This window comes from Carassius carassius, chromosome 6 (genome assembly GCF_963082965.1).
Source record: "Carassius carassius chromosome 6, fCarCar2.1, whole genome shotgun sequence".
NCBI lineage: Eukaryota > Metazoa > Chordata > Actinopteri > Cypriniformes > Cyprinidae > Carassius > Carassius carassius.
The window spans coordinates 31,551,542-31,673,118 of NC_081760.1; the positions used below are offsets into that span (position 1 = coordinate 31,551,542).

Consider the following 121,577-nt stretch of genomic DNA (forward strand, 5'->3'; position numbering starts at 1 on the left):
TACACCATTATAGGTAGAATATAACTTTGTAAACTAGATCCATTCACTTACCAAGCAAAGAGAAGGTCATTAATTAATAATCTTAAAATATAAAATGCACGAATTCAACTGTCATGAAGCAAAAAAAAAGGCTTGTAGATTGTTGTTTTTGGCCGCTCTGTATATTATTTATAATACATTATAGTTGTTATCATGAAGTAAATAATAACGTCAGAGGATAAACAAGTTAAAATATTCTTAACACCGCAAAATCACCTGCCCGTTGCCCACTGTGGCTGAGGTTATCAAAAAATAACGTATTGGTAGAACGAGCTGTCAATCGTGGCTAGTTCTCAAGTTGATTGGTTTGACTTTTGTCAATCACGAGATCCGCTGACGTAAGACCATTGCACTATTGTTTATTCTGAACGATTTCGTCAAACTACTGGAAAATAGATGCCAACTACTCAGTGATTTTCATCGTGTATTTATCGTGATATCATGATTTACTATTATTTATATCAGCATTTTTTATAAATCACGGTCAAGATAGTAGGCGGGACTTGGGCGAGGTTTTGTCTTGTTCTGTTCTCTCCTTGAGGAAGCCTGCCCTGACGACTCATATTTTCCTCTAAATGAGTATCCACATCCAAAATGTTCAATATGGTACCGTATTCATTTTCCGACTTACCTTAGCGGTCCAACGGCTTCGTACAAAAAAAGGATTGCCGATATCTGCCTGTTTTGTGACCGATCATCTTTAAAATGTCAAGATCGCAGGAGCAGCTTGAGTAATGAGAGCGAAATTCAGGTGGGCATTGCTCTATGCATTTTCCATTACTGACAGTGTGTGGTCGCTGCTCGGTTATGTGTGCACTCATCCATTTGAGTACAACATTAATTTTAAACCGTTAATTAGGATGAAATGACAGATAGGTAGTCTAGAACAAAGCGGGGAAATTCCAGCGCATCACACTCATGCTCCCATCTCTCTGGACCAGCGCTGATTTGCCCGCTTGCCCATCTGCGAGTTGCCATAGGGGGAAATCTCCATCCACAGCATCATTATTATTTTGCAGAGAAATAGATGTTATTATGACCCGATTTAAAGCACCAAAATACAAAGTGCGTTTAAATACCACTGTGCTTTGAATTCAACGCAGCCTTCCTCCATTTCAAAACCTTATGCATTTAAAGTCACAACGCTGCACAATCATTAAATTCCCCTCCGTAAATGTAATATGCTATGATGGATTCGTTACACCTATAGTGAGAACTAGCATCCTCCTGGTGGTACATTTGCATTAGGAGTCCAGAGACTACAGGCTCTATTATAGTAACCTATAGAGTGCATCTTGCAGGATGAAACAACGGCTGTTGCTTATTTTGGCCTTTTTGGTCTTCTAGCATCCTGAAAGGCCTCTTATGGTTTCGTATTATTTTCTATAACGCGATATTAAAGCTTGAACATGCATCAGACTGTCATGGCTGTTATGCACATTTCCTTGTCATTTTTCACACTGCGTTTTGTTATCATTTTGGACCAACCAAAGGTAAATATGTCTTGGTGAGCTGTAATGGTCTTTCATTTATTTTTCTCGTGATACACAGTTTAAGAGATTAATTATGTGGTTCTTGCTTGCGATTACTAATGATTAAGGGCAGTCTGATTGCATGTTTTGGTAGGGAGGAGAGTTTGTTTGACTCTATTTAATAAATAGACTGTGGTTGTGCTGCCAGCTAAGAAAAAAAAGGTGTGTGGGATCTCATGCTGATGTTTTATTTATTTATTTTTCTAATTTTTTACTTTTGCCTCAAAGAAATGGATATGGTGATGATTCTTTAAAAATTATGTAATTGCAATTGATGATTTGGTTGGTGTTAAATTGTACCTTTATTGCTTGAAGGGATTGTGTACCCCCAAATTATGCACTTTCATGGTCCAAGCCTGTATGACTTTCTGTATTCTGTGGAACATAAAATAATATGTATTAAAGAATATTGGTAACCAAACAGCTTCAGGTCCTATTAGCTTCAGTTATATAGACAAAAAATATAATGGATGTCAAAGGACACCCGAAACCATTTGATTTCCAACATTCTTCAAAATATCATCTTTTATGTTGCACAGAAAAAAGAAAGTGATACAGGTTTGAAACCACAGGAGGGTGAGTAACTGATGACAGCATTTTTATTTTTGGATGGACTATCCCTTTAACACTTTCACCATGTCCCTTGTTATTGGAATGGGATGTCATACTCACTAAATCAGTGTGAGCAAAATTTCTTAACAACTGTAACATCAGCCAGGCCTGATGAGGTAATAGTGGCCTCATCATGACTGGGCCTAATATACGGTACCAATGTTTTTTATATCACTTTCAATTATGAGTTACACAAGTCATGTAAACAACAGCCCATATATTTTCATTTCAAAACTGTAAAATTTGAAAAAAAAACAGCTGTCAGGTTAAATGTCTAAATCTTACCTCACATTCACTTTTAGAACGGAAGCTTTACGTTGGAATTCATGCTTGGCTTCCGCCTTCTTTGATTTGATTGGCCATCTCAAACTGCCTACAGTCATGGCCAAAAGTTTTGAGAATTACATAAATATTGGAAATTGGAAAAGTTGCTGTTAAGTTTTTATAATAGCAATTTGCATATACTCCAGAATGTTATGAAGAGTGATCAGATGAATTGCATAGTCCTTCTTTGCCATGAAAATTAACTTAATCCCAAAAAAACCTTTCCACTGCATTTCATTGCTGTCATTAAAGGACCTGCTGAGATCATTTCAGTAATCGTCTTGTTAACTCAGGTGAGAATGTTGACGAGCACAAGGCTGGAGATCATTATGTCAGGCTGATTGGGTTAGAATGGCAGACTTGACATGTTAAAAGGAGGGTAATGCTTGAAATCATTGTTCTTCCATTGTTAACCATGGTGACCTGCAAAGAAATGCGTGCAGCCATCATTGCGTTGCATAAAAATGGCTTCACAGGCAAGGATATTGTGGCTACTAAGATTGCACCTAAATCAACAATTTATAGGATCATCAAGAACTTCAAGGAAAGAGGTTCAGTTCTTGTAAAGAAGGCTTCAGGGCGTCCAAGAAAGTCCAGCAAGCGACAGGATCGTCTCCTAAAGAGGATTCAGCTGCGGGATCGGAGTGCCACCAGTGCAGAGCTTGCTCAGGAATGGCAGCAGGCAGGTGTGAGCGCATCTGCACGCACAGTGAGGCCAAGACTTTTGGAAGATGGCCTGGTGTCAAGAAGGGCAGCAAAGAAGCTACTTCTCTCCAAAAAAAAACACCAGGGACAGATTGATCTTCTGCAGAAAGTATAGTGAATGGACTGCTGAGGACTGGGGCAAAGTCATATTCTCAGATGAAGCCCCTTTTCGATTGTTTGGGGCACTTTGAAAAAGGCTTGTCCGGAGAAGAAAAGGTGAGCGCTACCATCAGTCCTGTGTCATGCCAACAGTAAAGCATTCTTTTCCATTCCATTCATGTGTGGGGTTGCTTCTCATCCAAGGGAGTGGGCTCACTCACAATTCTGCCCAAAACACAGCCATGAATAAAGAATGGTACCAAAACACCCTCCAACAGCAACTTCTTCCAACAATCCAACAACAGTTTGGTGAAGAACAATGCATTTTCCAGCACAATGGAGCACCGTGCCATAAGGCAAAAGTGATAACTAAGTGGCTCGGGGACCAGAATGTTGAAATTTTGGGTCCATGGCCTGGAAACTCCCCAGATCTTAATCCCATTGAGAACTTGTGGTCAATCCTCAAGAGGCGGGTGGACAAACAAAAACCAACTGATTCTGACAAACTCCAAGAAGTGATTATGAAAGAATGGGTTGCTATAAGTCAGGATTTGGCCCAGAAGTTGATTAAGAGCATGCCCAGTCGAATTGTAGAGGTCCTGAAAAAGAAGGGCCAACACTGCAAATACTGACTCTTTGCATAAATGTCATGTAATTGTCGATAAAAGCCTTTGAAACGTATGAAGTGCTTGTAATTATATTTCAGTACATCACAGAAACAACTGAAACAAAGATCTAAAAGCAGTTTAGCAGCAAACTTTTTGAAAACTAATGTTTATGTAATTCTCAAAACTTTTGGCCACGACTGTACACTCTTCTGTTTATACGTGTATTTAGCTTTGATTTGAAAGAAGACAGCGCATCCTTGTGGGTAGGGCTGGATGATTAATCGAAAAGTAATCGAAACCGAAATTCAGAACCTCTAACCGACTTAATTTTCCCATGTCGGTTATTTCGCTTTTTTAATCCTGTTAATACTTCCCCCTTAAAAGCATACTAGCGCGTGTGTAGCCACATGACTCTGTCCCGTCCAGTCAGTGGCATAAAAGCAAAACACGGTGGTGAACGCCGGTTCAACACATAGTGATGGCGTGTGAGCGGTGAGTCTTGCGTCTTCACTAAACTGTGTCAGTTGTATTTGTTTTATGGTTTGGACATTCAACGATTAGACAGTCGGATGTGTATTATTATTTCGAGCTCCCATGTTCACGCAGCTGCATTGTCGCACAAACACTAGTTGTCAGCGCTGTTCTGTGATTTGTTACTAAAGTAGCTTAGAATCTCAAAACTTATTATAGCATATTTTTCTACTTTTGAAGGAACTAGGCTATTTACAACCCACAGCTTCACAATAATATAGAGACGGTATGACTAATTCACACACGAAATCACTCTGGTACCGGTACTGGTACTGGTACTTGTGCCAATTTATCTTTATCTAATCTTTATTTATCTCTTACACCGAGCAATAATCTATAAGAAATGTTACGAACATAGATAAAATAACTGCTGATAGTGAACTATGATGTCAGATCGCGCTTTCAATAGGAAAAAATTACCCACCTTTAATAGTCGATCTCAACCGTCTGGCTGAGGCCAGTCTAAAAAGACGCTCAGGACAGTTGACAGAATGCTGCTGCGTGTCGTCATGAAAGCGTATCATTTTCACGTGTTACTAAGCCATGCCACTTGCCAATTTAACCATTCAAAAAACTTTAAAGCATTCAAACACAAGATGCGGAAAAGCTGAACTGAGCAGCTGGTTACTCGCGCTGTGCTCGGTGCGCACACGGAGAGAGAACCGCGTCTCACAGACGGTAACACTGAACTGAGCTCTCCTTTGCGGAATTGCTAATGCAACCTTTTCACACCACAGACTGGACACAATTAATCATTGATTGGTAATTGGCCAACAAAGTATTGACAATTATCAATTATCAAGATGAATTTGTTCTGACAGTTTAACTGAGTTCTTTTCATATTTTATTACCATTTTCTAAACTATAGCAAATAAACTGATAATGTGAGAAATGTTGAAGCTGTCTGAATAAATTTTGGTTTGACTGTATGTTTAATTTTTACAGTGCTATTTTACATTTAATTATTCAGTTTCTGTACCTGGACACTTACACACTTGAAAAAACTTAAACACTGTGTAAATAGCACAAACAAATAAACAGAACGAACATACAAATTAAACACTTTCAAACAGGGCCCACTGTACAACCTGCACCGGGGCCCCTCTAACCCCAGCTACGGCCCTGCTTACAGTACAAACCTTGTCAGTGAACTATGAGGGCAAAAAAACAAAACAGAAACAAAATAATCGTTCATTAATTGTAATCGAGGTCAAATGTTCAATTAATCGAGGTTTTGATTTTAGGCCATAATCGTCCAGCCCTAATTGTGGGGCAGCTGACACGGAAGAGCATTCACAGCATATGGTAATATGGAGAGACACAGAGGAGACTGTTGACAAAGGAATTGTTGAATAAAGTCATTATTTTAGTTTTATTCACATACAAAAAGTATTCTCGTTGCAGTCTCAAACTTCACAGTTTTCATCCAGAATATCTTAAATTGTGTTCCGAAGACGAACTAAACTTTTACGGGTTTGGAACAACATGGGGGTAAGTGATTAATTACAAAATTAGCATTTTGGGGTGGAGTATCCTTTTAAGCCTTATGTTGGAATTCATGCTTGGCTTCTGTAAACAGTCAAACCCACCTTCTTTGATTTTATTGGCCATCTCAAGCATTTTGACATTGATGAGCACAGTTAAGATAATCTGTGGGGACAATCTGCCCATATCTAATTATATATATGGTAGTTGCAGCCCTGTTTTTCATACACAATATGTGCTTATCCAGATGAAAGGTTGTATTAGGGCTGTGCAAAAAATCAAATGAGATTTTCATGCGCATCTCATCAGTAAAGGCGCTCCTGTAATTAGTAGTATATCTACAGCACATGTGTTCAGATCAGGGTTGCCAGGTTTTCAAAACAAAGCCTGCCCAGTTGCTTCTCAAAACTAGTCCAAAACTAGCCCAATCGCGTTTCCAGAGGGTTCCCCGATAAAAATTTCGTCCCGGGGTTAAAATATACGTTTTTTTTGAGTTGCCTTGGTAAAATTTGCATTTAAGGGGCTAAATATCACGTTATTGGGATTGGGGTTTCTTCGACCCGCAGACATGAAAAACAACTGCAGACTTGACAACACTGGTTCAGGTGGAATGGCATTTACTACACCGAGCCATAGTCCACCGACAAGCTACACAAAATCGCTTTCAAAATCGGCAAAGAATCACCTGCAATTTTATAATCGATTTTGTGTAGATTGTCAGTGAACTACAGCTCTGTGTAGTAAATGCCGACCAATGTTGCCAAGTCTGCGGTTGTTTTTCGTGTCAGCAGGTTGAAGCGACCCCAATCCCAATAAAGTGATATTTAGCCCCTAAAATGCGAATTTTACCAAGGCAACCCCGCCAAAAAATGTGTATTTTATCGCCCGCAACGAAACGCAATTGGGCTAGGTTTGAGAAGCAATCCACCTCGATGATGCAACAGCAGCCATAGTGCGCCAGAACAACCACCACACACCAGCTTACCGGTGGAGAGGAGACAGAGTGATGAAGCCAATCAGCAGATATGGGGCTTGTTAGGAGGCCATGATGGTCGGAGGCCAATGGGCGATTTTAGCCAGGATGCCGAGGTCACACCTCTACTCTTTTCGAAAGACATCCTGGGATTTTTAATGACCACAGAGAGTCAGGACCTCAGTTTAATGTCTCATCCGAAGGACGGTGCTTGTTGACAGTATAGTGTCCCTATCACTACACTGGGGCGCTAGGACCCACACTGACCACAGGGTGAGCACCCCCTGCTGGCCTCACTAGCACCTCTTCCAGCAGCAACCTAGTTTTCCCAGGAGGTCTCCCATCCAGGTACTGACCAGGCTCAGCCCTGCTTAGCTTCAGTGGGAAACCGGTCTTGGGCTCCAGGGTGATATGGCTGCCGGCATATACTATATAGAGAGATTACTAATAATCACAGGAGTGCCTTTACTGACTAGATGCTAGAAATTGTCTTCGATTTTTTTTGCACAGCCCTAGGTTGTATGAACTCTAAAGACATCTGACATCTGAAGAGTTGCCAGAGGTTCTAGCTAAACAATTATTATACTGTTTAAGAGTCAGCTATTGTGGAGATGTACAGTCAAGAAAAAGAAGAGATTGTCTGGGAATGCATATGATCTCTCCAGGTTCAAGTATTGGCTGGTTAACAGAGTTCGGTTAGCCCATGTTGGTAGTTGTCTTTACTGCACCATTCTGTGGCAAAAGAAAAATACTTTTCTCTTTTGACGGCCATTTAAAATATGTGTATTCTAAGGAAATAGATAGTAATATATATACTAGGGCTGCACGATATTGGGAATAGTGATGTGCGGGTCGTCCCATAACCCGCGGGCCCCTCGGGTCGGGTTAAGAAATTGGCACTTTATTGTGGGGCGGGTTGTGGCGGGTCACTGGAAACAAAATTTTTAAAAATCCATTTATGTTGCATGGAATTTAGTGGTGGAAATTTTGATTCTTTCCAGAGATTCGTTGATTTTCAGTTCGTTCACCAAAATGATTCTTTCACTGATTCGTTCAGTGACCATTTCTTCATATTACACAAATACGCCAGCAGTTGAAGAAAAAGAGTGTCTTATGTGTTATGTCTTAAGTCAACGAACGTATTTACTTGTGACAAAAACTGATTTGGATTTATTAAAGTGTGTGCATGATCGCATTAAATAAATAGTAAATTGTTCAGATTAACAAAGCATGAGGTTTTATCGGGGATTAAACGTGGAGTTATGATCTGTATTCCAAATATGAAAACAAGCGTATGTGCACAAATAACTGCGCTTTGTATCTGCTGATTGCTGATCGAAATTTACATGCTTGGCCGACTGACCCTCATTCATTTCGTTCACGAACGAGATGTATCAGTTCATTCAACTCTTTCACCTACGAGAAGATCGTATTCGTTCACTACATTCAACAAGTCACATGCTCCGTCACATCTTGAGTAACTCTTTTTGACCGGATGAAACAGTTCACAGAGCTGTTCACGAGCTGCGCATGAACTGCTAATAATGCCGCACTAGCGCACTGCTGTGGGAAGAACTTCATAGAACAAGAAATGAGTCTTTTACTGTCTATGGTCAATGGATTATGTAAACGAGAACGATTCATTCACCTAAAAGATCTGTTCACGAATGAACCATCATAGTGCAATTACCTATAGCTTATATAGATAAGGTTACGATACAAAGGTATAAGTAGCAACGTAAATTCCGTGATGTCCCCGATGCGCGGGGTGGGTCGGGGCGGGTCAAGAAATGTTACTTTATTTGCGGGGCGGGCTGGGCCGGGCCAAATAATTTCATAAAAGCAGGACCCGCGGGTTGGAAAAAACCCCGACCCGCGCATCACTAATTGGGAAAAATGACATTGCGATATTTTATTTTTCTGCGATATATATTGCGATATGAAATCTAATAAAAATTTTTCTTTCAAACAAAAATGGGGTGAGGGCACTTTTAAATGATTTAAACATCGACACCATTGTGTCAAGTGATTAATATGTGCGAGGGAGAGAGAGCAAGACAGCGCTCGTGTTGTTTGAAGACTTTTTAGCTGCGTTTCCATTACGCTTCAAATTGCGCAAAATAAAATTGCGATATGAAAACACGCCTAATGGAAATGCGTAAATTTCACAAAAACTCCCATATATCACAAAAAAAGTTTTTATGTTCACATGAGGTGGTTTCTGTTTGTAAATGTTTTCCACATTTACAGGTCACATGGTGTATGTAAATGGTCATATGATATTTCTTCAATGTACTATACCTAGTACAGTAAATTAACTAATAACGTAACTAAAAAAAAATTTAAATATAGCAAAAAATAGCCTAAATCTGTCAAAATCCATTGCCATGGCTTATTGCGATAGGCAAAAGTTTTCGCTTTAGTTTTATAACATTGGTTAATAGAAACATCATCATTTCGCAAAACTTTTTATCAACATTTACAAAATATCGCCTACAATTTGCGCAAATCTGTAATGTAAACACACCTACTAACGATACATGTTCATAACAATACAGGCTGTATTGATCAGATATACAATAATATTGTGAAATATTATTAGTTTAATTTAAGTCTTGCCAGTTTTAATATCATTTAAAATCAACTCTCTTCCCTGTTAAACTGACAGGACTTAAAAACTATGATGGTTAAGCTGTGCAATTAACCCACGAATCACATTTGTCAAGGGCCGGGGAGCAGCTGGCCCGTACAGTTAATGAATAACGGATCAACTACGACAGCCTACATCGAACATCCTGCGATGTGACTATCGTGGATTCGTACATCGCGATATCGATGCTTAAACGACACATCGTGCAGCCCTAATATATTTGTATATTTTGGTATTTTACCCTTTCTGTTGATGTCTTGTGGCTCCAGAAATATTATTGCAATGGAATTTACAGCTTGGGTGATTGCTGCACAATTTCCCAGAATTTGTTGGCCATAAGCAAAGATGGCAGAATTCCAGTTGCAGTTTTGCGCCACTTAGGAAATGTGCAAACATTCACAGATTTCTCCATGTAACTTAAAACTATGTGGATCTCTCACTTTGCAATTATGTAAATAAATATTGGACTTTTTTTTGTTTTAACGGCTGCACTATAGCCTTTTTTTTAGCCTGTGGTAGATGGGTCATGTGAACTGTGAATGGTAAACTGATAGGGTTGCTGTTGTGTTTTCATCAGGACAAACAAGCCCTTATGTAGTTCACATTCCCAAGAGAGCCAGAGAGAAAGGCACTATCTGCCCTCTGCAACCTCTTGCTGTATCTCTATTTTCCTTTCTGTATCTGTGTTTAAGTGTTTTGGCATTGTCACACTTTCTCTTGGTTTATAGCTGCACTAAATGTCATAATTTCAAACAGCACACAAATGTGAAGTCTGGGCTAAGCCTGCATGTGTCTTGAACATTTTGTGTGTCCGACAGAGAGATGACGACTTTGCTTCAGAGCAGCTGTGGCTCCTCGGCTGTGATAATCATAAACGGCCTGTACTTACATTTTCCATTTCTGCTCAGCTGCTGCTGTTTTTTCGGTTTTACTTAGTCATACTAATTTAAATTTACTGCAGCTGTTTTTAGTTCACAGAAGATGTCTTATTCTGCCCTCTAAATTGTTTATATCTTCATTTTATTTTCTTTGTTATAGCCTAATGTTGTTTTTTTCTGTTATGAACGGGGTTGTCTTCATCATTGTGGTAGATTTTGTTTAGCATGTTTTATCCCCCTAAACCAGATCGGCACAAACCCTGCCCCGCTGCAGTTCTAAATCTAATTGGTCATTTCAATCACTGTGCTGATTGACATAATGCTGAAACAAATACAAACCCTTAACCCTAACCTTAAAGGGATAGTTCACTCAAAAAAAAAAAATTCTGTCATGATTTACTCATACTGCACGTGACTGTAGCCATTGACTTTCATAGTATGGAAAAAAATACTATGGAAGTCGATGGCTACAGTTGACTGTGTGATCATTCTTCAGCATATTTTCTTTTGTGATCAACAGAAGAAAGATATTCATATAGATTTGGAATAACTTGAGTGTGAGTAAATGATGACAAATTATTCATAAGGTTTAATCACACAACATTTCTTCCATGTTTTATTTTTACTAGTAAATCCCCTTTGTTTACCAAAAAGTACATTTAAAATACATTTCTAAAAAAGGAAACTTAGTTGTTCATGCAATAGACAACTAGAGACCTAGGAGTCTTATTTTCTCTTGCATAATTAATATTGCACTTTAATTAAGCAAAAACACATTTTATCCGATTACTCGATTAATCGATTAATCGATGGAATTTTTGGTAGAATATTCGATAGCTACAGCCCTAGTTTCCATTACACTTCAAATTGCGCAAATTAAAATTGCGATATGAAAACTAGAGCCCGACCGATATGGATTTTTGGGGGGCCGATGCCGATATTAACTCGAAAAGAGACGATTTATAAGCCGATATTTTGATTTTAAAAATAATCTGTATATAAGACCCATTTCCTATAAACTGCACTTACACAACATTCAATAGCAAAATATCTGCGTGTTCTATGTATGTGGGCTGTATAAACCATTTTCCAGAATGGACTATGTTAAAAAAAAAAGCCTTAGATTACAGTCTCAATGACTAAACAATTGCACATCAAAAGTATATATTTTTAATGATCAAAAAACAGTCTGGTTTTAAACATTTAACACTTTTACTTTCTTCCAGTTGAAGCTGGTTTTAACAGTCTGTGTGTGTACTGTAAATAAATTATAATACTAAAGTTAAAGTATTTGCAGAAGTAGTTCCACACTTTGCTGCTACAGCATTCACCTTTTTCAGCCATCTGTAGGCAGAAAGAGAGACAGAGAAAGAATAAGCATGTGTATTAATAATATCACCATGTATCATTACTCATGTCATCATTAGAATTATAATAATAATAAACTGGGATCTCCTACATAGGCAAAAATGAGAAATATATATATATTTTTTATTTGTCAAGCAATAGGTATTACCTACTTATATTTAACAATATTATTTCAACATTTTCCTGTTATGTCTGTAAAGCTGCTTTGAAACAATATGTAAAAAAAAAAAAAAAAAGCGCTTGTTCAGCTCACATTTATTTACATGTCCCCTCTGGTTTAATCATTTCTGACGCACCTACTGTAGTTACTGTAACTACACTATATTGGCTCTCACAGAACATCGTCTTGCCTACTATTACCGGAAGATTACGGAGTCAATTCTAAGTTGAATGGTTAACGTTAGTGTCATGAACACACCGCTGTCAATTTTGAGAAGAACCACCTTCAAACAAGTTAATAGCAAGCATTTAAGGGGCCTGCTAAAAAGGAAGCTATTAGCGTTAGAGTAACGTAACCAGCCTGAATTCACCAAATTGTTCTCTGGACCTGAGGGTAGCCTCTTCTTCCTTGCTTCTCTCTTAATTCTCATCAGCAGGACTAGCGCTATCGCTCGCTTCTTACAACGGGACAGATACATGTTTGCTGCTGACCGAAAGGAGGAGGAACAGACTATGAACGAGCTCCCGCTAAACATTTTTAAAACCCCGCCTACGCCATAGCGCAGCGCAAATCGCGTTGTATCTGAAGGGCAATGCTGAACCCAGCGGCAAGCGCCGTGCATACCGCGTCCTGTGTGAAAGGCCCAATTACGCGGTCATTATGTGGGAAACACACCGCAATAGAATAAGAATAAGTTAAACGCTAACGTTATAGTTTGACCTCCTATTAACGTTCGCGCTCTTCCACTGATAAACATGGTATTAGCTTTGTGGCTAATCTAATATAGCAATGCATTAGCGGCTGTAAGTGATGTTACAGAATATTTAGAAGTGATAATGATAGGACCGTTAGCTAGAACTACCACACAGTTTTTATATACAGGGTATGAACTAAATCTACAATCATTTCACATGACGAACGACAGACTCACCGTCAAAACAGTAAGTTACATCTCTGTGGCTTGGCTGATCGCTTTCTTCTGTAGTGGACTTCTGGCGCTGTTGTTAACTCTGGAGCTGCAGAGCTCCCTCTGGTGGGCACACTATGCAACACTCATAACATGAGTGAAGCATGAGACTCTGTTTCTCATGTTTCATCGGCCGTTATAAATGCCGATGCCGATTTAAATGCAATTAGCTTATATCGGCCGATAATATCGGCCGGCCGATATATCGGTCGGGCTCTAATGAAAACACGCCTAATGGAAATGCGTAAATTTCACAAAAACTCCCATATATCACAAAAAACGTTTTTATGCTCACATGAGGTGGTTTCTGTTTGAAAAAGGAATATTTTGCAAAACTGCATTTTTTTTCCCACATTTACAGGTCACATGGTGTATGTAAATGGTCACATGATATTTCTTCAATGTACTATACCCTTAACTAATAACGTAACAAAAAAAATTCATACATGTAAATATAGCAAAAAATAGCCAAAATCTGTCAAAATCCATTGCCATGGCTTATTGCGATAGGCAAAAGTTTTGTTAAGTTTAAGTTGTTTAATTTTTTAACATTGGTTAATAGAAACATCATCATTTCGCAAAACGTTTTATCAACATTTACAAAATATCTCCTACAATTTGCGCAAATCTGTAATGTAAACACACCTACTAACGATACATGTTCATAACAATACAGGCTGTATTGATCAGAAATACAATAATATTGTGAAATATTATTAGTTTAATTTAAGTCTTGCCATTTTTAATATCAATTCAAATCAAATTTATTCTTGTGATGAAAGCGGAATTTTCAGCATCATTACTCCAGTCTTCAGTGTCACATGATCCTTCAGAAAATGATGCTAATAGCTGATTTGCTGCTCGAGAAACATTTCTTATGTTGTGCTGCAGGGTTGAAAATTAACGAGGGCTTGTGGCAAAAACTGCCACCAAAATGAACAAAAATGCCCTACAAATTCAAGATAAAGGGGCAAAAAATGCCCTTGGACAATTAAACAATGGATTACGGCTATTGTGGTTAAAAAGAAATGTGAAAATGAATGAAAACTGTCTATTAATGGAATTACATTTTGATTCGCTTACACTGCATTAGATTGTTTTTCATGTATTGTTTTTTAACATTGAGCCTTATAACTAATCACACGCATTTCCATTGAGCTTAGGAATGCAAGGGCCAATCAGATACGCTTAGATTAGTCAGCGCTGAAAGTGTGCACACTCATTCATTGCGATACGATGTAAATAAAAGATGAATTTCATAGCTTCAGTGATTATAACTAGAGTTTTTGTGTAACGTGCTAGACTAGATAAACGTCATGGACTGACAGGCAGGATATATAATGAGTCGTCTGCCAAAATGCAGACAAAAAACACAAAAAAGTATTTATTTATTAAATTAATCAACATTAATAAATATTATTTTGTATCAAGAGAAATAATTAAAAAAGGATGCTTTTGTCATATTATTGCTGCCATATTAGCTCCTGTTTTTTCTTTTTCTTTTTTTTATAAAATAATGTAAATGTTCGTGGCAAAAAGTACATTTTGCACATGGTGTGAAAGGTTGTCAGTGAAGAATGTAGGTGATTGAACAGACAGCGAGAGAGAGGTTTGGAGGTTTGGGTTTAAATGCGTGTGGGGGAAGGGGAGTGTGTGATTGACACTGTGCTAAGAGCTACAATAACCACACTTTTGCTGCTCATCAGGAGAAGAAAGAGACAGATGCAGCAAACACACTGCTGTTATTGTATTCAGTTACTACACACAGAGACATACAGTTTTTCTGGGCCATTATCAAGATGATGGCCTTTGCATCTCTCATATTATTTCTATTTCCAGTGTCCAGATGTTGTTACACATCGATTAACCGGTGGGAAAATTACCTCACTGTCACAACTTTACCAAGGGCTACATTTGAGGTAATCAGAAATGTTATAGTGACAGTGAAATAGCCATATTTTAATGCTGTTTTGACAAACCTTGAAATTTGAGGTTCTCAAAGTATTGGAGATTGTTGTGGCTTGCTGTAGATCTGTGTTGTGGTTTTGCTACACAGACATTTTTCTCTGTGTTTTTCTCTTTGGTGAAGAGTAAAAAAAAGAGCAACAATAAGAAATCAGTTTTTGTCATTTTATCATCCAAAAAAGTACACTTCCGATTTGAAATTAAAAGAGGAACAAATACTAAATACAAAAAATAATAATAATAATAATAAAAATAAAATTAGAATTATGGCAATAACCTATTCTGATATTGTTGAAAATCAGGTCATATGGTATTTTAAAGTGTGCTAATATTGTGTTGGAGTCCCCTACAACAGGTTTAAATGCGTCTAAGGTCAGAAAACATTGTAATTTTCTCGGAATATACATTTAATATTAGAGTAATTTGTCAATGATTTAAAAATGATTCGTTCCTAGCAATTTCGGAGCAAACACCTCCCCTCCTCAAGCCCACTCTGCTCTGATTGGTCACCTGGCCAAGGCTATTGTGATTTGTATTGTGATTGGTTCTTGAGCCAGTTAGCCAGCGCTACCATTGACAATGCACCTTTACAAAACAATAATATAATGCTCCCATCTCCCATTCTTATAATAATGACATAAAGTACAAAAACACTTATGTTTTTCGTGCCCACAGCAAATGTTTAGCTGCTACACTGTGAACACTTAAAACAATAAATGGTGGGTATGTTGACCGAGGTCTAACGTGACTAACTGATGAAACAATACAGTTTGTAAACCAAATATGCCTTCTGTAATGTTTGAAGAACAACAGACAAAAGTTTCTCTGTCTTAACTTTTAATCAGAACAGCTGTATCACATGTGCACCAGCCTAACTAACGGACTACCCCAACTATAACAGCCTAACTGACTCCCACATTAACTCTATAACTGCCGGTGCAGCAAAATAAACAGCAATTCAACAATGATTATAAAGTCTTTGTGCTACACTACATTCTTTATTATAAAAAGTAATTTGAACATCATCAGTCTACAATAAATGACACATTCTTAGGAAATAGTGGGTTCACAGCGAATTAGTAATACACTTTACCTGGAAACCTAAAGCTGCACTAGAATACATAATATATTAGCATAAAAAATATTGATATTTTGAGCACTCAATTGAAAATGTACACATAACATATCAATCGTACTCACAGGTTGTGGATCGGAGAGCTTGTGAGCTTGTGGCTTGTGAAGCCAATGAAGATAAAAGCCAAGATAAGACAAGATTAGACAAGCTCCTTGATAAAATGACACGCACAAAACAAAAAGTTTGAATTGTATTTCTTTGGTATCCTTGAACACAGTGTCTTCTCAACATTATGTAAACACACTAACTAGCAGAAGTGTTTGTGGGCAGGTCAGACTCTGTTCGTATTTCTTGGGCAGGTGGGGGTTATGCAAATATGTTACCAAGTGTCATATGTGTAACAAGTGTAACAGGCAAAAGATTTGAAAATATGACGCCTCATTAAGGCGATTCAGAACTGTCTCTCTCTTTTGAGAAAAAATATCTTTATTTATCATGCGCTTTCTTGATTAAAAGGTCATTTTTAGACTGTCTCTCAATTCACGCTTCCTATGCCTAACACAGAGATTACTGCCAGGTTTAGGACATTGCTTTTGTGTTTGGTTGTGACTGCACTGGAGATGAGAGTGTGTTTGTGTGCGTGTGTGTGTGTTTTCTTGGTCAGGGGGATTTGATTCATGCGCTTGTTAATGGTTCTTTTGATTGGTCTGCTCCTCTGATATGAATGCTGCCATTGTCTATAGTGTGTGTTTACTTTGTTTAAACGGGTCATATGACGTTGCTAAAAATATCATTATTTTGTGTATTTGGTGTAAGCCAATGTGTTTATGCGGTTTAAGTAAAAAAAACACATTATTTTCCACATAATGTATATTATGGTTGCTCCTTTATGCCCCACCTTTCTGAAATGCGTTGATTTTTGCAACGCTCATCGTTCTGAAAAGCGAGGTGTGCTCTGATTGTGTCCTGGTGCAATGCCGTGTGTCCTAGCGCGAGGAGACAAAACCAATAAAAACCCATTACAAACGAGGCATTTGTTGCATCCATTGGGGACATAATTACTGATTATAATGACTTATACTGTCTTTTTACACATTGCATTGCGTATTGAACTGAAAATACATAAAACCATGTCTGCATTTGTGATCCAAGAAACGACAAACAGCAAGCGCTACTCTACACTGCTCAAAACTCGCGTTTGAATCATCAGTGGCAAATCCTTTACATATTAAAACATACTTACAGACTGTGAGTCAGAAGCGCCAGACTGTCCTTGCAAAGTTGGAATTGCCCCACTTTATAGAAACAGACACTGGCATTGTAGTCTACTCTCACAGGAAACAGTCTTCATCCTCTGTGAAATGCATTGCACACATCTGAAAATTTGGGTTAAATTGTTCTGCTACAGTGTTGTAAATACAACTTAACCACTAATTTCTAGTTGTGTCCTCTTTTGGAAGACCAAACAGAGTAGCTTCACTTTCACAATGAAACACACAACGACTCCACGACCTAACAGCGGCGGCAACAGCACAAATAAAAGTTACGCCTTTTTTCTTTGTGAGGTAGGTGTGGTTGACTCTTGCATTTTATAAAGAATATCATATCATAATATTGCATTTGAGACTTTAGTTTTTGCTTCTTTACAGATCTTCTTTGTGGACCAAAAGCTTGTAGCACTCCAAAGAGAAAGGAAATATCATATCATATGTCCCCTTTAAAAAGGTTTCATCTTGTACTCTTTTTTTAGCTGTGGGTTATCTTTCTGTTTCTATTGCATTCCGCTAAAATGAAAGAATGAGTGGTTTAATGTGTGTGTGTGTGTGTGTGTGTGTGTTAAAGGGAGATGTCATATGCTTTTGGCATGTTTTGGACATTTGCATTTTACATTTACATTTATGCTATTGGCCAACATTTATCCAAAGTGACTTACAGTGCATTCAAAGTATGCAGTTTTTCTTGTTAATCAGTATATGTAGGAATCAAACCCTAGGCATAGTAGTGTCAGCCCATAGACCGCATTGACTAGGGGTCTAATGCTTCACATTTTTCACAGTTCAGCATGTATTGTGCTTTTGGGGTCATGGTTTGGGTACGGTTTGGTGGGGATATGCGACTATTCTTAAAGGTAAGTGATTTCTGGTAGCCAGTGTTGACATTTGAAATCACCAAAACAAACACGCCCCTGCCCCAAAAGGTTCTCGCCTCTATATTGCTAGCTCTGCCCAAAAATTTCAACAAGAATATTTTATTATTTGTTAATGAAGACTTTAACATTTTTTAACTAAATAAACATATAAATAAAAAGTATACCGTATTTTTCGGACTATAAGTCACACCTGAGTATAAGTCGCATCAGTCCAAAAATACGTCATGACGATGAGAAAAATCTATATAAGTCGCACTGGAATATAAGTCACATTTATTTAAAACCAAGAACCAAGGTAAAACATTCCCGTCTACAGCCGCGAGAGGGCGCTCTATGTCTTCAGGGAGAGACTACAGGAGCACTGAGCAGCATAGAGCGCCCTCTCGCGGCTAGAGATTACTTTTCCACTGTTTTTGATTAAAGTAAGACAGTCTTACTGAGCATTAGAGGCTTTAAAAACGTTTTTTTTTTTTTTTTAATCCTACCAACCCCGAACTTTTGAACGGTAGTGAATGCTAAGTGTTTTTTAGACACGTGTTAAAAGGTTTAACAAGATCTACAAAAGCCGCTTTTCCTCTGTCAGGCCACTGCGAGCCAGTGCTGTAAACAGGCGGGCCGGGCTAATAGCCTTGAACCTGAAGCACCAAGGCCAAAATCATGCTGCGTTTCAACCGTCGGGCCTGTAGCCCCTCTGTGCTTCACTAAAGCCCTTTACACGGCTCTCTGGAACAACGTCACGCAACCCCATCATATCACCAACAAAGACAAGATTTATCAGAAAACCAATAAGAAATAAGTAACTGGAACTAGCGCAATCACAAAACGAACACGATAAACGCGGCCATTTGTTTAGATGCATTGTAAAATATTTACCATATTTTTCGGACTATAAATCGCACCAAAGTATAGGTCGCATCAGTCCAAAAATACGTCATGACGGGGGAAAAAACATGTATAAGTCGCACTGGACTATAAGTCACATTTATTTAGAACCAAGAACCAAAAGAAAACATTACCGTCTACAGCCACGAGAGGGCGCTCTCTGTTTTCAGCGGTAGACTACAGGAGCACTGAGTAGCACAGAGCGCCCTCTTGCGGCTGGAGACGGTAATGTTTTCTCTTGGATCATTTATCTCGGTTCATGTCAAATTAATTTTGATAAATAAGTCGCACCTGACTATAAGTCACAGGACCAGCCAAACGGTGTAAAAAGTACGACTTATAGTCCGGAAAATACGGTATATCCAAAAGCATCGATGTGTTACAATAACAGGTGATTCATTGATCATAATTAATTAATTTATCATGATTGAAAATTAGTCACACAGAAATAAAGTGGTTGAACATAGCCTGCTTTTCAGTCGAGTCTGTTTCTGTTTATTTGTAGTCACAGCAGCCTATATAAATTATATATAGAAAGAATGATCATTTCTATGTTTTTATAAAAACTCCCGAACAAAAAACATTATTATATTTCTATGACATGCGCGGAGCTAAACTCTTGAGATGAAACTTAAATAAAATATGTTACTAAATAAATAAACGATTGTTATAGAGAATAAGAAGCTGATGTCTGATTTCTTCAAGCGGTCACATGTACCATGTTTACTATGGTAACGTTAATGACTTTCTGAAATGATCCATGGTGCCGACACTCTCCAGACGCTGAGTAATTTCATAACCACTCCTCTAGCCCCAGCTGGCCCGCTTTGGCCCAAGGGTTTTGTCGGGTTAATAAGAACTATCTGTCAAAAGATCAGTATTTTTTCAGTATATTCACATTTTCTGCTATTCCAGTGGTTTCTGTATAACCGTCACAGTATTATTTAAAAAAATTTCCCATCAGTCTCTTATATTTTGTTATGGTCTGTTATGGTTTCAGATAAGCCCGCCCCTAAATGGCACGTAAAAACTAAATGAGCTGTGGTTTCTTCCTGTCTAGTTGGCGGTTCTTGGCCAGAGTAAATTCAGTGTAGACCAGACCTGTTACTGTTTAGTCAGATCAGATGTCTGACTATGTGAAACAGGGTATATTTCTATTCCAAGCCCAAACAGTGCTTACCAAGCTCTGAATTTTAATGTTCTAATGAGGAAACATTCTTTAGAAATTTTGTAATGTGTGTATGAACACAGTTTTTGTTTATTTCTGTCATCTGTCTATTACTCTATACTCTAAATATAATGCAGCATTCCCTCTCTCTCTCTTTTATTGTGTTAGTTGTGGCTTAGCTGCTCCATTTGTGTCTGTGGTTTGTTGTAGGATGCACAGATAGCTTGCTGCAACACTGTACAAAATACTTACCCAGGTCACATATGGAGGACAGTCATTTTTCTTCTTGGTTGTATTCAAACATCGTCACAGGCTTGCTTTGCATGTCATCACCCTTTTATGAGAGTCTGAGGTGGCGTAGATTTGAGATTGGAATACGCTACACAACTTTTGCCCTGATTTGCAGTCTGAATGTGTCACTGTAGTGGCCAAAATCAGACCCAGTCTTCAGATTTTAGGCAATTGGAATTGACAGATTTTCCAGTGTGTGACGATCACAGACTTAGTTTTTCTTTTGTTTTTTTTGTTTTTAAGATTCAGACTATTATTCCATCTAGTCAGAGGAACTCAGACATGCTTGCCAATAAATAACAACCATAACTTCTGCCAACGTTTTCTTAATGTTTTCTTAAAAATACTTGTTTTACAAATTTAAATTTTATACACATAACAAAAAATATATATTTAAAAAAATAACGTTTTAAGAATTAAATTATGTATTATTAATACAAATGTCAAATTTTTATGAGCATAAATGTCCAACATAAATTCAGCCCAACGGCGAAAAGTGCCGGAAAATAATTGGAAATGGACTTGTATTATTTAATCTTATTCATAATTTAAGGTGTGTGTTCATTTTACTTACACAAGTAACTCTTGTCATTTACAAGTGTTGTTCCATGTTTAAAACACTGCAGTAAGTATAATTTTATCATTCTACATTTTCTGTGGTTGTTTATTTCGTGCTAAGAGATGATTGGTTTATGTTTGCTCCACACTTCTGCTTGAGCTGAGGCAGATTCTCTGTCACACTACATTACAGTGGTATTTATAGGTCTAAATGGTAATTTACATGATAAAATTGACTGAATTTAAGAGACGAGAGTTTGAGACCTTAATAGGTGCCCAGAGAAAAAACAACTAGTCTCTGTGACAGTCCTCTCATCATAATCATGAACTGATTCATTAGTTAATCACAGCAGCCATATAATCGAAAACTCTTTTCATTTTTTAATTAATTATGCAGCCCTCACTTCCCTCGTTTCCACAGATTAACCCAGTCCTGATATACACGTCTTCAAGGAGGCCTGTCTACATCCACGGTGCCAAGACCCCTGTAGTATCCTTCCATATCCCCACGTCACTGCTTGACTTCTCCTGTCCTGATTTCCTCCATCATGTCAAGCCCTAGCAGCAGCCCAGAGAGAGAGGGAGGGATGGCGGGTTCTGTTCAGCTGGAGGACCTCAACTTAACTGCTGGACTGGAGACTGACCCTCCTTTAGCTGGCAGCCCAGTGCTCAGTCCAGACTCCAGTTCCCATGATGCTGCACTCTCTGCCCCAGCAGCTTCCCCGGCTGACTCCGAGAACCTCAGTCCAGATGAGCTCGAGCTTCTGGCTAAACTGGAGGAACAGAACAGGTAAAACTAGACCAATGTACATGCAAATGGTTTGCCAATATGTTTTGTCCATACAATGTAAGGCAATGTGCGAAAAAAAAAAAAAAAAACTATTATTTTATGTTCAACAAACAACATGAGGGTGAGAACTTGCTGACAAAATATTTGTTGTTTGGTGAAATATTCCTTTAAAGATAGTTCAACAATTTTTTTTAAACGTGCCTAATTTTTTTTTTTTCAAATCGAATATCTTTCTTTCTTTCTGAATATCCTGACTGTTCTTTTTTATAGATGATGAAATCGAATGAGGACTACAATGTCACGTACCAAAATGTCAAAATTTTGACCCCATAATATTCTATCAAAATCTCATAACTTAATCTACCGATCAAACAACAGATTTGATTCTGGTGACATATGCCAGACTTCTGCAATGATTTAATACACTTTAACCTCACCCCTTTTTTTACAATTGACTGCAAGCTCACATTCAGACCTGCCTCCATCCAATCAACAGTCAATGATTAGAATAAATTTCCTGCAAAGAGTTATATTTGGTGATTTTTGGCTTTTTCGATAGGACAGCAGTTAGACAGGAAGCAAGGTCTCATCAGTTAACACTGACTACCCTCACTGAAAAGGAAGACTGCCAACCTAAAAATTTTCTTCTTCTTCTTTTTTTTTTAGTTTATTACACTAAGCTATCATATGACTTCAAAAGAATATAATGAATATAGACTTTTCTTTATGTACCTTTATGTACCCAATTCTCATTCACTTTGAATATATTAAAAAGTAGTGGCCAGGATATATATACCGTATTTTTCGGACTATAAGTCGCACCTGAGTATAAGTCGCATCAGTCCAAAAAATACGTCATGATGAGGAAAAAAAACATATATAAGTCACGCTGGACTATAAGTCGCATTTATTTAGAACCAAGAACCAAGAGAAAACATTACCGTCTACAGCCGCGAGGGGGCGCTGTTTTCAGTGAGCGGCTACAGGAGAACTGAGCAGCATAGAGTGCCCTCTCGCGGCTGTAGATGGTAATGTTTTCTCTTGGTTCATTTCTCTCGGTTCATGTCAAATTAATTTTGATAAATAAGTCGCACCTGACTATAAGTCGCAGGACCAGCCAAACTATGAAAAAAAAGTGCGACTTATAGTCCGGAAAATACGGTATATATTTTTTTATTAATCACATTTTGCCTTCAATGGAAGAAACAAAAATGTTACCAAACCTTTCTGGAAACAAGGTGTGAGTATTTGAAACAACATCAGGGTGAGCAAATGGGTAATTTCACAGAGCAAATGTCAAAAGAGTATTAAAGTGCAATGCAATATATGCGTATGTCAGGCAGATGTACACATAGTGTTGTGCTTTGATACTTGACGTCACTCTGAAGGTAGTAACGCCTCAACAAAGGGAACACTATGCATGCTTGAGACTGAAAGCTATGTGTGTGGTTTATCATTTGACCTGTAAGTGGCAGACTCTTAGAAGTTAGTCTCCTTTTCCTGTAACAGCTGATATGTAACAAACTTTCTCTATTAATCAGTTGTGGTGGTTACCTGGCAACTTAAAGGTCCCATGACATGGATTATTTCCTTTTCTTTAAATGCTTTTTAATGTTTCCTTAGGTGTACTTATATTGTTAGTATGATTTTTACATTTAAAATTTAGAAATAAAAAGCATTTTTTATATCCTGATATTAGCCCTCTGGCTTGAATGCTCTGTTTGAAGGGGCGTGTCTGCTGTGAGACTCCGAGTAAACGACAACTGTTGTGATTGGCTGACATCTTTGCATTCGAAATGTGTATTACATGTGGAACCCCTCTCAAATAAATATATATATATATATATATATATATATATATATGTACTACAGCTGTTGAGATTAACGAATCGTGGAAGTGTTAATTATATAAGTATTTTTTCGATCTTTTCCCATCACACGAAAGGCTGCAGTGATGAGCATTGAGTAGAAAGAGTCTGTTTATCGCGTGAATGCAGTGATCTTGTCATTATTGCAACACGTTTTCTCTCACAAAATGCTTTCACCACAACTAACAGCAAACACATGAATACAGTAAGAGCTTTGTTGTGCAGCATAACAGCGTCATTCATTGTAACGGCAGTTTGGGCAAGTGTGCAGATATACTCGCGATGTGTGAGAGCTCCGAAAAAAAGGGAGCGTTCTTTGATCGCTCTCTGTAGTTAAATCACAATTTAAATAACAGATTTGTTTCATGCTACTAAGAGAAACAACGTGAAGTTGATCGTTTAGTCACTGGCTTGATTCACTGATGCATAAACAGTATTAAACGATTTAGAAAGAAAGTCTGTGTGAACTTGAATGATTAACTACACATCAGAAATCACTGATCACAGATCAGGCATTAATGAACACTGTTACTCACTGTTTGTGGCAGTGCTGTCAAATACATATCATAAAAGTCTGTTTGTAACGCCTTTGCTGACATTGCGACTGAATTATATGTAAATATTTTCGGCGGGCAAAGCAGAGAAAGGGGAGGTAACAATTCTCCTTACAACATCACAAAGAGGAGATTCAAGATCAGCCCGTTTGAGCTTCCATTTTCTCAAAGGCAGAGAAAGATAGCAAAATCTCGATTTACACCGATTAAAATTTTTTGAAACTTGGGGACCACATACATGCTAGGGGAAGTCATATTAATGTTAAAAAACCTCAGAAAGTGAAATTTTCATGTCATAGGACCTTTAAATGTAGATACAATCAGCTTAATGTAGAACTTTAATGGGCCATTTAAGAGGACAGCAGCTGCAGTCGTAGAAATTTGTTTAAACATTCTATGCACTTCTGTCAGACAGGTCGCCAGTATTCCTTGAGATTTCACAAAACATCATTATTATTATTATTATATTACAATATTATTCAGCTGATGTAGTCTGCCTAAAATTTACAGTATTTAGAAGTGGTGGTATAACAGTAGTATACAGTCAACAGCCTTTGTATTGTGTATACAACCATAACTTACTATTTCTTATACTTGACTAGGAATTTCTACAAACTTTGTGTCCCACACAGTGTGTGCTTTGGACATGAAATTTGACACACTTTAGGAGTGATCAGAATTATATATTCATTTATGTTTGCCTACTAGACAATATAACAGAAAAAAATATCTCACGCACTAAAGGTCACATATAGAGTAGCTTGATGGAATTTCGCAAATTAAATCCATTAATTTCAATAGCAATCAGCATGATTGGAAATTTTGCATAACACCATGTCCCAACCAGATGCAACACGATAATATTCCAGCAAAAAAAAAAAATTGGCTGTCCACACTAGAGCCTGACCAATATATTAGTTTTGCTGATATTATCGGCTGATATGAGCCTGTCACCGATATATTGGTATCGGTGAATATGCCGCCGATATGAACCTTTTTTTATACATAACATATAATGCAGATAAAATGCTTGAAATGGTGTAATTAGTTTGTCCAGCAGAGCACGCTCCATTGTTTGCTACTGGCAACCTGGATGAAACACTTTAAAACTTAAGTCTTTGAAAAAAACCATTGACACTTTGAACGGCCATATCTCCATAACTGCATGGAGAATCCGCACCGAATTCGGGGCATCTCTTCAGCTCGAGAAAAACTCTGAAATGCAATCATAGTGTACGTCTAGATGTCCTCTTTAGAATGAGACCACCCCTGCATTCGATAGCACCGGGGCTCGGGAGTTTTGGGTGGTTAAATTCACGGTCCGGCACCGACTGATCTAGCAATCCCAGGGGGCTACTGACGCGTGGAAAGTGGGGATTAAGAGGGCTCCTCGAGCTGAAGGGATCCCCCGAATTTGGTGGAGATCCACCGCCGCGCTCGGAGATAGTGACTAAGGAATCTATGTAATCAATTTAACACCATATATATACGCAAAAAAATTATGTTTTGCAAAAGAAAATAAAGTTTTGCAAACTAAAATTAAAGTATTGAGGAAAATAAATTTGAGATATACATACTATAGATATACATACATATACATATTTTCCATGGTCATATCTATTAATTTATTTGCAACGCTGCTTTTATTTTGCGTGTCAGTCTAGTTTGAGCTTGCGATATAATTTTTCCTTTGCGCTTCACTTTTCTGCACGTCTCTCTTTGTGGCACTGTTTTGACATGGAGGCGGAGTCAAGGGACGGGGGCGTGTACAACATGCCTCCCTGGAAGTGACGTTATCGGTCCGAGACGCAGCTCACCCTGATCCAGGTCCTGTCGTGATGAGCAGAGACTCATTTCTTTTTATTAAATAGCATTGCAACATTCATGTTTTCTTTTCATTTACTTTATTAACAAATGTATGTGTATTAGCAGTAGGGCTGGGATAAACGATTATTTTTTAAACTATTAATCTAGCGATTAATTTTTCAGACCGATTTGATTTCGATTATCTCCCCATTAATTGACTACTAACAATTTATACATGTTGATTTACATATCTGAATGAAAAAAACATAAATTCCTTAACATTGCAATATATGTTTATTGCTCTTAAAATTACAAAATAAAAGACTGACTAAGAATGCATTACTTTGCACTTGTATAGAGATAGCATTCAATAAAACCTTGAAACCTTGAAAAAACATAGCTTACTGAAACAAGCTTACTGAACACATAGGGCCTAGCTTACTGAAAAAAAAGTTCTTCTTTCAGATGAAAATATCAACAACTTGATGTCTAGTATGTAAATGTAAACTTGAGGGCTTTAAGCTAATACAGAGAGTGCTTTACAAAAAAAAAAAAATAATTTACAGTGGGAGCCAGCAGCCTGTCATGGAGAAAAAAAATCTCTGAATGCTCCACATGAAACTTTGGCGTTCCGCCCTTTTTCTATCGTGTCTAATGATTTTGGTTAATATGCACAAGGGAGGCAGAGAGAAAGAAGCGCTCGTGTAGTTTGAAGACTGTGAGTGCGCGAGCGCGCGTGAAACTTTGGTGTTTCGCCCTTTTTCTATCGTGTTTAATGATTTTGATTAATATGCACAAGGGAGGGAGAGAGCAAGAAGCGCTCGTGTTGTTTGAAGACTGTGAGTGCGCGCGCAGCCGGGGCTCTCTCTCGTACGTGCCCTGTCACTGTCACTCACCGATCAAATAAGGCTTTGACAGCCGCCAAAAAAAAAGATCAATGCAGAAAAACCCCTGGATTGGTTATATAACGTTGGACAGAATGTTGATCCGGCCATCGCATATATTCAGCGCACATAAGGTAAACGTTTTGCAAACGTTTTTTAGAGAAATAAAAACAGGTCGACGAATCGATGCGCATATTTTGCGTCGACGTATTTTTTGCGTCGACGTCATCGATGACCTCGACGCGTTGTCCCAGCCCTAATTAGCAGCATTTGCTCAAGTTAAAGAAGTTGTTACCATGAACACCTGGTGTTTATTTCTCTCGATGTGCACACTTTTATAGCATTAAAATGTGTATTGTTTCATTTGGTTAACTGCAAATGTTTGTTTAAAATCTCGTTCTTTGCTCACATTAGTTCAGAGTTACTGCTAGTTTTAATGTAAAATAATGCAATTCACTTCATAAACTATAACTTCATCACTTCATTCATCACATTATCACACATCATTAAAGAGGTCTATGACTCAAGTTTCAGAATTCGTTTTTCATTTACATAACTACTGGCATAAATTAATAAATTATATTCATTGTATATATTCTTTTTTTTTTTAACTCGAGTCTTTTGGGTTTAGTTTTGTCATGGCCACGAGATATTAATTGTTTGGGAACGTGATAATGTCGTGGCCACAAGTTCAATGAATAAACAAACCAGGGTGACCAGAGCAACCTGAGATTATCAGAGATTGATCAAATATTTTTTATCAATCCTACAGTCCGTTGATCATGTCTTTTTATGTTCATATAAGGCTATTATTATTTTTATCATTACCGTATTTCTCTGACTATAAGTCGCACCTAAGTATAAGTCTCATCAGTCCAAAAATATGTCATGACGAGGAAAAAAACATATAAATCGCACTGGACTATAAGTCACATTTATTTAGAGCCAAGAACCAAGAGAAAACATTACCGTCTACAGCCGCGAGAGGGCGCGGAAGAAGACCATTTCAGGTGACTACCTCTTGAAGCTCATCAAGAGAATGCCAAGAGTGTGCAAAGCAGTAATCAAAGCAAAAGGTGGCTACTTTGAAGAACCTAGAATATGACATATTTTCAGTTTTTTCACACTTTTTTGTTATGTATATAATTCCATATATAATTCCACATGTGTTAATTCATAGTTTTGATGCTTTCAGTGTGAATCTACAATTTTCATAGTCATGAAAATAAAGAAAACTCTTTGAATGAGAAAGTGTGTCCAAACTTTTGGTCTGTACTGTATATACGGCGTTAAATTGACTCCATAGACATCAGTCAACACTTTCACTTCAGTAAGGAGAAGTCTCTTGTTCAGATAGCATTCAAGTGTTGTCTTATTCGACCGTAAGTGCCCTGCGAAGTGGACTTCATGTGAAATTCTACCATGATTCCAGTTCCATGGGAATGTACGTTACATTCAAAGGGCATTTAAGTGCGCAAGACATGAATTTATATTAAACTTATTTACAGAGGTATTTTATGTCACACTTCACACTTCTCTATTAAGTTTCGTCCGTGTGAGAAGACAAGCAAGCGCAAATCCGTGAATGAATGTTCCGAAGTGAAATAAACTTCAATGGAACAAAGTTTAAAAATAATTTAATTGAATTAAAGATTAATAAACTTTAACTTTACTGTTCAGTGCATAGATGGATATCTCTTTCATGTCGTTATAAGTGTTTGATCACCACATTTGAGTGATCATTGCAAAAAAATATGTTTATGTATATACTGTGTTCTATATGTAGTACCGGTCAAATGTTTGGACACACGAATGGAAAAGTGTCCAAACGTTTGACTGGTACTGTACTATAATATAGTAGTGGTTAAATGTAGGGGTGCATAAATATCAGCCGATAAAATTTGACAAATTTTGACAAAATTAGACAAAAAAAGATTTAATAACATGAAATATTCCTTTTATCACACGTTGTAGCATCACATCGCATGTAGTAAGGACTCAGTGTAAGGGCCCGACATTTCCCCATGCAGATTTTGCGTTTTTCACATGAATTCGCTGTGTTCATCAACAAAATGCTGCATGGTTTAAAAGTGACTTCTGCATGAGCTGTGCTTTATACGTCTCTACACTATTGTCAATGGATGATAGATTGATTTTGTTGTTGAATCTGACCAAAATACTAATTCCAAGTATGGGTAACCATACTTGGCCACATGGTACGTCACTTATCACTTATCTTATGTCACTTAATGGGCCATAAATAACAATTCAAGCAATGTGATTCTTAAAGTTAGAAAATGAAAAAAATTATTTCAGTTTATTGTTGTTGTTAACTCATCCAGCAGATTGCACTTTAAAAGTCCATGTTCTTAATTTTTAAGTCCTATTAAGTACATGTATTTCATCAGAAATACAATACAAATGCTGTTTTTTTTACCTTTTTTTTTTTTGAATAAAACTATTGAGTCAACACTATCATGATCTCTGTCTATTGTGTTGCACTCAGGTTGCTGGAAGCAGATTCCAAATCCATGCGCTCAATGAGTGGATCTCGGAGGAATAGTGGCTCCTCTCTGGTGTCAAGCTCATCTGCATCTTCTAACCTGTCCCATCTGGAAGAAGACACTTGGATCCTGTGGGGACGGATCGTCAATGAGTGGGACGAGTGGAGACGAAAGAAAGACAAACTTCTCAAGGTGATTGATTGGTCCTTTTTTCCATTTAGGATCTGAATGACAATGTGTTAACCCACATCACAGACACTAGACAAAAGGATCTGAAACTTGTTTACATTGAGTACATTCATCTCTTATTTTACCTTACCCTCTCTCTGTCTGCAGGAGCTAATAAGGAAAGGCATTCCTCATCATTTCCGAGCAATCGTGTGGCAGTTATTATGTAATGCCACTGACATGCCAGTAAAGAACCAGTACTCTGAACTATTAAAGATGTCCTCACCCTGTGAAAAACTCATACGCAGAGATATTGCCCGCACATATCCAGAACACGACTTCTTCAAAGGGCAGGACAGCCTGGGACAGGAAGTTCTCTTTAATGTCATGAAGGTGAGAAAGACCGAAAATGGGTGGTGAAAGAAAGAGAGCAGGGCCCGGTTCCCCAAAACGTTCTTATCGCTAAGTAGTTCTTAACCTATTCCTTAACCTCTCTCTTAACCTTATGGCACGGTTCCCGACACGTTCGTACGCTAAGTATATCTTCTGTAAGTCACACTTTCGTAAGGTTGGTCTGGACCATTCGTAGCTCTCTCTTAGCGTTATTTGAGCTCTAGACGCTACTGTACAGCAGTCTTTAGAAACCAGCGCAGCGAAGTACAAGTCAAACTATGGTACCTTGACAATTTTGTTGCTCAACAATGATTTTCTGTTATTTTTTAAGACTCATAATAAATGATGTTCGCAATGGATACAGGCCTATTTATGAAGTTGACTTTATATAATATAATGTAATGTAATTAAAGCGAATTGGCAATCATTTTTTTGATAATTAAAATCTGGCAAACAATTTGGCTCTAAATGGCTAAGATCTTTAAATGGGTAAGCATGGTGGTGTCCAGTAAGCGACTAACTATGGCAGCGATCCAACGTGTCCTTGTATTGAATCAAAGACGGAGCCGGATTAGGAGCCGTTTAGTCCATGTCAGTTTTTTTATTCGGCAAAACTTAAGCCCTTTTGACATTTTGCCTGACGTGGCTATATTAAAAAAAAAATCCCCTCCCAAGACAACTCATTGTGGAGCAGCTGGACCTTCCCAGACCTGCGCTGGCCAGGCTAACGCGGCGGAATTCTGCTTTAAGCCCTGAAGCCCAGCGCTACGTTTTTTTTTTTTAATTATCATTATTTATTTATTTATTTTGCTACAGAGAGATTCATCGAGGTCGTGGGAGAGGGCTACTTCCATCAGTGATTGATCGGGAGGAAATATCGCGAAAGGGATACGAGACCATAAACATGCAGGTTATAGTGGACCATAGGAGTGTGATCTTCGACTTAGTGGCAAGGTCCAGCAAAACTTAAAGTTCCTCTGACGAGAGGCTTGGTGCCCTTTTTTACGTTGCTTCCCCAGCATATTTTGTATCTAACTCTCTCTCTCTCTCTCTGTTCATTGTAGATAGGTTGCTTTTTATTAAAAACATAAACCAATTGCAATCAATACCGCATTAAACAGAAGTAACTGCAGCTGCTTGCCAATCAATTCTAATTGTAAAGTACCTTACCATTAATATAAAAGTGTATTATATAATTTTTATAAGTCGTTAAACCCATGTCAAGAAGCGGCACAAGTGGCACAACGGGATGGATGATTAGCGAGGGATACCCAGTTTGTCTTACCGTCACAACATATTGTGTGAACATTACTGACCCTTTGATAATTTAATTTATAGTCTATATTTTACTGATAACTTAAACTATGTTAAAATAAATGTTACTGTAATAATTTGAGGAATGTTTCATTTGCATAGAACGTGTTGCACCTTCGCTTAAAGTGGAAAATCGATTCATGCAGGGTTCCCACGCGTCCTGGAAAACCTGGAAATCCTGGAATATTAATGACCAATTTTCCAGTCCTGGAAAACACATGGAAAATGAGAGAAAACATAGATTGTCCTGGAAAAAATCTTGTTGTCCTGGAAAATTATTATTTTTAATTTTTTTTTGATCATTAAAGAATTGGTCGACAACTGGTTGAAACAATTAACGTAACAGAAAGCGCTGTGTTCAGGGATGCTGAGTTTTGACACGTGAGCTCAAACTGTTTAAGCTCCCTGTGACGTATGACGCTGTCTCATGTTGCCGGTTTTCAGGTGCTAGAAATTAAGTGCTCGAATGTTTGCAGCAAATGTTCACTGGTATGCAGGTAATATTTAATTACATGTTAATATTATTGTAAAGTAATTATTTTGATACGCATGTGCAAGGGGTCTGCACGGCGAATTACAGCATGAGTGACAGCATTTGATTGAGAAAAGGTTATCGATTTGTTAAGTCTATTTTATTTAGAATCGTTGGAACGTCTTGCATCCCCATGACAAATCAGACCCAAATTTCCCAAACCTGTTTTATGAACGAGATAGGAAGTGAAAATGAAATGCTGACGCGATGCAGAGCGATAATTGCATGTTCATAGTGCAGCACAGACTTGTGAACATGATGCGGAGGCCGGTAGTATATAATAGTACTTATATAAACGTATATATAAAGGCACGTTTGCTATTGTACTATTGTCTGTTTGCTCTGTTTCACCAACCTAGTAGTTCCAAACAGACGTTTCTCTTAGCAACAAACAGTACAGTGACGTTTCTTTGCCGACTGAATCTTTGAGAAAGATTCATGACCCATTCATGAAGACCTTCTTGAAGACCTTTCATGAAGACCTTTCTTCATTCCTAAATAAGCGTTTTGAATGAATCGTTTGATAGAGTGACTCCAATGATTCACTCATTAAGACTGTTATTTGCTGCCATCTGCTGGTGGCAATAGTTTAATTTTTAAAGCATCTCAAGGCGGGCGTACACGGTGCGATTTTTGCTGTCGTACGAGTTCGCATGCGATTTTTTTCAATCTTGTGGAAATCGCGTTTGCTCGTATGGTCGCGGCTCGTATCATTTGCGATGAATTACGAGCCGAGCAGAGTGGCTTACGAGCACTTCCCGACCTCCCGATCATTTTTAAACATGTCTAAAAAGTTCGTGAGCTATCGGTTTGAATTCGTGACATGTGTGCGGTTGAACGAGCCGATTTGTTGATTTATCTGAAGTTGACCAATCACGAACTAGGAAAACCACAGAAGAAGAAACACGAACAGGGCAGCGCCATGGCGAATGTGGACTATTGACCAGGAGGATAAACTCGCTGAAGTCTGACAGGAACAGCGAGCGCTGTATGATGTTTCTAGCAACGTGTACCATGCTTTTTAGTTCTCTCTCTCTCGCGCGCGCTCTCTCTCACACACGCATTATGTAGTTTACAGGGACTCTCCATAGACGTAACGGTATTCTATACTGTATATCCCCATACACCTCTATCCATTATGGAAAATGCATGTTTAAAATTTCTATTAAACACCGTATAGTATTTTTTTTAAAGCCATTTGGTTTACGAGGGCACAGGAATTGTCCTCACAAACCATGTTTACATTGTAATACCCATTTCAGATATTTATAAACCTACAAGAACACACACACACACAGGGTGACCAAACGTCCCGTTTTCTTATTGCTGAAAAATAACATGTACGTGTAGGAAACAGTCACGGCTTGTATCAATATTGTATATGCAGTTATGGGAGAGGGAGAGCAGTTATATTAGGCGCGTTCGACTTGACGCAGCGCTGCACAGAATGACATCACCTGTATGGCATCAAAGTACCGCGATTCGAATGCATTGGATATGTGTGCTCTCTTAGCGCTCTCGCGGTACTTTAATGGTGCTTCAAGTCGAATGCGTCTGTCAACTTCGTGCGATTGCTTCTGGAATTCGCAGGTTGTAAAATCGTGTCGTATATCATCTCGTCCGTGCGATTTTCAGATAAACTCACTCGTGCCGTGTGCGTGGACATACGATCTTCCGACCATCCGAATTCACACCGTGTACGCCCGCCTTTACCTTTCCTCTTTCTATTCTAAATTGTATTTATTTTAAAACATTAAATTTGTTGCATTATTTATACAATTGTGATATACTGTTCGTTGATATTTTATTATTATTTATTATTATTATTTTATTATTGATATTATTACTAGTGTTTTTTTTATTAAATACCCAGATGTGTGGCACTTGAGCTCCCTTGACCCTGTGATCATGGTTGCAAACAGAGATAATTCAAGAGTAATGTTTCAAAAACTCTTGCAAGTTTTGCTCAATGCTGGTTGGTACACTGCACCTCAGTGTGATGAGGTTCTTGCACAGTACAATATGTTTTTAATACACGTCTACACACACCATAAAGCAGAATTCCCAAATTTTGCTTACACTTCCAGGCTGGACAAGTTTCGAAACCAAGCATTGAAACCATGCAGAAAGAGGCAGATGAAATGGCCGTCAGGGCAGAGAGAAAGCATGACTTCACCTTACTGACAAAATCAAATGCCTATCGAAAAAGTGTCGCAGACAAAAGTGAGGAGTTAACAGCTCTAAAACAAAGCTTGGAAAAGTTGCAAGAGAGTTTGAGCCAACTCAAACAGTAAAACTGTGGTTACTGTTACTGTGGTTACTGTGGAGCTTAATGCAGTAAATATTTTGGACAGACATTTATTTGTTGTTTAGTCTGTTTGGGACAGATGCTTTTGGCAAACTATTTTTTTTATAATGCCTTTTATTTCTTTGGAGACTGCAGTTGGGGGAAGAGGGAAGGGGAAGCTTAACAAGAAGGGCCTAGGCAGTCGTTATAATGTTTTCATTAAAATAAAGTGTAGAGTTTACCTTCAGAAGCTGTGTGTGTGTGAGAGAGAGAGAGAGAGAGAGAGAGAGACCAAATGGTCCCCACAAGGATAGTATAACCTGAGATCATCTACATTGTGGGGACCAGCCAGCAGTCCCCATGGGGGAAATGGAACAATAAACATACTAAATGTTTTTTAGAAAATGTCAAAAGTTTTCTGTGATAGTTTAGGGGGATAGAATATACAGTTTATACAGTATAAAAACCATAATGTCTAAGGAGATTCTCTAGCAGGATAGTGAACCAGACGTGTGTGTGTGTATTTGGTGCATTTCTGATTTTATAGTTGGGTTATAGCCATAAATTGTATGCTTTTTTTAAGAGAGGAGAGAGGAATATATTAGGCTGTGAATATGTGATCCTTATATTTTATTCCCATCATCATGAAATTTGAAATGTCCTGGAAAAGTCCTGGAAAATGATCTCTGAAAAAGAGTGGGAACCCTGTCATGAGCAATCGATGCCAACTAATTCAGCACCCTCACTTTGGACAGCGCTCTTGTAACGTCGGACATAAGAGGCAGCGTGCTAAGAAGCTTCCTAAGGGACACTTCGGGGAACACACTTAGAAACATCAACAACTTTGGTAAGATATATCTTTCGATGTCTTCTTAGCGCGCTAAGAGTGAACGTTATCGGGGAACTGGGCCCAGATCGATAAAATGGAGACATAGTAGAACAAATGAAAGAAAGAGCGAGTGGTGGCTTATTGAACAACAATGTTTAAAAACGTACAAAAAGTAATTTTCACACTGATTACAAAAAACCAAACAAAACCAAAAATTAAAGAGATCATTCCCCCAAAAACTAAAATGGTCATAATTTACTCATAATTCATTCCAAACCTGCACGACTTGCTTCCTTCAGTAGATAAAAAGAAGAAATTTAGCAGAATGTGGACACTGATGTTTTCAATATAATCGAAGGCAGAAGTGGCTTGGCAATAATACAAGGAAAAATACAAGAAATACAGTAATATTGTATAATTATCATTTAAAACAACTGTTTTCTGTTTGAATATAATTTAAAATGTAATTTATTCTTGTGATGGCAAAGCTGAATTTTCAGAAGCCATTACTTCAGTCTTCAAAAAATGTTCTTCTTTAACTATAACTTTAACCTGCATGAATATTTCTTGGTCTCAGGCATATTCTCTCGTGGATCGTGAAGTTGGTTATTGTCAGGGCAGTGCCTTCATCGTAGGATTGCTACTTATGCAGGTTTGCTTTTTGCGTTTTTTATTATCATTATGAACGAAAGTAATGTAAAGAAATGTCTGTGAGCCAAACTTTGCATTAACCAAATTCATGATTCATTGTATGTTTGTAGATGCCGGAGGAGGAGGCTTTCTGTGTGTTTGTCAGACTAATGCAGGAGTACAGGCTTAGAGAGTTGTTTAAACCCAGCATGGCTGAACTGGGTCTGTGCATCTACCAGTTTGAACACTTGCTACAGGTAAGGAAAAATATTTTATGGAATCTAGACTAATATAACTGTACATATAATGCTATGGGAGCATTCAAGGCAAAAGAAAAATAGCTGCTTTTTGACTGCTTTTTTGATAATGGAGTGTGCTGTATGGGGTTTAGTTTACTCTGAACAATTAGCTGTTGTATAAGAGAAAGAAGTCTCTTTGTGAAAGAAGTCTCTTGTGCTCACTAAGGCTGCATTAATTTGAAAAAAAAGATTAATAAATAAAAATACAACAGAACAGTTATATTGTGAAATATTATTATTTTTCTAATTTAACGCATTTAAAATGTAGTTTATTTCTGACAGCAAGGCTGAATTTTCAGCAGGCATTACTCCAGGCTTCAGTGTCACATGATCCTTCAGAAGTCATTTTGATGTTATTTTGGTGCTCAATAAATATTTATTATTATTATGAATGTTGAAAACAGTTGTGCTGCTTAATATTTTTGTGTAGAATTTTTAAGATCAGTATTCATCTGAAATAACATTATAAATATCTGTACAGTCACCTATATAGGGGCCAATATATGGTTTTATTGCCCTTAAAGGAAAACGCTACCGTTTTTCCATATTCCACTATGTTCTTCCCTCAACTTAGACGAGTTGATTCGAACCTCTCCCGTCTCATTGCGTGCACTCAATTGCTGTAGCACTGCGCAACTGTGCTAGTGTTTAGCTTAGCACCATTCATTCCTTAGGATCCAAACAGGGATGAATTTAGAAGCCACCAAACACTTCCATGTTTTCCAAGACGGTTACAAAGGGTAGTTACACGAGAAAGTATATATACAGTATATTTATTTCTACCTGCATGCCAAGATGTCTGGAGTAATTACATTTTTGTCCACAAGGAGGCAACAGATTTATAGTGCATAGACATTCAAGAGGCAGCCCATTTGTTTCTTCTCAGAAGTGTTTTATCTAATGTTTTTCACTGTACTTTTTTTATTTTATTTTTATTATTTTTTTTTGTTTTCATCTCTGTGATCAGGAGCAGTTGCCGGAGCTGAACGTTCATTTCCGTTCTCAGAGTTTCCATACATCTATGTATGCCTCATCCTGGTTTCTCACTCTCTTTCTCACCTTCCTACCCCTGCCAATAGCTACACGTATTTTTGACATCTTTATGTATGAGGTATGGACACAAGACTTTGTGTGTTACTGACTTAGCTGTATACTTTATGGACAAAATGTTCCCCGAAGTTAGCAACATCTGACAAACTTCAAAAGGAAAAATGATTGTTGTAGTCCTAATCAAACTGAAAGTCACTCAAAGAAAAAATGTTAGTGTACCATACATAAAATCTAAAAGAGTAAGAAGGGTAAATTAAATATTGTGGAAAGAGTAAACTCAATGGAATTCCCCACCGTGATATATAAGTATTATCAAGTACAGAATTTGTGTGTACTGAATGTGTTGCATGCAGTTTTCAGTTTTTTTCGAAGGTGTGAATGCATCTAGGGTGTCATAAGAACTTAATAGAGCCGTGAAAATACTAGGACATGAGCATTTGTTGTACAGGTGCATCTCAATAAATTAGAATGTCGTGGAAAAGTTCATTTATTTCAGTAATTCAACAACTCACATTGTGAAACTCGTGTATTAAATAAATTCAATGCACACAGACTGAAGTATTTTAAGTCTTTGGTTCTTAGGCTTGCCGTTCTTAGGCTTTACCCCCAATAGACGTTGTTGAGGGTGATACCAGTGTTAAGTCGCAACACTGGGCACGTCACTTGTCCACCGCGGCACCGACCCCCACAGTAGTTTAGATTTTTTTATAGTAATAAAAATAATTTAGTTCAGTAAAAGAACAGACACTACAATTCAAAACTGAACACGGCTGCTCAATGCAGAACCAAAGACTTAAACTACTTCAGTCTGCGTGCACTGAATTAATTTAATAAACAAGTTTCACAATTTGAGTTGAATTACTGAAATAAATGAACTTTTCCACAACGTTCTAATTCATTGAGATGCATCTGTAGTTCTTAAGTCTCTAACTGTATAAATACTGTGTGTTGTTTCCTCAGGGTTTGGAGATCATATTCCGAGTTGGAGTAGCGATACTGCAGTACAACCAGACAGACCTCATACAGCTAGACATGGAGGGAATGTCACAGGTCACAGGAAAAATCATCTCTGCTACGTACATCACTGTATTATACATGTGTAACAACATTAACAACACAACACTTAAACTGATGTTTGTTTAACATTTCACCACAGCACTTTCAGAAGGTGATTCCGCATCAGTTTGATAGCTGCCCTGATAAGATGATCCTGCGGGCTTATCAAGTAAAATACAATCCCAAGAGAATGAAAAAGTGAGTGATCTGAAAATGTCAAAGAGTAATCTGTGAGTAAACATTAAAGGCAGATTCACAATAAATAAAAGAAAGTTAGATTTTTGTCTAGATTCAGTTGTTGCCTTTTCATCCACAGGTTAGAAAAGGAGTATACCACTATCAAGAACAAAGAAATGGAGGAACAGATTGAAATTAAGGTCTGTATATGTGTATTTAAATACAATTGTACATATATTGTTTAAAACCTAGACTTGGTTCTGCTAGTTTGATGACTAACATGTAAATTTAGTTTTATCCATTGATATTTAGCTTGAGCTTCATTAAGGATTAAATTTTACTACACAAAAAAATATATGTACTTTTGTCATTGTTAAATGCCCCATTTGGGTTTGATTTATGAATACATTTTCTGTAAAGAAGGTATTTATGCAACATTTAATATTAAAGTATTCAACATTTTTGGTAAATAACGTGAAGCTTAAATAAAATAATATACAGTTTTAAAGTAAAACTTACTTTTCTCTTTAGTCAATTTCTTTTTATTTTAAATAATTTGCTTTTTTAATTAAATATATATTTAAGATATTTTTTTCTTCTCATTTTAACAGAGACTACGTACAGAAAATAGACTACTGAAGCAGAGGATTGAGACACTGGAAAAAGTGAGATGGTGTCTTCTAACCAATATGGATGAACCTAGTTATGAACCTTGATTAGTTTGTGTTTGAATAAACAGTGTAAATATCTTTATTATGTGAGTCATGTAAAATTTTAGATCATATAGAGCTTTACAGAGGCTTAGCTGTACTGCCTTCTTCCTGATGGTAAAATGTTGAAGTCTCATTTCCTTTCTTTTTCTCTGCCTTTCTCTGTTGAAATTACTTCCCCACAATTTACACCACAAACACGCTCAATCTGTTATACTCAATTTAATGTTTTATACTTTTACGATTCTTCACCACTTGATTTTGTCCTAGTGAAACTTTAAAAAAAAAAATATATATATATATATCTTCAACACCTTTTTTCAACACCTTTTTTCTTGATCCATTATTTCTTCCTTTTTTCCTTGTTCTTTCTGTCCATATTTTCAACCTTTTCTTTCTTCTCTCTGTGTCCTTTCTTTCGGTTTTTCTTCATTTTTCTCTTGTGGTGTTGTAGGAGAGTGCTGCATTAGCAGACAGGTTGATTCAGGTACAGTACTGTCAAGCCAGCTGCTCACTAATCCCTCCTGCCTTTCCTTCTCTCTTTGCTCAATCATACACTTCTTCTCAACAACCTACTATGATTCTTACTGTAATCCACTCATTTCCCTGCCCCTGTGCTGCCTCCTTCACACAGATCAGATAATGGGCCTGTTGCATGAAAAGTGGTTATTTGTTTTGCTGTGCTTTTCATCACTTCCTTGACAGTGCATTTGTCTACATGGCTGTAACAATGTCTAAGAGGCACTCCAAATGAAAGTTAACCATGACACTCTCTACCGACAGTTTAGCCTTGCATGTGGAATGTGGAAGCATAGTTGTGCATCAGGGTTCTGTATTAGGTCCAATGTCATTTTTGAATTTTTTCATGCAATTCATCCAATTCCAAAATTCAGTGGGATTCTTTTGATTCCTGAATTGATCAGATTTCTTCTTTGGTTTTATGATGCAGAGGTATCACTGCATGTAGCCCTTCTCATTTCTTTGATTGGAATGCCACACATATCTCCCCTAAACTGCAAGTTAAGTGACAGATCTTCCAAGAATAAACTTACTCTATTTCTTTCCTCTCAGGGTCAGGTTACTCGAGCCCAGGAGGCAGAGGAGAACTATGTTGTTAAGCGTGAACTGGCTGTGGTTCGGCAGCAGTGTAACACAGCCAGTGAGAGTCTGGAAAAGGCACAGGACACCATTCGTGAACTTCAGCAACACAAGGTAACAGCAGATGCATAGCTACAAGTTGAATTTCAGTGCTGAGACAGTTTTTGCTGACCTCACCAGGAACTACTGATAAAATTCTATGTGGACCTTTTTATTAAATCTTTTTTAAATACTGCTCACCCATCATTTGAAAAAGATGTCTGTAATTGCATGTGGAGCATGTGGCACAAAGCCCAACAGACACACAAAGAGCACTTTCTGTTCAGCAAGTCTGATTGAATGTAGATTATTTAATAAGGTTACCTGATTTTACATTAACCATTTCATAATTTATGGCTGTTATTTAATGAAATAGTCGATGTAGTAACCCAGTAAGCTCGTAAATACCGTCAGTGTGAAAGCACTGCAAAGCCAGCCTGTTCTCCCAGTTAACTTTATCACTGCTTATGTGTGCAGTGCGAAACAGACACAACAATCACATCCCTTGAGGGTACCTACTATTAAATTACTATTAAATTAAAAAGTAATAAGCAGTTTATTATGAGGAAAGATTCTCTCTTTTAAGAAAACTGAGCAAAGTCATATAAACATGTTTTTATTTTTTTAACCATCATGTTCACTGTACACATGGCTGCAGGCTGTTCTTAGTCAAAAGATCTGCTTTCGCATAGCATAATTACCCTGAACTGGGTCACTGAAAGGTCAGAGATTATTTTCTGGTTAGATTTATGATAATAACTGTTTGAACCCATAATTAGAATTTAAATTCTTTGATCATCCTCAAAAGTTAAAAGAATGAATGCTAAAGCATCAATATGTAGCAGATGGGGTATTTTGGAATTTTAGTTTTTTCATTTAGGTGTGAATGGCATGTGTGAGAAGATGTTGGGGTGTGGTGTGTGTCATGTTGAGTGTGAGCTGTGACCCCGTGACATGTTTCACACTCAGAGCAACACTTTATGGTCATATGTATTTTCCTGTGTTAAACTCATAATTGACCACTGTCCCATAGCGGTGCTGATGTCAACAGAACTAGTTTATCTTGCAACTAACAGCTAACCCTTTTTCTTAGCTGTTTTTTCTTGTTTTCTATGTTTGTGTTGCTTGTAGCTAGTTGCTCAATGGCTCGTAGTTGATCTGTCATCCACACTGACCCGGTTCGACATGCATGTAATTTACGAATTACATGCGTAGTTCAACCATCATAAACTGACGCACGTGGTTCTATGTTTTGCAGATTTAAACATTCAAGTGATTACAAACCATTCAAGCACAAGAAAAGGCAGAAGAAAACTCAATTTGGTTTTCACATGGATTTCTGTGTGCACACACTTCACAAAAATCTGCATGTGTTCATACTTTAAATCACTTCTTTTACTTCTTTTTGATTGTTTTCCAGAGTTGTTCATTTATTTATTATATTTCCTGTAAAATAAAATCTATCCAGATAAGATTTGACAGGGATTTAGTATCTATAAGGCGAGTATTTATACTGCTCATTCGACCTAAATCTGATGAATCTGGTTTCATTACCTGGAGCAAAGAAGGTTGCTGTGTTTGATATGAAATGCTATTTGTGGTCTACATTTCACATCCTCTTTTAACACACACACACACACACACACACATACACATATATATATATAATATTAATTAATTTTAAATGGAAATGTCAAGTGGTGTAACCGGTTACACCATTTGACTCCATTTACAAGCCTTTCTGTTAGGGGCCGATTTAGCTAGATATCATTAGTTTATGATGCTGATTAAAGATTTAATATAAACTAACCTACTATTAGAAACTATTTTCAAGTGTTTAATGTTATATTTTTTGAGAAATCGTTTGTGCCTACAACTTTATTATTAAAGCACTGTAAGTCTAGGCACAACATTAGTGTTTTTGAAATGTTTAGCTTCAATGCACATTTCTGTTCCATTCACTTAAAATTTTAAAGGGATAATTCACCCAAGAATGAAAATTACCACCTGATTTACTCACCTTCAAACCATCATAGGTGCATATAATGTAATTCTTTCAGATGAATACAGTGTTATATAAAAAAATTAAAAAAAAGTCCTGGCTCTTCAAAACATTATAATGGCAGTGAATGGGTGATATTCAATATAATATAGATAATAAACTGCATCCATCCTTCATAGAAAAGTGCTCCAGGTGGCTCTGTGGTTAATAAAGCATTCCTGAAGTGAATCAATGCACTTTTTTAAGCAAAATATCCATATTGAAAACTTTATAAACCATAATCTGTAGCTTCTACTAATTGTCTGCGGATGACGTAGGCACAGCATTAGCTTCTATAAGAATTGAACAAAGGTGTTTTCAGCACATGTCCTGCTAAATATTGCAAAAAACGCATTACAATTTACATTTAGAGATAACTGGATCTCTGGCATTGCTTGTTTTATATCGTGTTAGATTAATTTCCTCTTTGCTTTGCTGTCTGGAATGGAAAGCATTTGGTTTTTAGCTGAAACTCTGGTCCTTCTGCTAACATTTTTCAAGTACACAAGAAGTAGAATGAGAGAGAGTGTCTGTGATTGAAACATCTGAGTAATAAGGGTATGATGAAGTGACTGGAAAGCATGATGGGAGGTAAGAAAAACAGAAGTAAAAGTCCGTGGGAACTAGTGTTCACACAAGTCTCCAGGGCAGGCCACAGCCCCCTCTGGTAGGCCACAGTATATGCACACAGTACACAGCAGACGCACAGTCACATCAACACTGCTGCTTCAGTGATAGATATCGCTAAAACTAACTAAATACATTTCCAGAATCTTATTTATTGAGTAGGCACTTACAAAATGACTGGTTGATTTTCACACATAAACTTCTTTCGAAATGCAAAAGAGGCTGAAATTGTTATTTTACGATGTAACGGCCCTGAGGCCTATAGTGTTACATAAATTTAAAAGTTTACTTACTGTGTTTCAGTAATTTTATCATGGTAACTGCTGTTTTTAAACCCAATGTATCAATAAATGAATGCATTTTTTATGCTAACAATCATGATAGAAATTCTTCCACAAAATAGAGTTCATTAGTAGATCCATATAGGCCTACTCTTAATGGTAACCACACAACATTAGCACAAAATATAGAATAGAGCGCAACAGGGACCACTTACTTCTCCAGGATTCTCAGCATTTCCCATTGATTTCCCATCCATAAGTTTAACAAATCATCTGCGAGATGAACATTACAACAAGATTATGAGACTGTATACTTCATGTCTTTTATACTAAGATAAACTACGCTACCCATGTTGCGAATTATGTGTTTGCCTGTGCAATATGAAACGATTGACTTCTGGGCATTAAGTATAAAATATAGCAAAATATTCAAATGCATACAAATAAAAAACAAGTAGTTTGAGATGATAGGAAGGCATTCTTGATAATGTCATTTACAATTTTAAGCTTCTATATATATATATATAGCAACAGTTACTTCTGATTGATAGACTGGTTTTTAGATTTTCTCCCGAGAATGATCTCTTTTTCAGGTTGTTTGAACACATGCTAGGGCATAGGGCTGCTATGAAAGCCCCTACAGTCTCCTACATAATGAAGACCAAATATACCACTTTTTTTATATTCTAATAGCAAAAAGTTTTCTGTAAGGGGGGTAGGGTAAGTGGATAGAAAATACAGTTTGTACAGTGTTTAAATCATTACGTCTATGAAATGTCCCCATAAAACATGGAAACCAGTGTTTGCTTCTGTGTGTATTAGTCATACACATGCTCTGTTTAGCCATAAATGAATGTGATGTAATAGCAGCCATTATAGCCTCCTCTGCAGACTTAAGTGTTTCAGTCCATTTTGTCTCTCTGTCTGCAGTATACAGATGAGTTTGTGAGTGGGCTGCAGACTCAGTTGGAACAGACTCGTCTACAGGAAGCAGAATTACTCAGTGCTCTGAAAGAAATGCAGGACAAAGTGCTCGATCTGGAAAAGGTGCGTGCATGTGTGTCTTTGACTCTTCAAAAAAAAAATGTTTTGCCTCAATGATGTTTAGATCAGTGGTGATGATACGGCTCATACGCCTTGTGCACATACAAATGATAAGTGAAACTATTACTTACAAATGACTAGTAGTTAACCATATTCTATCAAAGCCTTTACTAAATGATGCTGGAGTATAGTACTTAATGGAGTATTGTCTGTGTGCTGTAGAGGAACAGCTCTCTGCCTGATGAAATCAATGTAGCTCAGCTGCAGGATGAGCTGAAGCTGGTGAAACTGAGAGAGCAGGAGACTCTGCGCTCCTTCAGAGAGATGCAAGAGGTCGTTACTGATCTCAACCACTGCTGGCAGGTGCAGAATCTCTATTCAGCTCTACTGAACTCAATTGTTGTGGCATTCATAAAAAAGGCAAAAATGGATCTATAAAATTTCTTTATGTGGCAACATACTTTGTTGGACCCTCTACTGGTCTACAAATCTAATTCTTTGTGAATGTCATTTTCTATCACAGCATCATACATCTCGTGGAGGAGGAGGAGGCCATTGGAAGGAGTCTCCTAAAAAGAATGCGATGAATGAGCTACAGGACAAACTGATGAGTCTGAGACTACGAGAGGCTCAGGGTCAAGCTGAACTCAAAGAGGTCAAACTTAAAAACCTGCAGCTGGAGAGCCAGGTTAGAACTACAATATCCATATGAGTGTTATTTTAGTTTCATTGATATACCATTATAGTTTATATATATATATATATATATATATATATATATATATATATATATATAAACTATTTTTTTATATATACTATTTATTTATTTTAGTTTAAGTGTTAAAAACTTCTAAATTGAGACTCGCCGACTAGTTGAAATATAAATGCCACAGTTCTCTTGAAACAAATTAGTGTACATACTTTTTTGAACATTAAACTGCTATGTGAATATTTTCTAGGGGTGTTGAAATTGTGTCTACGATGCATCGCGATGTGGACATTAATTGATTATTGCCTGCTGACGTCATTTGCATACGCGTTTGTCACGCTAACTAAAAATGGTGGAGGGAAGCGAAATTGTGCTTTGTGTTTTTTGTCCTGAATCTCACGGCTGCGACGAAATGCACTTGCAACTCAGAATACTTTTATGATACGAAATTGATTTAAACAGTTTTTGCTTATCACTTGAAATTGTCTTTATCCCCCTTTATTACTTTATATTTGCTCGTTAAATTCTTAACAATTGTCTTGATTTATTATTAATTTGTAATTATTTGTAAAAAGTACTGTTGCTTGCTTACGTAATTGAATAAAAATGCATAAAATAAATTTAGTGCGAAATGAATATGAAAATGTAGCCATGTGCCTTAATATTGAAAATTGAGGATGTGACAAATAGTGATGCAACGTGATAACGAATTGAATTGAATCGTTGGCATGATAATCGGAATGCGAAACCAGTGACGATTCACACCCCTAATATTTTCACGCATTAATCATGATGCAATAGTAAGTTTGCCCTTAAGTTTGTTTGATGTTTTCCTAAAATAGAAGATAAAGTTTTGCAACCAAAACAACGTAAATTTCTCACACGTTTCTCTCTGTTTTCACAGAACCAGATCAACTGTAATCTAGTTATCAGACATGAACAAGAGAGCGCTGGCCTGCAGGAGAGACTGCAGAATGCACTTTCCCACAACAAAACACTACAAAGCCAGCTCAACGAAATGAAAAGAAAGATGGCCGAGTCTGACTGCAAGGTGCAGTGCATTCACAGTCATACAATACAGGAAGAACAGATAACTGAATATTCAGTGAGATAAACAGTAAATGGGATGTGTCACATACTGTATCAATACCATATCGGTTATTTACAGGTAAATACTGACTTTGCAGGACTGACTTTACAGAACAAATGTTTTCTTTCAGTGTGGTCTTTCATCTCTAAAATAAAAAAATAATAATAACAATTTCATTAGAAAATCCCATACATTACAACATGTTTTCATACTGTACTTTATATTGCTGTGATGCCTAAATTAATTTGTAGCATTTAAAATGATTTACCTTAGTTTTTAATGCGTTATATGTGATTGTATTTAAACAAAATAGTGTAAAATGTTTAATATATACCTTTTATCTTTCATCAGACATCGGACATTGACAAATGCTTATCAGAATTATCAGGCAGAATTTTAATACCAGTGCATTTCACTTTTCTTTCAGAGCAAAGAAGAGGTGATGGCAGTCCGTCTAAGAGAAGCTGACAGCATGGCCTCTATGGCTGAACTCCGGCAAAAGATAGCCGAGCTAGAAATACAGGTGAGAAATACAGGCCATTATCCGTGTCTGTTTAACAGGTTTAGAAATCTTCATAAAAGTGCTGCCAACCACTGTAAGAGTATAATTAAGTGTAAGTGTATGTATTGCCTGCAGAAAGAGGAGGGATTGATCCAAGGCCAGCTGAATCACTCAGACTCCAGCCAGTATATAACTCAACTGAGGGAGCAGATCACTGAACTCAAGAATGAGGTGAGGCTGTCACAAACAAACACACACGTACACACACTAGTGTGCAAGTCTAGCTGCTATCTGTCACAATCTTTGCCTATGTGATCAGAAAAAAAGTCCATAACGTTTACAACACACACTGTTTTCTGTAAAAAGACGTTTTCCCATGATCCCAAGTTACTACACAAACCTGGCTTCTGCTTTTCTTGAAGTGTCATTTATGTCAGTATGGCTTATTATATATTTTATCATCTAAAGTTTCCTGTCTGCATTTTGTCGCTGTTCTTATTGGTGATTAACTTTGTACACAGTTTTAAAGTGGTATTCTTGGCATTTGGGACCCTCCCTAACCACAATAAAAACCACTCGAAAATCTTTTGCCCCATTCCCCCACATGCCCTCACACACACAGATGGCTTTGATGGTTTGATACTGTGGTGCTTACCCACGCACCCAGTCACAGCTTGATCTCACGCACTTCATGTGATGATCTTGCTCATTTGTAGAAAAACCTTTCGTGACAGGGGGGTGTGAGACTGTGTTGACATTCTCGTTCTCTTGTATTTATTTCCCTCTCTTTCACCTCTCTGTTCATGTATCACTCCGTTTCTCATTTTCATCCCTCTTTTCGTTTTGATTTTGTCATCGTCACTCACGTTTCCTCTCGCTCGATTTCTTTGCTTGTGTCAGTGTTTACATACAAATGTGAAGTGATTGTGCTCCAGTTTCATGGTTACTGTAATCACTGAGTTGAGATGCATTGTGGGCGCTTTCAAAGGACGGATTTTACTGCAGCGTTTTACAGCAGCACATATTTAGCTACGAAATAGGGTCACCATATGTTGGGTAGTGCCAAAGATTTTGGATATTTTTTTTATCAAAACAAAACCTTCTAATCTAATGTAACAGAAGATGATAGTGAATTTTTTTACTTTGTTCTTCAACAGTATAAAATTACTTAGTGCAGATATATTATATATATATCATTCTTTGTACACTATTACAGATCTTGCAGTTGTTCAGTGTTTCAGCATTGAATGTGTTTTTCGTTAAGATTTGTAAATGTTTCATTAACCGTACTTTTAAAAAATCTCGGTGATGTCCTAATTCAGAAGTGCTGTGCACTGACTTTTTGCTCTGTGGTTTTGGCTGAAACGAGATCAACCAGACAGAGGAAGTGAGAGGTGGGGCTTGTGTAGATGATTGTCTCAGGACGCTTTTCCATTGGTTAACCACAGCCCCTCCCACTCCCACTCGCGCAAATTGCTAAAGCACTCATTGGGAAACCCATGACGTTTCAGGTCTGAGATTTTAGCATAATACCTGTTTTAGGCTCTCATGAATGTTAGAACACACACACACACACACACACACACACACAGACATGCAAACACACTCACTCAGGCTCACTGACTCAGAAGGGAAGATCTGAAATGAGAGCAAAAATTTGTGGTCCATTTCTGTCACGCAAGAAAATCCACTGTCTACATGATTCACACACGTCCATAGTCGCAAAACATATTCACATGCAGGTTTAAACATACAAATGGTACCAAAAAAGCTAAATATCAAAAACAGCTTTGTAGTTAGTTGTTGGTAAATTAAATTGATAAATAAATTAAACCACTAAATTCCAATTTAAATTAAAAAATTGTCATTCTTACTTTAAATGGCTAATCAATGTTTGTCAGTTCTATGTTATTCAACACGCAGGATCACAGATTGAAAGAGTGTCAAAAAAACTCATTAACTCATTAACGAATGAAACGTAATAATTAGCAATATGAATTCACACATTGAATGTTTTAGCGTGACATACCATGACAAAAAATGGCTGCAGTCATTTTTTTAACCAATTCACTGAAATAAACCATCTGAAAGAACTTGTTTGCAGAAATAATTCAGACTTCCCATCACAAGTAGCGAGCGACCAAGAGGCAAATGAATGATTAGCTCTGTGGAACTGAGAAGTCTATAAATGAGTATCTTTGATGGGATCAGTTGCAAAGGTCCTCTTCAATTCTTTTTGGAATCGAATCCCAGCCCTACAGAAAATAAATAATTTTTTAGATTTAACCTGTTTATAAGGTCAAAAATGAGTCAGTGTTTTGTCATCCACTATTGCCAATTTTGTTAGTTTTTTTTTAAAGGGATAGTTCACCTAAAAAGGAAAATGTGCTTTAAAGGGATAGTTCACCTAAAAATGAACCCATGATTTACTCACATTCAGGGTATCCTAGGCATATCTGACGTATCCACTTTCAGACGAACACGATCACAGTTATATTTCAAATTGTCCTGGCTCATCCAAGCTGGATAATGGCAGTGAATGGTGCCCTTGTTTTTAAAGCTTAAAACACTGCATCCATCCATCATAAAACTACTCCAAACGGCTCTGGGGTGTTAATAAAGGCCTTCTGAATCGAAACAATGTGTTAGTGTAAGAAAAGATATAGATTTTTAAATATTTATTAACCGTAATCTCCAGTTTCCAGTCGCTCAACCGGGCGCGTTAATGACAAGGCGTTTGAGCGAATGACGTTTGAAATATCATGCCAAATATTGGCTCATTTTGGATTTCATGAGAGCTACACATTCCAAAAAAGTTGAGACAGGTAGCAATAAGAGGCCGGAAAAGTTAAATGTCAGTGTCGATGAACACAATCCACAAGCCTAATCTAGGCTATCCAGGGTTTTTGTTGTTTTTTTTTTAATTGCATCTGAAAATGACTTTGTGCAGCTCATTCAGTCTGTGCAAGAAGCTGCACATCATTTACAATAGTATTACCTGTAATCCATAGCCTCAGCTAAACGGTCTGGATTGATGTCTGATTTGCGAACAAATCATTCTTTTGAACCAGTTCTTCATGACTTGCATTTTATGAATCACCAAGGACCAGTTTTCAGCTAAAAATTGTACTGTTTTCCTTAAGAAAAGAAGTCACCTACATCTTAGATGGCCTCAGGGCAAAGAACTAATTTTGTAATGTTTTCATAGTGTATACTGTGTTTTTTGAATTCCTACCAGCTACACTAACTTGGTCATTCAGCTGCACTATGTTTTGCTTACGCTGGTCCTTCTGCTAGACAGGCATTGATCCAGCATTGGTAAAAATGGTCTTTTCTGCAGAGCTGTGCATTTGTAAGAATATTTGCCAGAGTACTGGGATTGTCAACTCCTTTCTCTTAAACATTTTAGATCAGGCGGCTGCGTGGACAACCCTCCAAGTTCCAGAATACTGGTGAAGGCGTATATCAGGACCTATGTTTGGAAAGCCCAGCATCTGCAGAAGGTGATTACCTCAGTTCGGACGAGGACCCTCTTCAGAGCATCTTGCCCGTAAGCTCCCTGTATCCGCACCATTCGTCACCTCGTCTGGACAGTCAAGGCAGCACGGACAGCGACGGCGAGGAAAGGAACCCCATTGAAACCCCCTGCCAAGACCCTCTGCCTAACCAGCAGCAGCTTTACCCGGGCATGGTGTGCAGCGAAGGACTCGAGAACTGAGATGGCTTGAAATGGTGAGACGGGATGGACAGAGTCCTTAAGGAATAGACTGCAAAAAATGCACAGATATATAGCGTGGGAGAGAGATTATGTACATTCATCCAGAAGCTGTCAGAGGTAGGACAGGAAATCGATGCATAGCACGACATTCTCATAGTATACTTGGCCCTCACTCGAGATGTGTCCGAAACTTGAAAAACGCACCTTTTCTGGCAGTAAATGAAGCTACAGGGGCACCAAGGCATGTCCAAATTCAGTGTTTGCCTTCCATTTCTTCGACTTATAATATCTCCACAATCCTGTGCACTCAGATAACGAGATTAAAAATCGATAATACATAAATGCCCTTTCTTCATGTTTTTAAAAGCTTGAGTTTACATTTCTTGTAGTCACTTAATACTTGTTCATCTAAACTTTACTTGAATTTGTTCCAGCTCATTAGACGTTTGGTGTTTTGGAAGGTGAGCCTTTTATACAAATAGATGGCATCTGCCTTCAGTTTCGGACACAGCCTCTGTCTCTTTGTCTTATACGATCTCTTTGTCTTTTCGTCAGTGTGTCTGTTGCACAGTCTTAAACATATTGCATCTCTTCCCACGACTGAGTTTGGAGTTCTGTATAACAAATACCAACATACATTCACAAACTGTCCTCTTCTCTTGAGTGCCAGAAAGTGTGGTCATTTTTGCCATTTTCTCTTTTCAAAGAAAACAATGTGGCCTTGAAACTACCTCTAACTGAATCAGTCACTCAATCCCTGTAAGCATACCAACTTCGCCAATACAACAGCCGTCTGGCTAGAAATGAGGTGACTGACGAAAGAAAAAGCAAGCAGGAGATGCACCTTCTGGTACACAAGTTTGCAGCATCCTGTCAGCATCCATGGGATTGTCTTTGTCATGCTCAGTTGGCACCTAACATAGGGACCATCTCTGCTGTTTGTTTAGAGGATAGCAGCAGATTTGGTGCCTCTCTCAGCCTGGACGTTCTTTGTTTCTCTGTCTTGTTCCTGTGGAGAGGATGTGCACCTTTTATGTTTATCTCAAATGCAACAGACACTACAATCACTTTAATTGGAGGTGAAGGCCGAAGGCGAGAAAATAAGAATGAACGAAGTCTTATTATATAATAACATTATAGCGATGTTAATAGTTACATAGATGAATATTACCGTAGCTCATCCATGTATCTGTGTGTGATCAAACTGTGTGTGATCAAACTTTTGGATGGAAATAATCCATTGCAAAAGAAAACTGTCAGCATTATGTTAATTGTCTATTTCTTTTTCATGTGGTTTTTTTTTATTTTTTATAATGTTAATGTACATGTACTTCATGCGTACAGAGGCCAAACTATTTAATTTATACTATTCTTCTGTGCCAATCCTGAAAAACGTTATGAAGCTGAAACTACAGGGTCTCCAGAAAAGAGATGACTTTAAAAAAAGGGTAAAGGAAAGAATAACAACTGCTGCTATGACATACCTAGTTAGGTGTTTTATTATTATTATTTTAAATATGTTCATAAGGATAACCCCTCTCCCATATAAGGTAGATCTATAAGTCCAAAATATACTGTGAGGTTATTATTGACTTGACGCTTGCAAGCAATGATTTGCCTAGATTTGTACACTACATAAATACCCCCAAGCAGCTTTATGATATTTATTTGCATTTCACATTTCAACTGTTAACCATCTTAAGGCAGTTATCTATCTTGATTTTTATGGGTTTGTGCCGATTCCAAAGCAACTTCCTGAAGCATTTGTGAAGACTGTTGCTCTTGGTTGATATTGAAGAAGTTCATTTGTAGAGCTAAAGCTTACTCACATTTGACTGAACTAGGAAAGATTTACAAACAAACGGAATTACAGTTAATTGCAAATAATGGGAGGTTTTGTATATACATATGCATTATATTATACAAATATTTCATACTTGTAACAGTTTTTTTCCCTTTGATAGAGCTTGGTCAATTTAAATTTTTTTTTAACCCACAATTTCGTAACCTGTCTTGAAGACTTCCATCTAACTCAGTACTGTCTACGATGCTGTGTTTTTCTGACCACACATGGTACATCAGTGTCATTGCCTTTCCCCACCACTGCCTCGTTTTGCTAAAGCTTGTCATTTGTTGCATTCATCAGACATTTTACATGTTTACATAACTTTCTGAAAACAATACATTGCCGACATTTGCACCATTTACTGGTTATAGACAAAAGCCAGTGAGAAGCTGCTCTCAGTCATGTCTCTGACAGTGTGATGCATTACAAGACATTAGAGTTTTGGGGAGAAGTATTCACAGTATGTGCTGAATATGTCATGAAAACTATTTAAGTGTGTTCATAAAGCATATCTTTTATTTGATTGGTTGTAAGTTCTCAAGGTAACCTAGGGTTGCTGTTTTAACATACCACAGTGTTGAACCAACTGAACATTGTTTTTTGTCTAATGCAAAATTGTTTATAAATGGTTTGTGTCGAATCGCTTGCTGTAGAGTTGATATTTTTCCTTTGATCAAATCTATAATGCCCCTTGCACTTATATATACATATACGTTATACCTGGAAAAAATCTAATAAAAATTGACGTAGACTGAGAAATAACAGTGTGACTTAGACTAATAATTATATTTTATGCAAATAGACATGAGGTTTTAATATTGTTTCATATTGCACTATAAAACTAAACCTCTCTAGCATCGTCTCTACTAGGGCTTTACTCTGATTTAGAACATCCTTCCTGTTACCCAGTGACCTCTGTAACATTTAAAACCATCCACAAAACCAGTTTCAGAAGTGAGTACCTTTTATAAACTCTGTTCTTTACAAGAAAGCAGCAAGTAAAGGAAGTTGCTTTGCACCTTTCATTTCTTGCTGGTCTTTAAAGAGAAACCTCAGAGGGTCCCTGAAGCCGAAAATCTTTGTTGTACCAACATTTGTTCTGGTTTGGGACTGTTGGATTTCAAATAGTCGAAGGAAGCTTACCTCACATCTTGATTACAAAACACAACGGTTTTGTGGTGTGAGTTTTAGCTTCTAAAGAATATTTGCTAATAGGAAATAGAAATGGCTGTTTTGAAATTAACTTAGAGTGAGAGTTGTTGTTTAGTGAGTTGGTTTTGTTTAAAACAAAAAGCAAGTCTTATTGGAAAGGCTTTGTCAAGCCCATTTATGTTACCTGAGCAGGAACATACCATTTTTAGATTGTCAGTGGGTGGTTAATATTTGGTCAAACACATTTCTATCACACATTGAGCTCTAATTTCAATCACCTTCAGAATGGCTGAATTATGTTCTAATCAGTGGAAGAAGAAAAAGATGAATGAAGAAGGTTACGGTGATAATAATATCAGTACTTTGTGGTATTATGAGTCAGTTTTCCATGCATCAAGTCTATCACATATCTCAGAAGCACTATATCACTGTAACAGTTGAAACTGAATTTTTTTACCACCTTTATGCATGAACTTGCTGAAAGTCACTGTTGAAAGAAACCCTTATTGTATTGCAATGCCTCTTTTATCAGGATAGTTTTTATATTGCAGTATACTAAATCATTACAAAAAGAAGGTTTTTTTTTTTGTCTTACATTTTCGTCAAGATAAGTAAATTTGGAGATTATTGCATAAATTGGGGGAAATAATATTTGTCAAGTGTTACAAGCATACAGAAAATGTGCTTAATGTATGTACTGTATTCAATGTCTTCATTCAAATATGGTTTGACTGCTATTTCAAACATTGTGCGTATCAAAACAGCAACCCAAAAGGCAGCTGCCTTACCTCCACTGTACGTAAATGTCCAGTAGTCTCCACATTACACTCATCAGACCACATCCTCTCTCCTACACTTTTACTGATGTGTTATTAAGAATGACAGTACTAAAGATATATAAATGGCAGTGTTATCAAATGATGATCCAGTGTTCTGTATTTGAAGATAAAATGTATAAAAAAATGAATAAACATTTATGCTATACATTTGCAAAGGTCAAATGTTGGTGTCATGTCGCTACTTTTTGCATTAAAGAGATTTGTATGTTAAAGGGATGAAAATTCAAAAACTCTTCAATCATTACTCTAAGCTAGCCTAAGCTATACATTTACATTTACATAGTCATTAAATGACTAGTCATTTAGCAGACGCTTTTATCCAAAGTGACTTACAAAAGAGGACAATGGAAGCAATCAAAAACAACAAAAGAGCAATGATATACAAGTGCTATAACAAGTCTCAGTTAGCTTAAACGCAGTACACGTACCAAGGGCTTTTAAATAATATAATAAATAAAAAGAAGACGGAATAGAAAAATAATAGAGCAGCTAGTGTTAGAGGGCATTTTTTATAATTGTATAATAAATGAAAAGAAAAATAGATAGAATACAAAAAGATAAGCAAGGTAGTTCGATGATTTCTTTTTTTTAAGAATAGAATTAAAAGAGTGCTAAAGTTAGAGAGTCAAATAAAGATGGAAGAGATGTGTTTTAAGTCGATAATAATATATAATATTATTATTATTGCTATACATACATGTTGCAACTTAAGACTGGTTTTGTGGTCCAGTGTCTATTTATGGTCCTATAAAAATTAGGCAGCATTTATGTCTATATAAAATAACGGAAATATTAGAAAAGAATATATAGTAACCCGGTATGTGTATATAAATGCATATATAAGCACTGAAAATCAAAATGTAACATTTTTCAGTCTAAAACGACTGGAGAACCACCAGAGTCTAACAAGATTTTTTGATGAATTTTGGTGTCCAAACAACATTGGAGCCCCACTTGACTATACACATTTCTTGCTAAACCTATAAACCTGCAAACTGCAGTGTTTCCTCCTATTTGCCATTCCTACAGTGTAAATGTCATGTTGGTTGGCCTAAATGTGAGGACTTAATGTCAGTTATTTATATGGTTTTAAGGCATGGGCAAAATAGCTAAGTGTTGTTGCACCTCACAGTCACTCAACCACACTCTCCACGGTTCATCAGTCTTTCTACACTCTCATCACTTTTCCTTCTCTTTCTCCCTTCTTCATCTGTCTGCATGGGGTCTGTGACTGTTTAATACCTTCAAGGACAAAAGCAAATCTGAGTTAGAATGATGTGTCATAATCACACCTTCAAAACCATATCACAGTAAGGCCTACCTATGGTTTACATTTGCAATGAATGACTACTGCAGCCATTTTTGCAAAGAGATCATAAAATCACCTCAGTGTTTTTCATTAGTCACATCCACAGTGAAACGAAACAAGTGCTTAAGATGTGAACCAAAAGAAAAGGCTGTCTTTTCGATGAGACCACCCTGATTTATTTTGCTGGTAGTTTTCCTTCGCACTGCAGCAACAGTTACGGTTAGCATAAGTCTGGTTTGTAACAGCTCGAGTCAGAGCGCGCGGCGGAAACTGACGCGTCTGTGGTCGGCCGGTGCTGTGAGCGCGCGTTACCGAAGTTTCAGTTTTGCTGCGCTTTAAGGAACGCGCACCTGTCCTCAGTGATTTATTACTGCTAGTGACAGAGACACAACAGCGTAGCTCGGCCTAATTTGCTTGCAATTAATACAGTCAGGAGTATACTGCATTTAATGTGCATTTTATTATAGAAACACCTCGTGAAACTATTGGCTGGCACTGGACGCATTTACTGGTAAGTCCTAACAGTTTATTTAACAAGTTGAGAAGTTCGTGTAGAACTACTGGCAGTGAACTGATACGAATCACTCAACTGCCATTAGTTTTGAAATAGATTAAAATGTGATTTTCACTCAAAACCCCTAAAACAACCTGTCTTCACAGCAAGTAACGCAATACTTAATATAGGCCTAGATTAAATTACATATTAAACCTCGAAATCAAATATGGATCTTTGAACTAATCTTATGATCTAATTTTATACTTTATGTACATTACATTATGTAGGCCTAATATCAAAGTCTTCATCCTAAAGATCCTCTTTCCACATACACTTACAATAAACATATCACTAATGGGTCTGGAGAAAGTTTTGAAATTATCATTTGAAATAATCACACAAATTGTTTGAGATTTTTTAGATCTATATCCTATTTGTACTTGAATAACCAGAAAATTGTACAAAATTATACACAATAGTGTACATTTAATACATCTGTGATATGAAATAATCACTGTAAGATTTTCTGTCTGTGGTAAAACAAAAATAGATGAAAAATCAATTTGAAAACACTACCGTAGTCTCAATTCGTAATGGCTAGATTTTTGTCAGATTTTATTTTTCAAACTTTATACTAATTCAACTTTATACTTTGTTTTAAGTTCTGTAGTCAGCTTTTACCCTAGTAAACACAAATGAGTTGAGTTGCGAAAGTTTAATATTTAAGAGTTAATATTTTGAATTTCATATATTAGTACTTCATCAGTCTCATGACTAAAAGGATAGTCAATATGATCAAGATTTACTAAAACAATCATCACTGTTTGAATTTTTCTTATATAGTATGTTGAGTATTTAATGAACTTTTATTTAAAATCACTACATTGTATGTTACACAGACTTAATAAAATGATTTTTTTTATATGCTGTTATATAATTTTCAGTATATTTTGGAAATTTCCACAATATTTAAATCTAAATTTTTTTTTTTTTTTTTTTACCTAGACCTATAACATTACATCATAAAACAAGATTAGATATAACAGCAGGTGCTATAGAAATTTTTACATTCATGTTTGGATACAGTCTATCTCGACTGAAACTCAAGAGTAATATCTAACTTATTTCATAAAGTGATGATGGGGATTTCAGTGTTTCAACAGGAATACGCCGTCATGAACTTGCTCTGATATGCATCTGAGAATCTCTGACTTGGCAAGATGTGAACACATTTCTGCTTAGTATCCTGAGTTCGTATTTCATTTATTGTCAAAAAGAAAAAAAACTTTATCCTTTTATTTGAGAAATGCATTTTTGCCCTCACAAAGGCTGTTACTTGCAAAATTTGGAGTCACTGATGGTGAATCAGAGCAGAGAGATATAGGAAAAAATATTTTAGACTCTTAAGAGAATCTGTGCTTCCCCTACTGAAAAATATAAATAAATACAAAATATATATATAATAATTTAATTATAAGCATAAATCAGAATTTGGTTACTAGTGCACAACATTCAATTCTCATTTAAATCAATAAATATATTGTGCTGAGATTTAATATACATCATGTCTCTTTAAATATGGTTGTCATATATTTTATTTTCCTCTCTCCATTTTTGGTCTTGCAGGACAATCATCTCTGTCGCTGGTTCTAGCTTTCTTTGTTCATTATGCCTCGTTCATTTCTGGTGAAAAAGAGCAGGAAGGGAGGCTTTCGCTCCTCTCTTCCCATCGCTGACGTGCCCTATCTAGGCCTGGTGGGTTGGTCTGTCCCCATAAAAGTGGCTACACTGCCAGAGGAATCAGGCCAAGAGATACAATCATATTCTCCAGTCATGCAGCAAAACAGTACACACAACAGTCTCAATAATGACTGGAAAACAGGTATGTAAATCAACAAAATTATATTTTTTCTAAATGCATGAGGTAGTTTTGGGGAACCCTTTTTATTTTTTGTATAGCTATGGGCAAAAAAACGTCACAACCCATCTTTGATTTTGCAGATTTAAACATGAGTTGAAATGTTCAGCTCTTCTCATGTGTTTAATACTTATTCTTTACTGGATTTCTGCAGATCCAGTAGGTTTCCGGTACGGCCCTCCTCCGTCTCCAGTGCACTGGTTACCTGTCAACTCTAGAGACATAGCAGACATGCAAGGGATCAACAGCAGAAACAGTTCACTGGACTGTTCTCTGATGAGTACTCGGATGGATTTGGGCCCAAAACATTGCAGCTTATGTGGCAAGGTATGCGTCCCCCAGGAACCCCAAGTCCATAAATCTTGCTCACCAAGAAATACAAGACAAACATTTTCCTTGAGTAGCACTTTGATTTTATTTCACTTTATTTTGGTCTCAAGTCTTTCTATGATGGGGAAAAAACTCTTCACTTCCTGACTCGCTCTTTGAACAGTTGTTTTAAATTTTTACTTTAGGTTTTCTCATCTCTTACTCGTCTGGAGTCTCACTTGTACAGATCGCATGGTAGTCATCATGGACGGTCTCTCGTATTCTGTGACAGCAAGGACCCTGTGATGCCATGTAGGATAAAGGTAGGACCATTCATTTGCTGTGTTTTTTTAAGGTCTTCCTGATAAAAGGTTGTTATATGTCTCCCTCTGATGCTGAATAATGTAACTGCAGCTTTAGTAAATGGGTTAGTTAGTGCACATTTTTCTTGTTTTTTTTTTAAGAAGTATGGCACTTAATCTCTGCCAGTTCCAACTTTGCTTCTCATATTTAGTATATAGGTTAGTAGGTGTTTCTACCTTTTTTGTAAGCAATTATTTCTATGAAAAGTATATCTATATAATACAGTATTAAATCTTGCTTGTAAAACATTCATTTTTGTATGCTGATTTTTGTTAAACTATACATTTGTTTTTAAATTGTGAAAAATTCATTGTGGATTTCAGGAACGAACATTTGAGTGTAAGGAATGTGGGAAGGTATTCAAACGCTCCTCCACTCTGTCCACCCACCTCCTGATCCACTCGGACACACGGCCATATCCCTGCCAGTACTGCGGCAAGAGATTCCACCAGAAATCCGACATGAAGAAACACACCTTCATACACACCGGTGAGACTCACAGAGATTTGAAACTTTGAATAGGATTGAATCATTTGTATATATTTAATGGAGGGGGGGGGTATTTTGTCAATTATCAGAACCTTATAAAATCACCACAATCTGCAGTAATATGTTCCGACCAGCATTCTATTCAAAGTATATTGCTTTTCATTTCCAAGATATTGAGTACATTTTCATCGCTCCCCATTTAACAAGGATCATTTTCTATTTTGTTTAGGAGAGAAGCCACATGTTTGTAAAGTGTGTGGTAAAGCCTTCAGTCAGAGCTCCAACCTGATCACACACAGCAGAAAACACTACAGACCCTTCAGCTGAACACACACTCTCCTCCAAGAGGATCTGAGTGCCTACTCAACCAAGACCCTTTGAGAATGTACATAAATTAACTTTAAACACAAGTATTATAAATTATCAAGTGCATACTTTCTTCTATATGTCTTTTGTTCATGCAGCAGTGCTTAAGAACAGTGTTATATGTGATATAAATGAAAGTGTCATAGCTGTGCATCAGTAATAATTAAAAGGAAAGAAAAATATACAGTGTACAATTATGTAAACTCTTAGATGGATCTGGTAATACTGAAATGAGTCAAGCAGCAGCACAGCTGATGGCCACAGGTTTATTTGAGTCACTGCAAAACATTTGTTTATAGCTCAAGTGGAACTTGCATAAATCCACAGATAGCAACAATCAGATATCACCAAGTTTTTTTTTCTTCTTCTAAAGTCTAATTAGACACCATTTTAAACGAAACTTCAGCATAAGAAAATACTTAATTTACATTTTCTTTTGAGACTATATATATATATATATATATATATATATATATATATATATATATATATATATATATATATATATATATATATATATATATATATATATATATATATATCTGTCAAACAAAAAGAATGGTAATTTATTAGTTGGGCTTCATCCAGCTCATCAGCCTTCTCTCAGGGCTTCATATTAGAGGGATCTGGAAGGACAGAGTGCTTAAGCTGAAAAATGTACAAATGACTAAAGACTCATTAGAAATCAGAGATGGTTTTAAAAAAAAATTATGGCTGTAATTGCATACTGAGGAAATGAAGTACAATGTCTGACACTCACCTGTAAAGCAGCCCTCAACACATGGACCATCTGAGGGCAGACAAACCTCCGTTGAACACATAAAATAAATCTGTGGGAAAAAGACATTGTCGCATTTCAAATTTAATTAACATTTTCTGTGAATAGACTATTTTTCTAAGCACTTCCAGAGCTGCTTTTTACCTCCTCATCTGTCTGCAGGTCTGCATCTTCAGGTAGGAACTGGAATGTAGTGATAGTGAATCGTCTAACGTGATTGATCAGGGCCTCTGCAGGTGTAGCAGGAGGCTTGTGGGTCGGGGTCTGGTCAAGAAAATTTGGGCACCTAAAGTCAGAAGTTGGAAATTATTATAAAAATATATATAATAATCTCTTATTCTAACAAAGACTTCCTCCGCAAGGATGCATTAACTTGAATTAAAAGTGACAGTATACAGTATTTAAATCAGTTTTTTTTTGGCTAAAGCAACATTTACATTTTCAGTTTGTTCCCATAAAACTATGCTAGAAACGTCAGTTCTTTCATGCGGTATTAATTCAAAAATCTTGTACCCATCATAAATAAGGATCCAGGCAGATTTTGCAGAGCGTGGATATGCAACACAGTAATGCACCAGCAGTACAGCAGTGGGGTCTGGAGGGTTTAGCAGACGCACTTCCAGGTAAAGGGGTTTCCCCAGAAGCATACGCAGGGGCTGGTGGTATTGTGGGTAGAAATCAATGTAGTGCTCATCTGAATAAAAAGAGGTTGTAGTTAATGCACAAAATCTTATAAAATCACTTTTTTGGTTGCAAAAGGCACCAAATGCCTAGATTTTCTTGAACATGGTAGCATTCCACTTGGAAAATGGTTTATATTTTTCAACAAATTGTAAATGGATCAGCTAGGTATTATATGAAGAAAATATTTTATCAAACCTTTTGCGATCCTGAGCTGAACTCCAAACACCCCCTGAGCTTTGATAGAAGGTCCGAGGGAGGGGCTTTTCACCAGATAACCCACACTTATCACAGATCCAGGTAAATACCGACACTCAACCAGTAGTCTGGGACAACAGGGAACATCTCAGCATGTTGCTTGGCTCTTTGTGTATCAGTGGAACTGTACTTTCATGTGTACCTTACAGGCGACTCTCTAGTGATGGTACCATAACTTAGACTGAGGGGCTGCATTCTATTCAGGATCTCCACCATGTAGACGACCGTTTTACCCACCTCCTGGAGACCGTTCAGTTAGACTTGCATGCACACATGCTCTCAGATACATACCTATTGCAATGAATCTACTCACATATCTGTGCGCCCCACATTCATCCAGAGGGATCTTGAAGAGGGCCCAGTCAGCAGTAACTTTTTGGGGTGTGCAAGGGTTGTCGCCAGCTGTGACGAGGCTGGCGGGGGATAGGGGCGGATCCGCGGCGGATGAGTGAATCAAGAAAACAAAATGTCGATCCATTGTGCATTCTGATTGGGATACACAAAATACATTTGTTTCTTGAAAATGTTCTTGTTGGATTTTGAGAAATCTTTGTAAAGAAACTTTACACAAAAAACAATGTTGTAAAATGAAGAAAATACAGCTATCAGTTTAGCATGTTTTGGATAATAATAATTATAATAATAATAATAATAATAATAAAAAAAGCCATACCTTCTGAGTCCCAATGCTACTACAGGCAACAGTATATTGACATAAAATACACTTTGTAATTTACCTTCTTACCATACACAAGTTATCTGATTACATTGTGATTTAATTTAAGGTGTACTAATTTGGGTTTAAGGTTTTTGTTCAAAAAAAAAAGTACCAGCCGCTTTTAAAAACCACTGTGAGAAAAAAAGGTAATTCTTTACTTGTAGCCTTTTTATAGAATGCATTATAAAAATATACATTATGCCTTTTATTGTACCTTATGATGCGATCTATGACCTCATGAATAAGTTACAGTAATGTAATTTAAAATATCAGAAATAGAGTTTCCCTGCTTACTGCTGTTAAATCAGTGTTATAAACACTACTTTGGCATTATATGGAGGTAAGAGGAAAAGAAAATGCCATCGAAACATTTCTGAAGATGGTCACTTCCCCTCATAGATACATGAATTCCCGCAGTTCTCTTCCTAAGTTTCGAGCATTGTGAACGGTGAGCTTTTTTTTTTCTCTTCACAGAAATTCCACACAAATTACATTTTGGGAAATGACTGCAATTCAGCAACTCTAGAACCTGAAACTTTCCCAAACTACTGATTTAAAACAAGCAGGAGTTTCTTTGATTCTTACCACGTGTGGCCCCTTCTGGACTGAACGTCTGTGACTGACTGTATTCGTCGTCTAACTGCATTGAACCGAACCGTGACGTCCATAGCGTGATGATTCAGGGCTAATACATGTAACATTACACCGCTAATTAAAGTACTTTACAAACACCTTTATCATGCATATGCATATATATAAGTTTTGTGTTGTCAAATATTCTTTAGAATTGTAAGCATACTCCGATAATTACTTTGAGATTTATTGTAAATTACTACACAATAAATGTTGAATTAAGGTTTATGTTTCTGTTAGAATTTAATATTGTCCAGCTCACCGTCCATGGGGTAATGACATGATTGGGTGTCTGCAGAATAGCAGCAGCCTCTGTCATGGCACTCGGATGACAATAACGCCCCAGATCCACAGACCAACTGCTGATCAGGTGCAACATTACACTCTAAAACACAAAACTGCACAGTTTTTAAAAATGTTTTTTAAAAAGTCACAATGTTTGAATCCACTCATAAGATTCATATTGTACCTTGACTGATCACAACCTGACACGACAGCAATGACTCAGCTGCGAGCCCTTTCGGTGTCTGATATTTTAATATAATCCTGTACAGTCCATCCTGATTAACAGAAACAAATATTCAAGAAACCAGAGTAGCAGTACAACTTGAATAACAACGAATGACAACACAAACCTTCTGAGTCATGTGACAGGAAGAGTAAGGCAGGAGGATGTTGATGGTACCATCTTGATCCCTTTCCACAGAGTACCCACAATGACTTGGGGCCTCCAAAATACTAACAGCTTCTGTTTTTATCCCATTGGAAGGGTCTATAAAAAAGGTTAAAAACATTTTAAATACAAGTCTCAATACAACCTATAACTGCCTCATTGTCATGGGAAATTACTAAACACAGAGTATGCTTTCTGAACAGACCTCAAACTCACCCTGTACATAGAGGCTCGATGTTGGTCCAGGTGGCAGTTTTACACTCATATGTTGGCTAGAACACAACACTTCAAATTTAGAGGGTGGTTGAGTGGCTGTGGGTTCGGTCGTAAGGTGAGGTATGATTTGGTGCAATGGTTGTGTGTCTATGTCTTCAGTGTACTGACACTGAAGCTGTAGGGTTCGGTATCGCAGTTGAGAGAGATCCCAGAACCGGACAGATAAAGAGATCACTGTGGAGGACTGAAGAGGTAAAAAGAGAACAGAAAAAAGCAGGAAGAGTGAATCATACATGTTAAACTAAATCAATTATATTCCTATTTTGAATTAAGGTTTATTATTTTATGTTAATTCAATAACTGACTTATTCAATAGCACACTGGAATGTGCTGAATCTCAACCCTGAGGGCTCACCATTTTTTTTGTGTGACAGGAAGGCAGTGGTGAAGAGAGCACAACACTGCCACCTCTGGAGTGGAGTGTGTAATTACAGGCTGCTTGTACTGATGCAATGAAGATCCAGGTGTTTGTCTCAGTGTCTTCAAATATTACCACCACAGAAAAGCAAAAAACAAAAAAGTTGATGTGTATGTATGTGTGCAAATAAACTACACTACCAGAGAGTTACAATTGTTTCTCTTTTTTAAATAAGTCCCTTATCCTCATAGAACGTCTCATATATATATATATATATATATATATATATCTCACCTTTGACTTTAATGGAGTCCTCTTTTGCTGAGGGCAAAGTTGCCATTATTTTATTTCCCATGCAATTAAGAGAGGGGGACATCTGGGAGGGTGGTGTAGATGGAGTCGTAGGAAACACAGGGAGTGGGGTCTTTTGCATAACTAGAGAGGCCAGAGGATTGTATGTAGTTTGAGGAAATGATGTCCATGGCTGGATGGTTGGTTGTGAAGCAGTGGACACGGCTGGCTGATGATATGGCATGGGGTACTGAGAACAGAATTTCTGAGGATAAGGAGGACAGGATACAGGGTGTGGTGAATGTTGTGGAGGGGTCGTTGGGTCTTGAGGTACGGTCTCTTCTTGCGTTTGTGGTATTTGATCCACAGGGTCATCAAAAAGAGGTGCTGGATGATGAAGGGGATATTTGGGATAAATGTGAGCTGGTGGCAGTGATTTATGGTATGGATGAGAATAAAGGTAAGGAAGAAAGGGAATCAGGTGGTGAGGAAAGGGACATGAGAGGGTGAACTGATTTCCATCCAAAATCACATCAAGGATGTTTTCTTTATCCTATAGAAATACAAGCAAAACTTCATGAACTGAAACACGGCTCCATATCTCCTCAAAGCAAGCTGTGACTGTTTCAAAGAGGACCTTTTGTGACAATGAGAACACTAATTGTTCCTTTAGTGATTTTAATATTTGTTTAGATATGAAAACAAATCTGAACTGTGAAGCAGTAGAAAATAATTAAGAATATATTGAATGTTTCAATTATTGTTGTATACTTGTATACAGACAATCGAGTTGACTGTAACTGCCCATAATAACGTTATATTAAAAAGTCTCTTACATTTAATATAAGCATCTCAGTGATATTTTAAAAATGATACCAAGGTCAAGTATTAGTGTGTTCCGAAAACTCTAAACATTTACAAAATTGCTTCAGTGCCTTTTATTAATTTGGAAACCAAAGTGAGTGTGGTATATCTAAGAAATAATTTTATCACCACAAGAAAACCATGAAATAGTTGTTGAATACAGAGTAACATACTACTCGAGGACAGACTATTTGTGTCAAATCTGAATGACATACTATAAGCCTAATGCATCAAAATCAATAAGTGGACAAGTACAGCTTTAAAAAAAAAAAAAGTTATATAAAAGATTCACAAATGTGGTAATATATCAAAAATGTAAGACTTTAATTACCTTCATTTTAAATGTCTGTTTCTTACCGTAACGGTCACACATCTTGAGTTGTAAACAGTATGGAGTATAACAACCTCAGGAGGAGAATGTATGCGATATGCACACGTCTCAGATAGGAGAGGCAGTATTTTCCCATTCACTGTGGATAACAAAAACTGCATTTAAGACTCATTTTGATTCACTGAAGATAACTGTGTATATAAAGTTTTTTTTTTTTTGGCTTTTTTTGGCAAGATTCTAATTACAAGAAAATTTACATAGATGCGAGAACAACTCATTCATTTATATTTTAAGGAGATTAAAATGATTGGTTTCATTTAACCTACCTTTAACCCTGTGTTTCTCTGCAGCTTCGCGGGCTCCTTCTATTTTAATGACCATGCCAAAATGAGAGCACAAGACAGAAGGGGTTGGTTGCGAGTTCACAGGTGTCATAGGACAGGATATCTTTATGGGACTGCCCCACCACAGCAGTGAAAGAACATAACTGCCATTCTGAAAAGTGGAAAGACTGATTAAAAGGTTACATCTGGACCTTTAATTTATTTGTATTATTGATTAAACTTATATCAGAACAAAGTCAATGCAAACTTAGGAACTACGGTACAAGATGAAATATTTGGCACCTCTTGTATGATGTAGCACCCATCATATGGGACCATTAGGACCAGATCTTCCCATGTGACCCTGACAGAATAACCACAATATGCAGGTACCTGGAATAAATGCAGTGGGGCTACATCCACTGTGAATAAAACACACCAGTTAATTCTTTCTTTAGGATCAGTTAAAAAAAAAAAAAAAAGATTACACTTGAATTCCTCACCTCGATCTACAAAGATGTGCATGTAATCTTTTCCATTCGCTGTTAAAGTCATTACATCTTCTGAACAGTGTACTGTAGGTAATGTCATCTCCATATCGGTGGATTGGGAGCTGGAGCCACTTTGAGGACCATAAAATTTCCCCGGGATTGCCAATCTTCCAAATGCTTGGGGGGTTAATTCATTAGTTAAAATAAATCAACTACTTTAAAAACACACCAAAACCTTCATATTTCCACATTTAAGGTAAACACACCTGGGGCGCTACCTTGAAATCCAGATTCGATTTCAAGAGCTCTTTTGGGGAAAGCTGTTAGTGTAGCGTTTTCCGTGTTAGAATGTATAGATGCACTGTCGTCGGATCGAAATTCATTCGTGGAATTATTCGACTGAAGAGGAAGTGTTTCTTTCTTTTTTTCACTGGGAAAACCAGCTGTGACTTGAAGTTTTGAACTGGCGCGTCGAACGCGCTTTCCATTCGGATTTGCTTTGAATTCCGACGCATCGCTTTGGAGCTGAGGTGAAAATCCGGTTTTGCTGGCAAAATCGTACAACACTCTACTGAAACTGCTTTCTCCGGAATAACCAAGGTCTTCCCGCTTAGGCGTAGAGCTAAAAGAACGACAGATGAGATGAAGTGCTATTGCTGATAATATCAAAACTGAAACGAAGGCTTTTAGTTCGCAAGACATCGCCAGTTTGCTGTTTAACGCTACCTCACATGTGAACCGAAGCTCGCACTGGCAAACAGCGAGTCTAATCAACAAATTAATCTAGACCACCTGACCTGTAAATGTGTCAGTGACAGTGACGTGTTTTTTTTTTTTTTTTTTTGGTCTGGATAGGTTATGTTTTCAAAAGTAGCCTAACTTACCCTTGAAATGCATTTCAATCATAAATACTAATGGAAGTTTTACGTTTTTTTTTTTTATTCCTGTCCAAAAAAAATCCTATTGGAATTTCAGTTTATCCTTTAGGATCTTACTGGATTCCTAGAATTTAACATTCTGATTGATTTTAATGGAATTTTACTTTATCCTAAAGGAATTTATTTATATAGTTTTATAAGAGAAGTCGCTGGCTTTTTGCGACAAGGTTGGTTTCAGTTTACCGCTTTTCTCATTCATTCCTAGGATACCGGGTTCACACCATAGACAGTAAAAGAAATGGACACAGCGACCCCATTGGATTCAACGGAGACAAATGGACAAGTGACTTGGCAGCGGTCACCACGCGACTCTCGCTCAATCGAAAAAGGGCAAAAAGGCGGGAGCTGGTTGCTGAAGCCACGCCCACCTATCGGACGGGCAGTGAAAGTGACCACGCCCTTAATTATGCAGAACTTTAAGGCTTAATATAATTTAAACGGATGAGTTATAAAAAAATTCACCCCCCTCACAGTTATCATGAAGGGCAAAATTAGTTATGTAGACCAAAATAATTTTTTGCACCAGGCTGTAAACGTTTTTTTTCTGTTGTAATTTTCTGAGTTACTGAAATTGGGATTTTCCTTATTTGTCAGTTATAATCATCAAAATTAAAAGAAATAAACATTTGAAATATATCAGTCTGTGTGTAATGAATGAATATAATATACAAGTTTCCCTTTTGGAATGGAATTAATGAAATAAATCAACTTTTTGATGATATTCTAAGTATATGATCAGCACCATAGCTTTGGAGCCGCTGCTGTGAAGCTATTCAAACAGTGAATTTTTATTTTATTTGTTTAAATATATATATATATATATATATATATATATATATATATGTATATATATATATATATATATATATATTGAAATTTATATATTTTTTATTATTAATGCAGAGAACAAAAACATACAAAAGCATAACCATACACCACATACTGTAATATCAACCACAAAAAAATACAATAAAGAATAAAGAATAAAATAGACCAAAAAGATGGCCAAAATCTAAACAAAATTACACAAAGAGATCAAAGGCAGAGCAAATAACAGTCCTTATAGCTTTCTTATTATTAGTAGATACTGAAATTACATTCAAATAGTTTTCCATTTCTATTAGGACAACGGAGAAGTCAGGTTTACAGTTGGAGAATTTGCATTTGTGAATGTGAAATTTGCATAGGAAAAAAATGTAATTATTTACAAAAGTGATATTTTCATTTGTGGGGTCGGAGTCATAATACCCAAATATAATGTTTTTCATATGTACTGAGAAGCCTGGCAAAATCTTACAGTTGACAAACACACCAATATCATCCCAAAGTTTCTGAGTGTAGTGACATGACCAAAATAAGTGTCCCCCAGTTTCTTCAGAATTCGAACAAAAAGAGCATGTAAGATCAATGTCAAATTTAAATCTTTGGATAACTTTTTTACAGGGTAGAACCTGCGTATGAGCTTAAAAGAAATTTCTTTACTTTGTTTGTGAGAAATAATTTTTGCGGTAGAGACCATATTTTTTTCCAATTAAGGTTACCAAACAAATTATTCCAAAAGGAGATCACAGGTGGAACAGAAATCAGATTCTTAAGAAATAAAGACCGTATTTTATCATTTTTGGCTTTCGACTCTGAGAAACAAATTTGACCAACAGGAGTATCACAAAGTTTAGACAAGGCTGCATTAGATGCTGAGGAGCCATTACAGTTTTTAAAAAGCATGCATAAACCAGGGGCGATGGCTCCCAAAACTGTGGCAAATTCTTTTGGGGTTATTGGTATTTGTTATTTGGAAAGAAATTCTACCTGAAAGTACCTGAACAAAATACCTTGCAAATTAAACAACTGCTCCACCAAAATTAAACCATTTCTGAACCAACTATCATAAAACGGAGACTTATTCTTTAATAAAATGTTCTTATTGTTCCAAATAAAACATCTTTGTGGTGAAAAGTTTTGCTTATAAATTAATGCCCATGCTAAGAGAACCTGTCGATAAAAGTTGGAAAATTTGATTTTGGATATATCATTTTGGATATATCATAATCACACATTAAGAGAAAATTAAGGCCACCAAGTTGTGAAAAAACATTCCAAATAGAAGATCATTGGTCTAGATATTGGTTCAGCCAATTAATTTTGAAAGTATTGTTGAGGGAATCAAAATCAATAAAGTTCAGACCACCATTATTATATGCATTAAATATTACTTATTGTCTCAAATAATGAGATTTATTTTTCCATAGGAATTTTATTAGAACCTCATTAATTAATTTAGATGTGGGCTTATCCACAAAAAGAGACTGGGCTGCATAGGCCAAATGAGACGGACCCTCTGCCTTAGCGAGCAGTGTTCTGCTTTTTAGTGACAGATCCCTTTGTAACCAACAATCACATTTTTTTGTGTGTGTTTTGGTAATAATAGCTTTGAAGTTTGCTGAACACCTATATTCATTTTTAGTAATTAGTATACCAAGATATGTCACCCTATTTTGACAGCAACATCCTCAATAGAACTAAGAGAGCAATCTTTAATTGGAAGCAACTCGCATTTAAAGTTTAAATTTAAACCCGAAGCTTTAGAAAAATCATATCTGTATCATCCGTTAATTGACTAATTTTTATTTTAGTGTTACCAATTGTGATACCCTTTAACTGACTATTGTTTATTTGTGTGCTAAGGAACTGTGTTGCAATTAGAAACAGGTAAGGAGAAACTGGACATCCTTGCCAAATGTTTTAAAAAGAATCTAGGTGAAGCACCATTACTTAATTTGATAGAGCTGTTTCCGTTTATGTACAGCACTTGGACCATCCTGCAAAAAGCATCGCCAAAGCCAATTTTTTGTAGAGCCTGAAATAAAAATTAATGTTCCAATGTGTCGAAACCTTTGTAATAATCTAAATAGAAAATGAAACCATCACTGTCTATTAATTCTGAATAATCTAACACATATAGAAATAACCGGATATTACTAGAAATGTGCCTTTTCTGCATAAATCCTGATTGTGGTCAATTACGAAGTGCAAAACATATTATAATCTGCTCCCAGTGTGAATACTCTAGTGCATCTGCATCTGCAACTGCATGACATCAAGGCTGTAATGTGATTTGACAGAATAACCACAGGTTATTAAAGGATTAGTTAACTTTCAAATTTCCTGATAATTTACTCACCAAAGGAGACACTTTTAGCTGTATTTGCATACATTTTGTATCGTATAGTTGTTTAGTCAACATGGATCCGGCGTTTTGGGAGAGTGAAACCGATATTTTTTTAAATAGGGTCCCAGAATGGATAAATCTGAAAACGCCACTCTTGCGTTTTCATGTGGACAGCAAATCAGTATATTTTCTGAAATGATGACATCATCAGTCCACGTAACCCCCCTACTCAGACACCACTACATTATGTAGCAGCAACAAAAACAAGAACGTACACTGAACGATTGTCTTTTTATTAACTAACATTAACACGGATCAATAAATGTATTGTTCCATGTTCGCTTGTGTATCTACTGTTTGTGGCAGAATTGCAGTGCCACATTCTGGTCTGGCATGTATACTACATTGTTTTGTGGTTTCGTGTGGATGCAGATATTTCTTGAGACCAGGGGGAAAAAAGATCGGACAGGGAAAGCTCTGGCTTTGTGTGGATGCAGTGTATACAAATGTGGAGAATGAGAACCATTCAAAAGTTGTTGTATGTTCAATGACATTCACATTTTTTGTAAATAGCATTTGACTTTTGTCTGAAAGCTCTAAAATGCTGCCTTTAGAGACAGTTTGTGTGTAAATGTATATTTCTGACTAACTTTTAGCAATTTTGATGTTATTTAGCGTAGAATTCAGTATTATAATTATATTAAATATTAGTCATCACCAAAATTTATTTTGTTGTAGGTCATTCAATCGTTATGCTGCCTCAGAAGCCTGTCCAAAAATTGATTTCAATGAGGTGCCTTCATGCAAAAACACTGCCTTCCAACTCATATGGCAGTGAGGCAAGTCAACTGCCTAGGCTTTTGGAGACAGCCCTCATTTTTGCACGTTCAACTTGTAACCACAGAGTTGGGCACCTTAGTGCTTTAAGTGGGAGCCCCTTAAGCCAAACGTACAAAAAAAAAAAAAAAAAAAAAAAATTAACCCACACACCTTCAACTTGGATTTCAATTTCTTGGGGACTCTTGTTTTAAGGGTGTGGATGGAAGCAGTCCTAATAAAATCTTTTAGCTACTCAAATATATTAATTTAACAGAAATAAGACAGTTTTGTAGTGAAGTGAAATTGTTTTTAATTAAACCAAAGTGAGCATAGCATATGGAACAAGTAATTTAGTTTTGCACAATAACTTTTTTTAAAAGATTCTGAATTTAGAGATGTACATTACTCTTAAGAGATAGTTATCCCCCCCAGGAATAGTCTGTATTGTAAGCCAAATTCATTCGTCAACAAGCACAAAATATCTTCCAAATATTTATTGCATTATCAATAGAACAGTTTTAGCATGACAGTTTCACACTGAACTCATTTTATCAAAAGCTTGAACAACCTCCCAAAAGACCATCTCTTCCAAACAAACATAGTACATCAATCCCAGCAACATTTTAACTCTGAGCATCAGCAGCTGGAGGGCTGCAGAAATACGTGATGCCTTATGCCAATTGCACTCATTTCTTTGAGGTAGACCTGAAGTGTGGGGGCACATAAACATTCTTCGGTAGTCTTGCCCGTCTGAAGAATTGGTGCAGTGGCAGGGTGTCATTCTGAGACTTCCAACTTCTTGGTTCGCCTGGCCTTTCAACCTGTGCCTCAGTTTTCTCTGGTAAAGGAAGGTGCGTAGGTGGACTTAAAGCTTTAAACCGTGGCTGGAAAAATCCTATAGTACTAGATCCAGTATTTTCTGTGGAAATGTCACCTGAATGTACCTCTGGTCTCAATTGTGGCAGGGTGTCATTCTGAGGCTTCCAACTTCTTGGTTGCCCTATCCTTTTAACCTGTGCCTCAGTTTTTTCTGGTAAAGGAAGTTGCCTAGGTGGACTTAAAGCTTTAAACCGTGGCTGGAAAAATTCTACAGGACTAGCCCCATTATTTTCTGTGGAAACGTCACCTGAAAGTATCTCTGGTCTCAATGGTGGAATGGTGTCATTCTGAGGCTTCCAACTTCTTGGTTCGCTTGGCCTTTCAGGGTGGATATCAGGATTCTGCATGTACCCAAATGAAGGATCCCGATTGTAAGGAACTTGTGCAACCTGTGCCTCAGTTTTTTCCAGTGAAGGAAGGTATACAAGTGGACTTTGAATTGAAGCTTGGGACCGTGGCTGCAAAAATCCTCTAGAACTAGATTGAGTATTTTCTGTGGAAACGGCACCTGAAAGTACCTCTGGTCTCAATGGTGGATAGAGATGTTTGGAAAACTGACTGGGCTGGTATTGTGAGGGACTTGAGATTCCGGTGCCAGGGTTATGGATAAAGGACCTCTGATATGGATTTGGAGATTGGTCTCCACCAGTCTGATACTGCAGATACTCCGGTCTCTGGCTTGAGGCTGACATAAATTGTCTCGGGTCTTGAGACAACACTTTAACAGGAAAGTGTCTGGTTGACCAAGGCTGTTGGATTGACCCATAAGGTTGACTAGGCTTTTGGTAATATTGTGGCTGGAAGGGTCTTGAATCTTGAGAAGCAGGGTAAGGAGGATAAGGCCTTGTTTGAGATTGCAGATTTATGGGAATACGCTGAGAAGTAGATAAGGGTGTGGTGGGTCCTTGACGACCATAACCATTTTGGTAGAAGTACCGCTGGTACCGAGGAGGCTGGAAATGTTGAGTTGGCTGGTAAAGTGGGGCACCAGAATCAAGGGAGCTGGAAGCTACATCACTAGTCAGTTGATGTTCGGAGTACCCTTTCATGGGAGGTGTATCAGGATTAGCAGGTACAAGCGGAGTAATGTCAGGCTTTTGATATCTAGGATTTTGATATTGCGAAGGCGAATTTGGAACAGGAGGCCGAAACATCTGTGGGAGAAGTGGCAGTTTTTGACCATCATCAGAGCATAGGAAATAACCAGGTGGAATATACTGTGCCAAGCTGGCAAAAGCAGGATTTACTTGAAGTGGATTAGGTTTAGGAAAGTTCTGAGCTGACCCATAAGGCTGATACGGTGCAGCACTAGGGACAGACACTCTTGAAAGTTGATATTCCAGAGCTGGTGAAGACTCCGTTTGAGAATGCGTTGAAGCAGGCCTTTCAAAATGAGGATAATGCATGCGGTGAGATTCAGGTTTAGGAGCCTTCGTGACTGGATCATCAAGTTCCTGTTGTGTCTGGGCATAAGGGACATGGGACTGTCCATTTTGAATATTGGAGCTAAACTCGGAGCGCAGGACAGTAGGATCAGTGGTCGGAGCATAAGTCATGGCAGGAGTCACATGTTTACTTGCTAAATGGTCTCGGTGAGCTGGCCGTGTTGGTATGGGAAGGGAAAATGGGAAGTTTACAGCTAGATTAAAAGAGCCAGGCAAAGGTGGTATTTTAGGCAGCAAAGGACTTCGGTGTCGAGAGGGCGCCCTAGCTGCATTTCCTGCTGGTTGCTCAATCGAAAATGCTTGCTCCTCCACTATCTGACTGGGTAATACTTTTGTAGGAAATCCAGTTGGTTGCTTTTGGTATACGTCGGGTACCCTTTGTGGCAATTTTTGGTTTGTCACAGAAAGTCCTGAGTCCTTGACCGGAAACACTGGTCTTGGCTCATGTGGACAGGACAGTGTGATCACCTTGTCTTTTAGTTTTAATTTCAGATGAGAACGACCATCCTGAGTCACATTTAAACCACATGTCAGAAATATTTAAACAGGTTAAAATACTGCACCAATTGTTTAAAAAAAAATAAACATTGTACATACTCTGATGGTGACACCACAGCTTGTATATGCAACTAAGAAGGTGAGACCTCCCTCCTTAGACAGCTTCCGGTGCCAGCATTGAGTAGCCACATAAAGCAGAGGTGCCCATTCTCCATTTACTGTTAAAACATTAGCAAATATCTTCAAGCCACAAGTTTGACAAGTCACAGAAACACCTTCACCCACCATTACTCAATACGTACATGTAACAGACAGTTCATCTGCTGTTCCATCACCAACAGTCAACTCCATGTTATCGTTCTTACATGTGATGGAGGGAGGGGTCACACTTACAGGACAGGACAGGTCAAGATCTGCCCCATACCAGCTCAGAGATAAAACATATTTGGTTGGCTAGAATGTTTTGAGCAAAAAGAATAAAGAGAAAGGTTTTAAGGGTCATCTTATTGAGGCCCACGTGTTGCAATTACAATAAATCCCATTTCTGGACACTTGTGTTCTAAAATGGCACATGAAAACGGGTTTGTTTCGTCCATAACTAAAGAGGTCCAATTTATCTTGATATTCGAGTCCAAGATGATGGTCATTTTCAGAAAAAATAAATAAATAAAAAGGCACCTTTAATTTGCCTGGCAAGAATAAAACCACATGGTACAATGCCTATAGATCTTAAAACACAGACAAATACAATGCAAACTTGCCTCTCGTCTCATATAACAGGAATCATAGTTGATCAGCAGGCGAATATCAGTGTTTGTATTTCTGATGGAAACACCACAAAATGCTGCCAAATGGTCCAAGTGAAGCAGGTCTCCTCGTGCTATCAGTAGAGAAAAGGACAAAAGCTGCAGTTTAAATATGACTAAAGTTATTAAACTGATTAAGAGGTCATGGGTATAGAAAAAGAAAAGAGGCCTACATTCTAAATAAGTTACAAAATAAATTGTCCACTGACATTACAAAAAGCATTGAGCCTACTGGTTGATGTGAATTATCAGGTCGGTGAGGAGATCCACTTACGTCCATAAAATCGGATATTTGTCACATCGATATGCTTTAGAAGAAGTGTTAAGACCCGGTCGCCGCATTCAAATCGTGGTTTGGTTTTTCGTGTCTGTAGTTGTCCATCTCCTAGTTTCACACTTCTTCGCTGTTTTGAGTTTAGCCAAAACGACTTGAAGATATCACCACTTGAAAGATCGTCGTGAAAATCAAACATCGATAGAGCTTGTTTCCTCTTGGCAAATTCGCTACAGAAAACATCCTGAAAAACCAACAATAAAATACAAAGTACTGGGAAATAGACGCATGTATTCATCTTGGATAAGAACTATTTAAACCCTGCTAATAACCATAATTTGGTCAAAGTCTTAAATTATGCGCACACAAGCCAATGCCTACGGCGTTACTTATATATATATATATATATATATAAAATTAAATACGGAAACATATGTAGCGAAACGAAGCCTGTGAACTTCCTTGTTAAATTACATGAGTCACAGCTGAAGGTACTTGTCAATAATTTTCTAATTTTCTTTAATCACTTAATGGTTAAAACACACTTATTGTAGTAAATGAACGACTTTGCTCCTTTAAATCATCTTAAACTGATCAAGCTTTAAACACAAACACATATATATATATATATATATATATATATATATATATATATATATATATATATATATATATATATATATATATATATATATATATATATACTACAAGACACCGTTAAAACAATATTTGTGCTATAAAGCAAAAAGGCTACTCATAGGCTAATATGCCTACAACATACCTGGCATTGATTTGAAAAATTGCTTTAGGCTGCACCACTGACCAATAATAGAGAACATTATAAAGTTTGGTGGCCTACAAAAAAAAAAAAGCAAAGAAAACACTAACAAACTAGGCTACTGCACACAGTGGGAAACGCATTTGATGGATTTTGTCTCAAAAACTTTCATTTCTTGATCTTTTGGGTGCAGTTGCGTAAACATGAAAACTAAGTTTAACAACCCAGCCAACATGTCCATGTGGGCCCCACATGGGATTTATCTGGGCTATGTGGGTGTCAAGTGGGCATGGGCTCAGAGTGGGCACTTTGATGGGCTGAATGTGGGCCCCAGCTTGGATACAGTTATGGGCCCCAGTTAGGCTGCCCATTATTGTTTATTTGTGGGTCCCAGATGGGCCACATTTGGGCTATATTAGGATATATTTATAGTTATATACATTTAAATTCCTTTTTTTTTTTTTTTGCAGATTATTTATTTCTATGCAGTTATGGGTAGCTATAGCATTATACATGATGTATACATAATCATAACAATTAAATAGATTTAATTGTATGCATTTCATGTTTTATATAATTTAGGGTTATATCATAATATAACAATGCAAGATTATTTATTTTATGAATAATCCTATTTTATTATTTATAATTATAAGTATCTCAAAGGGGTTTTCTTCTTATAATCTAAAAGCACTTGTGTTATGCGGTCATTGAGTCATGCGATGATTGGCGTGGCTGTCTTCCCGCCCCTTCTCATTCAAAAAAAAAAACGGTTGCTATCTCCACTTCAACACGGTCTGCGTCTGCGTGTTAATGGACAAACTCTCTAAACTATCAAGGTAAGATAATTATACTGAACTTTATCTTAGCCGAATTACTGCTGCTTTTATATAATTGGATGTAAATATTTTAAAAAAATATTTGAAAATACAGTAATGGCAGAGTCACTAATGAAACTTGACGAAGCCAGTCGGGATTGAACTGTCATAGCTGAAGGGTTAACGTTAACGTTGTATAAAAAAATAAAATGTTGGCAGTTTACTTAGCAAACGTAGGATGTTTTATTTATACATTCATTTGGCAGAGGATTAAAACAAGTTTCAATGCTTCTGAATGTTTCTGCGTTTCACTTCCATAAAAACGCTTTTAATGTGCGCACATACAGGCACGTCTGCTTCATAATAGATTAAAAATGCTATCTTTGTGGGCAAACGTGTCGGATGTGCCAGTGGAAAATAAATGGTGTAAATATAAAAGTTTGAAGAGTTGATGTGCTTAATTTGAGAACACATTATCAGCTGTGTCTAATTTAGAAGGATGCGTGCTCCAGAGGTCAAAACATTTCCCGCCTCCTCACGATGCTCCAGCCGATCAGTCAGCACCACTGCGGGAGGGAAATGCTGGTTAGCACGGCTTAATTGATAAAACAAACGAGACGACTCCAGGGGGGTATTCCAGAAAGCTTGGTTAACTTACGAATTGATAAACTATAACCTCTGGGTTGATTTACCCCAAACAGGCATACCATGAGTATGTCGGTTCCAAAACACCTGAGAAGAGTTAGTTTAATCAACCTCTGACTGGTTACCCAGAGTTAATGCGCGTGCACGGTGCATGTATAAAGACATTTTCAATGGATCGCCGATTTCACGAGCCATCATGGAAAATCAAAGCGAAAAAAAGGGAGCGGCGTATTTCACAGAGGCGGAGTTGGAAGTTTTAATGCATGCTTATGAGGAGTTTAAGCCAATAATATTAAAAAGAAGCAATACAGCTGCATCGGCTAAAGCAAGAGAGCTTGCATGGCAAAAAATAACGGACAGAGTAAATGCGTGAGTGTATTAAATTACAAATTTGGTATTGGCTCCCGTTTTATTGAAATGCAAAATAATGAAGTATGACTTATACATCCTTTTGAGTATGTTAAGTCACTATGAAAGCATTTACTTTTCCTGCCATTTATTTCTTTAGCTTGAAATAATAATGTTTATTTCTTATTTAATTTAATAAGGTGTAATCCTTCTGGAGCCACAAGAACTTTAAGCCAAGTCAAAATGAAACACAAAAACATTCTGCAAAGAGGTAATATTGGATTACACAATTACTGAACTATTATTATAACAGGATTTAGTATATTCATTCTGTCATGCAGCTAACAGAAAGAAGACTGAAGCCCGTCTAACTGGCGGGGGGGGGGGGGGGGCACCACCACCACCACCACCACCACCACCACCACCTCCCCCTCCCCTCACCCCATCTGAGGAGCTGGCTCTGTCCCTTAATAAAGGGCGACCAGTGGTTGCTGGCATTCCAGGGGGCAGTTCATCACACATACTATGCACCACAAGTGATGGTGAAAAAAGGGTGACATGTAAGTTTACCTCTATGATTTGTTTAATTTTTTGTCCTGATAAATTACGATCTGTCACTTAAAGGCTTTTTGAACATGATTAATTTTTTATGTAGGCTTATTTTATTTAACTGCATATGATGTATTATTTTCTTTGATAATATTGAGAATTTAACGGGTTGTGTGTTCTTATAGATACTGATGGATGGATTGTATTATTGGACTCTCCAGAAAGAACACAGTCTGTCACAGTTGTAAGTGATTTGTTGTCAGGTACTTTTAGTTTTTTTTTTTTTTTTTTGCCAAATAATGTATACTTGAATATTTGTCTTGTAGGATGATGATGACAATGAAGAGACCACATCTGCTGTGACAGAAGTGGACAATGCTGGTAGATCCACTGAGGTGATGCATACCATTATGATGTATGGCCCCTTTTTGCATTAGAGTAACAAACTGTCATTGTCCTTTCATAGTACATACCTAGGGATTTGCCCACTGATGAGGGTCCTTCAGCCTCAGCAAACAATCTTAGCAGGGTAAGAACTTGTGTCCATATTTGAATTTTATTGTCTGACCAAACAATCTCATTTATTACATTTTTCCACCTTAGTTGCCAGCAAAGGAGCTGTATAAGGTCCATCTTCAAAAACAAATAAGAAAAAGTGACATGGAGATGGACCTTATACCACTTCAAATGGAAGAGAAAAGGCTCCTCATTAAAAAAGCAGCACTTGAAATATGTTTACTTGAGAATCGCCTTAAGGTGAGAACTTGAATATTAATCTGTTGCATGTTAAAAGTGGTCTGTCTGTCTCTATCTATCATCTATCATCTATCTATCTATCTATCTATCTATCTATCTATCTATCTATATATGTATCTATCTATCTATCTGTGTAAAGCAATATAAAAAAAAAAACATTTTAATGAATTGTACTTTTGTTTTTCAGGAAATGAAGAAATAAGCTGCCTGGCAGACCAGTGCACAAAAAACTAATAAAAGTAATTTTGACAAATCCTGTCTCTCAAAAGTCTTCCGTCTCTGTTGGCCTCTAAAATCTGTCGGTGTTCCTCTGGGCCATCTTCCTCAATACAAGGAGGGTGGCTCTCTCCTCTTACAGTGGCAATATTGTGAAGCACAACACAAGCCACAATAATGTCGCATGCCCTCTCTGGACTAACCCGGAGCCCACGCAGACACTGAAACCGAGATTTGAGGATCCCTATAGTCATCTCCACCTTGGCCCGTGTTCGGCTGTGAGCCAGGTTAAACCGTGTCTGTGGTCCAGGCTCAGGTTCAGGGTAGGGTGTCATTAAATAGGGCAGACAAGGGTATCCTCTGTCCCCCAGCAAGTAACCATTGTACTGTCCTGTAATGATTGAAGTGTACAACACAAATATAAAAAAACGAAAAAACTAAAATTGTATAAAGCAAATCATACCCTGCTGAAATGTCTGGCATAATGATGACTCACGGAAAATTCTGGCATCATGCACAGATCCTGGCCATTTTGCCTCGACATTGGTGATGATTTGGGTTGCCTCACATATTACCTATAGTTAGTGGAAAAAGTAATGACTTTGATGATTTTAAGAAGGGGAAAAAATTGAGTTGTTTCCTGCATATTGATACTTTGAATAGATTTCCTATTAACATAGTCTCCCTCATTTACTGATGGAGCTTTAATAGGAATGTGAGTGCCATCAATGCACCCAATTACACTTGGAAACCATGAAACAGAAAGTTATGGAAGTATGAAGTGTGTGCATAATGAATACATGTATAGATATTAATAATATGACTAAATATTAAATATGCGTCATATATTTTACTACAAAGGACAAACCTGCCACTCTGTGGAATTCGTTTTTAATAACAAGCAGAGGTTTATGGCCAGGGAACTGTACAAACGTGGGTAACAACTGTTTAAGTGCCAGACACACTGTACGAACGGCTCTACACACAGTTGCCTTTCCCACATGCTCTGAATCGCCCACACTGTACAAAAAATGGCCAGACGCAAAAAACCTAAGTGCTATGCACAGAATGTTTTCTGTGCTAAGCGCAGAGCCGCGGTTTGTCACATTAGCGATATAGGGTTTTAAAAGACGTGTTAAATAAACTAATGAATCTTTTGAAAAACGATAACGCTCGTTTAAATATTCATTAGTGTATGCAAACACATCAATACGCGGTCTTATAGCCCTCTCCCGACGAAAAAAACCTCGTATAATTTGTGCTTCTACGTCCACAGGATCCTCGTCAAAAGGGCACGCCATGCTCACCAACCTTCTGAAACGAAGTTACACTGAAACATAACCTGCTCGAGAGATCTTCAGAGAGTCAGTTGCTATGGTTACATACATACCCAGAAAGTTACCTCTGTTTTTGGAACCGAACGTTGAGGTTATCCACGAACTGACCCTTAAACATACCCAGGTATGTCAAATAACCTGCTTTCTGGAATACCCCCCAGGTGTTTTAACGACAGTTACTTTATTTGGTCACCGAACGGGTGCATCTCCGTCGTGTTGCCAGATCCAGATATTATACATGTCTTTTGGAGAGCATAAAATGTAACGTTATAGGTTACACAGGCCCGGCGCCACAAGGGGGCAAAAGGGGGCAATGCCCCCTCAGATCTGACTTGTGCCCCCTCTGTTTCATTTTTGTATTCATGGTTAAAAATAAAATGTTCAACCTTTTGAGTTAAATAATAATTTAACCTTATCCCCATGGGATTTAGAATGTTCAGTGTTGTGAATCGTGACATTACTGCCAGGTTCAAACGTCTTTCGCGTTGGTTGGCGCCAGATACTGACGAGCTCAACGCTGTCACGAGCTCAACGCTGTCATATATCACAACTATGCAGTGTTTTCAACCTCATAATGTTTATTTAAGATTTCAGACATTTAAATACACATAACCACTGGTAAAACAACAGCCTACATTTGGAGTTTGTAAAATACTCACTGATGTCTGTGGAAGCAAGTGCTAGTGTCGCGTTGCTTGGCGCTGAGCCAGAGACGGACGAGCTCAGCGCTGTCATATCACAACTATGCAGTGTTTTCAACCTCATAATGTTTATTTTAGATTTCATACATTTAAATTGGCTACACATAAGCACTGGTAAAACAATAGCCTACATTTGGAGTCTGTGAAAGCAGTAAAAACAATCTATTCAAATATAATTTGCCGAAGTGTGTATTTCATATCAGATAAACAAAGTGGAAGTAGGCTAACTATAAAGTTTACTCTATTGCTATAAAGATTTTTAAACGACCAAACACACTCACTTACACATATTTGAGAATCGGAATATAGGATAGTTGATGACATGGTAAGTAAGTTTGTGAATATTTCGAATAAAAAAGGAAAAACGAAATGAAGGATAGCCTACATCTGTTATACAGTGTTATTATTGTAGCTGCGGTGTTTCACGTGACAAATATGACGCGTTGCCATGGAAACATTAAGGGGGAACGTTCTAAAATAACTGTCGCCTTGAAAAATCTTACTTGCTAGTCTCTTGTTACCTGCAGTTACATATGGAGTGTTTTAGGGAGCGCTGAATTTAAAAATCTGTCATTGCAAAGCGAGATCTCAGTGTGTATTAATCATTGATGGTGTAATAAAGTTAAGCCCCCTTAAAAAATTCACATGCCCTCTCAGTCATTTCATCCTGCAGCCGGGCCTGAGGTTACAGAATGAAATATGCCAACTCTGGTCACGAAAAATGCTATGCTATTTCATTCAGTTTGGTAGTAAACCTTTTACAAAAATCCTGATAAAAACATTCATGAGAGCAAGTTCTTATCATCCATATAGCAATGCTTTTTAATGCACGTTATTACAGTAATAAGCATTGTTGCATGAATAATACATTTATCCACACCTAACATATAGTAAAGTATTAAATTGGTATAAACTAAAATAATGTCTGATTTATTAATGTTCATCCCCCCAAAACAGACAGCACAGAGAGTGTAATGAGTTGCATTTTAGGTGTTAGTAATTTTTAGGTGTTAACAAACATCTCCTCGTGCGATGGCATGACACCATGACAGATTTATTGTGAAGATGAAAGCCCACAAGAGTGTGGTAAGTTAACTTTATACCTTTTATTCTGATGATGTTTGCTAGATATAAAGCTACATTATTTTTATAAAAATATACTGTGAGTGAACTCACAGAGCTGTGCTAACTGGCCTTTTCCTCCCACAGTGTGGCTGTCAGACTGGAGGGGAGACTCGTCGTATAGTCCTTTTACTTGTTTACTTTCCCAGTACACTAGTATTTTCCTCCCACAGTGACACCAGCAGACCAATAGAGAGACCCGTGAAGACCTAAAAGTCATATAAGTACGTTAAATAGGTACAGGTAGGTGAACTTTAAAACACTTTAAGTCGTCTTGTTTGTTTTATCAATTAAGCTGTACTAACTATCATTTCCCTCCTGCAGTGGTGCTGACTGACCAGCTGGACCATCATGAGGCAGATGGGAAGAGTCGTCTCCATAAAGAAGACCATTTTATATGTTTTGAGATGATATGTGTTCTCTGAATATTGTTGTATAGTCTTACTAATTAAGTACATTAACTCTTCAAACTTTTACTTTTATATTTACACCATTTATTTTCCACTGGCACAATGTGTTATCTATGATTTTACTTGTAGGCTACATGTATGTTCATTGTTGAAATGTGGTTAATATTCTGGTAATTCTGTGTTGTTAAAGTTCAGCTCTGAAAAATAAAAGATGAATAATGAATAAAGCTGTTGGTGTGATGCAATAACTTGTGTTACTGAATATATAACAAAATAATAAAATAATAGTACTTTTAAAATTAAATTTCTAAACTGAATAGTGTCACTTTTAACTTGTTCACATTACCTTTAGTAGTATAATTTGGGCAAAAATATGAAGTACTGGCACAACTTAATTATAACCATGCATGCTTTTTAATGCTTTGGTAAATGTTTTAGTAGTATTTTAAAATAATTGACTTTTCTGTTTTTCTTTCTTTACTGTTTTTTAGGTATGAAGCTGAGAAGTCTGCACAGGCCCAGGAATAATACCATTTCATCCTGTTCTGTTCAAGTATTTTTGTATTAACACTTTCTATGAAGCCCATATTATACATAATAAAGGTATTCTTAAAGCATTATAAGGAATGCATTATAATACAACTTATAATATGTTGGATCATCTCATGAATATTCATAAGAACAGGTTTAATATATTTACTTATTTGTGGTTATAGCTTTTAAGAGTATGATTATTTATAACACAATGAACACGTTGCATCCACTTTTACAATGGATTATATTTCTCATAGTTATAATGTATTATAAGTCTCATATCTTGCCATTTTTCTGATGCTACTTTACTTAAAGCGGTCAAAGACCACTTATAAGTAGTAGTAGTATTAATAATAATAATTATAAAAAAAAAAAAAATGTTTTCACTCAAACAGCCATAAGATCAGATATCAGATCAGATGAAAGTGTAATATGACACATTTGCTTTTGAACAATTTTTATTGTAATATCAGTTTGATTATTTTAATGGTACCCCTTAGACAGCTGTTGAGTGACTCTGCAACTATATCAACTAGCGGTCATTAGAGTATTACTACGTCTGCTACTGTAAATATATGCTAACACTTTATTTTGATGGTCAACCAACAGATAAACTGATAGATAAACTATCTAAAAAGATAGGTGTCTTTGCAAGTACGTCAATTTATTCTACCATACTAGATTCTACCATTCTTGAGCATATTAATACCCTAATGAGAGTTAGTTGGGATGTAGTGGCAAAGCTGCTTATAATCGATTGACTAAGGTGACCATCAAAATAAAATGTAACCATATAAAAGATTGCATTTTTTTTCAGTTAAGAGTATTAAACTCACATCAGTTAACATTAGCTCCGAAGGAAACACTCAAGTAACACTCAAAATCTAACCACTCACAAGCTGTAGTAAGATAATGTGCAGATCTTAAACAATGTCACCATTATACTGTAAATTAAGTAGATTTAATATGGTGTTCATTGTGTTATAAATAATCATACTCTTAAACTTATAACCATGATGAATTATATTATGTATTGTATTATGATGTATTATAATTGTTATGATTATTCACGAGTTGATATAACATATTATACGTTTTTTATAATGCATTATGCATTCATTATAATGCCTTAAGAGTACCCTTATAAGGTATTATAAATATGGGCTTCATAGAAAGTGTTACCGTATTTTTATCCAGTTTTCATCCTGTTTTGTTTTATTTTGTTTTACTCAATAAAAAATGTGATTTAGAGATTCTGAGTTGAAGTCATTTTCTTCACATTTGAAATAATTTAACATGTAATTTAAAATGTATTAAGCACCATTTTTTTTAGGTAAATAAAACATTTTAATTTAGAGTTTTATTGCATATTAGCACATTAACTTTATCCAGAGGAATTCACAAAGAAATATAAATGGGGCCCAGTTCTGACCCTCTGTGGTCCCACTAAAACCCCATTTAAGGGCCATTTATGGGTCTAGTGTAATCACCCATCTGGGCCCCATAAGGGTTTTGTATGTGGCCCACCTTGGCCCCAGTTATTAGAACCCATTTGGGACCCATGTGGGCCCCTCTAATGAACACCCACATGGGCCCCACTTGGAGCCCACTATGGAACCATCATGGGCCCCTATGGGTGAACACACACGGGGCCCAAGTGGAGCCGATGGACAAAAATGTACGGGTCCCATTTGGGTTGCCCATCCAGGGCCCAACTGACAGCCCACCAAAAACCCACATGGGGCCCACATGGAAATGTTGGCTGGGAAACTAGTTAATCAAGATGTAATCAGACTATTGTCTCATTCTAACGAACAACAAAAAACCCCGATTAATTCTAAAACTAGCAATCCATTAAATCCGCATTAGGTGTCGCTCAAAACCCACTTTAGATGACTCATCATCAACTTCAAATTATGCGCATTAGGCATGATTGAGATTAGCAAAATCTGAACAGAACCGATCACCGCGAGACAGGGCCGTCGCTAGTGGGGTGAAAGGTGGTGACGATTATAGGGGCCCACCGCCCACGGCTGGGGGGCCAACGATCTCAACCGACTGGCTGAGGCCAGCCTAAAAATATGCTCAGGACAGACGGGCCACTGCTGCGCATCGTCACGAAAGCTAATCTTTATCACGTGTTTTTAAGCCTAACCATTTGTCGATTTAAACATTAAAGCATCCAAACACAAGAAGCGGAAAAGCTGAACTGAGTAGCTGGTTACTCGCGCGCTGTGTTCGGTGCGCACGAGAGAGATCGAGAGCCATGTATCACGGACAGCGACACCGAACCGAGCTCTCTTCTGCGAAGTTCTCCTCAAAGTCTCTCCTGCACCTGAGCGAACAAATACAAATCTCAGTTTGAACAAACAAAAAGATGTGAAAAAGCCCAATTCAGTAGGCTACCGCGGTGTTCTGGTGTTCAGGGCTCACGCAGAGAAAGGCGTCTCAAAACGCTTGAACACCGAATTTGCTTCTTTTTGCTCTTGTGCCGACAAATACATACAAAATGTGTCAAAATACCTGCCTGTTATAATAACCGTAAGTTATTTCTTAAGTGAAAGTAAACAGTTGAGGGAAAAAATGGGATGTGTATTATTTTGGATGCGTTCATCATCTCTTAAAGGGAATGCGTCTAATTTAGCTACTGGCTGCTGTAATGTTAATCAAAGACAATGAAAGAAAATCACTCACTGCTCTTGACTGAATTACATTTTAGTTTTAACAAGAATTTATGCATAGTCAAACCAAACACTATTCAGACACCAGATATAACTTTTAATGTTTATATTTTACTACTAGGTACAGGACACTAATTCGTTTATGTAAGTGAGTAGGCTATAGTAAAATTAAGCGAACTGTGACGTATTATACCCAAAGAATCTTCATACAGTGAACTACTAGTGAAATTGATAAAAATTGTACATCTATCTATCTATCTATCTATCTATCTATCTATCTATCTATCTATCTATCTATCTATCTATCTATCTATCTATCTATAAAATTGGGACCAAAAATTATTCAGCACCTTATAAAGCACCACGTATTGCTTATGTGTTTCTTTTTATTCTGAATTGCTAATGCAACCTTTTCACACCACAGTCTGAACAAAATTAATTATCGCTTGGTAATTGGTCAACAAAGTATTGATAGTAGTGTAAATATTGTCATAATAACAGTTGTCTGTAGTTATGGTTGATTGTAATCAATTACATTTCTAAGTTATGACATTATCGAGACGAATTTGTTCTAACACAGTTTAACTAAGTTCTTGTCATATTTTATAACCATTTTTCAAGCGATAGCAAATAAACTGTAATGTAATGTGAGAAATGTTGAAGGTGTCTGAATAAATTTTGGTTTGATTGTATACTTCATTTTTACATTGAAGACTGTCCAGTGCTATTTTACATTTAATTATTTGATTTCTGTACCTGGTCACCTACAAACTTGAAAAAAACTTAAACATTGTGTAAATAGCACAAATAAATAAAAATGAACGAACATACAAATTAAACCATTTCAAACAGGGCCCACTGGTACAACCTTCACCGGGGCCCCGCTGACCCCAGCTACAGCCCTGCCGCGAGATGCATGCCGGTTAGAAAAGTTACTTCCGCCTTGCTCTGATGTCATGCTGATGTGTGCCAAAAAACTCTCGCGATGGCGAGGCGGCTGTGTCGGATTGAGCAGTCGAATCTGATACGCTGGACACTGGCAATTGATCGTTTGTCCTGGGACTGTCTGAGCTTCTCCCTGTACAGACAGATACTAACACACATACACTGAGAACTCATCTAAAATTCAAGGCTTTCTAGCACTGGCGAGTGTCTTACCATTACGGTTGGATACACACACATAATACGTGGACATTAATCTTGAGGAAAAGAAATACAGGGTAGAACAGGATTCTTTAATATCTCATAAGCGCACATAAGGTTACACATTTCACTCTTGCCATAACTTGATTAATAGTCAAACAAGAAATCATGTAATAATATAATTAATATCAGAATGAAGGATATGGCAACTCGGCATACACTCCTTCACTACAAAACAGCTTTGATTTGCATAGTATGGAAAAAACTATGGACGTGAAATGGTGGCAGAAACCTGCTTGTTTGCAAACATTCTTCTAAATTTCCTCCTTTGTGTTCAGCGGAACAAAGGAATTGATGCACATAATGACAAAACTGTGGTATTTCGATTACATCCACTTCTCCATTGTTTACATTTGCAGGCGACAAAACAGCAAGCTTCAGGAAGTGTCCGACTTCAGAGGTCTTTTTTGACCCCTCCCCTTACTGCAGCCGCCTAGTCTCGCCTACATTTCAGGCAAGGCAAGTTGCATCTCAAACAAGCCTATTTTCTGCCTCTCTGCGGAACTTCACTGTGATTGGAGAGATGGGTTTTGACTGGCTCTGAGATCGACCTATTGTTGGCTAGCCATGTGCTTCGTTTGGCCCGTGCAACCACTTTTATACCTGCAGTTAAAGACAGAATATGTAAGATTTTTTTTAATTAAAATATCCAAAAACCACTAGTAGCCAATAATATGTATTTGCTGACTTGTGTACTTACAATATCTCAAATGTTTCTAAGAATGTTACAATCCAGAGAAATAAGCAATTTTAACTAGTGACTCTGATCTTTTCCATTGTGTCAACTGCCAATGGCGTCACAATCCCTCAATTTCCAGTTTTGTTTTGTAGAAAACATGGAAACACCAAAGACACTTTAATATGTTGTGTTTTAATAGACCAGTTATGACTCCACACGCATTATAACAAAACTTTCAAATGTATCTAGTATGATAAAACATGCTGTTTTCCCCCCACAACAAACACAAGACCAGAAGGAGTCTAAACCAATGTTTAACAATCTTATACATTATACCCTTTTATATGCTTGCCTATAGAAAATACACATAATCAATAAGGTTTTTGAATTCTACCTTTTAATATTTGCGTTTTACAACATTATACTAAAATGCAAACTGGCAGTCAGTGGAGCAAAGCTTTTTCTGCCCTTCAGGCAATGACTTTGCAGGCAGCGATTTTGCATGAAGGCACCTCTTGAAACAGATTTCAGACAGGTTTCTGAGGCAGAGTAATGGTTAAATGATCTACAGCAAAATATAGAGAGCTTTGGTGATAACTAAGTGTATATTTCATTACTGCAATATTAATTTCTCACTAGAAATTACATCAAAAGTGGAAAAATTTATCAAACATGTACAATTACACACAAACTGACCACCAACCTCAACTTTAATACACCATTTTTATTTTTTGGCTTAACTGTCACAGAATTGAATGCAAAGGATTGTGGGATATCAAAGGCAGCGAAGGATACATCTATGTTGCCTTCAAAAATCGGCCAGATGAAGGTATCTCAGCACACAGGAACTGAAGATAACGTTGAATTCGGACGTGCCTTGATGCCTTCCTACCTCCGAAGGCAGCATTTTTCAGTTTTTGGATGCAGCCATGGAGTGAAAGCTGGAAGAGCAAGATGTATTAAAATATAATTTTTTTTTTTTTTACCAATTTTACGACTCATGGACAAAATCACTTATCTGTGATCAAATATTGTGAGAGCTGATGTTGGGGAATATAGTCAAATTTATGCTAAATTATTATTGATACAGTCAAAAACTATCAAACTGCTTTAAAAATAAAATCAGAAGCTTTAACTTAGTTTTAGCTAACTAAAATATAAAACAATTGGTAAATCTGAATAAAAAAAAAATCATCCAAATAGAATTAATTGTTTTATGTAGCCTATTTCAAAAATATAAATCTATCAAAAATAAAAAAATGAATTTGGCCCCAAACAATCCAACTGAATTGTAGTGCTCATGCAGTGCATACATATACAGTAGGGTTGCAGAATTTGTTTTGAGCATGTATATTAAGGTGTTTGTGTGTGTCTGTGTGTGTAAGAGAGAGAGGGGGGGGGGGACATTTCAGCTTCTTTTTTTAATGTTGTGCATTTTGATGCCTTTGGGTAGGAGCCAGGGGCTGCCACTTAAAGTACTGTGGCTTCCCCACTCAAATGTAGATTCAGAGTGTTCTCCATAGTGGGTTTGAACAAAACTAGGACTGTTTGGCTCTGGACAAAGCCTCAGTGCTTTAAGTGGGAGCCCCCTTAACATATTCATACTAAAAACAAAACTTCAGTTCTGATTTCATGGGGACTTTTGTTTTAAGGGTATGGATGGAAGGGGTCTCAATTAAATAGTATATAAACTTTTGGGTTTTTTCATAAATTTTACAGAAATAGTTGTATTTTGTTGTATTACCGTTAACCTTTTTCTTTAAAAAAAAATAATAATTTCACAAAAGTGAGAGTAGCATATGGAGCAAGAAATTTTGTTACAAACAGAAAAAAATAAAAATTTAATTTAGAGACATGTATTACAGATGTATAAAGGAGTGATTCCTTTTTTTTTAATGTTTAGTCTATGTATTGTAAGTTTAATACATCAGTCAAGCACAACAGAACTTCAAAATATTTATTGCATTAAAATCAATAGACAGTTTTATCAAGTCACTTTCACATTGAACTCATTTTATCAAAAGCATGAACACAAGTTTAAATAACCTCCCAAAAGACAACCTTAGACCATTCAATTAAGACCATCTCTGCCAAACAAACATTGTACGTCAACCCCATGAATATTTTAATTATGAACATCAGCAGCAGGTCTGCAGAAATATGACCCAGAGTGCCAATTAAACTTATTTCTCTGAGGTAGACCTGAAGTGTGGGGGCATATAAACGTCCTTCAGTAGTCTTGCCCATCTGAAGAATTGGTGCAGTGGCAGGGTGTCATTTCTGAGGGTTCAGATGTCTTTGTTTACCTGGCCGTTCAACCTCTGCCTCAGTTTTTTTTCCTGTAAAGGAAGGTGCGCAGGTGCACTTAAAGCTTTAAACCGTGGCTGAAAAAATTCTACAGGACTAGATCCAGCATCTTCTGTGGAAACGTCACCTGAAAGTACCTCTGGTCTCAATGGTGGATATGGTGTCAGGGTGTCACTCTGAGGCTTTTGACTTCTTTGTTCGATTGGCCATTCTGGGTGGATTTCAGGATTCTGCATGTATCCAAATGAAGGATCCTGATTGTAAGCAAGTTGTGCATCAGCTTTTTCCAGTGAAGGAAGGTGCACAGGTAAACTTTCAATTGAAGCTTGGGACCGTGGCTGTAAAAATCCTATAGAACTAGATCCAATATTTTCTGTGGAAACAGCACCTGAAAGTACCTCTGGTCTCAATGGTGGATATGAAAGTTCGGAAAACTGACTGGGCTGGTATTGTGAGTGACTTGAGATTCCTGTGCCAGGGTTATGGATAACAGACCTCTGATATGGATTTGGAGATTGGTCTCCACCAGTCTGATACTGCAGATACTCCGGTCTCTGGCTTGAGGCTGACATAAATTGTCTCGAGTCTTGAGACAACACTTTAACAGGAAAGTGTCTGGTTGACCAAGGCTGTTGGATTGACCCATAAGGTTGACTAGGCTTTTGGTAAGATTGTGACTGGAAGGGTCTTGAATCTTGAGAAGCAGGGTGAGGAGGATATGGCCTTGTTTGAGATTGCAGATTTATGGGAATACGCGGAGAAGTAGATGATAAGGGTGTGGTGGGACCTTGACGACCATAACCATTTTGGTAGAAGTACCGCTGGTACCGAGGAGGCTGGAAATGTTGAGTTGGCTGGTAAAGTGGGGCACCAGAATCAAGGGAGCTGGAAGCTACATCACTAGTCAGTTGATGTTCGGAGTACCCTTTCATGGGAGGTGTATCAGGATTAGCAGGTACAAGCGGAGTAATGTCAGGCTTTTGATATCTAGGATTTTGATATTGCGAAGGCGGATTTGGAACAGGAGGCCGAAACGTCTGTGGGTGAATTTGCAGTTTTTGACCATCATCGGAGCATAGGAAATAACCAGGTGGAATATACTGTGCCAAGCTGGCAAAAGCAGGATTTACTTGAAGTGGATTAGGTTTAGGAAAGTTCTGAGCTGACCCATAAGGCTGATACGGTGCAGCTCTAGGGACAGGTGCTCTTGAAAGTTGATATTCCAGAGCTGGTGAAGACTCTGTTTGAGAAGGAGTTGAAGCAGGCCTTTCAAAATGAGAATGCATGTGGTGAGATTCAGGTTTAGGAGCCTTAGTGACTAGATCATCAAGTTCCGGTTGTGTCTGGGCATAAGGGACATGGGACTGTCCATTTTGAATATTGGAGCTAAACCCGGAGCGCAGGACAGTAGGATCAGTGGTCGGAGCATAAGTCATGGCAGGAGTCACATGTTTACTTTCTAAATGGTCTCGGTGAGCTGGCCGTGTTGGTATGGGAAGTGAAAATGGGAAGTTTACAGCTAGATTAAAAGAGCCAGGCAAAGGTGGTATTTTAGGTAGCAAAGGACTTCGGAGTCGAGAGGGTGCTCTAGCGGCATTTCCTGCCGGTTGCTTAACGGGAAATGCTTGCTCCTCCACTATCTGACTGGGTAATGCTTTTGTAGGAAATCCAGGAGGTATCTTTTGGTATACATTGGGTTCCCTTTTTGGCAGTTGTTGGTTTGTCACAGAAAGTCCTGAGTCCTTGATTGGAAACACTGGTCTTGGCTCATGTGGACAGGACAGTGTGATCACCTTGTCTTTTAGTTTCAATTTCAGATCAGAACGACCATCCTGAGTCACATTTAAACCACATGTCAGAAATAATTTAAAACCTTCAATAGTTGAAATACTGCACCAACAGTTACAAAAAACAAACACTGTACTTACTCTGACGGTGATACCACAGCTTGTATATGCAACGGAGAAGGTGAGACCTCCTTGCTTGGACAGTTTCTGGTGCCAGCATCGAGTTGCCACATAAAGCAGAGGTGCCCATTCTCCATTTACTACGAAAACATTAGCAAATATCTGCAAGACCACAAGTTTGACACCTCACAGAAACCCCTTCACCCCACCATTACTCAATACGTACATGTAACAGACAGTTCATCTGCTGTTCCATCACCAACAGTCAACTCCATGTTATTGTTCTTACATGTGATGGAGGGAGGGGTCACACTTACAGGACAGGACAGGTCAAGATCTGCCCCATACCAGCTCAGAGATAATACATATTTGGTTGGCTAGAATGTTGAGCAAATGAATAAAGAGAATTGATTTAATGGTCATCTTATTGACACCCACGTTGCAATTACAATTAATCTGGTTTCTGGACACTTTTGTTCTAACATGGCACATGAAAACATATTTGCTTCTTCCATAACTGAAGAGGTCCAATATATTTGGATATTCAAGTACCAGGCGGTCATAAGTCAACAAAACAAGCAAAAAAAAAAAAAAAAAAACCTTTCACCTTTCATTTGCCTATAGCAAGATTAAAGCATGGAATAATGCTAATAGATCTAATTAAAACTGGAACACTGAGACTGAAATAAAATTCAAACTTGCCTCTCGTCTCATATAACAGGAATCATAGTTGATCAGCAGGTGAACATCAGTGTTTTTATTTCTGATGGAAACACCACAAAATGCTGCCAAATGGTCCAAGTGAAGCAGGTCTCCTCGTGCTATCGGTAGAGAAAAGGACAAAACCTGCAGTTTAAATATGACTAAAGTTATTAAACTGATTAAGAGGTCATGGCTACAGAAAAGGGGGAAAAGGAGCCTACATGCCATAAATTGCAACTAAGTATTATCCGCTGACATCACAAAAACCATTTAGGCCTACTGGTTGATGTGAATTATGTCAGGTCGGTGAGGAGATCCACTTACGTCCATAAAATCGGATATTTGTCACATCGATATGTTTTAGAAGAAGTGTTAAGACCCGGTCGCCGCATTCAAATCGTGGTTTGGTTTTTCGTGTCTGTAGTTGTCCATCTCCTAGTTTCACACTTCTTCGCTGTTTTGAGTTTAGCCAAAACGACTTGAAGATATCACCACTTGAAAGATCGTCGTGAAAATCAAACATCGATAGAGCGTGTTTCCTCTTGACAAATTCGCTACAGAAAACATCCTGAAAAACCAACAATAAAATACAAAGTACTGGGAAATGGACGCATGTATTCATCTTGGATAAAGACTATTTAACTGTAGCTAATAACGTCTCATAAGTTTTGGTGTTTTGTTTGCCTTTAATTATGCGCGCACGAACGAACGCATAATCGAAATAGGCTACGTATAAAAAATAAATAATAATAATTAAATACGGCAACATAAGTTGCGAAACGATGCCTGTGCACTTCTTTATTTAATGGCACGAGCCACAGCTGGAATTAATTGTCAGTAATTTTCTAATAGGCTACCGAACCGCACGCAAATAATCACTAAACGGTTGTTAACACAAACTTATTATAGCTTAGTTAATAAATATTTTTGCAATAATCAATAACTTATAGGCTGATAGGCCTACAACTTCCTCTGGCATTGATTTTTTAAAAATAGCTTTAGGCTGCACCACTGATCAATAGAGAACATTTTAAAGATCAGTGGCCTACTCAGAAAAAAAATAGGCAATGAAAACACTAACAAACTACTGCACAGAGGGGAAAAAAACGTTTTGTCTCAAAAACTTTAATTTATTGAGCTAGGCCTATATCTTTTGAGTCCAGTTGCGTAAACATGAAAACAAGCCTAACCAGTTAATCAAGAGGTAATCAGTCTCACTCTAATTAGATGAAAGAGAAGAAAAAAACAAATAACTTGTAAGACTAGCAATCCATTCAATCAATCCCCATTAGGTGTCGCTCAAAGCGAGAAGGGTCTGGCTGCAGACTTGCACTTGCACTCTCTCAGACTTGCACTCACTTGCACTTCCGCTAGTGACATCACTTGCAGCCTTTATTTTTTATTTTGTTGAATTTTTTTTTATTACTTTTTGTTTGAATCTCTCAACATTTTATAACAGTAGCCAGGTGGTGAAGACAAGAAAAAAGAAAATAAATTACAATGTCACTTGCAATCGCTACTTGCACTCTCCGCTACCTGTGACGTCACTTGCAATCAACACAAATCGTGCGTGTTGCCAATGGAGACAAGACGCTGTGGTGGTGATTGTGCAAGTCTGCAGCCAGACCCCCTTGCTCAAAGCCCACTTTAGATGACCCCTCATCAACCTCTGCAAAGTTCTGCGCATCATTTTCTGCCTCTCTGCGCTATACTTCGCCCTGATTGGAGAGATGGGATTTGACTGGCTCTGAGATCGACCTATTGTTGGGTAGCCATGTGCTGCGTTTGGCCCTTGCAACCACTTTTATACCTGCAGTTAACAGTACGACTCCGGGCGAGTGTGGAGTCTGCGGTCAGTGTATCTCTAGAAGAGCTGAGTTTAGGATGCTGCAGCATGCGGATAGATCGCTGTGCAGCACATCACAGCTTTAGGTAACAGAATGACGACGTCGCAAACTCTTGCACAGAATTATTGAACACTCGGTAAAAGTAATTTACAGTGCGTTTAAGGAGGCTTCTAAACATTGGCCATGCCATCGGTATTTAAAAGTAAAATGTTTAGTGGCTGTTTTGACATTGAGATGATGGTCTTACGTGCATGAATATCCAATGAGCGACAATCCAGTTCTAGGATTTCGCTGGATGTGGGATGGGTGGGGTCCATGCAGCAAAGAGTGCGGGAGGGGGCGAGACGACAGACGAGGTGCGGGGATGTGCGAATATCCTCGGATGGTGGGACATCAGATAGGCTACGAAAAAAAACCGAGAGCTTAAAATATCCAAGGTAACCTTTTATTATCTGTGCCATGATGCCATCGCTTTAGAATTATCACGCCAGTTAGGTTGTAAAGTTATTTTGTAAAGCGTCTTAGAATCGATGTGAAATAAAGGGAAATATATTTTTAAACTGTAGAATGTTTAGAATTGAATGAAAACTGGAATCTGAACGCATGACGTGACACGAATTCCTTCTGTGTCGGACATCAGTAGTTCACGAGAGCTTTCGCATTAGCTTTTTTTCTAATGTGGTTTGCTAGAATTAACCGATAAATAACAGATTATTTATGTGTTGTTGATCGCACCAGGCGCTACTTTAAATGGGCAACCAATGAATATAAAACACGAAGGCACTGGCTGAAGATATGATCCGAACTGTTGGAATAGTTTTTATAATTTAATGGGATTTAACACAATATTTCATCTTAAAACCTTTTTGTTGTTTGTGTGAACAGCATGCATCAGCATTTTAAATTTCATGTCAGTTCACCTACTGCATCTGTGACTTAAAGAAAGAGCATCAGAGCAGGCTACTTCTCCTCTCACATGACATAGTTTAACAGCCGATATTGTTAGAAACAAAGATAGTATCCCAAAAGTAAAGTGACTTTATAGAAGTGATAAAACAATTGCTGTTTATTTCTAAGTAAACACACAAATGGCTGCAGTATCACAAGCACACGGTTAAAAGTGTGAATTAAAAGCATTCATTTTAAATCATGTAAAAAGGTCATTACTGCCCCCTTATTCTTTCTTCCTCAATGCTTTGCTTGGCACATTTTAAATATGTCAACTTTTTTTTCTTCTTCAAAACATGGCTATCCTCACTGGATGGCTGCTGAATTGCATGGGACCTTTTGATGTAGAGTATCTCCTAAACACAAGATGTCATGTCTTATAATATTTCCCTTACAGCAGGATATTGTTCCACTCTGTTTCCCTCTGATCCTCTGAATATGTTCAAGGCCCTGACAGGAATCTGTTTGCTTCATCTGACTACAATTTTCTTCCTATTTTGGGCAACTATTGATGATGTAAGTTCATGTTGTTCCTCTTTTATGTATGTATGTATTTAACAAAATTAATGTTTTCATTATACATGCAGATACATGACTTGTATCACAGAAACATGACTTGTATCACAGAAACAGTAACAGATGTAAAAAGTATGTGTTGTGATCTGACAGTCTTTGTACTGTCATTGTAATAGTCATTAGTTTTCTGTTTTTCTACTATGTTGTGTTTTGTTTATCGTTAATGGTAGGTTTTTAATTTCCCCAGGCATGGTGGTTCACAGAGAACCTTTATACAGACTTGTGGGGCAGATGGGTGATGGAGAACAATGATAATGTCTGGGTGTACATGGACATACCAACCTCTTACCGGAAAGGTAAGACAATGTTAAAAGTATGCGTTATTGGACATCTGCCTGTTTTCATTAGTCGAGCCAAAATAAAGATTCTTCAATGATGTGGGGGTCTTCAGTGACGCAATAAAAGAACCATCTGAGGTCCTCAAAGAATCCTTCATTGAGCAGTTCTTAAAAGAGCCATGTTTTTTACTTAGTCCGAAGAACATTTTAATAATCTAAAGAACTTCCATGGATGTTTAAGTTTCTTCATGCCAGTAAAGAACCTTTATTTTTAAGAGTGTGGGACATTCACATGATGCCCCTTTTAATTCATCCTTCTAGACTATCTCCAGGCGGTTCAGGCATTTGCAGTTCTGTCCTGCCTGTTTGCTGTGTTCTCTCTGTGCGTGTTCATGTTCCAGCTCTTTACTCTGGGCAAAGGAAAGCGGTTCACCATCTCTGGGGTCCTGCAGCTCATCTCCTGTAAGTCCCTGCTTCAGTAAATCTGAGGATAAATTAGGGCGTTATTTAAACAATCCTGTGTGGAACATTGCCTTTGAGGTCCTAAAGGTCATACAGATATAAATTGTTGTTGTACGTTTATACAATTCTCTTGGACCTCTAGGTTTCTGCATTATGGTGGCTCTGTCAGTCTACAGCGATCACTTTCACAGAGGTGAGAAGAATGGCTGGTATGGCTGGTCCTACGTCATGGCCTGGTTCGGGTGGCTGCTGACCCTCTTCACTGGAATTATGTACATCATTCTGCGCAAAAGAGTGGATTAAACTTTAGCCCTCACTCTCAGTGCTAATGTACAGACTTAATAATTTTATTTCCCAGTCTTAAGTGTACAACTTGAAAAACAATGAGTTGTCTCAAATATTACAGTCGTTGGTTGGAATTGTAAAACTTAAGTAACATATCACAGCATCAGCAGTTTATTGAAACTTCGGAGCACATTTCCGAATTTAAAATCTGTCAGTGAGAAATTGTTGATTCAGCATTTGAGGAAAATTTGCCAGAGAAGTTTCTTAAACAAGAAGAGTTTTGTTTAATAGACTGGTTTGCTAGATCATCTTTCCTAGTTTCTCAAAGAACTGAGGCCAGTTAGAGGGCCTAAACACAATTTGATAGTGAAAATGCAGTATATACAAGAATGCCGTGTAAAAAATGTATTTATAATATGTAAAAAGAGATAATAAGATAAATTGTACAGTTGTGGCCAAAAGTTTTGAGAATTACATAAATATTAGTTTTCAAAAAGTTTGCTGCTAAACTGCTTTTAGATCTTGGTTTCAGTTGTTTCTGTGATGTACTGAAATACATTTACAAGCACTTCATACGTTTCAAAGGCTTTTATCGACAATTACATGACATTTATGCAAAGAGTCAGTATTTGCAGTGTTGGCCCTTCTTTTTCAGGACCTCTACAATTCGACTGGGCATGCTCTCAATCAACTTCTGGGCCAAATCCTGACTGATAGCAACCCATTCTTTCATAATCACTTCTTGGAGTTTGTCAGAATTAGTGGGTTTTTGTTTGTCCACTCACCTCTTGAGGATTGACCACAAGTTCTCAAAGGGATTAAGATCTGGGGAGTTTCCAGGCCATGGACCCAAAATTTCAACATTCTGGTCCCCGAGCCACTTAGTTATCACTTTTGCCTTATGGCACGGTGCTCCATCGTGCTGGAAAATGCATTGTTCTTCACCAAACTGTTGTTGGATTGTTGGAAGAAGTTGCTGTTGGAGGGTGTTTTGGTACCATTCTTTATTCATGGCTGTGTTTTTGGGCAGAATTGTGAGCGAGCCCACTCCCTTGGATGAGAAGCAACCCCACACATGAATGGTGTCAGGATGCTTTACTGTTGGCATGACACAGGACTGATGGTAGCGCTCCCCTTTTCTTCTCCAGACAAGCCTTTTTCCAGATGCCCCAAACAATCAGAAAGGGGCTTCATCGGAGAATATGACTTTGCCCCAGTCCTCAGCAGTCCATTCACTATACTTTCTGCAGAAGATCAATCTGTCCCTGATGTTTTTTTTTTGGAGAGAAGTGGCTTCTTTGCTGCCCTTCTTGACACCAGGCCATCTTCCAAAAGTCTTGGCCTCACTGTGCGTGCAGATGCGCTCACACCTGCCAGCTGCCATTCCTGAGCAAGCTCTGCACTGGTGGCACTCCGATCCCGCAGCTGAATCCTCTTTAGGAGACGATCCTGGCGCTTGCTGGACTTTCTTGGACGCCCTGAAGCCTTCTTTACAAGAATTGAACCTCTTTCCTTGAAGTTCTTGATGATCCTATAAATTGTTGATTTAGGTGCAATCTTAGTAGCCACAATATCCTTGCCAGTGAAGCCATTTTTATGCAACGCAATGATGGCTGCACGCGTTTCTTTGCAGGTCACCATGGTTAACAATGGAAGAACAATGATTTCAAGCATCACCCTCCTTTTAACATGTCTGCCATTCTAACCCAATCAGCTTGACATAATGATCTCCAGCCTTGTGCTCGTCAACATTCTCACCTGAGTTAACAAGACGATTACTGAAATGATCTCAGCAGGTCCTTAAATGACAGCAATGAAATGCAGTGGAAAGGTTTTTTTGGGATTAAGTTAATTTTCATGGCAAAGAAGGACTATGCAATTCATCTGATCACTCTTCATAACATTCTGGAGTATATGCAAATTGCTATTATAAAAACTTAAGCAGCAACTTTTCCAATTTCCAATATTTATGTAATTCTCAAAACTTTTGGCCACGACTGTACATATGAAGTACATACAAAAATGTTATAATAGTGTAGTTTTAAACATCACTTGCACTTTATGAAATAGCATTGTCTTAAACATGGGTTCATTTTTTTTATATATATTTTCTTGTGTGTGTGTTATTAAATGGCAATAGCACAGGATAGTCTCTTTGGTCAAGAAAAGTTTCAAATCTTTGTTACTGCAGTGCATTATGGTGCTGTTCAAATTTGTGATCATCCACTTGATCATGTAGACTTCTGAATACACAATCCTTTTGTAATTTCATTGTACAGACCCTCCATATTTACTTACGGTTTCTGTGAGGAGAAATGCTTTCTTGATAATGACATCATGGGCCCTGTTGCTATGCCAGCCATTTTCAATTAGCATGATGATGAATGATTGTTCATGTGGTCAGATGATCACCCTGTAAGGTCCTAATTCTAGACCAAAGAATGTTCTAAATATATTTTCAGAATGCTTTGGTTTTATAAAATGAAAATCTATTCATAATTTTATGGGAGTAATTATTCACCATCCTCTCAAGGAAGAAGCCCCTTACTTTGTTTGGTTAGAGTTTAAGCCAGCTCTAGATGCATTTTTAGGTTGCAATATGACAGTAAATGGAAAGGACTTTATTTTTTCAATGCAAAGCCAATCAGTGTAAACCTGGGAGGAGATTAATTTGAGTAAAAACACAAATAAAGACCTCGCCATAAGAATCTCTTTTGTTATTTTATTATTTACATAAATATTTAACTTTTAATAAGCTTCAACATAATCATTTACCTTTTTCATACAATATCTTACCATTATATGAAAATGGGGAATAAAATGTACATTCATTACAAAAGCAAATAAACCTGTTATTTTAGGCATTTTCATATGTGTATGTACAGCTCTGCTAGGTTCAGCGCCCTTCTACAGTCCTCATGCAAAATGCACAAGGCACTGGCTTAGGAATGTTCCAATAAGAACCGTTTTGTGGGGGTGAATGCTACCAAATCATATGCCCTGACCGGAGGGTGTAATTCGTTCCTGAACCACTAAATGGAGGAGATGATTCTGTTCTGCCGAAAGGAGAGGCCTGTTGTGAGAGAAGAGAATGGTGTTCTTTATCTAATTCCAAAGGCTTCAGTCTAATATATATAAATGCATAGTGTAAATCAAGAAATGCATAAAGCTCACCATAGTTCTGTCTGGAGAGCCTTGAGAGATTCTGTATCCTTTTCCTGACAGGCCATCTGTAAACAGGCCAGTCAAACCATTTAGCCATCCTAATCCAAGATAACAGTTCTACTAGTAATCAGTTTGTAGCATTTTTGACATTCTAGCAAACAGTGCAGTCTAAAGTCAGAGACCACTACTGCAAATGCTTCTATTTTGAAATTGTCTAATTTTGTACATTTTCACTGCAAGTCACATTATCAATGTAAATAAATGTATATAAAATGTTTTAATATGTTGTAAAGACTGCTTGATGTTTTAATGTCTTATAATCACCAGGGCTGCATTTATTTAGCAAAAATGCAGTTAAAAAAAGGCTTATATTGTGAAATGTGATATAATTTAAAACCATTTTCTATTTTAATATATATTTTGATCATTTATTCCTGTGATGACAAAGCTGAATTTTCAGCATCCATTATTTCAGTCTTCAGTGTCCTTCATTAATCATTCTAATATGTTGATTCTGAGATTGTCAAATATATTTCTATATTGTTTTATATAATAATGCTTTGTTTTAAGTATTTCAGACTCTGAAAACTTTTCGTCAGATTATTTCCCGGTTTAAACTGGATTTTGAATGCAGATTTTAAATGTGGTCTCAGACTCCATATATTTGAACAACCTAATTTTATAAACAGATTTTAAATACGCACCACAACCGACTGCAGGAGGAGGAACAAATTTTCTGGAAGGAAGTTTACTAAAGAACAGACGGTAACAAGAGTTTATAAAAAAACAGCAACCAAATAAAACACTGCCTGGTTCTTAATTTTGCTCAGAAGTCTTACCCTGACTGTGTGAGTCGAAGGATTCCCAGGCATATCGTTCTAGTGTTTGAGCATGCTCGGGTAACAGCTTTTGAGGGGGAGGCTTAAAAAAAAGACACACAAACATATAGTGTCATTTGAGGATAGTAAACAAACACACTAATGCTATTGGTCTGGTTTCTTAATATACGGTACAAAATGAGAGCAGCTTATTTGTCAACCTTACAGATTTTAAATATATAATTTACCTCAAGCAACATAAGAAGTAATACCCTGGAGATTTCGCACTTTGCTATGATATCCATATATGCTCCTGGAAATAAAACAAACAGAATGGAAGCATGAATCTAACAGCATATGCTTAATTTTCATGGCGTAATTATTTTTAGCAGATATCAAATACACAAAGTAAAAGACTGCTGACTCTGCTACTGCAAAACAGATCCTAGACAAGCATGAAAATCAGTCACAAAACATAACTTCTGCTTATGAATTTGGGATTGCAGGGTATAATCAGGAAAAAATAAAATAAAAACAGCAAAACTGGTGAAAATCCCTAAAATTAGGCCACCAGACCACACCCAGCTAGTTTTTCAAAACTAAGATTGATTGTATTATGGTGTGAAAGTTCATTATATTCATACCGACAGGGGTATTTGTCCCAGGTAGCTGTAGTCCTCTTTCCTGGCACATGTGCTGCATTTCAGAGAGAACAGCAAGAGCGCCATCATGATCACCTGTCAATCAAACATCACATCACCGCCCTGACGACCACAGAATTTCAACTTAATCTCAATGTCAAAATGAATCATTGCATTCTGGCAGGAAAATGCTGCTATCGTTGAACTCACGGGTCAGTATTTTGCAGTAGGCCATTTCCCAGAGTGACTGCAGGGCCTCAATCGGAGTCTGAATCTGCAGTTCTGCGGCTCTCTGGAAGTGAACTATCGCCTCCCCGGGTCTGTTCATCTCCTACACACAAATACAAACAGGACAACAACACGAGTAAGCACAGTGGAACAAAATGAATATGCGATTTTAATTTATTTATAAACAGAAAGCCGCTCCATGTATTACAATGATCTATGTCTCACCTTCAGAGCATTGCCAAGCTCCAGTGAGAGACTGGCTGCCATAACAGGCTGATTCATCTCAATATAGACCTAAACAATAAACAAGTACATATCTGCAACATAATGTCTAAAAAAAAAACAACAACCAAAAAACAACAATACAAAATCTGCATACGCTTGCGAGATGTTAGTCTTTTTATTATTTTAGTCCAGTCGAGAGGCAGTAATAGTAGTGAACAAAAGAGAATAGCAAGTAATTTTAGGCTTAATGGTTCTGTCAGGCCAGGGTTATTAAAGCTAAATAAAACTACAACCATAAAAACATTTTCCATACTTGAAATAAAATAATGTTATATAAAACTTTTAATTTAATTTAGTATGACTAAATGTTCTAAAATATGTCAAACTGAAATAAACATTTATAAAACCTATAGAGACATAAAAACTAAATGCAAATAGAAAATAAACAAATAAACAGTTTTAATAAAAAACTATAATATCTCTATAATAATTATACTAAAATAACACTATGTCAGACTAAACGGAGCAGGAGCAACAATTTATTTGTTTAATAAAATATATAAAAAGTATCTTTTCAGTCTATTTAAAGCTGCGCATGCGAGTCTGAGCCCAACATTCTGTAAAATAACAACCTGTATTTATATATGCTCATCTGCTAAGTATCTGGTAATAAATTTGATCCCAATAAATACCTTAATAGCAAAACTATAGCAGTTCATGGCTGCCTGCATATTCTCATCGAACCCGGGAGCCCTCAGTGCTCTGGTTTCCAGTTCTGAGGCCAGAAAGAGTCTGGCTGCATCAGTCAAAGCCAGGGCTTCTCCTGGAGCGTTGAACAGGGTCTGCTCACAGCTACGACAACAGAAGAAGAAGAAAAAACATTTCCACATGTTGTTCAGATCAGACACAAGAGGATGAAGAAACGAGAGAAGCTGTGTTACCGGGCCATGGCGAGATTACAGAAGGCAGCATACTGAGGACAGTCCTGCTGTTTGAGCTCCTTGGCCAGCTGACCTGAAGTAAGATATTACATAATGAATAAGTGAAAGTGAACAAGTGAAAGTGATGTGACATACAGCCAAGTATGGTGACCCATACTCAGAATTCGTGCCCTGCATTTAACCTATCCAAAGTGTGCACACACACACACACACACACACACACACACACACACACACCCGGAGCAGTGGGCAGTCATTTAGGCACCCGGGGAGCAGTTGGGGGTTCAATGCCTTGCTCAATGGCACCTCAGTCGTGGTCGAGACTCGAACCAACAACCTTAGGGTTAGGAATCAAACTCTCCAACCAGTAGGCCATGACTTCCCTGAAATAAGACTAATGATAAACAGAGAGTGGCATCACTCTTCTGACACAATACTCACCGAATTGTTCACTTGCTTCAGCGACATTAGGCTTCCGGAGAAAACGTCTGTGTTTTAAAGGAGGAGAACAAAATGTTAAAACGCCACTAAATGAGATTAATGTGACATGCTGAACATCCATACCGAACGTCCTCTGGGATAGAGCCGATGGCATAACATTAAACATCTACAAGATGTCATCCTCAGCTGTTAATGCACAAACCTTATGTAGTTTGACCATAATAGATCGCACTGACGCTAACTGTATTTAGTAACGTTAAAGTTAGCTCTTCAAATTTAATTAGCAACATGCTAGCGAGGGTAGTGTACAGCTACCATGACATTCTTTAGTTATGCTCAGTATTATAGACAACAATAACAGTCTATCAAAGTTAACATTGCAAAAATGTTTGTATTAGTAATATAAAACTGTTATTTAAGCTCTTACTTTTTCAGTTTATTTGACACCGCCCGGTAGCGCGTCAGAAAATCTCCCTCGGCTGCCATGTTGACACTTCCAAGAGGAGGAGCAAACTGACAGGAAGTTCGGATACGAGCGTTCCTATTGGTTACACTTATCTGAAGATGATTTGATTGGCTTACATAGAGTAAGGGCGGGGCTTTTACAGAAAATCCACTGGTGAGAGGCTTGATGATTTCAAGTAGGGAAAATGACACAAAATTCAGTTGTTTTCACATTTCATTTATTTAATTTTTTACTGGCCCATAAAATATTAAATTATAAATAAAAAAAATCCAGCAGGTATTCATGAATCAAATTAATTAACTCTTTCATTCACATGTTTTCATAAACCAAATCAAATACTTCATCTTCTTGTTCTTCGCGCTTCTGTAAGAGAACGAAGCAATAGAAACGGTTGGCATTCTGAAATAAGACTTAAATTTGTTACGCTTTTATTATTATAACCATATATCATCAAGCAAGGATAATCATGGGTTAGATAATTTATTAACAATCAGAAATAAAGCAATCATGACCAACTGCTCATATGTGTAGCAATTTCTCAACATGCTTTACAACTGCAGGATTACTTATTTAGGTTACGTATTAGTTTAATTGTGTGTCTGAGTTCAAAGGTATTCCCTTTTTTATTTGTTTTAACAAAAATACAAAGTGTACGTCGTGAAGTGTCATAACTGCATGCTTATATCTTCAGTAAACACATGCTTGAGTTATGAACTCTGTGTTTATACATTCAATACCTTAAAGCTATACATTACATTTTTAATGACAATTTTGTTTTAATGTAGGTCTACATTATAGGCTATACATATCATAATATTACACCATTTATAAAACAAACCTTTTCATCAGATGTTTTCTTTGTGTTTTCTTCATGCATCGCATCTAGATGCATTGCATCATAAATGGAGCTTGATCTGTATTGTAGCGCCTGATGGAATGGAGTATTAGATGATGCACTTAATTTAAAATTCTTATTAAAACTGGTAGAACAACCTTGTACCAACAAATGCCAAATACAGAGACAGAAAGAGCAAAAGACTACTATCCAAAAGAGAAATCGACTGTTATCTCACGGTGTAAAGTTGTGTAGATGCAGCATCTTCATCCAGTATCACTTCATCACTCCAACCTGGCCTCTGGTCTGCAACATTTTTGTCATCTCTACAAGCAGGATGTTCCTAAAAATGTATTTTTATTTTATTTATACATCTTGCATAGTAGCACATATGTCATCTTTTCTGAACTGACATTTACCGTTTAGTTATGAGTCCATAAATACTGATCAGCCATAACATTAAAAACACCTGTCGGTCCCCCTTGTGTTGTCAAAGCAGCTCTGACACGTTGACGCATGGACACCACTAAATCTCATAATGTTACCTGTACTATCTAGACATTGGAAACAGATGATTTAAGCCCTGCAAGTTGCAAGTTGATGCCTCCATGGATCAGATTTGCTGCCCCTGCACATCCCACAGATGCTCAATCAGATTGAGATCTGGGGAATCTGGAGACAAAGGCAACATCTTCCACTTTTTTTTTTTTCTTTTCACATTCCTCAAAACCATTTCTAAACCGTTTTTTGCAGTGCACCAGGGAGCATATTTCTGGTGAAACAATCTTCAGGCAGGCGGGAAGTATCAAAGTAACATCCACATGAATGTCAGATCCCTCCACCGGTCTGCCTTCTTCCCATAGTACTGCCATCTCTTCCCCAGGTAAATGATACATTCGCACCCAGCCATCCACCTGATCTAAACTAAACACTGCAACAAGACTTTTGGAGCTGCTCTGACCAGTCATCCAGCTATCACTATTTGGTCCTTGTCCAAGTTATTCAGATCTTTTCACCCGCCCATTTTTTCTTCTTCCAACACATGAAAGACTGTTTACTTGCGCAGTGTATCCCACCCCTGACAGTTGCCATTGTAATGTTATAATCAATGTTCACACGTTCATTGTACAAGCCCCTATTCTTAGATTGAGTCCTTTGAGATGTACTGAACTTTTACAGCATGAGTACCATCTAATTAATGCATTAAAGTATACAAGAGAGCATTTGAAATTAAATAAACGTACATTCAACAAATTAGAATAAATTGAATTATTGCAGTATGTTCTAATGTTTGTACGACACACTGTACAGCCAAGTTTTACCTTGTAGCTTTTTAATATGTAAAGTGACCCAGCAACACTGAAGATGAGCAGAATTCCTGAAAATGCCATCATTGTGATGATGGCACTGTCTAACTCAAGTTGCTGCTGATAACCCTTATCTGGAAAACAAAGAGTTGGAGTAAGAGTAAAAAAACAAGGAAGAAATAGAGAGAAAGTAAGAAAGGAACTTCGTTTCTGGCTCGGTTTTTGCATTACAGCTCTTTTTTGCTGAAAGTGGCAGTTTTAAGTCTAACATGTCATGTCACATGGCCAAACTCACATGCTGTCTTTATTTTTTGTATGCATTCGTAATTGCTTTATCTGTTCAGCCTATCTATTGGCTTACAAGCCACAAACTTATAGAGTAAAAATCAGAAATCTAAACTGTTAATTTCAAGATTCATTCATATGCTAATCTCTCAGTCACAGCAGTGCATTTCAATTATGGAGCAAATAGAATGTAGGACCAATACTGGATCAATGATCCGTGTACTCACCTCTCACTTGAACCACCCAATGCACCTTCTGATCTGTATAATAAAAGTAGTAATTGCCAGAACTGGAACTATTGTGCATTTTGATACGTGCCATCTCCAACTTTGTAGTTTCAAAAAATTCACTTTTAAGTTCTCTACTCCAAATTATCCTTCTGCTCTGATTATGGTACAATTTAAGTTTGTTAGTGGTGTAGTTTGCTGGGATACACACTGACAGTTTGAAATGAAGAGTTTCTCCTGCTAGTGCCACTCTGGTTCTGTTCAGCATAGAGATCGTAGGTTTGGCTAGAGGAATGGAGGAGAGAACATGGTGTTATTGAAGCATCTGTGCTCTCATGGTATTTTAATAATGTATGGTTTCTAATTCAGCTTAAGAGGGAGTGGGTGGGAAATCCAGCAATATAATAATAAACATTAAATAAAACACACACTTTAATGACATAAATAAAGATCAACAATACCTTGAGTTTCCTGCCTAAAGCACAGAATTATGATCCAACAGAGAACAGGCTTAGCTACATACATCCTGGAGCAAGACTTACATTTCCTTTCATTTGAAACAAAATTGTCCACCTTTTCTTTCTCTCTGTTGTTTCATCAAAGCTCAGAAACAAAATGATGAATAACTGCCAAGACAACACAGCATGTTAAGCCATATTACAACAGAGTGTATGTTGGACTCTCAGAAGAAGTACAATCTACTCAGGATGTCATGCAATCAGTGTTGCCAAATTGGGCTGCTTTAAAGTCCCCATTGAGGTGAAAGTCAGTTTTCTGTTGTTTATTTGTATTTGTGGTGTTTTTAATATGCTTTTAGACAAACCATGTGCCAATCCTTTTAACATATATTCTCCTGGAGCGTTGAACGGGGTCTGCTCACAGCTACGAAAACAGAAGAAGAAGAAAAAATATTTCATATATATCGTCATATATATCGTATGTGTTCAGTCTCGAATGTTGTTGAACGGAAGGTGGTAGTGAGAGCAAGGTGTTATCGTTCTATGAGGAAAAATGAGGAGCCCCACACACTTGAGGTTATATGTAAATAATATGCCTGTTGGCTTATGAGTTGATCAGATCAGCTATTACTGTTCTGATTGCAGGTCACTCCATTTTAGTTAAAATAACTGCGGTTGCAGATTTTCAATTCCCTTTCTTTTACTTTCACCTGTCGTAACGTTTTCTCTCTCTCTTTTTTAAGTTACGTCTCTTAAATCTTATGCGGTTGCAGACTTTATCTATATTTCTTGCCTTTGCTGCTGTTTGCAGCTTTCAATTAAAAGCACGTAATGTAGCTGACAGCTCATAATTGCAATTAGCTAAACAATTGTCTTCTCAAACAGATAGCATTGGAATCGGAAGAGGTCGTTAGTGTTGCTGACTATATTATATAGTGACATTTTCTGCAGAGCCTCATCTAATGCACCTATAAAAGTGTAAAATATATATATAGTTAGTCATACTATATGTAAATTTCACATCACAGTACACTGTTTGCACCTAAGACAAAATGGTCGTTCTATAATTGTAGGTACATTTGGCGTCCAAAATATTTTTTCCCCCTGCTTTTACATTTTATTTCTTTCAATAATTGTATTTGTTACTCAGTGTCTTGAATCACAAGATGTTACAGACTATACCATATATATATAATATGTGTGTGTGTGTGTGTTTATATATATATATATATATATATATATATATATATATATATATATATATATATATATATATATATTGTTATATATTGTATATATTATATATTATATATATTGTTATGGCCTTTTACATCCGGTGATCAGTGACAAAGAGAAAATTATAAAATGATTAATAATAGTTAAAAATATTTGAAAAGGCTTGAAAAAATGACTTTGAACAACAAATGTACCTGCAATTATAGAACCACCAAATAAGAAAAAAAAAAGTGTACCTGGACGTGGTTGTGCCGCGTAATCATGTTCCTCAACTTGAATGGATTCATTAGGTGCAGCTTCTACCACCGGCTGCTCCTGAACACGAACGTCCACTCCAAGTCGCAAGGCAGTTCTCTCAAAAGCTGACAGCCTTTGAGGGGGTACATGGAAATTGTTCCACGGAAAACGACTGGGAATGCAACCAGGCGGGAAGGAAGTCGACCGGAAGTTGAAGTCGGCCATGTGCCGCCATCTTGTAGCAGAACTTCACTTGCGTTAGCATCCCATTGACTCCCATTCATTTTGGCGTCACTTTGACAGCGAATAACTTTACATCTGAGGTGTTTAAAGACACAATTTGTCCATTATTTATTTCTAAAGATAACGTGATAGATAGGAGGAGCCCTGCCGAAAGTGTGTATTTTACCGATTGCCTCATAGACAGTAAAAGATTGGCTGTGAGCTTCTCCTCCTGTCCATATGGTAATTTCTCTACTGTGCGACAGAGAGTCGCTGGTTATATAATCATTAGCCTATTTTTTACAAAAACTGCTTCTACGGGACCATAACATAAGATACAAGGTAATGGAGCCTTTTATACATTTTCGTGTTTCTTTGGAAATAATTAACGTACAAATGGAGTCTTTAAACACTTCAGATGTAAAGTTATTCGCTGTCAAAGTGACGCCAAATTGAATGGGAGTCAATGGAATGCTAACAGCAGGTGGGGGTCCGCTAGCCAATGGCAGTGCCCTGGGGTGCTTCAAAAAAATATGAAACCCTGCCCCCCTGTATTTTACCCCCCGGAATGTGATTTTTACCGGGAATCACCATTTAAACACGATTGGGCTAGTTTTGGATAGAATTTCGGCGGGTTTTGTTGTGAAAACCTGGCAACCCTTAATCATCAGAAACCACTTCCTCTCACACTCCACAAGCTCTCTTCCTTAATTAAGTCCTTTTACTGATGTTGTTTTTTTTTGGTTGGCTTAATCAAATCTGAATCTAAACGTAATCGGGTTTTAACCAAGGCTTCAACAATGAAATGTAGTTTCTTTATATAATGTGTGAAAAAATGGTTATAGGCTCTTAATAATGTAGTGCTGCCAACACAGGTCCATTTTTTCACGCAGTGAAAAGCACCCTCTGCTGAATGTAACAACAGGATATTGACGAAACAGATTTGGCAACCTCTCCATGGTACCTTTTTGTTGTGTTTATGCTCTGCAGTTTGCAAAGCGTCAAAGGTTTCCATTTACAACATTCCCAAAGTTTCTATTTACAACATGTTCTGTGTTCAGTGTAACGAATCACAAACATTTCTGTTGATTTCATGGCACTTGCGATCCTCTGTAATGAAGAGAGACATTCATTATTAGAGAGCATTATTGATTAAAACGGAACTTTGTGAGATGTGATGAACAGAAGTGAGATTTAGAGATACTATAAAAGAAGTGCTATTTGAACTCTTTCTAGACTATGCATTATCCACACTGAATTTGTGCTGATAAGAGGACCAACGGCCACATGCCACATGTAATGCACATGCAACAAACATATGACAACATATTATATGCATAAATATATATATACTATGGAAGCATATGGGTAGCAATATTCAATTTGGAATGTAATATGCAAAATGACAATGCAATATGTAAAATGCATTTCTGTATTTACATTTTCCAATACATCTGTGCAACGTTTGGTGCAAAATGAAAATGAAAATTAAATTACATAATTTTCATTTGACATTTCATACACTAGTTTTAATATGTAAAATGAATACTAATTGTAACACTTTATAAGTTGCAAAATTAAAATGAAAATGTATTACAGAAATGATTAGATATGTATAACATGTTCAAGCAAAAACTATGGTCAAATTATCATTCAAATGCTATTTTTCTTAAATGCATTAACACTCACAGTCAAGACACTTATGATTGCATTTTCATTCAATGTCCTGCAATGAATGTAGCAAAATTCAATGTGCACATTGAAAATGCATTCCGAGCCAATCACGTGTCCGCCCCCTCCCGCCATGTCAATCACTGCGTGAACAAGGCAGGGCTTGCAGAAGGTCAGAGACTCAAATCTCAAGAAGAGGATTCAAGTGAGAGAACATGGACAAGACTGTTGTACGTGTACGTTTTGATCATTTCGGTTTATGGCTTCAATATTTCATTAGCACTTGTGGGCGGAGCTGAAACGCTGCTTTTATCTGATTGGTCGAATCGCTCCACCTTCAGCTCGGTCTTTTCATTCTTTCAGGCAGATTAAGAGTCAGTACGAGTGTGACACTGTAATGTCTGAAACCACCGCTCACTGTAAATTAGCCTAATATTTGAATCAGATGTAGCTGGGCACATAATTCGTTCTGCTGAGACCTGCAAATTATTTCTAGGTTGTAGTATTGTATGAATATTGTCCCACTGATAAATACAGTGCAAATAGTTCTCTCTCTTTGGATAAAAGGGAAGTGGAAATAAATATAGTTACATTTATGAAATAAAATAAAATAGGATTTTTTGGGGAAGGTAAGTCTGGCCAGTTATACAGCAACGCAAGTCAGATGAGTCTGAAGATCTGAGCTGAATTTTGTGAAACAGTAAAGTTCTAGTCTGTGTCAATTACTCTCATAAAAAATAATAATAATAATGTTACACATATTTTTTGGACTATAAGTCGCACCTAAATATAAGTTGCATCAGTCCAAAAACACGTCATGATGAGGAAAAAAACATACAGGTCCTTCTCAAAAAATTAGCATATTGTGATAAAGTTCATTATTTTCCATAATGTAATGATAAAAATTAAACTTTCATATATTTTAGATTCATTGCACACCAACTGAAATATTTCAGGTCTTTTATTGTTTTAATACTGATGATTTTGGCATACAGCTCATGAAAACCCAAAATGCCTGTCTCAAAAAATTAGCATATTTCATCCGACCAATAAAAGAAAAGTGTTTTTAATACAAAAAAAGTCAACCTTCAAATAATTATGTTCAGTTATGCACTCAATACTTGGTCGGGAATCCTTTTGCAGAAATGACTGCTTCAATGCGGCGTGGCATGGAGGCAATCAGCCTGTGGCACTGCTGAGGTGTTATGGAGGCCCAGGATGCTTCGATAGCGGCCTTAAGCTTATCCAGAGTGTTGGGTCTTGCGTCTCTCAACTTTCTCTTCACAATATCCCACAGATTCTCTATGGGGTTCAGGTCAGGAGAGTTGGCAGGCCAATTGAGCACAGTAATACCATGGTCAGTAAACCATTTACCAGTGGTTTTGGCACTGTGAGCAGGTGCCAGGTCGTGCTGAAAAATGAAATCTTCATCTCCATAAAGCTTTTCAGCAGATGGAAGCATGAAGTGCTCCAAAATCTCCTGATAGCTAGCTGCATTGACCCTGCCCTTGATAAAACACAGTGGACCAACACCAGCAGCTGACATGGCACCCCAGACCATCACTGACTGTGGGTACTTGACACTGGACTTCAGGTATTTTGGCATTTCCTTCTCCCCAGTCTTCCTCCAGACTCTGGCACCTTGATTTCCGAAAGACATGCAAAATTTGTCCAAAAGTCCAGTGCTGCTTCTCTGTAGCCCAGGTCAGGCGCTTCTGCCGCTGTTTCTGGTTCAAAGGTGGCTTGACCTGGGGAATGCGGCACCTGTAGCCCATTTCCTGCACACGCCTGTGCACGGTGGCTCTGGATGTTTCTACTCCAGACTCAGTCCACAGCTTCCGCAGGTCCCCCAAGGTCTGGAATCGGTCCTTCTCCACAATCTTCCTCAGGGTCCGGTCACCTCTTCTCGTTGTGCAGCGTTTTTTGCCACACTTTTTCCTTCCCACAGACTTCCCACTAAGGTGCCTTGATACAGCACTCTGGGAACAGCCTGTTCGTTCAGAAATTTCTTTCTGTGTCTTACCCTGTCGCTTGAGGGTGTCAATGATGGCCTTCTGGTCAGCAGTCTTACCCATGATTGCGGTTTTGAGTAATGAACCAGGCTGGAAGTTTTTAAAAGCCTCAGGAATCTTTTGCAAGTGTTTAGAGTTAATTAGTTGATTCAGATGATTAGGTTAATAGCTTGTTTAGAGAACCTTTTCATGATATGCTAATTTTTTGAGATAGGAATTTTGGGTTTTCATGAGCTGTATGCCAAAATCATCAGTATTAAAACAATAAAAGACCTGAAATATTTCAGTTGGTGTGCAATGAATCTAAAATATATGACAGTTTAATTTTTATCATTACATTATGGAAAATAATGAACTTTATCACAATATGCTAATTTTTGAGAAGGACCTGTATATAAGTCGCATTTATTCAGAACCAAGAGAAAACATTACCATCTCCAGCCGCAAGAGGGCGCTCTATGCTGCTCAGTGTAGTCTACAGGAGCACTGAGCAGCATAGAGTGCCCTCTCGCGGCTGTAGACGGTAATGTTTTTTCTTGGTTCATTTCTCTTGGTTCATGTCAAATTAATTTTGATAAATAAGTCGCACCTGACTGTAAGTCGCAGGACCAGCCAAACTATTAAAAGAAGTGCGATTTATAGTCCGGAAAATATGGTAAATATATGTGGGGTTTCTCAAGCCCAACAAAGAAGAATAAAAAGAGAAACATCATTCAATTTAGTATGTAATAAAACTAATATTACTGATTTATTTAAGAAATGTAACTATATACATTTTCAAAATTATTTATTAATGTCACAAACACATACCTAGTGCCTTATGATGACTTAAAAGATGAGAGTGGTAAACAGGGGCGTCATGCATTCATGATTTTTGAGGGGGCACATTTGGGGAGGGGGGGGGGAGTATAATATGTGTAGGTAAACGCTTTTGCACCTTTATAGATTGTTATTTGATCAATATATGGAAATGTAGTGTAATCTATTAACTACACATAAAAACCTGACTTTTTACTTAAGTGCCATATCATGCCATAAAATATTTTTAATACGACTGAATTTGCATTTAATGTAAATTTTAATAACAATATTGTAAGATACTTATTTTAACACTTTCATTTTACAGAGAGTAAAGAACATTTACATTATCAAAAAACATTTTCATTCAGTCTAGCCAGAGTTCAGGCACTCTCAAAAACTCCCATTAAAATCACTGAAGCACTTTACATTATGAAACGAATATCTTACTTACATTCAGTGTTTGGAATAACGGCGTTTAAAAGAACGGCGTTAGGTAACGACGTTATTTTTTCAGTAACGGGGTAATCTAACTAATTACTTTTCCCGTCGTTACAACGCCGTTAACGTTACTGAACGTTAAATGCGGTGCGTTACTATGCATTGATTTGATATGCAATCCGAACGCAGCCCCAGGCTCACACAGCGAGTGAGCAGGTGTGTTAATAACGAGATAAGCGATTATGATTGGCTATGGCAGAGTCATGTGTTTCATGGTAGCCAATCAGAGCCAGTGTTTTTACACACACGCGCCAGCGGCGCCAAACACACACACGCAACAGCTACACAGAGATTCGCAGCAGCAGCAGCAGAAATGGCGAGTCAGGAGCAATCCGATGAAAAGTTGGCATTTTCAAGGTGGAGATATAAGTACTACTTCAAATTCATTGTAGTCAAAGGCAAGAACGTGCATGTAATGTGTACATGTAATGTGTGACACACGCATCTACAAAGCTAGTGGCCAAAAACACTTTTCTTACAAAGAGTGCAGGATAAAACTCTTGCTGTCTGTTGACGTGCAATAAATCTCGAAAGTTATGTACGAACACCTGTCTGTTCTACTTATTTCAACTGACTTGTGAAAAAAAAAAAAAATTCTTTGACATATAACATCTTTTTTTTTTTTTACAGTAACGCAAATAGTTACTTTCCCTGGTAACGAGTTACTTTTATTATACAGTAATTCAGTTACTAACACAGTTACTTTTTGGAACAAGTAGTGAGTAACTATAACTAATTACTTTTTAAAGTAACGTTCCCAACACTGCTTACATTCGTACGCACATCTGCACTTTTTGTTGTTTCTGATGAGAGAATTCGCTAAATAATTCAGTCAGCGAGCAATTGAACAAAACACCGCGTTTCAGTGATGACTCTTCTGGACGTCTCTCATTGGCCATTGCATCCATAAGCGCAACAGAATAGTTTCTGATTGGTTATCATGAAGCGTTGTACCAACGCGTCTGTCTCTGGCTCAGCGCCAGCCAGTGAACGCAGATTTGAATTTAGCAGCTGATGCTGTGCACTGAACGATCTAATCACACCGCTGTTATTGTATCAAATATATAAAAAATATTATTCAAATATATAATATATTATTATTATTATTATTTTTTTTTTTTCGTTTGGAAGCTGCATTTAAAATCCACTTGGCTCAGAAATCTGAGGGGGCACGTGCCCCCTCACTTTGAATGGGCACGACGCCTCTGGTGGTAAATGTTTCAGACATGGAACTGTTAAGTCTATTATTGATTTTTATTTCCACTTCCCTTTTATCCAAAGAGACAGAACTATTTGCACTGTATTTATTTGAAAAGACCGAGCTGAAGGCGGAGCGATTCGACCAATCAGATGAAAGCAGCATTTCAGTTCCGCCCACAAGTGCGAATGAAATATTGAAGCCATAAACCGAAATGATCAAAAAGTACAGGGACCAACTGTCTTGTCCATGGTTAAATATCCAAAAAACGTAGTTTATTTTTATACCAGTTTTACAAATGAGGACATCCCCAAATTGAGGTTTTGGGCGATATTATATATATATATATAGTGATATATATATATAATGCCCCAAGGTAGCCAAGTAAACGCGCGCACGTATGTGTGTGTGTGTGTGTTTGTGTGTGTGTGCGCGCGCACAATTCTCACTCTAAACTGCTTTGTCTACTCTGACCACCAGGTGGTAGCAGAAGAGCACACGATGTTTTGTGAGCGAGCGCCTGACTCCCATCAAATAAAGAGGAGTTCCAAAATCATCAAAAATGAATTACATAATGATTACATCACTGTCACTGAAATAGACTACATATAATTAACGCCAGGGCAGATAAATCAAAAACAAAAACAGCAGTGCAGAATCCTTTTCCACTTCTTCCTTAGTTTAGTATGAAGTTAAAGTAAATATTACTTTATATATAGAAACAAATAAAATGTATGGTTTACAATAGATAACAGATAGAAATAAGATTAAGTGTTATGAGTGAAGACGTAAAATAAGAAGAAGAAAAAAAAAGATTAAAAAGAACAAAATACAGCCATTAATATGGATATCACTCACCTATGTATTTTACATTCCCATGATAAAGACAAAGAGAGTATAAGACAGGGAGATATACGGAGAGTGAGGTGAAGAGAAGAGCAAGGAATCCAGTTAGAGGTGACAAATCGCCTTGTTGAATGAGAAACAGGTGCATGAGTGCCTTGTGACTTCTGAGCTGAAGTAAAGAAATACTCACATTCTCATAAACCAGGCAAAACTGACCTCACATACCTCAAAAACAGACCAGGATGAGAGAGACAGCCGATAGAGGCACAGCAAATATAACATCTGGATACCAGGGAATACAAATATTTCCGTCCCGTAATCTCTTTCATCGTTTTATTTCTGCAGTCATAAGCATTTAAGAAAAGATTAATTATTTTGTGAGAGAGAGAAAAAAAACTTTGGAAGACAGAAGGAGAAGAAGTAGACTTCCCATGTCTAAATTTACGAATTTAAACTAAGCTCCTGGATATAAATTAACATAAAATAAATTATTAAACATACTTTTTGGTCATTTTCCTGAACCCAGGAACTTATTTTATGCTTTTTGTTTCTTTTTTTTTATTGACTGTAAAAGGTTTTTATGTAGATAGCGAGGTCTGGACAATTGTTTTATGAAAGTCTTGTTTTAAATCCTAAAGTATGAATATGTCTCCATCAAGATAAATGGTATAACCTTTGGCACATATGTTTCTGATATCAAAATATATAAGACAGATATAAGTCTGGACATTGTCTGGTACAGGTTTAACTAAATTTAATTCAGACATTTATAGTGGCCCACAAAAATTCACCCACCATTACCCTGGAAATAATACTGTGAGATGTGGAGACTGAATTAAGAATGCAATGTTTTTAATGAAGAGCATTCCAACTGAAAAGCAGATGCAAGTTGATGCAGTTTTTGCTCAGTGATGTTAAATAGCCTTTTGATTGAATAACAGAAATCATGTGAGACCTGATTTATGAGACTGACTGCTCTGTTATCCTGCTAGATCCTGTGTATGTGTCCAGATTTGGCTATACTGAGAAACAGGTCAAAAACTGACTGATAAGGACCTTTTTAGTGGTTATCACTATTTGAAATGCTCATAATGTTTGAAATATTTAGAATGCTACAAAATTTCAAGAGATTTTAGTTAGGGTTTGGTTTAAAGGTACGACATTATGATTTATTATGCAAATCATTGTGTCTATGAAAAGTAATCACTATGAACTATATAAGGTCTGTTGATTGTGTCAGTGTGCCACTATAAGGGAAAAAGGCCAAATGACTGGAGGGAGAAAAAGATCAAATAAACTTAAAGAGAAGGTGCACATCTGGAAAAAAGAGTGATAGTTTGCGAGGGAGTGAGAAGACAGAGCCTAACAGATGGAGAGATGAAGAGAAAGAGACAGAAGGAGAGAAAGAATGAAAGAAAAAGAGATGCATAAGAAAAAGAAAGTGTGTGAGCGAGAGAGTAGAAAAAGGAACAGAAGGGGGGAGAATAAGACAGAGGGGAGAGAGAGAGAGAGAGAGAGGGGGAGAGAGAGAGAGAGAGAGAGAGAGAGAGGTGAATGTGCACAGCATCATAGTTCTTATGCAGGGCAGACATAAGTTTAAGTGTTTGCACTCTGACTGTCTGCAGATTTCAACACAGTGTTCAGAGAGAAGAAGTAGACAGGACAGGGATATTAAAGCAGAAGAGAGGAGGACAAAAAAGAGAAAGGAAAGCCACATCTCATTTCCTGAAAAAGTAAGTAATTTGCACTTCACGAATTTGAACCATTAAAAGTAAAAATGTATATACATAGCCTTCAAACAGTATATACCAGAGGGGTCTGTGTAGACCTCACAAAGCATCAAAATAAATTTACAGTAAGTGCAAGAAATCAATAAATCGAAATAAGTAGATTTATATATCTGTTGTAAGTGTTTGTTTGATATTCCGATTTCATGTCAATTCCTTAGGTTTTCATTTAAAAGCCTGCATGATTTGAAAAATGGGTAAAGTGTGTGAAAAGTGTGCTGATCAAACATTAATCCTGTGATCTTCGAGTTCCAGATATCTGCTACGCCACAACATGAAACCGTTTTAAGAAATGCCTCTTTAGTGACTCACTCTGCAAAGTCAATTACTATGATCTCCAAGTTCAATATTAATGAAAGCTCTGTGTCCCCTCTGGACGCTTTCTCAGTGTGGAGTCACTCCAGTTTCTCTTTGCTTTCCTGCAGCATTTCTCTGAAATATGGTCATTTTAGTCTAATCATGTTTTTTTGCGGTTCTGCCTTTTCATAGTAACCTTACCCCAGAGCTCTCTCTGTGGCATTGACCTTTGTGGCTCCAGCACAAAGGAGATTTTCTTTCAAATGAGCTAATTGAGTTTGCTATCAGTTAGGTCAGTCACAAGACAATCAACCCGTCATCCATCTCCCCTCTGTGTTCCTGAATGAACTCGAGTCATTTTGTGATCTGATCGTAGTCATTTAATGGAGTGGAAATACCCGACACTTGCGTGATTGTTCTTGGGAAGTGAAGAGCATGAGGCATTTTCCTCAAGTAATTTTTTTCCTTTTTCAAACGGTCAGAGAAGAAGGTGCTTAACCCACAGAAAATGTTGATTTGAAAATGTGGAAAATAACATTGAGGTTTTTTACTATTTATATACTGTACCATGATGTACAGAAGAATCGATGGGTGTAACCATTTTAATTGCTGTCAATGTAATAATATTATTTGGTAAATAAAAGTAGGTAAACATGAAAAATAGTTTTAGTTTAATGAATTAAATATTTTTTCAACAGATTAAGTCAAAATTATTGGGTGAGTTTAATAGTTGGATAAAGAAAAGGTTATTTTTTTAAAAGGTAATCTAATATTTTATAATAGAAAAAAGTATGGGATTTGTGCCTCTAACTTAAATACTAAATTCCAAAATAAATAAATAACAGAACAAAAAAGAGCCCTGAAAAGTACCATGAGGGGAAATATTCAAAGAATATACAGAAATTATAATACATACAGGATATGAGCATATAAAAATGCAGGCCTCTGCACTGAAAGTTTCCACAGTATCATCGGCCCCTAAAACACATCTGGCTGTTTGTCCTGGAAAAAAACAAAGTGCTCTTCCATGTGCCAGATGTATTGGCAGGGTAAAGGTTTAAATCTCTGGCCTTACATTGTGTTTTTAGTACTTGTTTAACTTTTTGATATTTCTCCCTGCCTCTCCTTTAAACCTCAGTCATTTCTTCACGATGACCGTTTCGACAGCAAAGATGAAACCGATGGTGTCTCTGGTGGTCATGGCATTTTTGGCTCCATGCCTTGGAACGAGCAATGAACTGGATTATGGGAACTGGAACTACAGAGAAGGAGGTAAAGCAAATAAATAATATATAATAACCTGCAAGATTGTGTGTGTGTGTGTGTGTGTGTGTGTGTGTGCAACTGCATTCTTATTGCTAGCTGAAAACAATATCAATTTAGTCTAATTTTTCATAAATAAACATACAAGTGGTGTTAGGTAAGCATAATTACTGTATATTAATAGCAGCCATTTAATTACTTTTAGTAAATCTGATGAAATTTGAATTGATTCTATGCATGCCTAGTACTTTGCTTGTTGAAAAAGATGCATGTCAAGTCACGTTTATTTCTATAGTGCTTTATGCTAAACAGATGTAAAAAAAGAAAAAAACTTGTTGCCAAGTTAATTAGTTATGAAGCCGATTCGATTCAACTGTATAAAGCAGCTCTAAAGAATATAATAGTGTCATTATTCAGCTCAGTTCTATGCAATATTGATTCAGTTCAGTTCAGAAATAGTGAATCAAATTATGAAACGAGATCAAATCAAGTATAAAGCAGCTCTACAGAAAGGCATTAGTGTCGTAACACCTGGAGTCAGTTCAGTGTTGATTCATTCAGTTCAGTAACAGTATCAATGGTGCCATCAATGATTCCATCAATATGAAATCAATTTAAATCAGCTATAAAGCAACTCTACAGAAGACAATTATCATCATCCAGATCCAATTTCCATTCCTAAATGCATCCATTCCAAAAACAGCTTCAGTCATTGTGAAAATGTGAGTCAGTCTGGATTGGCTCAACTGCAACACATTCATTCAGATGTACAATTTCATGGAGTACACCAATGTACACCAACTAACTCCCCTTTACCTGTCAACCTAGCTAAAACACAAATAGACATCTCCTAATTCCACACTTTAAAGTTAAAGCCCTGTAGTCCGGTGAAAGAAACCTGATTAAAACCATTCTGAAGTATCAGACAGCCTATTGTCATGTGGGAGACTAACCTCATTGCCTTTGCCCTCACGGCAGCGGAGAATGTGAACGTGGCTAACATACGCAGCGTGACTCGAGTGTTGGACGCCTGGGGCAAACGCATATTCAAAGATATCAAGACTTTGTTACACTCACAACCCAATGCCCTCCTGCCAGACTACTCCAGGTAACACACAGTATTTCCTAATACCTGTACAAATTTTTTGAAAATACTTTTTACTATGTTGTTAAAGTACAAGGCATGTAAAGCAATTAGTGTTAACCAACCCCCAATATTTTAATGACATGCATTTTCGTACAATACATAGAGTATGTTAAACCAGCTATATCTCTCTTCGCTATGTTTACTAATGCTTTCTTCTAGTTTTATATAAACTAGAAAGACGCAGCATCCTTTAGGGGTTTGTTATCCTGAAGTCGGCAGTTTAACAGACTTACACTCTAGGCCTAAGGAGATTGTTTTCATGAAGCTGATTCTAAGCTACAGCACTTCAAATCCCAGAAAAGGTTTCGTCAGTATTTCGTCCATGCACATATTGCAGTATATTAAAAACAAGTGCTATTTTCTCATATATAGTTTGCATTATATTCTCCAGCAGGCTATGTTGCCATATATTTTTGTTTCGTAAAGAATCCCAATTACGTGTATTGTAATACTGTAATGAACATCAAATAATGCATTTAAACGTAAAAATAGGTAAAAAGCATAGAGCAACAACGTCAGAAGAAAGACATTTTCCATAGACTAGCCTTGAAAATTTTAGAGACCAGATTAACTACAGAGAAGAGTAAATTGTGGATAAAAGGCTTTGTTTTTCTTGTTGTTATTCGTGAAGCGGAAGGATCGGACAGTTGTCGTAATATGGTGTACAAAGGACTCGTCATCCTATGGCATAGAGCATTTGAACACACCTGGAGGCAATGGCGCTGTGACCTTTTGAGTATTTGTGAGCCAGGTCTTGGCTAGGAGGACCAGAAGCTCAGCCTTGTCATATTAAACTACGTCCTGTTAATGTATGCTTTTTGACTTTCTGACCCCACATTTTAGCACACTAAACAAATGTGAAATTTCCTATTCACATTAATAACGCATAATTAATACAACGTTTCTGATATTAGTAGTGTCTCTTTTAGAATTCTGACTTGGTACATTGATTTTTTTGCAATGTTGACTGCAAAGTGTGTGCCAATCCCTAACAAAAAACTCTTTTTTTTCTCTCGTAGGCCTACAGATGTTTCCGCACATACATACAAACATAGAAACCTCTTCTATCTCGCCCCATTTCACACTCTCTTCTTCCTCGCAGGGTTCGCCCTCTCTCTGAGTCCCTAAATGATCTCTTCAGAGAAGTCTCCCACTTACAGAGGCGCATCACAGATCTTAACCATCGCCTAGCAACCCTGGAACCCTTCCTCCGTCATCATGGTTACCGTGAGGAGGGGGAGGAAGGAGGGGAAGAACTGGCTCCTCGGAGTGTGGGACCGAGTCAAGCAAAGTATCCACGGCGGTACATGGTTCGAGTGGTCCGTCCTGCTAACAGGGTAGTGAGAACCAGACGAGTAAAAGTGTTCAAAAATGAAGATGGAAGGGTTAAAGCAAGCGAGAGTGAGAGTGAGAGGTAGAGGGACTGATGAAACATTTGCAGATAGTATAATCAAATACATTAATGTTATTCAGGAAACATCCTTTATATTATGGATAAAATATAATTCACATATTAGAAATGTCAGTATTCTATTCAAGTGTGCATTCATTTTTTTTATTTATTTTTTTTTGTCTGTACTCCTTCACGTTTGGGTCTCAAAGGTGCGATTAAAGTTCCCTGGCAGAA

General features: G+C 37.3%; 7 protein-coding genes, 2 long non-coding RNA genes and 1 pseudogene across 15 annotated transcripts; 2 read left to right on the forward strand and 8 right to left on the reverse strand.

The window, feature by feature from the left end:
* The first annotated feature begins 572 nt into the window (after nucleotides 1-572).
* evi5l (ecotropic viral integration site 5 like) lies at nucleotides 573-59,287 on the forward strand. Of its 3 annotated transcripts, XM_059552642.1 has the most exons (24): nucleotides 573-790; nucleotides 21,441-21,809; nucleotides 29,428-29,617; nucleotides 29,762-29,986; nucleotides 35,526-35,600; nucleotides 35,710-35,835; nucleotides 36,845-36,988; nucleotides 37,888-37,977; nucleotides 38,084-38,181; nucleotides 38,300-38,360; nucleotides 38,772-38,825; nucleotides 39,325-39,357; nucleotides 39,942-40,082; nucleotides 43,887-44,003; nucleotides 44,223-44,363; nucleotides 44,524-44,688; nucleotides 45,614-45,760; nucleotides 46,227-46,322; nucleotides 46,437-46,532; nucleotides 49,711-49,918; nucleotides 57,734-57,906; nucleotides 58,095-58,211; nucleotides 58,575-58,740; nucleotides 58,970-59,287. In XM_059552642.1, exons 2-24 carry the CDS (start codon nucleotides 21,568-21,570, stop codon nucleotides 59,065-59,067), a joined length of 3,003 nt encoding a protein of 1,000 aa, XP_059408625.1. In that variant the 5' UTR covers nucleotides 573-790; nucleotides 21,441-21,567; the 3' UTR covers nucleotides 59,068-59,287. The 3 variants fall into 3 exon arrangements, with proteins under 3 accessions (XP_059408625.1, XP_059408624.1, XP_059408623.1); XM_059552640.1 differs by lacking the exons at nucleotides 573-790; nucleotides 57,734-57,906; nucleotides 58,095-58,211; nucleotides 58,575-58,740; nucleotides 58,970-59,287 and adding an exon at nucleotides 10,389-10,439 and having other exon boundaries at nucleotides 49,711-50,324; XM_059552641.1 differs by lacking the exons at nucleotides 39,325-39,357; nucleotides 57,734-57,906; nucleotides 58,095-58,211; nucleotides 58,575-58,740; nucleotides 58,970-59,287 and having other exon boundaries at nucleotides 49,711-50,324.
* LOC132142927 (5S ribosomal RNA) lies at nucleotides 7,215-7,331 on the reverse strand (annotated as a pseudogene).
* A 343-nt stretch (nucleotides 59,288-59,630) lies between the features above and the next one.
* On the reverse strand, nucleotides 59,631-66,553 carry LOC132142635 (uncharacterized). Its single transcript, XM_059552643.1, has 18 exons — nucleotides 66,048-66,553; nucleotides 65,794-65,958; nucleotides 65,594-65,712; nucleotides 65,294-65,462; nucleotides 64,994-65,106; nucleotides 63,776-64,325; nucleotides 63,479-63,603; nucleotides 63,064-63,307; nucleotides 62,810-62,946; nucleotides 62,644-62,734; nucleotides 62,437-62,559; nucleotides 61,137-61,309; nucleotides 60,966-61,063; nucleotides 60,764-60,891; nucleotides 60,398-60,578; nucleotides 60,029-60,170; nucleotides 59,867-59,936; nucleotides 59,631-59,732 (listed from the first exon to the last, which is right to left on the reverse strand). Exons 1-18 carry the CDS (start codon nucleotides 66,481-66,483, stop codon nucleotides 59,710-59,712), a joined length of 3,087 nt encoding a protein of 1,028 aa, XP_059408626.1. The 5' UTR covers nucleotides 66,484-66,553; the 3' UTR covers nucleotides 59,631-59,709.
* Nucleotides 66,554-71,282: 4,729 nt separating this feature from the next.
* On the reverse strand, nucleotides 71,283-74,001 carry LOC132142636 (adhesive plaque matrix protein-like). The gene is made up of 3 exons (XM_059552644.1): nucleotides 73,832-74,001; nucleotides 73,629-73,747; nucleotides 71,283-73,538 (listed from the first exon to the last, which is right to left on the reverse strand). The coding sequence occupies exons 1-3, from the start codon at nucleotides 73,878-73,880 to the stop codon at nucleotides 71,394-71,396; spliced, it is 2,313 nt and encodes a 770-aa protein (XP_059408627.1). The 5' UTR covers nucleotides 73,881-74,001; the 3' UTR covers nucleotides 71,283-71,393.
* A 15,556-nt stretch (nucleotides 74,002-89,557) lies between these two features.
* Nucleotides 89,558-92,111, reverse strand: LOC132142637 (histone acetyltransferase p300-like). Its single transcript, XM_059552645.1, has 3 exons — nucleotides 91,827-92,111; nucleotides 91,622-91,740; nucleotides 89,558-91,525 (listed from the first exon to the last, which is right to left on the reverse strand). Exons 1-3 carry the CDS (start codon nucleotides 91,873-91,875, stop codon nucleotides 89,675-89,677), a joined length of 2,019 nt encoding a protein of 672 aa, XP_059408628.1. The 5' UTR covers nucleotides 91,876-92,111; the 3' UTR covers nucleotides 89,558-89,674.
* Nucleotides 92,112-92,298: 187 nt separating this feature from the next.
* LOC132142638 (uncharacterized) lies at nucleotides 92,299-93,246 on the reverse strand. The gene is made up of 2 exons (XR_009434090.1): nucleotides 92,627-93,246; nucleotides 92,299-92,421 (listed from the first exon to the last, which is right to left on the reverse strand). It is a non-coding gene; the product is annotated as an uncharacterized LOC132142638 (long non-coding RNA).
* A 740-nt stretch (nucleotides 93,247-93,986) lies between these two features.
* On the forward strand, nucleotides 93,987-96,731 carry LOC132142639 (epithelial membrane protein 2-like). Of its 3 annotated transcripts, none has more exons than XM_059552649.1 (5): nucleotides 93,987-94,234; nucleotides 95,495-95,613; nucleotides 95,861-95,969; nucleotides 96,273-96,413; nucleotides 96,556-96,731. In XM_059552649.1, the coding sequence occupies exons 2-5, from the start codon at nucleotides 95,536-95,538 to the stop codon at nucleotides 96,714-96,716; spliced, it is 489 nt and encodes a 162-aa protein (XP_059408632.1). In that variant the 5' UTR covers nucleotides 93,987-94,234; nucleotides 95,495-95,535; the 3' UTR covers nucleotides 96,717-96,731. The 3 variants fall into 3 exon arrangements, with proteins under 3 accessions (XP_059408632.1, XP_059408629.1, XP_059408633.1); XM_059552646.1 differs by lacking the exon at nucleotides 93,987-94,234 and adding an exon at nucleotides 94,442-94,586; XM_059552650.1 differs by lacking the exon at nucleotides 93,987-94,234 and adding an exon at nucleotides 94,519-94,586 and having other exon boundaries at nucleotides 95,498-95,613.
* On the reverse strand, nucleotides 96,297-99,302 carry LOC132142640 (uncharacterized). 2 transcript variants are annotated; one of them, XR_009434092.1, is made up of 3 exons: nucleotides 98,997-99,302; nucleotides 96,550-96,695; nucleotides 96,297-96,435 (listed from the first exon to the last, which is right to left on the reverse strand). It is a non-coding gene; the product is annotated as an uncharacterized LOC132142640 (long non-coding RNA). The 2 variants fall into 2 exon arrangements; XR_009434091.1 differs by lacking the exon at nucleotides 98,997-99,302 and adding an exon at nucleotides 96,880-97,093 and having other exon boundaries at nucleotides 96,550-96,840.
* A 107-nt stretch (nucleotides 99,303-99,409) lies between these two features.
* Nucleotides 99,410-103,695, reverse strand: LOC132142641 (40-kDa huntingtin-associated protein-like). Its single transcript, XM_059552651.1, has 12 exons — nucleotides 103,585-103,695; nucleotides 103,158-103,204; nucleotides 102,717-102,789; nucleotides 102,468-102,627; nucleotides 101,776-101,844; nucleotides 101,533-101,653; nucleotides 101,326-101,418; nucleotides 100,930-100,994; nucleotides 100,703-100,784; nucleotides 100,568-100,614; nucleotides 99,873-99,928; nucleotides 99,410-99,771 (listed from the first exon to the last, which is right to left on the reverse strand). Exons 1-12 carry the CDS (start codon nucleotides 103,641-103,643, stop codon nucleotides 99,690-99,692), a joined length of 954 nt encoding a protein of 317 aa, XP_059408634.1. The 5' UTR covers nucleotides 103,644-103,695; the 3' UTR covers nucleotides 99,410-99,689.
* A 21-nt stretch (nucleotides 103,696-103,716) lies between these two features.
* Nucleotides 103,717-107,018, reverse strand: LOC132142642 (uncharacterized). 2 transcript variants are annotated; one of them, XM_059552652.1, is made up of 6 exons: nucleotides 106,739-107,018; nucleotides 106,278-106,562; nucleotides 105,781-105,899; nucleotides 104,697-104,801; nucleotides 104,462-104,551; nucleotides 103,717-103,986 (listed from the first exon to the last, which is right to left on the reverse strand). In XM_059552652.1, exons 1-6 carry the CDS (start codon nucleotides 106,800-106,802, stop codon nucleotides 103,933-103,935), a joined length of 717 nt encoding a protein of 238 aa, XP_059408635.1. In that variant the 5' UTR covers nucleotides 106,803-107,018; the 3' UTR covers nucleotides 103,717-103,932. The 2 variants fall into 2 exon arrangements, 1 of the variants encoding a protein (XP_059408635.1); XR_009434093.1 differs by lacking the exons at nucleotides 103,717-103,986; nucleotides 104,462-104,551 and having other exon boundaries at nucleotides 104,562-106,063; nucleotides 106,138-106,562.
* Nucleotides 107,019-121,577: the final 14,559 nt, after the last annotated feature.

Bases quoted from the DNA above. Each gene is read 5' to 3' on its own strand.
- LOC132142639 (XM_059552649.1), top strand. From the start codon at position 95,536: ATGTTCAAGGCCCTGACAGGAATCTGTTTGCTTCATCTGACTACAATT. The intron at 95,970-96,272 runs GTAAGACAATGT...TCATCCTTCTAG, and splicing joins ACCAACCTCTTACCGGAAAG to ACTATCTCCAGGCGGTTCAG. The intron at 96,414-96,555 runs GTAAGTCCCTGC...TTGGACCTCTAG, and splicing joins GGTCCTGCAGCTCATCTCCT to GTTTCTGCATTATGGTGGCT.
- evi5l (XM_059552642.1), top strand. From the start codon at position 21,568: ATGTCAAGCCCTAGCAGCAGCCCAGAGAGAGAGGGAGGGATGGCGGGT. The intron at 29,987-35,525 runs GTGAGAAAGACC...TCTTGGTCTCAG, and splicing joins TTCTCTTTAATGTCATGAAG to GCATATTCTCTCGTGGATCG. The intron at 58,741-58,969 runs GTGAGACTCACA...TATTTTGTTTAG, and splicing joins ACACACCTTCATACACACCG to GAGAGAAGCCACATGTTTGT.
- LOC132142641 (XM_059552651.1), bottom strand. From the start codon at position 103,643: ATGGCAGCCGAGGGAGATTTTCTGACGCGCTACCGGGCGGTGTCAAAT. The intron at 100,785-100,929 runs GTAAATTATATA...CTTTTTTTTAAG, and splicing joins TACTTCTTATGTTGCTTGAG to CCTCCCCCTCAAAAGCTGTT. The intron at 99,929-100,567 runs GTGCGTATTTAA...GCCTGTTTACAG, and splicing joins TCCTCCTGCAGTCGGTTGTG to ATGGCCTGTCAGGAAAAGGA.
- LOC132142636 (XM_059552644.1), bottom strand. From the start codon at position 73,880: ATGGAGTTGACTGTTGGTGATGGAACAGCAGATGAACTGTCTGTTACA. The intron at 73,748-73,831 runs GTACGTATTGAG...ATGTTTTAACAG, and splicing joins AGATGAACTGTCTGTTACAT to TAAATGGAGAATGGGCACCT. The intron at 73,539-73,628 runs GTATGTACAATG...AATGTGACTCAG, and splicing joins GCTGTGGTGTCACCATCAGA to GATGGTCGTTCTCATCTGAA.
- LOC132142637 (XM_059552645.1), bottom strand. From the start codon at position 91,875: ATGGAGTTGACTGTTGGTGATGGAACAGCAGATGAACTGTCTGTTACA. The intron at 91,741-91,826 runs GTACGTATTGAG...ATGTTTTCGTAG, and splicing joins AGATGAACTGTCTGTTACAT to TAAATGGAGAATGGGCACCT. The intron at 91,526-91,621 runs GTAAGTACAGTG...AATGTGACTCAG, and splicing joins GCTGTGGTATCACCGTCAGA to GATGGTCGTTCTGATCTGAA.
- LOC132142642 (XM_059552652.1), bottom strand. From the start codon at position 106,802: ATGTATGTAGCTAAGCCTGTTCTCTGTTGGATCATAATTCTGTGCTTT. The intron at 105,900-106,277 runs GTGAGTACACGG...TTTGTTTTCCAG, and splicing joins TTGGGTGGTTCAAGTGAGAG to ATAAGGGTTATCAGCAGCAA. The intron at 104,552-104,696 runs GTGAGATAACAG...CCATTCCATCAG, and splicing joins CATCTACACAACTTTACACC to GCGCTACAATACAGATCAAG.
- LOC132142635 (XM_059552643.1), bottom strand. From the start codon at position 66,483: ATGTCTTGCGAACTAAAAGCCTTCGTTTCAGTTTTGATATTATCAGCA. The intron at 61,310-62,436 runs GTGAGCTGGACA...TATCCCAATCAG, and splicing joins ATGTCATTACCCCATGGACG to AATGCACAATGGATCGACAT. The intron at 60,579-60,763 runs GTTTGATAAAAT...CTTTTTATTCAG, and splicing joins TCAGCTCAGGATCGCAAAAG to ATGAGCACTACATTGATTTC.